Source organism: Uloborus diversus, unplaced genomic scaffold, assembly GCF_026930045.1.
Source record: "Uloborus diversus isolate 005 unplaced genomic scaffold, Udiv.v.3.1 scaffold_470, whole genome shotgun sequence".
In the NCBI taxonomy this organism is placed as follows: Eukaryota; Metazoa; Arthropoda; class Arachnida; order Araneae; family Uloboridae; genus Uloborus; species Uloborus diversus.
Genome location: NW_026558649.1, coordinates 1 through 141,173, shown reverse-complemented (window position 1 = coordinate 141,173; position 141,173 = coordinate 1). Strand labels below are relative to the sequence as shown.

The window sequence follows — 141,173 nt, the reverse complement described above, 5'->3', positions numbered from 1 at the left end:
GACAAAATCAAGGCAGCTTCGGAGTCAAGAAAAGTTCGGAATATTCAGGAAAACCGTAATAAAAATTAGAACATTTAAGTACAACATTCATGTGACAACCAACAGCACAAAATAAAGAATGCATTGAGGCAAAAAATGACTTATTTTTCTTTTAGTGCTTTAAACCACTGCTAACTTTTAAAGAAAAGTCTTTTCTATTTCACTAGCCATGAGCATAAAGAGTTTTAATTATCCTAGATAATTGAGTCACAAAAAAAAACTAGTTTCCAGTAAACTCCCTACAAAACGCGATACTTACATAAGAGTCTAATTCTTCTTAATTATGAAACTAATTAAAAAACTACACATCCAAAAAAAATTATCGATTTTTGTGAACTAACAAAGTAAAACTACTTAATGCTGTCAAGAAACCCAATTTGAGAGAAAGGACACTCAACACTACTGAATGGGCACTCTAAAATTACATTGATTTAAGAAAAAATACTTGTTTTTGCTAATGTAATTAGAGATGGACCATTATTAGTTGCATCATGAAGCAGGCTGTCGCGTGACCACACGTCATACTAATAGCAATTTATTTCATTGGGTTTTACTTAACAATACATAACATTGTTATGAATTAAACCTTAAGTTATAATAGCAATCAAATACTAACTGCAAAGAGAGAAATTCAATACAGCGCTCAAAATAAATTTGGTTCAAAAGCGCGGAACAATAACTCTTCAAATAACCGTTGAATAAAAATCGGCATGAAGTGATGTTGCCAAAACAGTTAACGAAAATCTGTGCATTTACATTAGTGTTGCCATATTAGGACTTTTATTTGGTAAACTTTAAGCGGAGTTCACGCTTAAGGCGACCCAAAAGTCCCCATTTACAAATGGGGAACCATATTTTCTGAAATCAGTCCCCACGTTTTCAAAATTTTTCGAAACTTCGAATTTGAGTGACATTAAAAAATTTTGTGAGACATTGAAAAATTGTCTTTATCTTTTCACGAGCCAGCTCTTCACAACTTTTGTCCCCACTTCTAACTTCAGAAGAACGGACGTTCTGCACATTTGTCCCCATTTTTCACTCGAAAGTTAGTTTGCTTTAACTATATTAGTTATATTAACAGGAAAAATATGAACTTTATTCCTATCATACCATTCATAGGAAAAATTTATATTTTCCTTTCTTCCTCCCCGAAAATACTAATTTTTTCCCCCATTGGTAAACGGAAAAACGGTCTGTGTAGGCCAGAGCAGTATGAATGCACCGAGTTACATGCCCCCCCAACAACGAGGGCGAACACCGCCCGACAAATATTACAACGCCCCCCCCCCTCCCCCAACAGTGACAGCCATCTCAAAAGAGAAAATACTCCTCAAACAACATTCCTCCTAAAAATTACAATGGCGCAATCTGTGCGATGACCACACCCCATCATTTGTTTGGCACCTCTGAAATATATTTATATTTAATGAATCAGAGCTTTATTCACGAGAGCTGGTAAGGGGGACTATCTTATAACCCGCGTCCCCTAGAAGCAAACTATGTTACTAGTAGGTTACTAATATTCAGGGGCAGACTGGGTCCGTCAAGAGGGCGTCAACCTTGACTCTCAAACAAAAAAAAAGAAGAAGAAGAAGAAGATACACCGGTTTGAGGGAGCAAAAAAAAAAAAGCAAGGCACACAAGTTACAGGGCGAAAAAAAAAATATTTGTAATAGGAGAAACCTAAAGTGCTCCGTTCACGTTCGAAAGCAGAAAGAAAATAAAATGGAAAAAAAAGTTCGAAAGGGAAAGGAGGAAAAAAAGAAAGAAAAACAAAAGGCATAGAGGTTCGAGGGCACAAAAAAAAGAAAGAAAGAAAGAAAATGGGTCAATGTGAAAAAAAAAAAAAACGAAGTTGCACAGGCTTGAGGACGTAAAAAAAAAGGTGAACAGATACAAAAGAGCAGAAGAAAAAAACTCCGAGAGCACACACTGAGATTTGGGAGCACAATAAATAAATAAATAAATAAAAATAAAACGAAGGCGCACATGTTTGAGGCCTCAAAAAAAAAAAAAAAAAAAAAAAAAGAAAAGAAAGAAAGAAAGAAAGAATAAAAAAACAAAGGTGTTCAGGTTTGAGGGCACAAAAAAAAAAAAAAAAAAAAAAAAACGAAGGGCGCACGCAGGCGGGAGGGTGCATCAGCCCGCTGGCCGATGGTCCCGCGGGCCAGTCTGCCCCTGGGTGTATTTCCCATTTTTATCAGTTGTTCTTATTTTCAATGACTGCCAATAATTTACTGGGGAAGGATGTTCATTGCTTTAAAAAAATCCTGCTATATTTTATTCAAAGACGACTATTAATCTAAAAAGAGTTCAAAATAAGAAATATTTGGCGACTAGTAGGGCAGAGGTACACTCGTAAAATTTTCCAGTATCGAAATGCTAATGAAAAATAATTGAGACAAAAAATATGGGAGCAAACCAACATTTTTCACACTCGAATCGTAACAAACCGTACATTTCGAGGTCAAACCAAACTGTGATTGCTTGCGCTGCAAAGAAAAATGAATATTTTAAAGGTGTTTAAGTATGAAAACTAGGGCAAAATTTAAATGAAGCATAATTTACGATAAATGAAAAACATTTTTTTTCTTTTAAAGCTTACAGGTATTTCGAAAACTATTAAAAACTCACACTCAAATTTTCCTCTACAAAACAACTTATCTGTAATATTGTATTAATTTGGAAACTGTATGGGGCTTAAATTCTCTATGAAGCTTAGAAAAAATATTTTATGCTTTTAAGTTCATTAGAAAACCATAGTATGTTCAAACTTTTTTATTTAAATTATTATTTTCTGATTTTTAGCATTGCGTGTGTCTAAAATTCAATCGATTTCAAATGCTTCGATCAGACAATGACAGAGATAGTTAAATTGACGATGACAGAGCTCAGTAAATTTATTCAGTCGATAAAATTAGCTTAAACAGTAAACTCCGCGATAAATAAGATTGTAACACAAAAAAAAAAAAAAAAAAAAAAAAAACCATTTCGCTATATTTACATTTCTATGACAATTTAAGTCCAATGCAAGCTGAGCATTTTAATGTGTATAAACAAATATCATACAGGGGTGCTCACCTAGACGGGGGTCACAAATCAGACTGCGCCATTGAAATTTTTAGGACGGGAGTTGTTTTGAGGGGTATTTTTCACTTTTTTAGGGGGGGGGGGCCTCTTGCTTTTGGGGGAGGTAAGGCGATTTAGGGAGGAGTTGCGTCTTTGAACTTGGGGGGGGGGCACTCTTGCATCATATATACATTTCTCTGCAAATGAACTAGAAACACGTAGCCAATTACAAAAATATTGAGTCAAGCAGAAATAAAAACATACATCTACTAAAAAGTTGCAACTCAATTTTATTTATTTTCCAGCATATACATTGTAAGTTCGCCATTCTGTAATATGCCTTGCATATACTATTTGCCGTACTCTTGTATTGTTTTAAAAGTTTGAGATACATTTTAATAATAGCATTATTCAACAATGACCTTGACCAACAATAAATTTTCAATTGAAAGCTCACCTACATTTTCGCTTTAAATTAGTTAAAAATAATTATAATTCACGTTCTAATTACCAAGGAACATTGGATCAAATTTTATCTGATTCAGAAAAACCAGGGGTTTCTCTAGATTTTTAATTCTAATTTTTGCAAACATTTTTCCGTTCTAATATCAGAGAATTAATGCAAAAATGTTGGTTAAAACTGGAATAAACTAATATTAATAGTCAATGATTAACTTGATAATAAAATATATTACATTGCCATAGGGTCTGAGGTCGCATGTCGAATTTCAAAACAATCTGATCACAGGAAGTGGTTGAAAACTGAGTTGCAAGATTCGACCCGAGCAGACGTATCAAGTTACAAACCATTACAAATCAAATTAATGAATCTGGAACGACTAATAATTAATAGGTTTTTCTTATTTGATTACAGAATATTGCATTGTAAAATCGGGTTTGGTTGCATTGTTGCATAGAGCACATACCAAATTTCAAAAGAATCCGATTACAGAAAATTGGGAAAAATAAATGTTTGAAACTGTATGCAGCCTCTAGTAGCAAAAGCAGCGCGACGTTCTGACGCCCGTCACAGATTCTTGAAGGAATCTGCAACAGGCAACGGGTCTGCGAAGGGATCTGCAGACTATTTCTGATGTGAAGGTTTTTTTTTTTTTTTTTTTTTTTTTTTTTAATGACTCTTTGCACGAATCTATCGAATTTAAATTTATAAATATGCAGTTCGGAATGAAACAGGGAGAAAACTTTCAAAAAAATAAAATGAACGGAGACAAGGCATCAAGTTAGCACTAGCAGTCCTCTCGTATTTGAGAAGCTGGGTTAATTTCTCTTTTGTAGAATATAATAATAGGCTACAGAAATATACGCATTTTAGTTTCTAAACGTACTATCAAACGTCACGAAAATAATTTATTCTTTGGTAAATGAACATTGAATTAGCACATACTACGCTACAAAAGCAAGCGAAGAGTAAAAACAATAAATTCCAAAGGACACGCGAGTGTATTTCTGTAGCTAAAATCGGAATTTGGACCCCCGTCGAATCCAGCCTAAGGACTATGCAGTCAAAGCGCTTTTCCTGGGCTCATATCTAATGCAAACTGACCTGAACACCGAATTTTGTCCATATCTATGACTCTGAAGGTCGTTTGGTAATGGGATCGTTTCCAAAATTTTAAAAGTATTTTTTTCTGACAGAGTATGCTTAAGAACATAGGATCTGAAAAAATTACTTAAATCGGCAAGCTTTCAATGTTTATGCTTCTATCAGATGACATCACAAATGATGAAATGCCATTCTGTGTTGCCATTCACAGAGCAAAATATTTAATTCGCATCTTTACCCTACTAGCAAAATTTCTTGCATCAATCTTGACAGATCTTGATATTATACTGACGGCGTCAATATTGACGTGTTTCATACTGCATAAAGCTTGCATAAAGATTAAAAAGCAATATTACAATAACAACACGTATGCAACATTTCATTCATCTTAAAATATCAATATTGATAATACCTTACAATAACAACATTGCATACATGTACACGCCGACAAGATGTATTGATTTCATGCTGTCGCCATCAAGGTAATTAGTACACAATAGAACAGTTGGACCTTCGTTGATACTTGCGCATGCGCACAGTTCTTTCTACCCAGCGTCCCTCGCATTGCTAGCACATCTTCCTTCTTCGACCTACGATTCAGTCGGTTCAGAGGAGCTGCACGTGGCGTTGGTGTTGCGTTCTTTAGGCTTCGTTAAGTTGGTTGCTTAGTTATTAGTGTGGAATAGTATTGTTTTAGGAATAACTTATGAATGACTGATAACTGCATTTGTTTATTAATATAGTACTAAACAAGCCATATCGCAGACGATGTGCGATCAATGTTAGAAATGGCCGAAAATAACTTTTTTCGTCCCTAGACTTTGAAACAAATTACATTATGAAGCCCAGAATTTCGTATTATCACTTCAATCTCATGAGTAAGATTAATTTTATTCAATGGTTATTTATGTTATTCTTTAAGATAAATTCATGTGTTTTGTCCATGGGATATTTTCAATGCTGACATCCATTTGGAAATGTACTTTATTGTATTTATTTACTTATTTATTATTTTGCTTTCTTTACTCTTAAATGTATTATAAAAACTTCCGCAATTATTCCTAACTAGGCATTTTATGTCTTTATAATACAATTAGAAGCATGAATTTAAAAAATAAGTCAAGTATTACGCATGTGAGGACTCTCCTCTTCTCTATTCGGCGGCGCTAGTGTCGCGCCTTCTCTATGTACTCTAACTTCTATCTTGTGCTTCCGGAACGCAGAGCAGCGCCATGTTTAATACTATAAATACGTGTATATTCGAATAAAGTAAATTAAGTGTTTCTATCATATTTGTGCTATCCAGTAACATTGCCTCTTCAATTATACGACGGTCACCACAACGCAAAACGAAGAAACTTTCATTTTTTAAATTAAATTGCGAGTACTATGAATACCTTTATATGAATTTCCGATCAGATGTCAGCTTTAAGGAAATATTCTTAGGCTAGAAAACTATCTTGAAGAATAACAGAAATAATTAAAAAATGAAATTTAATTCTCGAGTTTAAAGTGAAAATAATACAAATAAATAAACAGATAAAACACCATGCAAACGTGCTGATTTCATACTGTCATGTCAATGTATCCTGACAATTTCCTCTAATATCAATACGTATGCAATATTATAATAAGAAAGATCATCTTGCCTAGACCTTGATTTCATGCTATCATGACAACATCTTGATATTATCCTGTCATATCAATACGTATGCAAGATTACAAAAGCAAGATCATCTTGCCTAGACCTTGATTTCATGCTGTCATGACAACATCTTGATATTATCCTGTCATATCAATATGTATGCAATATTACAAAAGCAGCCTACCTTGATATTTTCCTGACATTATGCTGCATACACCTTGTCAGTCAATATTGTGGCAGCCTGCTGACAGCATAAATGGAGTAACATCCCAGTAAGCAAAATATCTTGCCTCAGTGTTGCATAAAGGTTGACATGCCAGAAAAATCATCTTGCATTAATGCTGCCTCAATATTGTTATGTTACTCCCTTTATGCTGTCAGTAGGCTGCCACCCCTACTAGCAAAATTTCTTGCATCAACCTTGACAGATCTTGTTATTATACTGACGGCGTCAATATCGACGTGTTTCATACTGCATAAAGCTTGCATAAAGATTAAAAAGCAATATTACTATAACAACACGTATGCAACATTGCATCCATCTTAAAGTATCAATATTGATATTACCTTACAATAACAACATTGCATACATGTTGACGCCGTCAAGATGATAATGATTTCATGCTGTCGCCGTCAAGGTAATTAGTACACAATAGAACAGGTGGACCTTCTTTGATACTTGCGCATGCGCACAGTTCTTTCTACCCAGCGTCCCTCGCATTGCTAGCACATCTTTCTCCTTCGACCATCGATTCAATCGGTTCAGAGGAGCTGCACGTGGCGTTGCATTTCTTTAGGCTTCGTTAAGTTGGTTGCTTAGTTATTAGTGTGGAATAGTATTGTTTTAGGAATAACTTATGAATGACTGATAACTGCATTTGTTTATTAATATAGTACTAAACAAGTCATATCGCAGGCGATGTACGATCAATGTTAGAAATGGCCGAAAATAGCTTTTTCCGTCCCTAGACTATGAAACAAAGGACATGAAGCCCAGAATTTCGTATTATCACTTCAATCTCATGAGTAAGATTAATTTTATTCAACGGTTATTTATGTTATTCTTTAAGGTAAATTCATATATTTTGTCCATGGGATATTTTCAATGCTGACATTCATTTGGAAATGTACTTTATTGTATTTATTTACTTATTTAATATTTTGCTTTTTTTACTCCTAAATGTGTTATAAAAACTTCTGCAATTATTCCTAACTAGGCATTTTATGTCTTTATAATACAATTAGCAGCATGAATTTAAAAAATAAGTCAAGTATTACGCAAAACGAAGAAACTTTCATTTTTTAAATTAAATTGCGAGTATTATTAATACCTTTATATGAATTTCCGATCAGATGTCAGCTTTAAGAAAATATTCTTAGGCTAGAAAACTATCTTGAAGAATAACAGAAATAATTAAAGAATGAAATTTAGTTCTCGAGTTTAAAATGAAAATAATACAAATAAATAAATAGATAAAGCACCTTGCAAACGTGCTGATTTCATGCTGTCATGACAACATCTTAATATTATCCTGTCATATCAATACGTATGCAAGATTACAAAAGCAGCCTACCTTGATATTTTCCTGATATTATGCGGCATACACCTTGTCAGTCAATATTGTGGCAGCTTGCTGACAGCATAAATGGAGTAACATAACAACATTGAGGTAGCATTAATGCAAGATGATTTTTCTTGCATGTCAACCTTTATGCAATACTGAGGCAAGATATTTTGCTTACTGGGACAATATTGACTGACAAGGTGTATCAAGGCAAGATGATCTTGCTTTTGCAATCTTGCATACGTATTGATATGACAGGATAATATCAAGATGTTGTCATGACAGCATGAAATCAAGGTCTAGGCAAGATGATCTTGCTTTTGTAATATTGCATACGTATTGATATGACAGGAAAATGTTAGGATACATTGACTTGACAGTATGAAATCAGCACGTTTGCAAGGTGTTTTATCCATTTATTTACTTGTATTATTTTCACTTTAAACTCGAGAAATTTCATTCTTTAATTATTTATGTTATTCTTATGTTCTAGCCTGAGAATATTTTCTTAAAACTGACATCTGATCGGAAATTCATATAAAAGTATTAATAGTACTCGCAATTTAATTTAAAAAATGAGTTTCTTCGTTTTGCGTAATACTTGACTTATTTTTTAAATTCATGCTTCTAATTGTATTATAAAGACATAAAATGCCTAGTTAGGAATAATTGCGGAAGTTTTTATAGCATATTTAAGAGTAAAGGTAGCAAAATAAGAAATAAATAAATAAATACAATAACGTACATTTTCAAATGGATTTCAGCATTGAAAATATCCCATGGACAAAACATATGAATTTATCTTAAAGAATAACATAAATAACCATTGAATAAAATTAATCTTACGTGAGATTGAAGTGATAATACGAAATTCTGGGCTTCATAATGTCCTTTGTTTCAAAGTCTAGGGACGAAAAAAGTTTTTTTCTGCCATTTCTAACATTGATCGCACATCGTCTGCGATATGACTTGTTTAGTACTATATTAATAAACAAATGCAGTTATCACTCATATTCATTCATAAGTTTTTCTTAAAACAATACTATTCCACACTAATAACTAAGCAACCAACTTAATGAAGCCTAAAAGAATGCAACGCCACGTGCAACTCCTCTGAACCGACTGAACCAAAGGTCGAAGCAGGAAGATGTGCAAGCAATGCGAGGGACGCTGGGTAGAAAGAACAGTGCGCATGCGCAAGTATCAACGAAGGTCCACCTGTTCTAATGTGTACTACTTACCTTGACGGCGACAGCATGAAATCAATATCATCTTGACGGCATCAACATGTATGCAATGTTGTTATTGTAAGGTAATATCAATATTGATATTTTAAGATGAATGCAATGTTGCATACGTGTTGTTATTGTAATATTGCTTTTTAATCTTTATGCAAGCTTTATGCAGTATGAAACACGTCAATATTGACACCTTCAGTATAATATCAAGATCTGTCAAGGTTGATGCAAGAAATTTTTCTAGTAGGGATAACAACATTGAGGCAGCATTAATGCAAGATGATTTTTCTTGCATGTCAACATTTATGCAATACTGAGGCAAGATATTTTGCTTACTGGGTACTCACGTGTATCGGCAACGATATGGTTGATGTCAAGCGTGGAGCGCAATTTTAATTCGCTTCTAGATTATCATAACGTGGAATCGCGGTAAAAAGATGCATCATTTGTGACGTCATCAAGACCATGCCTTGTTTCAAAAATCGGACAGTTTAAAAAATTAATTAAAAAATAACTGATGGGAAAATAAAAGTATTTTCTGGTCCATGTTATTTTATTTTATTTATTTATTTATTTATTTTTTTTTTGCTTATTCTATCAATTTCAGAGACAAAAAGTACTACTTTTGACTGAAGGAAACAACCCCATTGTTTATTTGATTTTCAGGCATTCCTTGGTATTTATTTATAATACGAGTTACGACTAATTTATACTCTGGTTTATCTTCCAGACAACTTTTAGGTTTTTTAAACTGCCTCGCAGATTGCTGAAAAAATCTTTGGTCCTGTGAATGCTACCTTAATCCAGGGCTGCGGTGTCGGAGGGAAAATTACCATCTTCAGCTCTGACTCCGATTCCGCAAATTTTAGAACCTTCGACTCCGACTCTTTTTCCACAAAATCTGTCCTACTCCGACTCTGACTCAGACTCTGGTAGCACTAGCAGAGCTGCGGACTTAGAGGGAAAATGGCCGACTCCGATTCCGGTCATTTTAGAATCTTCAACTCTGACTCAGACTCAGACTCCTTTACCTCAAAATCTGTTCAACTCCAACTCTGACTCGTGACTCCTCAAGCACTTGCAGATTTGCGAACTTTGAAGGTGAAATGACCGACTCCAACTCCGACTCTTGGAACTTTAAACCTTTGGTCCCGACTCCTTAACTCCAAAATTAGTCCGACTCCGACTCCACAGCCCTGCGTAAATCAACTGCGAAGGAGAGATGCAACTGATGTTAGTAAATCGAAAATTGGGTACGGGAAAGTAGGCTCGCTCAGTTCTGTATAAAGTTCTCATGTGTATGTGGGGTTTTTAAATTTAAAGTTAGACATTAGGAGCTACACGGGACGTGCATCCTCAGATGCAGGTTGTGCAACGAGAGATAAGTTGCTTTTCCTGCAATGACAATGTACGAACTGAGAAACATGGTTTACAGAAAATGTTTTTTCCTCTATATCCGCTGAACTCATTCGGAGTAATCGGAGTTCTTTTTAAGGCTTTGAGAGCAGCTTTTTTAAATGTAGTTTTAGTGCAAATTAATTAGCTACCTTTTTTTTCTTGAAACTCTTGCAAAATATTTTAAAAAATTGTAATTATTTGTAGAGTTTGTAAGAAAATTCTCAAAAACTTCGAAAGTACTGCAAAATATAGCTTTAAAACTTATCACAGAAAAAAAGTACCACTAAACCAACTTTTTGACTCTTTGACTCTTTAATAATTGTTGAAGTTGAGATAATTTTTTTAAACTGTCATTTCTGAATTTTAATTAATTAGTTTTATTTTTGGTTGTAGGAAGCAAAAAGAAATTCAGATTGCTTTATTTATAACAGAAAGAAAGATCTGTGTAGAAGATTTATAGGGATAAATAAATAGTGAAAACTATTTATTTAAGTGGACATCTTATTATTTATCTATGTATTTTCTAAAGTTTTTTTTAATTGGGAGGAAACGGGAAAAAAAAGATTTCAAGGTGCTTCATTAAGCAGAAGAACGACCTACAAGCGATTTTTTTAAAAATAAAATGTATTTATTTTAGTGAAATTTTAATTTTTGATTCTTCTTTCTTTATTTTTTATTTATTTTTTATTTTTGAGCAATCACGAATTGCTTACTATTCTCACTTGATCAAAGTTGATGTTGCTCTGGTTTTTCAGATTGACAGGACGGCGAAAATGACGTAATAAATATTAAAATAACGAGAACTCGTTGTTTTAATAGCTATTAAGAGGACAAATTTTAGCCGCCATAGTTGCAAATAAGGATTTCAATACCAGAACAAAAATTCAATACCGGTATTCGGTATTTTGAAACGAGATACCGGAATACCGGTATTAATACTGGCATTTGAAATTTCTCAAAAAACGCTTGAAAACATATTGTTTCGTTGCCACATTTCATAATTTTGTACAAATATTGTATTAATTAAAACGTATTCTGAAGAAATATAAAATGAAGGATCAAATGCCATAATAAAAAAACCAATTTTAGCAACAAAAAAAAAAAAAAAAACATAATGCATCTATTGAATTGTTTCCTAGCATGGAACTCATTTTAGTGCTCGACTTTCCTACAGTTGAAAATACTCTTTTTGAATTCATGCAGGTAGATGGTACTGTTAACAAGGAGCGATACACCTCCTTTAATCGTCTAGAAGTCCTTCATCTTCAAATAATTCGGTCTCTTGAGTGTTATTTTTGGATAAATCCTTTGGTGTGTGTATATGTGTTTATTTTTTAATGTGTGCATTGTTATTATTAATATTTTTTAATTTATAGCTAGTTGTAATTTCTTTCTGAGAGACGGTACTTTTACAATTATAACATACATTTCCCTTGAGCAGGAGAGGTTTTTGTTTGCTTTTTATTAGCCCTTTGGTTTGAAATTTACGATAAACATGATTAAATTTGATCTTGTTAGTTTCTCTTATTCGTTTTCTTTTCAAAATTCTTTACAATTATAATTATGTAAATATCTGAAAATATGTTTCAATAACTAAACTTTACCTCTATGCAAATTTTGAAGGCACTATATAATTTCTAGATTTTATCTTGCCAAGTATAAAGCCAAATAGCGGGACAGGACAATGAACCAATACTGGTGATAACAAATTACAATTTGTTATGTTAACAAGAAAAAGTTTTGTCAAAATTGAGTACAGTTGAGACAAATCTTAAGTATTACTGCGATTAATGGTTGGAATAAATTGTTCACAGGAGAAATGCATTCGAAATTGCACTCGAAATTAACTTTCACAAAAGGGAAGAGAGTGATCACAGAAATGAAAAAAAAAAGAAAACATGTTGCGCAAAAGTGCACAAAAATGTGATTCATCTCCCCATTTAGTAATGACAATGCTATTTTACAATTTTTCCGCTACTTTTATTTAGTGATATTCCATTAGTTCGTGCATTTGGAGCCAAATTTTTACATCAATAGATTTATTTTGGTTCTGTATCACTGAAAAAGGAATGTACATTTGAAAAAAAAAAGTATATACTTAATTTAATTGAAACTATTTATTATTTTAATCTAATACCGAAAATACCGGTATTTTCCTCAGCAAATGCCGGTATTACGAAATTTCAAAATGGCTCGAAACACCGGTATTCGGTATTCCGGTATACCGGTATTGCAATCACTATAGTAAATAATCTTTAAGATAAGTGTACTGGTGGATATCGGCCATAAAATCTTTATCTTTATTGCCACATCATAATCATTATCTTTTTTTTTTTTTTTTACAGATGGGTTATTCCATGCGAAATGAGCAAATCAGCTGTGGCTGACATGTCACAGATTTCAATGAAAATTTTTATTTAGGTGACCCATACATATCTATAAAGGAATGCAAAGTATGGAAGTTTAAAAACTGTTTGTTGCTTTGTTATTGAAATTAGAAGTTGATGCTGACGCTAAGTCTAAATTTTCAGAGTCCATTGCTACCAGTTTGTGACTCAATAACTCCATAAGTTATAAACGTACACTTAAAAAATAAATATTTCCGCATTCTTTAAACAATTCTCTATTGAGAAAGAGCAAAGTAAAATTTATTCCGATCTTTTTTTGAATCTGAGATATTAACAAAGATTGAAACTTTGCCAATTTACTTCAGATTTTAAATCACTCTTCTAGCTCTTTTAATGAAAAAATAACAGTAAAAATAATTCCGATTGAAAAACTATCTATAACTAACTATCTGCTCTAATTTAGTAACTGTTTATGAATTTTTTGATGACGAAATTGTACTTTAAAAAATCGTAAATTTCCAAAAATTTCATTTTTTCCTCTGTTTCAGATTTTTTTTTTGAAGATGAGGGAATGCTCTAAATTTACTCAATTTTTTTTACGTAACATATTGAAGTGTCTTTTAGATGCTACTAAATTTTAATCATTGGTATCAGCGTATTTTTGTTACTAGAGTAACTTGAACTAAGCTAAAATTTCATTAGTTACTTCTTTTTATTTTGTAAATTTAGCAAAACTAACCATTTCTTTCGTGTTTCATTTTCTCAAAAGCATGTTTATGAAGTACAGTCTGAAATGTACATTTTTTAAATTGAAATAAATGTTAGTTTTACTTGCTTTTGCATCATTTAGTCGTTTATCTAATTCTTTGAATTCTCGTAATTTCACATAAGAGTCAATCCATACAGGTTCCATACAGTATAAACAGCTCATTCATGTTCAAATATTTCTAAGTTATCAAATTAAAATAATTATTTTGAAAATTACAGTATGTTTTTTCAGTATAATGTATTACATAGGGCACAATATACGTAATTTAAGAAGGTGCCATGACGTTTTCACATTTCTGTTTTAGTGTGTGAATTGACTAGCAAAATTGCTTAATTTCAAAGACCTGTATCTTTTTTACAAACCAAATACAAAAAACAATATGTATAACATGTATAGTACTTGAACGGAATATTCAATTGGCCAGGAAATTTTATTTTTAATTCTGTCCCCTTTTGGTTTATAGGGGGCTAAAAATGTCATTTTCGTCATTTTTCCGATTTTTGAGGGGCTGTAATCTATAAAGGGTGCACAAACACACAAAAACAGTTACATATTCTTTTTTTAGCATGGTTCCAGTGATTAGTTTTTGTTTTATTTCATTTTGTGTTTCCGTCCCCTACGTGAGTTATCCCCCTTTGAAATGAGTAAAATTTTTACATTTGGTCTTGAACTTTAACCTGTTGCCATTATTTTAATTATTAACTTACAGTTACGTAACTCAGCATATAAGACTATCAACTTATGCACTTTAACATCAAAGCGTTAAATTAACTGTCATAAATATAATTCAAATAGATTTTGACCAAAATGCAAAGGTCTCATTTTTGACTACGAAAATCACTTTTGATGACCTCTAAAAAATCAAAGGTTCAGTTGAGAGAAAAAATAAAAGTGGTTTTAAACATCTTTCATATGCAGCTTTTAGGAATATGAATTTCAAAAAAAAAAAAAAAAAAATAAAATAAAAATGGTCGAGCGCACCCATCCGTCGAAATTGTATGGATTGACATATAAAAAAAAAAAAAAAAAAAAAAAAAAAAGAAAGCTATTTTTCTGAATTTTAATTTTAAGTTTGGAAATCAAAAACCAATTTCGAGTTTCTTCAAGCAAATAGTAGAAACACAGTTCTATATTCTTGTAAAATTTTAAAGTTGTCGGAATTTTCCCTCATTTGAATTTTTGTGTGTATGTGAAAAGGAAAATCATCATTTTACAAAATGTCACCAAGTTTAAAACTGATTTTGAAGACAAAGGAATTAAAATATAACTTCAAAAGTAAGGTATTTCTTTTATGATACTTAGCACATTATTGGGTATTAATTTCGTCATAGCTAATGCATTCCTTAAAGATTGAGATTAAAAAATAAAATGCTTAATTATGAGAAAATTGAAATATTTTCAGTTTTTGAAACTCGGTTAAAAGTTAACTATAATAACTTTGAAAATTTTACTGATATCAGATTAATTACCCTACTCCATAGATTGCAACAACATATAACTTTTATGTTTTCATTAAATAGTTAATAAGATACAAGCCTTCAAAAGTGCAACATTTAGCTTTTATGAGAACGCTGTTCAATTTAACCAATTTTCAATTGCATGTAACTATTAATATAAAAAATTTCAAGCAAAAATATTTTAGATATTTTTATATAGGCATAAAAGGAACCTGTATACCAAATTTCATAAAAATCTGTTACTATGCGGCCACCACTTTTTTGCGAATTTTGCTCATTTCGTATGGAATGACCCAGATATGTCTCATTTTGTTGCATCATATATCTATTCTAGAAAACCACGAATCACAATATGACGGGTGCGAATTTCTGGCGATTTCATTTCAATTCCATTTGTAGAACCAAGAAACTCAACGAGTTCCGTCCTTTTTCAAGTCGTGATTGCGAAAAACATAATTTGAATTCAAGACGTCAAAATTCAAAAGAATGCTGGGTGTTTTTTTTCTCTGTCTTGAAACAAATTGTTATATTAGTAATATGATATTGCAATGTTCAAAAAGCGCCACTTCTTTATTTGTTCGATTGCTTATTTTTTACGTACACATTTCATCTGCTGAGAGAGACATATTTTGTTTTTAGAAGGGGGGGGGGGGGGATGGGCGTCAGGGCTTAAAATTTTTAAAAGGTATGTTTGACATAGTTTCTGTCTTAGCTAATGAAGAGAAGATTGAGTATATGAAAAACTTGAGAGAAGAAATAGGCGGTACTCTGTACGAATAGCTTTTACTATTCCGCCTATTTCATCTCTCAAATTTTAATTTTAATTTTATTTTCTTCTTTAGAATTAACATAAACACAAGGATATTAAAAGCAACGCTAATTTTTAAGTGTTGCACAAATCAAGAAATCATCTACTTCTCTTATTTCATACTTTTTAGTGCGAACCAAGCTTATATAAATAGACTTCAGAATTAAAAATAACGTTTTTATATTTTTTCAAAGTATCATGTTTGATATTTCATATTACTGCTGTAGCAATTCTTTTCAAGTTTTTGTGTGTCTTCAAATTGTGATAGATTTTATTGCAAAACTTATATTTGTTGAATTGAGCGCTACAAAGAGTTCTGCTTTAACTAACTAAATAGAACACTAACAGTACACTCCATAAGAGAAAGAAAGATACAAAGACAGTATTCTTCAAACAATTTTTACATTAGCAGTCACAGCCACCCATGATTTTCTCATGACTCTTATTTCACATTTTGTGTTTTTCTCTCGTTTATTTATTCATTTATTTTTTATAATAATTCAGTGTTTCTATCTTATTGCTCCTTCTGCAGGACTTTTGCCGTCCAGAATGAAAGTTCCCCGGAAAACGGGACAGTTTTTCCAAATAAGGGACAGTCCCTTATGATCCCGCGGAAGTTTTCGCAACCCTGTTTATAACCCCCCCCCCCACCTGAAATTTATCAGTTTGGTTTTCAAAAATGGAGTGGAAGGGCTTCCTTCGGAAATTTACGAACGAAAGCTATTCATTGCGTCTATTACATTTGTTATCAAGCGTGTTGCCCCCCCCCCCCCGCAAAACTCTGTTACGAATTTCGATTTTCAAAAGTTCGCAACCATGGCTATTGGTACAAAGCTGTATACCGCATCTTTCGTCTCTCATGTTTTAATAGATTTTTTTTTTTTTTTTGGCAGCATTAGAATTACCCTAAATATATACTGTTATTAAGATCAACTGCAATTTTTGAATGTTGTAATCAAAAAGAAAAAAAAATCATATAGGGTTGGTTTGGGTAAGAGAGACCCTTTTGAGAACAGTTCGTTTTTGAAACCTCATACAAAGGTTTTGAAACAAAACAATTTAAACTTATTGTTTTATTTCATCTTGTGGACATTATATTGTAGATAAACAACAGTTCATCACTATCTTCTAAAATAATGCTTTAAATATTCTCAACGATTATATTGAAGAATAAATCAGATGAGTGTCCCACTTACCCCATACAAAGGGGTAAGTGGGTCACCCTCCCCTCCCCCCTTTTATTTAAATTTAAATGAAGCATATCTAAGGGGTTTTACTTGATAAAGTATATAAATTTTTAGCCTCAATTATTTTTTAATAAATACATCCCTTTATGCGATATTTATTCTCAGCAGACTACTACTTTACACCACGATCATTCGCCCTGCTCTCATATACAGTATCCCCTGCTGGAGATATGCAGCTGCTAGTAACATCAAAAAAATTCAAGCTCTCCAAAATAAAATTCTCAGGAGAATTTTTAGAGCTCCATGGTTCGTCTCCAATAAAACCCTGCATAAGGACTCGGGAATATCTTACATCAAAAACTATATTGTTGACACCACCACAAACTTCTTCACCAAACTTGGTTATCACGATAACCCACTGATCTTCGATAAAATCTTCTTCACATTTAATTCTGGCGGCAAAAATATGCCGTCGGATGCTATGTTCATATGTTGATGATTCTTGTTTGCTTAGGTTTTGCCTAAGCTTCTTTTCATTCTCGGCACTGATAGGACTAGGCCTATCAGTTTTCATTCCACTTGTATATTCCATGTAAATACTTGTATATACTCAGTTCTTATCATATTCCAGATTATTCAATTCTCCTGTCATTTCAATTATGTATCCCTGTAAATATGTATATAGTGTGGCTCTGAAAAGATTCCTTTTTTTTTTCTACTCCATCCCCCCCCCCTCACACCATTTCAAATCAACTCCTTCATGACTTTCCCTCATACAGGGTAAAAGAGGTCCCCTCTGGCCCACATAAATTCCTATCTGTATCTGTATATTTATTCTCTTATAAATCTGTATGACTGAAAATTTTAAAACAAAAAACAAAACAATTACACCTGTGAAATTTATTGAAAGCCCATAGGTACATATTTCACTTTTACACATAAAGAATGTGATGAATAAATGTAACAAGTTGATTAGGATTAATTTTGGTAAATTAACCAAAACTATGAGTTGACAAAGAAATTTTAAACCTTAAACGGCAGCGCCGAATTAAAATTGGCTAAGAAAGAACAATATTGTCACTTCATCCTCAGTAATAATTCAAACATCATGTGCACCATGCCAATAAAAAATATCACTATTTCTATTCATTCTTGCAAATTCAGCAGTTTTTTTTAGATTTGTATCATCAATTTCCAAAATTAGACCTATATAATACGGTGGTTTCCTTTGATGTAAGTTTCACAAATATATAATCACCAGCTTTAGTAACTTTTGTAGCTAAACTATTAATTCCTACTTGGTCATCACAGTTTTCCCGTATTTCACTAATACAAATATTTCATCAGAGTTGCTTTTGATTTTAAAATCCTCAGTATTATGGTGGAACCCACTTAGGGAAGGGACCCACAGACCCACTTATCCCTTATATTACGAAAATTTACGGGGTAAGTGGAACCCCTCCTCTTAAACACTTATTTAGTAACATTTTATGCAGAAATTCTTGTTGCAGTATGAACTTTAGTTTGAAACTATTCGTAAAAGCTCAATAGGGAAGTTGCAACCTATTAAATGTTCATATTTTGGCTATTGGATATTGTTAATTGACCCTCAAAACTAAAAAATTCACCATCGCCGAATTTTAAAACACCGTGATTGATTTTTAATGAATTTTTTAAAATCCACGCACAAAAGTGCGCTCTTCTGAAACGTCACGAGCTTACGTCACAGGGCACTAATGGGCAGCCTTCCGCCGAAGATCCCTTGTTTTCGCTAGGGACATTTTGAGCGCGCTGATATTTTAATTTTTTAGAAATTCAATAATCTTTTTGAACACACTATGGAGACCGGATTCGTTAAAGCACAATCTAAGTAATCTTCCTCAAGTAACATCAATGATGATATTCGAATATTTCCAAGAGGATGAGAGGTTAAACACGAGGAGTTAAATGCAAGGAGATAAGCCTTTTACGTTTCGTCTTCGAAGTCGAATGCACTTCCTTCGGTTTCTCCCCTATCGGAAGAGCGCATGACGTCACTTCCTATGTCATTTGACGTCACAAGCACTTGAACTTCGAAAATTAATTAAAAAAAAAGAAACTATTATCGGATCGCAAAATTTTTTTCTCCTATGATGTTCATACATGTTACTCTATCATATAAAAATAAAATTGAAAAGTCGAAAACTTCCCTATTATTATTAAAAAAAAAAAAAATAATAATAATAATAATAATAGAAAACAACATGGAATTACTTCTTTGAAATATGTTACTGAACTCGCAAAGAAATATTTTTCAAAAATTTTTTTTGACTAAAATCTATGAATGAGAAAAAAATTTCACGAAACCCAAATACGAGGGTTATTTATTTATTATTATTTTTTTTTTTTTTTCAAGGTCCGAGCGATCGCGAAATGAAGACCACAATGACAATGAAAACTCTTTTATTTGGAATATGTACATACACTTTCCAACTAAGACATCTGTCGTAGCGTGGTACCTTTTTTTTTTGATACCCTCATCATAGAAGTCAGCCGCCTGTGCTTTCAGCCAATTCTGTACGCTGTCTGCAGCTCGGCGTCGGAGCGAGCCAAACTTCTGTCTTCATAACCAGCGTTTCATGTGACCAAAGAGATGGCAATCGGATATTGCCAAGTCTGGGCTGTATATGGTGGATGGTCAAACACTGTCCAGCGAAACTGCTGCAGGAGGTTTTTGATTAAAGCAGCAGTGTGTGGGCGCGCATTATCGTGCAGAAGGACAGTGCCTGATGACAACATTCCTCTAATTTTTTCTGATTTGCCCTTCCTTCAGCATTCAGAAATCGAACTACAGCACGCACTTCACACTTTTTAGCGGGAGACGCAATTGTTCGAGGCATGTTTCCTCGTTCACTTTGTGCTCCGAAATAACCACAGCGACCTGATGCACTGCACAATATTACTTGAGAGACTGCGCAACAAATCTACGCACAGCGTCATTGACTTGACTTACTGGTTTTCACTTCGCTATCTTGGACCTTGAAAAAAAAAAAAAAACCTCGTATATGCAAAACCAATCATTGTGATGCAATTTTACATGATCAGTGTGAAAAAGTATAAAAACTATGCATATTTCAGTTTTTAGGGGGGTGATCCACTTACCCCTACCAACCCTAACTGTTTTATTTTATGCTTTTTAGAGCAAGAAGAAATAGTCTTTAAAATTAAAATAAAGCCTTTTTTAGCCTACTTTCCCAGTAAAAGTCAGTAAAAGAAGAAAAAAGCATGAAAGAAGGCTTAATGCATCTTAAAAATGTCGCGAAAAACAAAAAAAAAAAAAATAAATCAAAAATAAATAAAATAATTAAATAAATATCAAAAAATTAAAAATTGGAAAGTAGGGTATTGAGATGGGGGAAAATATCTGTCGGTCTGTCTGTCGGTCTGTCGGTCCGTCGGTCTGTCTGTCTGTCCCCCCCTAATAACTTTTGAATGAATAGTCCGATTCGAACAAACTTTTTTTTGTTCGAAAGATCTCGGCGAGGACACCTTATTCCCACATTTCATTTTTTGATTTGAACTATTTTTTGTTAAATTTTGAACAGTTCAAAAAAACTTAACATTAGCGCCTACGAGGAAACTGAAAGTCAATGTATAGATTCCGTAGTTGAAGGCGGATTTATTTCAAACAAATTTTGTTGGAAATAGCTCTTGACGCCAAACTCCAGACTCCGACTCCGAGAATTTAGAGACACCTGACTCCGACTCCGACTCCTGTGCCCGACAATTAATCGGACTCCGACTCCCCGACTTCGTAGCTATGGCAAAAATTTATACACGGAGGACAAATGACTGACTCCGATTCTTGGATATTCGTCTCCGACTCCTTTATCCCAAAATGAGATTGACTCCGACTCCGACTCCGCAGCTATGGTTTTCACTGTGAAATAATTATTGTTGATATGATTTGTTTTTATTTTCCCGCTAAAGTTTTAATTTTGGTATTCAGTTTTCGGCGAATAAACTCGAAGTCCTTTATGTTTCTACACTGTAACAAATTTCGGAAACGTTTCTAGATATATCGGAAACGTTTCCGAAATAGTAGGAATCCTTCATCCAATAGCGAACTCCTCAATATTCAGAAAGTTTTTTGTTATTTCAAGATATCTAGAAGCGGAAGTGATGACGCAACGCTTCGAAACCTATTTCATCCTTCCAACACAGGCGCCAATGAGTCGGAAATAACGAGAACTTCTTTTTTTCTTATCTATGGTTGCTGCAGTCAGCAACTGTTTAGCATCGGATCGCTTGTTATTTCATCTAGAGAGTAGTAAAATGTGTCGAAACTAATTTTACGCCTTTGCATTTTGGACTGCCCTTGATTTTTTTAGACGATGTACGCAGCTATTAAGTTAGTTAATAACCATTCGCTTCTTTACAATTTCCAATGCGACCATAATTAGATATTTATTGTGTGTTCAAGCGTGAATAGTTTCAACACCCGTGTTTATACTTAATGAAACGAAACCCTTTGGATTACTTATTCAGTTGTAATGGAGGTACTTAGATTTTCTTCCGCTCATGTTCACTTGTAAGTATTAATGAATATTTTAAAACACGTTGTTATATACATTTATATTTTTGTTGATTTGCATTTGATGAGGCTCCAATTGTAACTGTTTTTGGGTTTATCGAATTAATTTAAAGTTATCCTACATACCTATGTGCGCGGTGTACTATTTGTTGTAACCAACTGAAACTGATTAATTACGCAAAAGAAGTAAGATTTATATTTGAGAAGTAATCACAGAAAAGTTATTTCGAAATACTTGGATGTACATACATTTTGGTTCAAAAAGAAAAAAAATCAATTGTTTAATTCATTAGAAATATGGTAATGCAAATATTTTCTAGTATTGTAATATGCTTCACAAAAAATGTGCCGGTATATTTTATCTTTTTTTATTATAATTTATTCATTCATTTAAAAATATTTATACCATTAGAAAATGACCATGTTATCTATTAGTAAGAACATAGTTATGAAATTAATTCATCTGCTTATTCATTTTGTTAAATGTGGTTAACAATAAAAAAAATTCCTTGACATTAGTTCCGAAAATAACATTTCCTTCGTGGATATACTAGTTTAATGTAGGACAGTCAGGAGGAATGAGTCAGTGGCAAAAATGGAACAGCTGCATTTACATGCTGAAATAAAAAGTAATATTATTTCATGTCATCGTTTTAAAAGTGATCAGTTTTTAAATACTATGTTACTAATATGCAATGCACATATGGTGAGAGACTGTGCCATTGACATTTTCAAGGGGTTGCTTTTTTTTAAGGTGGGGGGCGCTTTATATCATTTTATGGATGCACCATCACTCTTGTGGTGTGGGGGGGGGGGACTCTCGTATATATGAAATGGAATAATCATGTAATAGAGTTCAATGTTTTAATAAATAAAATATATAATGCATTTTGCGCACACTCTAAAAATAAAATCAGTAACCTATTTTGATTAAGTATCTATATTTGTGATAAACTGGAAAAGGGCAAGAACAGAAGAATAAACCCGAATGGTTCCAGCAGGGGGACTTTGGTGTCATATTTAAATTCATCAATTTCTCTGTTGGTACTTTTCGGTACACTATGTTCGTCAAAGAAATTGACTTGACGTGAACAAATTTCGGAACGCAAAGTGTAGGTAAGTTCTGTCAAATTTTATCCGAAAATAAAAGCTATCAAGTTTGATACAAGATATGTTTTTAAGTTCTGCATTAAAAATACAATATGTTGATAATTTTGTCTTGAAAGTATTGAGAGAAAAACTGTTTTAATATTGTTTAACAAACAATCCCACTTTTGAGAAAGTACTCCCCTTCCCTCTCCCGACGATTTTGTGATTATGAATGAAACTACTATATTATTTCATAAATTTTCAAAAATTTATAACTGTGCATATGTTATGCTGTTAACCATGCTATTTGTCATTAGAAATTCAGAAAAAAAAAATCCACGAATGATTCTAAAATTGCTTGTTTCATTGCTCTTAGATATGAAAGAATTGAAACTGATATGGCATGCAATACTATAGTAAAGAATTATTTTTTAGAAAAAATCACGGAAAAAGGATTCCGAAATTCTCAGAATCGTTTTTGAAAATTGTTTGGAGAATTCCGAAATACTCGGAAACGTTTTCGAAACTTTCATGAACCACAGCTGCACAGAATACTCAGAAACATTTCTGGAAATTACGGAAAGAGGATTCCGAAATACTCAGAAACGTTTCTGAAAATTACAGAAAGAGGATTCCAAAATACTCAGAAACATTTCTGGAAATTATAGAAAGAGGATTCCGAAATACTCAGACACGTTTCTGGACATTACAGAAAGAGGATTCTGAAATACTCAGACACGTTTCCGGACATTATAGAAAGAGAATTCCGAAATACTCAGAAACGTTTTTGAAAATTTCATGAACCGCAGCTGCACGATATACTCAGAAACGTTTCCGAATTTTTTTTACAGTGTACATAACGATATGCGCAGACGATTTTTTTTTTTTTTTTTTTGAAAATGAAAATTATTTCTTTAAGTTGACATTTTATTGTTTTTATTTATTTTGGTAAGTGCATTAATTAATTTAAAAAATTATTTTTGGCAACAGGGGAAAAAGAAACGATTTTTTTTGATATGATGTATTTATTTTAATAAGCTTATTAGTTTTAATTATTATTTTTTCGTTTTGAAAGCTCTTAAAGAATTTTTTTTAAGGGAGAAAAGTGTATTAGCTGCTTTTGTTTAAAAGGTGCTGTTTTTTTTTTTTTTTTTTTTTTTTTTTGAGCAATCACGATTGCTTATTGCTTTCATTTGACTGTTTTTGGCGTGCTATCATTTTTCTCACCGGCGCGGCGCCACCCTCTGCCAGCACCACCCGTCGCGTCGGCCGGCCTCACGATGCTGCTCCTCTTGCGAAAACCGTCTCCAGGTTGCATCCATATCCTACACACACACGCATACATACACGCATCAACACACACGCACACACAAACACATACATACACATACACAAACACATACACACACGCATGCATACAGACACCTACACATACACACAAATACACACAACTGCCCACACATTCATGCCTGCACACAGACACACATATGCTTACACACACACACACATACACATACCCCGCGTCCACGCGCACAAACACTCATACACACAACTACCCACACACTCATGACTGCACACAGACACAAACACACATGCCTACACACATACACATACCCCCCCCCCACACACACACATACAAACACACACTTGTGATTGCGAAAAACATAATTTGAATTCAAGATGACAAAATTCAAATTAATTTTTTTTTTTCTTTTAAGATGTGTGAAGAATACTTTATTCCTAGAAATTAGCAAAAATATGCTTGAAACAATTTGCGATTTTAGCTATTTTTGAGAATATCGATCAGGTACTAGAAAGTAGTATGGGTATACGGGAAAGTAGGCTCGTATAGTTCTAGACGGAACTTCTTGTTATATTTTATTGAATACTGAAGTTTAATAAAAGTCTAAAAGTCGTATGTCATCTTAATGTTTTATATATTTCTTATGTGCGTGTGTTTGTCACCGTAAAGCTTCTAAATGGCTGGACCGATTTTGAAAAAAAAAAAAAAATGTGTGTGATTAAATTAATCCGAGATAGGTTTAGAGTCGCAATTATTTTAGATTTTAAGCGAGCATATTCCTGCCAAGACACTTATCAACAGCACCGTACGCAGTGGCGTAGCGTAGGGGGGCAAAGGGGGCACTCGCCCCGGGCGGCACTTCGCTAGGGGCGGCAAATTCTGTAACACTACATTAAAATCAAAAAAGATTTTTTTTCTTTTCTTTTTTTTTTTTTTTTTTTTTTAGACGGTAGCCAAGAATGTCAAATTTTGTCGCACTTAGTCAGCATCAAAAATATGTTTCTTTTTTACTCTTCAGTTCTAAATTGTCTCAGGAAATTTTTCTCGTTGAGCCACGAGCATGAAATACTGGATACTAACATGTATGCAGATTATTTGTCACGGGAGCTGCAGCTGACATAGTAAGACGAGAAGGGGGAAGTTGTAATATTTATACTCCTCGTTGAAGAGGAGTATAAATATTATAAAGATCGACAAGCAGTCCAAGGCAGACTGGGTCCCCCCCCCCAAGAGGGCGCCAACCTTGACTACCAAAGGGCGAAAAAGGAAAAAAAAAAACACGAAGGCGCACAGGTGATTAGAGGGCGTAAAAAAAGAAAAAAACCCGAAGGCGCACACGTTCGAGGACGCAAATAAAATAATATAAAATTTTTAAATACTTGAATTTTTTACGTTTGAATTCAAATTATATTTTCGAAATCAAGATTAACGAGTGTGTATGTGTTTAGGCGTGTGGGCGTGTGTTCGTCTGTAGGGCATAGACGCGCCACCACCCAGGTTTGGTCTCGCTCGCGGAGGCCGGTGGAAGGTGGAGTTCGCAGAGTTAAGTTTTATGCTTTAGTTAAGCCTTGAATGAACGCAAATCATTTTTAACCATGGCTACAAAAGTTTATCCTCTTAATAAGGCGCAAAATAAAAAAGGAGGCGCATAGGTAAAAGAAAAAAAAAAAAAAAAAAAAAAAAAAAACGAGGGTGCAGCACAGGTTTGAGGACACAACAAGAAACGAAGGTGCACAGGTTCGAGGAAGCAAAAAAGTTCATTACAGAAGGCGCACAGGTTCGAGGGCTCAAAAAAAAAAAAAAAAAAAAGTCGCACAAATTTGAGGGCGCCAAAAGAAAAAAAAAAGAAAACGGCGCATCGGGCCGCAGGCCAGTCCGCCCCCTGCAAGCAGCATCACGATTGCTTATTGTTCTTATTTGACTGTTTTGAATTCCTATCATTTTATTTTCCCACCAGCACCCTCTGCCAGTACCGCCGTCGCGTCGACCGGCCTCACGATGCTGCTCCTCCTTGCGAAAACCGTCTCCAAGTTGCGTCCATATCCTACGCACACACGCATACACACACATACACACACTCGTGCCTGCGCACAGACACAAACACACACACACATACACATACACACTCATGACTGCACACAGACACAAACACATATGCCTACATACACACACACACACACGCGCGCACACACACACAGCACTGCATATACAACACGCACACACATGCATACATACACACATACACACGCACCCACACACATGCGCCTACACAAACACACACACGCGTTCATACATACACGCTCGTGATTGCGAAAAACGTAATTTGAATTCAAGATGCCAAAAATTCAAATTAATATAATTTTTTTTTTTTTTTTTCGCTCTTAAACTTGACCGCCCCAGTTTTTTTCTTTGCCGCCTGTTTCTTTTTGCGCCTTCAAATCTGTGCACTTTTTTTTTTTTTTTTTGCACCCATCGGGTTTAGGAGTTAAATTTTTTCCAACTCTTAGGGGGACCCAGTCCGCCCCTGGTAGAAATATCCGTTTTGGGGTCCAAAACGTCAAAGAAAATAAATAAAGAATTTCGAATAAAAAAAGAATTATTCATCGACTTTTTTTTTTCAAAAAGGACTATAAACCTTTTCAGCACTAACCTAGGCAAACTGAAAATTTTAACGAAATCGGTCCGGTATTTTCCAAGTTAACCTCGGACACATCAATTTGGAGTTTGTGTTCTCTTTACTAATAATAAAGCTGAAAGTCTCTCTGTCTGTGTGAATATATGGATCTCTGTCTGGATATCTGGATTTCTGTGGCGCGCTTAGCGCCTAGACCGTTCGGCCGATTTTCCTTGAAATTTGGCACAAAGTTAGTTTGTAGCATGGGGGCGTGCACCTCGAAGCGATTTTTCGAAAATTCGATTTTGTTCTTTTTCAATTCCAATTTTAAGAACATTTTTCCGAGCAAAATTATTATAAAGATGGACGAGTAAATTACCAAGTTATCATAACGTGGAACCGTAACATGGGCAAGCCAATTGGCGAGAAATTCACCATATATTATTTGTAAATATACAGGCGAACCAAAAGACTTTTTAATTTTCTACTACGAGCAAAGCCGTGCGGTTACCACTAGTATTTATATAAAGAAGATGCCAATGCTAAATTGTAGGCGTGCTTAATTTCATTCGAAATTTTAATTGTATGTGTGATCGTAACTTCAATAAATATAAATAATTCGGGAAGGTTTGCAACTAAAAGTCTGTGACGCGACTCATATGAAACATACGGTACTTCAAGAGTTATTATTATTTTTTTTAATTTATATTTATTTTATTTTTTTTTCCTTCAACGTGCACATTTTTCGGACATGAAGCTCATAAAAATGAAGCTGATACTTTGATTTTGCATCGAGAAGTACAATCGAAAACAAATTGTGGAAAAAAAGTTCGTTTTGATGATTTTTTAAATATTTTAGGGTATTTTAGATACCATTTTGAGGGTCCCTCCTTGCGTCAAATGTTCATGTTTTTTAACTTTTATTTTCTTTAGTCCCTCAGAAGAATGTTAACGGTTAACATAATGCCCTTTCCCGCTCCAAATAAAAATAACGGCTTTAAAACGGTCGAAAAAAAAAAAAAAAAAAAAGGGTGGGGGAGGAAGTGGTACTATTTCCAAAACTCTAAAATGGGATGGGTGGGGGGAAACGGTGGTCATACTTGGATTCAAGCGGTCATTTTATCTAACTACATTTTATGTAACATTTTACAGAACAGACTGATACAATGACATTGATAGTGTTGTTAAGGATTTTCCGTTGATGGAAAGTAGAAAATTAATAGTATAGGTTAAGAATAAAAAAAATATTTTCAAGCATAAATATATGTATCTATCAGGTAATTTATAATCATATTTTTGGTTCTTTTTCTTTCCAATAAAAGATTTGAGAATTACTATCAGTATATACAGTTTTTGATCACGTTTAAAATGTTTGATTTAAGGAAAATATTTCGCTCATCTTATACATATAAAATCTGAGTATCTATCTATCTATCTATCTATGTCCAAGCTTCTTCTCCCGAACGACAGTGAACTGACCATCGAACCAGGTATCGATGGATTCGTAATCTTCCCGTCTTCATGTTTGGCTATTTAACATAATCCTCCGATAATAATTAGCGGAGATATCAATTAAAAACTATTAATTATGACTCTTAGATTTCAAAATCAAATCACTATTTTTCGAAGGCTTTCCTCCATTCAAATTATTATTCAGTGCTTCATCTCAACTTTCCGCAACAACGCTTTTATTAAAATGTATAGCGGTGAAGAAAATCATTGAGATGAAAGATCTGTTGCCATTTTTTTTCTCGAATATAAAGAAATAAAATTAAGCTTTTGTTTTAAGGCTTTTCCTGTAATCAGGGTGTTTAAGTTGTTTACTTTTCGATTATTTTGCTGTAATCTGCAGCAAAATTTTTGCTGTTTTTTTTTTTTTTTTTTTTTTCAAGCCTGATTGTTAAATACGCGTCACATGACATAACTTTCATTTTCGAGGAGGACCGTGCACGTCGTAAAGTAAATGAGTGATTTACAAGTTATTTGAGTTCTTTGAGGGTTTGTACCTGGAAAACGGATTGATGTAATTCTTGTACGACCATGTGGATAGAATCTATCCAAATATTTATCTGAGTGGTATGTTGCATTAATAAACACCCGGGCAACGCCGGGTAGTAGACTATTTTATGTAAAAAGCGGATTGTTATTGTGCATAAATATTTCCGATATAGTCTATCAGATGTAATTCAGTTTAACGTGAGTAAAGATTATAGTTGATAATGCATATATTTTCCCCTTTTGTGCTGACTGAAAATGTACTCATAACTTGTATCATTGATAACGATTATTAACGTTGATGAGGTGTTTTGGCAAAAATATGTTTTACTGGTGTTTTGCAAACCTTGCTTTACGCGCATTTATTTATTCCTTAACGCGTTAGAAACTAGTGTCAGTGTACTACAAAAGCATCAACTGGACTGCTCTTACATTTTTTAGGTAGCCCGTGCAACGCCGGGCACGCAGCTAGTAATGCAATAATTTTTGAAAAATATTTCGATCAACAATATTTCCTGTTGACATAATATTATATTAAAATGTAAAACATGTTTTGGGTAGTAAAATAATGTTTTCTTTCCGTAAAATACTAATAATGTAGTTTTTTTTAGGCGGGGGGGGGGGGCATTTAGCAGGAGAATTTAAGAGGGGCGGCAAATTTGGTGACTGCCCCGGGCGACAGAAACCTACGCTACGCCGCTGACAGTACGGAGGTGGGAAAACAACGCTTTATATAGATCACTAACGGGGCTCCGTCCCCTGCTCGTTTCGTTTGCCAACCCCCGTTCACCATTTGCGACGGCTCCATGCCACTGCGACGGGTGACAACCAGTGGTGGCGCTAGGAAATTCCCGACAGGGTGGCAAACTTGCCCGACAGGGGGGCATAGCCAAATTTTACTTTGCAAGATTCCCCCCCCCCCCGAGCCTAATCATCCTGACATTGGACATGGGGCACATTTCTATTTCAGGAAATTCATTTTGTGCCTCCCCCCCCACTCCAGCTTTTTTTTTTATATGTTGAAGCAATTAAATATTTATTTCGATACTTGCATTTTTACACAACCGTACTAAATTTGGTGGTACCTCATATCACAATGTAATATATACATTTAAAAAGTAGAAGATATGTAGTAGTATACGATAAATGTATAAAAATGGTTAAACTTTGCAATAAACCGTAAATACCAAAATGATCTATCATATAACTTTTAACAGTAAATACAGACTAAATTTGGAGTGGTTTTCTGATTTGCAAAGAGATCACGCTTTTAAGGCGAATTTTTAACAACAAATGGATATTTTCCTTGTTTTGGCATTTGCAAAACTATCAATGATATCATTGTACTCTAGATTCTGAGTGAAATCATTATTTATTTTTAATTAACATGATAAATTAAGGGTATTTTGGGCCCCCCTGAAATCTAAGAGGAAGGGCCTGTGCCCCACATGTCCCTGCGGTAATCAGGCTCTGCCCCCCTCCAATTCAAGTGATAAAGAAACTAATCATTTTTTGCTTCTAAGAACACGAATTCCCTATAAAAATTAAAAGCAAAAAATAATAAATTTAAAATAGATAAAATGAAACATGTAGGGAAAAAAATCAAATTTTAAATGAAAAACATGAAACTAGGCTTTTGTGAGCAGGGTCATCGCGAGATCAATAAACTAGAACTGTCTGAGAATTAGATATTGACGAAAAGTCTGACTATGATGTAAAATCATTATAAATGTGTGCCCAACAGAATTTTACGCAGAGAAAGAAACTTAACAACAGGAATTTAGTTGTGCTTGTAGAAATTAGGGGGGGTCCGGGGGTTCTCCCCCGGAAATTTTTCGAAATTGTAGCTGTGAAAACGCAATTTTAGATGATCTTCGGTAATTTCATGGAGAGAAGGATTTGGGTGCTCACCCCCAAAGAAGTTTAAGAAACTGAAGTCCAATAAACGAACTTTTAGTCGATCTGTAATGGTATTTTATAGGGAGTGAGAGTCGAGGTGCACCCCCGAAAAAGTTTGGTTATAGCAGTGCTCATCCACTAGCTCAAAATATTTATTGGGGAGCAGAGAAACCCACGTCTTAAGTAAACAAAAAAAAGAGCAACTAATATTAAGTTAAAAAATTCAAAAGAAACTTGAGCCCGATGCCTAGCTTTATATTAAGATGAACCTCGCGAGTCAGAACACGTATAAAATTAAATTTATTTATATTTTCTTTCATTATATTATTTTTCCGGGATAACTTGGGAAAGCATGGAAAAGGGAAGACGATTACAACTACTAAGTTTTGCTAGCGCAAAGCAGAATCAAGAGAAAAAATTGAAAGTCTTTTGAAGAGCCTAGTTTGCTAAAACCCATTACAAGTATTTTATTTGATAACAAATAGAAACTGGAAACGGGTAAAAATTTTGCGCTAAAAAAATTAGAAAAGGTGCAAATTTTTACGATTTTTAATTAATTTGTATGGTAATAAAAGGTCTACATCGATTAGGCCTAGCTGGTGGTGGATGGAGCTGACGGGCAACCAGGCTAATCAGATAAATAATCATGACAGTTTCATAGGAGCTGCACACATATTTCATTCCTAGATTTTTACAAATATCATCGTACAAATCACAGCTATTTGGAGGAAAATGTGTGGGCCGCCGAAGCATGTTTGAAATAGAAAATAAAAGTTAAAATGTAGTGAGCGGGATTTAAATTATTGAAATGAATAGTCACACCAGCAGTTCTAAGCAAGAAAAATGACAGACTCCGACTTCGGGAATTTTAGAGCCTTCGACTCTGATTCCACAAGAACTGACAGGGGATTTTAAGGGAAAATGATCGACTCCGACTGCTGAATTTGGGATCCGGACAAAACGTCCAAATCCAAAACGTCCACGGACATAACGTCCAGGTCCAAAACGTCCGATGGACAAAATGTCCGAAGGACAGAACGTCCGACGGACATAACGTCCAGCGGACATAACGTCCAACAGACATAATGTCCGACGGACAAAAGGTCCAAGGACAGAACGTCCACATTTTTGGACAGCTAGGACATAACGTCCAGTTTTCTGAGCAGGCTGGACAAAACGTCCGGATTTTAAAGTTTTTCCTTTGTCTCAACTAATTTTGTTGAATATATTTGTGTCTGTGTGATATGTGATGCAATCACCAGCAAAAAACGAGTTTTTAATATAGAATAAGTCTGAATAGATCCCCCCCCACACACACACACTGACATGATGGAAAAATAAAATTTAAGTATTAGGGTCCCCCTTTTTTAAAATAAAATATGCTTTACGGCAAATGCAGCGTGGAGACGACCCCCGTATTTTCACGTGATTTTTCCGCTTTTAGGCAGATGTGGGTGAGAATTCGGAATTTTTGCCGCGGGCTAGCGGGGATAGTTGCGGATGCCTCATGAAGCTTTTTCACGGGCACAGGTCACTTGAAGGTCAGTGATTGAAGTAGTAGAGAAAATTTTGCGAATGGGAGGGTTCTTTAACAGCTGATTCCGCGCAGAGACAGTAAACAAACCCCTTTCAGTGCTTGCGGCGGGCGTTCGCTCATTTGATTATCTTCCTTTTTTTTCTGTCTACTTGTATTTATTTCTTTTTTTTCTTCCATTGTTTTTTCTGTTAAGTTGTTATTCATTTATTTTCTTGATAGTTTGTTGCCATTATTGTTTTAATTTTTTAATTCGCTTTTTAATATTCCATACTTTTTTATTACTTTTTGTAATGGATTTTATTTATCACGATGTCTAAAGATTGTAATATTCTACGTAGAATTTTTTTCCTGTACGTACGTTCATTTTACATTGAGATTTTTTTTTTAAATTAAATTGACTGGCGCAAACTGTAAAGTCGAACATAACTATTGAAAAAAATAAATAAATGACTAACCACCACTTTGTGGAAATGCTCCCTCCCCAGGTGGTTCAAAAATACATGTAAAAAGAAAGTTTCTGTTAGATAACGAGACACCCCTCAATATTTTTAGATTTGTGGATATCAACCTACTGGAAGACTTTTAGCTTCCAATTTCAACTGAAAGCAGGTGCTCAACCGCCTCCCCCAAACTTAATATGTATAGGAAGGATGGTTTAAAAAATGCTTTGAACTGAAAAAACAATGCTACATATTATAATATACAGTAGTAATATGCATATACATAGCATTAAAATAATTATTTACAAAAAAAAAAAAAGCAGCTGGGGAAGTTTTATATTTCTAAACTTGTAGTTTTTTCTATACTGTGGCAAATGTTAAATGAAGGGGTCATTGAGCACTCTTAAAAACTGGAGTAAGAAGCTAAAATTTTTACTTTTTTTTACTTTTTTTTTCATTTTCAATTATTTCAATCAAATTAATTATAATACATATACATTTATCGCCTTAATAACACAGTGAAAAAAAAATAAAAAAATAGGCCAAACATTTTATATTCAGGTGTAACATTTTCAACTTAAGTTTAAAAAAAATAGCACTTAAAATCTTTTTAGTTTTAGTGCATATTTTAGGTACTTTCAAGTGGTTATATAATCCAGGATGTAAGTTCACTAAAAAAAATTAAACAAAAAAGTTTCATTCTAGTCAAAATCTTGAGGGGGGTCTCCTTTGCACCCCCTCTGTGTTTGTCACTGCACCACAGTTTATGCTGTACTACATTTTTTCTGATAAAACTTTAAAATCTACACATATTTCCTTCATTTTAACTGAAAATGCCATTAGTACTTAGGGCAATATGTTAGTGCTATGTAATAGAGTAGCTTTTAAACTAGTTTTGAATTGCCAATATTTAATCTCACCTAAATTGTTGGATGTTTAGATATAAATATAGCTTTAATCATTTCCCTTAGAGTAAAAACCTATAAAACCTTCCATGTTTGCATTCATATATAAAAACACAGAAAATAATTTAATTCTGATAGTATATATCATTAAATTTGGTGCTAAACCAGACTATCTATCATCACATTTATTGTCTTCATAACAGGGTTTAAACTGTGAATTATAAATGATTTTAACGGTATGTGATATAGAAGCAAAAGGGAAAAATAAGAAACTTAAAACATATGATTGCACAGGAACTGGATGATGGGAAAATTCTCATTTGATATTTGAAAACAGATTTAATAATTTCCTTAGGAACACTAACTCCATAAATAAATGTTTTATGTGGCAAAATCTTTCCTTACTAGTGAAATAAAATGACTAAATAATGCTATTCCAAGGCACAACCAGAAATTTAGACATTTAAAAGAACTACCAATCATTTACTTAGAGACGCAAAGTAAAAAAACAATCCGAAACACATCTGTTAAAGAAATTTAGTTTGAACTTATGAAAATATTGATAGAGTTAGCCATGTTATACTGTATTTTGAAAGAAACTCTTCATATGCCACCAAAACTTGACCACGGAGAGATGGCGGGTGTTCTTGAAGCCGAAACGTCATTTGTGTCATTTGAAATAGGTTGTTTCTTGTTATTTCGCAATAGATAGGATAAGTGGGAACGCCTCTCACTATTTGACACTTCAGACCTAAGCAATATCAGATCAGACCTAAGCAATATTTCAGTTATTTTACTAAGTAACAACTCATTGGGTTCAAAGATTATTAGTATTTTAGTTATTTGTCAAATAAAAACAATTGTTTAGACCAAAATATTACACATTATAGTTATTCATTAAAAAAAAACATGCCTTCATATTTACAATATTAGAGTCATTGCATGAATAAAAGCAAATCAATAGACCTAAATGACAATATTTTATCTAAGATTCAAAAATAAAATTTCATTGAAAGAACATCAAATTAAACAAAAATATCAAATTAGTCTTCGGGTCAAGACTCCCTACTCAGTTTGGGTCAAAGCTCCCTAGTTAGCTTTCTTTTGTTTACTTTAATTTTTTAGCAACTTAGATCTAAGTTATATAAAAGTACTCTATATAAAGAGATAGCCAGAAAAGAGACTAAAGCATGCATACTTTTAAAATTCATTTCCCTCAAAACTAGAGGTTAAAATCTAAAAAGTTCCAAAATCTTCAAACTTTACTGTTAAGGTGCAGTATCATTTAACACTGAATTTCTTGAAAACCACTGACAATTTCGAAATGGTTTCGCCCTGCAAAAAACTGTTGTGTGACTACTCAACCAATAATATGACTAAAATTTTCCCTAAATATCCTTTTCACGGCAAAAATCATCATGGGTCAAGTCTCCCTATGGGTCAAACATCCCTAGTTCCCCCTATTACAAATGATATTTTCGCTTCAAGGTTTTCCGCCATCTCTCCGTGGTCAAGCTGGTACCAGTAAACGTCTCTTCTGGTTACTGTTGCCAAGTTATTTTGGGATAGAATGCAACTGAACTTATTTGAATTTGAACTCCTGAGAATTTATAAAACTAATATTAGTTTACTTAACAATATAGCTAAATCTGGTTGTAAATTTCAGTAAGACAAAATCAACATCATGAACTCTTTCTTACTTACTGACAATGTAATGTCAACACTTCCTATCACATGCAGTTAAAATTTCTTGGAAAATTGAAACGTTAAAATAGACAACAAAATCTCTTGAAAAAAATCAGTGTAAAATTACTGATGGTGATTTGATTTAAACGCAAGGGAAGTTCAGAAGCTGGTTTTTGGGGGCCGAAAGGGATAAATGAATTGAGCTAGCTCACAAAAGATTTTTGAATTCCTATATAACAGGGGGCGGTAAGTAATTTTAATTGAGATTCGGATACTTTTGAAAATTTTTCATTGAGGTGCACTAAAAACAAATGCATTACAATTCATTTATTTTAATTTTCACTCCCAAATTAATATTAAATACAATCGATAGGTTCATTTGTGTTCAAAATCAATGGGAGAATTTATGGTACCAAGATTTTGCACGCAAAAAAAAGTTTGTTTATGCAGAGTTTGGGTTATGCAGTTTAAGGTGGGTGCCGTAAATTTTGAGCAATATTAGTTATCCAAAAGTTTCCCAAATGTATGTAAACCTTACATGATGATAGTCCAGTAAATGGCTCAAATCAGTCAACTAATAAGTTAAAAATCATGATGAACTAAAACTTAGAAAACTTACAGTTGGTGCAAACGTAACCTGACAACGTAAGATTGTGATTAGGAGATGCGATGCCTTCGCAATGCTGCCAGGTTAGGTTTGCTCCAACAGTAGTATATTTAACAAAATGGTGAGGGTGATTCTCAAAGGTATTCATTGTTATCCTCAGTAGAATATTTTTAAAAGTAATTTAAATACCCAAAGGTATTGTTATCTGAAGACTTTTGCGGAAGTTATTCTTCCAAAATAGTTTTGACGGTACAATTTTTGACCGATCGCGTTCCGGATCTGCACCGCGGTTCGCCAGTTGCCGACCACTGCTCTATAACATAAATAAAAATTGATAACAATTATTTTTTAATCCAGAACGCGTAATGGGATAAAAGAAGTTCTAAGCTTTTCGTTTCATTACATTTTCCAAATTCAGAGTTTAGGATCTTAATTTTTAAGAAAGTCAAACATTGAAATTGAAATAACGAGAACGGGGGGGAGAGAGAGACGGAAATCTATCAAGCACCAGTCGAACAAACTTGGAAGAATTTATTAAAAATCTTTCTTGAAATTGTTCAGGAACATTTATCTATCTCAACCTGGAGTGCGTGAACAATTTAAAAAATATAATGAAAAAGTAACACTAATTATAATTTCTCGACTCGATCTGTCCCCTTTGCTCCTTTTGAAGTCATTTTGATATCAATACGAATGTATTAATTACACAGGTCAACAAAAAAAGTTTTTTTCTTTGGTGCCCAAAGTTTGAGAACTGTTTGGGGCTCTGAATCGAAAGATGAAATTAGTTTTTCTCTAGCAGCTCTACTTTTTTAGATAAGTGCTGCTGTTTTACCCAAAACGTGCATTTTTAACTCCATTTTGCTCACTTCTAAAGCAAATGTAGGCTTCTTAAACAAGGATTGCTTCTGGAATATTTACTTTATTGTCGGCCTGCAGTTTAGTAACTTAAAGGAAAATCCACCAGATGCTGTAAAAGCTAAACAAGTTCAGTAATATCGCTTCAACAAGTTAAAGCCAATTTGTAAGTTCTTGGTTTGCATATATTCGCTTCGCGCGATGTGTGATGAGCTGGATCTTCGTATACAATATTTTCAGGGCCCGAAAAATATAGCGGGTGACCGGAAATACATTTTTTGGGGGATCGTCTGAAGTCAAACCTTATAAACATAAACGGGGAACCACAATTTCAGGGGTGTTGAGGTATTTTGCCACTCGTTCAAAATATGTGTTGGGTGACAGAGTATCCCACACTTAAGTACATGTAAAAAAAGTACATAAATAAAGGAGAAAAATTAAGGTAAAAATTTCTTATGTAAGAATACAACAATTTTAGTCATTTTGAGGTTCTTAAAAATTAGGTATCCATGTCCAAGAGCCTAATTGCACTGTTTGATAATCAATCTCTATTATTTGTACAATGCAAATAGGAATGAAAAATCTGTGTTTTATTTGATCTATATGTGTAACTTAAACCCGTTTTATGTATATTTAAATGCTATATCTTGGAAATTTGAGCTTCTGGGCATAGTCTGATGTCATATTTGAACTCAGAGTACCAAATTTCTGCTAAATCTGTTACAAAAACCTTAGCACCATAATCACTGTTCCCCTGTATTATTGATCTTTTAAAGCAAATGATATAATGAATAATTATTGAAGTATAGCAATTGTTTTTCTGAAATGTATTAAATGATATTTTCACATTAGAAATTAATGACAAAAAGAGCAATATTTTGCGATTTTGAAAACTCCTCCCAGAAAATTCTTCGGGGTGCGCCACTGCGCTGACCGACGCAAAAAAAAAGTAGATATTAAAAAAAGATGTTGTGGTGACTTGTAAATTATTTCGATATTACCTCTTTTTTTTTTTTTAGGTTTCATAGTATTTATCCCCAAATATACTCTTTAAATCTGGATTCTCAGAACATATTTGAATATTTAAAGTCAAAATAACCAGCAAGAATGGACACTGAAATTGATTTGAGGAGTAATTTGTAACAGTTACAATCTAATGTTAAATAACTTGTGAAGGATAAATTGGTAGTATTACTCCCCACATAGAAGTTGTGAAAAATACTGGTATTACAAACCAACTTCGCCGAGATCCTAATTTACTTGCACTTATAGTTCTTTGGTTATTTGATTTCAGCTACTCTAATAATAGTGATATTAAAAGTTTAAAAATGATTATTAATAACAAATTTTGTGCACGAACTTATCTATGTTTTCATTTAATATGTAGCTTCAGTTTTGAATTCCAATTTTATCAACCATACACTGTAGAGGTGTGTGCGTGGAGGAAGAATGGGGGGGGGGGGGGGTGCGACCTTCATCAGTGTTCAAAAGAGGGCACAAATGGTTGAGAACTCCTGTACTACGGAACCTTCAAAATATTTTTCATTCCATTGAAAATTTGTTTACGTTATATCGGAGCGATTAGTCTGTCGTAATAAAAACAGCGTTTGAGCTATAGAAAAAAAAAGAGGAAGAGAGGGTCAACGATATTTTCTTGAGACCGTCTGACGTTTTCTAGAACCTAGGCAATTTCTGAGTGCCGAAAACAAATGTTTTCAAGCATTTTTACACTTTTTAGAGGCTGTGCCTTTAGCATTATTGCAACAGGCATATAAAAAAAATCGACTTAGCGCAAATGAAAGACTTTGCATTCTCCGGAAAAACGGCAGTTTTATGTCTAGTTGTTTATAACAAAGCAACTGCAAACTATTTGCGTGAGCTAATGAAAACACGTTTCTTCTCACAATAAAAAGTATTAGAAAATTAACAATGATAATAGATATCGAGATACTAATCGCGAGATTTTACTTCTATTCTAATCAGAGATATTTCGTGTTAAACTGCTGCTGTAGAAAATGTTATCAAAATTTTAAAATTTAGTTGATTCAATCAACTAAGTACTAAAATTAAGAGTTAAAAATAGTTATAAAACGCTAAAATGCACAAACTTGCAACTGTAGACATGTGTTTCGGAATTAAAAGGACCTTCCTTTTTATTGTGAAATAAATGAGCTCAAGGATGAAAACGCACATCTGACAAACACAAAAGCACACATTTATTTTCTATTTCTTAATATTAAGAATGTTTGTTTGTGTGCGTGTTTGAAGAATGTTTAACTGTATGGTTACGAAAATTAAAAATAACGTTCTATTGCACAAAACTGTAAGATTACTTCAGTACGGCATACACGTGTTTCCGCTTTACAAGGAACGCTTTTTCAATGCAAAAGAATTGAGCTTTTGGATGAAAAGATATCCGACAAAAAGCAGCTGATAACTGTTTGCAACAGGCGGTAAGATTTCACTTGGTAACCATGCATCACAAACATAAGCAATAAAATCATATTACTTATACTTGTACAATCACAATAGTCGTGATTGCTTTTGCTTTGCATTAAAAAACGTTTTGCGTGAGATTTATTGTAAATTTAAATTTCTTTAGGGAGTCTTCTCATTTAGCATATTTTTTTTACATATGTCATGTGTTATAGTAACCGAATTACAGCTTTCTCTTGTAAGCATAATAAATTAATATAAGTTATTGAAACTTTAAAGTTAGAGATCAAGAAGTTTTGGTTCCTTTTTTAAGGCTTATCATTAGTGGAGATAAGAATTAGTTCTCTTAACGTTGAAGATATCATTAAAACTAGAAAAAAAAATATGTCAGGGGGAAAAATTTAAATAAAATTAATACATATTTCTTCAGAGTCTTTTAGATTGCAGTAAAAAAAGAATCTTAGCGCAATAAAAGGAAGCAGATTAAATCATATAAAATTACTATTATTGCTATTTGGTTGAAAATTGTTATTGTTGTAACAGTTCTGGATTAAAATCTCTAGGGGCCAAACTTTTGGTTCTTTAGTGTTAGAAATCTCATTAGATCGCTTAGAAATAAAAACCAGCATCTCGTAGCATTTTGATAGTGTGTACAGTAAATACCTTCTCCAAACAGTGAATCAATAAGTATTTTAAGAGATGTAGGCAGCGTAATCATAACAGTAACAATTAGAAAAAGTGAAGAAGAGCAAAATTAACGTAAAATTTGCAAGGAAAAGATAGAATCACAGTTAATTCCTGTGAATTATGAAGGAAAATAGGTGCATAACACAAATAAACGCCATATTGCAGTACGCCATTAGCAGTTGCAGTAAGAATTAAAAAAACCTCCTATAAGTAGTAGCAAAAATATTTGAAAATTGTTATTCTGATCTGTATCACATTATGTATGACATACATTTCTTCCATATGCCCCAAATTCCTCAGTTATGAAATATTTGTACTTTCTACAAAAATTTATATTAAACACAAAAATCGTACTTTTTCATACTGTGCTTTGGGAGAGAAGATTTCGTATCACACAAAATAAATAGTACTAAAATCATTCTTCTGACTGTTAAAAAACTCGTTTGAGAAATTTCCCATAATTTATGATATACTTATATGTATTCCCAGAGAAAAGAAAGATAAGTTGGAAATTCAAGATGGTTGTCAATTCATTATAGCAAGATATGAAAGATCCAATTTCATGTTTTCAATCTATAGAAAATAATATATGCATTGATATAAAGTTGAATTCCAAGAATTAAACAAAGTAATTTGATTGTTTTTTTGGTCTCTTTTCTTATCTGAAAGTTGAGATTTTGAAAATCAAAAATTTTCTGACACTTTACAACAGATGATCAAGGATCAACGTGAGAAAAACGCAAATACAGTAATATACTCAAGCTTCCGAACTCTGAAAAACAAGGACAATAAAATAACACTTCACATATGGAATTGGTGTAAATGTCAATAGACATGTCTTGGGGCGACCGCCAAAATCAAAGGAAGTAGCAAATCTCCATTTCCCTCCCCCTCTCATTACCTTGCTCAAACCTTTTTTTTGTAAATTGGTCTTTGTATAGGGTGGAGAGGCAGGAAGTATGTAAAAGAGATAATGGCGTCGATTAATAAAGGTAGATGCACTGCAGCCAACTTTTTTCTTTTCCCGTAACTTGATGTTTTTCAGTGACATTTTATTTTAATGATATAACAAAAACGGTTTTTAACGTTTTTAAGTGTTTTACTTCTTTAAAAATCAAAATCTAAAGTTATTCATAAAATCAAGCCTAGGTAAACAATAAAATTTGTAAGGGTTGGTTGAAGTAAGTGGGACCTCTTTTTAGAACAATTCGTTTTTGAAACCTTATACAAATATTTTGAAGCAATAATAATAATAACTTCCTGACTTGTTTTTCATTTTGGACGTTGGTAATAACCAAAAGTTCATTATTATTTTCTAAAAAGGGCTTTAAATGTTCTTAACGATTATATTTTTTAAATAATCAGATAGGTTTCTCACTTACCTCATAATAAAGGGGTAAGTGAGTCACCCCACTTTTATTTAAATTTAAATCAAGCACATCTAAAAAAAGTGGTAAGTTTTTTTTTTTTTTGTAAATTTAACCATTTATGAGATATTTACTACCATTTAAACCTGTATGATTTAGAATTATAAAACGAAAAACAAAACAGTTATATCTATGAAATTTATTGAAAGCATATAGGTATAAGGTATATAATTAACTTTTACATAAAAAGTGTGTTAAATGAACATATCAGTTGATTGAGATTAGTTTTTGTAAATTAGCCAAAAAAATTACAAGTAAAAAAAGAAATTGGAGACACTAAATGGCGACGTCTATTTAAAGTTGGATAAGCGTTAATCATTATCACTTCATCCAACGTCATTTGCATCAGGCCAATAAAAAGTTTCACTATTTTTATCCGTTCTTGTAAATTCAGCACTACTTTTTTTTCTTTGAATAATCAAGTTCGAACATTAGAGCTATATAATACTTTATATGATTTTCTTTGATGGAAGTTTCATTAAATAAATGTTCATTATCTGTAGCAGTTTTTGTATAGTTAAACTATCACTTCCTACTAGGTCTTCATAGTTACCTATTATTTCATAAATAGACTTAATTTCATCAGAATTACTCTTGATATCAAAATTTTCACTATTAGGGGGAACGCACTTACCCCACAGTGAGGGGACCAACTTACCCTTTAAAGGAAAAATTACGGGGTAAGTGGGACCCCCCCTCAAATACTTATTAAATATATTTGATGCAAAAATTCATAATATAGAACGCATTTTAGGTTAAATTATATACATGAAAGTTTAATGATCAAAACAATTGCAAAAAGTAGCATGGAAACACTTCTTTGAAAAATGTTGCTTAAACTCCCAAAAATATATTTTTTTAGGAAACTTTTTTTTGACATATAGGTTCTATGACATATAGGTTATATTCCATGAAGCCTAAATATATATAAAATCAATCGTACCATGAAGCGTAAATATATGTAAAATCAATCACTGTGATGAAATGTGACATGGTAAGTATAAAAAAATATAAAAGTCATTTCTATATTTTTTAGGGTACCCACATATTCCAACCAATCCTACATTTTTAAACAAATGAATAAATACAGCGTTAATAAAGGTATCACCCGTTTCTTCACAACTGAAAATCTTTATTATAATTCTAATGATCGAAACTAAATCTTAGTCTCATTTAAAGCGCGGAAAATATTTTTCTTCGCGGATTCACTACAATAAAAGTAAGCTTAAACGTCAATCCACTTTTTTCTTTTTTATATCTTAATAACTCCCCTTATATAACTCTTAGCACTTTTACCAGAGGAGTCATTTTTTTTTTCTAAATTAAATCTGTGATATGGCCCTTTAAGTTTTAATGCGGAACTTTTGAAAATTGAAATTTGGAGCTTCCTCCTTTTTGCATCAAGCCCTTTAATTGCAATTTCAAGCCATCTCAGCTGACGTTCGGGCTCTAGTGATCTCACACGAAATTTGTTTGAAGTTAAAATCTTACGCTACTAACTGTTTAAATTTTGCAGGCGTTGTTGTCAAACCTTTAAGAGTCATTTGCATCCCTTTGCTTCTCAGTGCCTCATATACTTGTGATAAATATGTATCATAAAATAAGGTGTCGTCAAATTTTGCCTGGTTGCAATAAAAAGTAAATATCAAAAGTATCAATCATTTCAAATGTAATAGTAACGTAAGCAGTGGTTGGAAATAGCGCGCTACAAGTAGCGACGCTATTGTAGTAGCTACATTTTTGAGTAGTTTGTAGTGTAGCGCACTACTTTTTTCAAAAAGTAGTGTAGTGAGTAGTTAACTACAAAAAATAGTAGTTTGTAGCGATTTCTGGAAACTACTTTTAAATAAACTGAAAAAAAAAAGGTTCAAATGAATTTGACTGGCGCAAATTTTACACAAGTACATCAGCGGATGCAATAAGAAATAAGACTCATAAAAATACGAGCTGACCTCAGGCATTTCATTTTGACGCCATACGTTCTATCTGTTTGACGCGATTAGATTTTTTGCCGTCGTAATTTTCATATTTTACCAATATTCATATTGCAAAAAGCACTTACTTTCGCGAAAATGAATATGTCGGTGATTTCGCGAGTTGCAAATTTGGTGAATTTTATATGAACAGACCGAAGATTTAAAAACAAATATTTTAGCAAGGCTTAAATTTTCGACAGTATTCACCAAATAAAAAGAAGCTACTGAAAATGCTATAGAAAAGGATGAAATTGAACTGTTCTGGAGGACTTAACAATAAATACGAGCATTACAGTGTGTGAGAGTATATGATAACGGACAGTTTTCTTAATGTCTTCTGATGAGCTAATTTATCAATATTTTTTTGTTCAATCCTCTTACGGTGTGTGTGTGTGTGTATTACGGTGTCCCTCCCCCCAAAAAAAATCGAAAGTTGATTTTTCAAGTTGCACACTGTCTTATATTTTGTCCTTTTACGTCAAAAAAAAAAAATCATATAATTTGAACAACGGCAGCAAGTGCCGATTATGTCTGAAAGTGTGAACCAGCACTTGTGTAATGCTAGGCCAAATTAAAAAAAAATTTTTTTTTTATAAACTCAGAATTAAAAACCATTTAGATATCCCACACGTGCCTAACATTTATAATTTTCTTCAAAAAATTAAGTTTTTGATACATATTTTCAGAAATGTAAGATTTTACGAAATTATCATGCTGAAAAATATAAACAGTAAAATAGAAAAGTAGGTAATTAGCGTTAAGTAGAAATTTTTGTTTTCCTGCAATTTTTAAGTCTCCCACATAGTACTCAAAGATCTGTTTTTTTTCCAGGTTGAGTTAAATTTTTCATTTAAAATATATTATTTTTTTATTATTCGTTTGTAATTGTTGATCTGTAAATATGTTCGGCAGTAATTTTTGAACTTGATATTCAACTTAAATTTATATGCAATGTTTTAAAAGATAACTGAATAATTGGCAAAAAAAAAAACAATTTCTTATATAAAATTATAAATTTTAGGTCAAGTGTGGCATATCTAAATGTTTTTTAATTTGAATAAATGTTCTTGTGGCACATATGGGGTGTTGGGTACAGGGGCAACGTTTTATCAACAGAAATTTCGAGTTTCTAAAAAAAGTTTTTTTCCCCCCATGTGGCTTAGCATACAAGTACTGTCTTACACTTTCAGATGCAAGTCGGCACGGGTTGCCGTTGTGAAAATTATATGAAACTTTTTCTCACGATTGTTTTGACACAAGAAGAATACAAGAGTGTATGCGACTTGAAAAAATGACTTTCATTTTTTGAGGGACAACCAATTGTGTATGCCTTTTATTTACTTATTTTTTGAAAAGTAGCGAAGTAGCGACTACATTTCAAAAATAGTTTGTAGTTGCTACATTTTGAAAAAAGTAGTTGTAGTTAACTACATTTTGAAAAAAGTAGTTGTAGTTAACTACATTTGTAACAAAGTAGTTGTAGTTCGCTACAAAACAAAATGTAGTTTTTCCAACCACTGAACGTAAGCATACTGTTCAGCTTGGAGTAATATACAAGTTGTTAAAGACACTTGTATATTACTCCACACATTTACACACATTTACTCACTCCTTACATTTAGTGCTAATTCTGTATTAGCTACCAGTTTGTTTGGCACTCTTGGCTTTCTTAAGAAGTTTTCCACCTCCAGCTCAGTTAGTCCTATGCCGGGCTGATGAGTGCTAATAAGCACGAAACTGCAGTCCTCGGCTGGAATTGACTGAGCTGGCGGTGTATTTCATGTAAGTTGTTAAAGAGTTTACAATTTTAAAATTCTTTTACTCTTCTTGATATTTACGCCTTTCTGTAGTGCGATATGAAATTACTTGATTTTTTTAAAATTTACCTGCAGATTTGGTACCCCATGTGCCTATGCCTTAATCTGATAAGGTAGGGAAAGGGCGGGGAGGGGGGGGGGGGGGTGCTTATGATGGCAGCGTAAAATTTTCTTGCTACCAGTCCCTTGATGTCTCTCTAGACTGTCAGAGAGGAAGGGTACATATATATATATATTATGTGAAAAAGGTTTAAACAATTTTAAAAAAAGCTTTTTTTAGAAACATCGAGTTTATTTTATTTTATTTATTTATTTATTTATTTTTTCTTGTCCAGTTCAAATGTATTGAAATAGTTCTTTTTCACCCTGAAATTCTAATGAGAACTTCAGGCCGTGTAAAGAATTTCAAAGCGAGAAAACGTCAATTCTTTTTCTTTTATCTTTTCTCGCCCTCGCATTGTAATGAAAGCTTCCCGTGAGAATGTAGGGTGGGATTGTTCGGGGGTTAATCCCTGAGAACGCTTGGTTTTTAACCATATTATTAATCTCATCATAGAGTTATATTTGGGTGGAGGGACTGCTTTACCACCCCCTCTCTTTTACCCAGTAAGTTAAATTCTGGCTGCGCTAGTGGCAATATTCAATCATTTAACAGCTACTTTCGAATCAAACCTTTTTAACAAATCATTAAACGGCATATTTCAAAAACTATAAAAAGTTGTTCTTAAATATCTTTTTCTATCATATAACGTCCATCAGGTTTTATGTGACGAAATAATACATAATAAACTAAGCAGAAAGGATTATTGAAGTTTAAAGAGGCAAATTATACACTATGCATTTTCGTCGTAACGGCATTTTTTTTTTTTTTTTTTTTTTGAGAAATACCAGACTCATCATAACTTTTATGAAACAACTTCCTCGTGAATCTTTCATATTATCAGACCTGTCAGTTGTTTTTCAAAACATAATTTATGTCGGTAATTGTAGAACAATATTAAATAACTGTAAAATTTCATGCATTTTACTATCCCCCCCTTCCTTCAATGGGAAAAATTTAACCTGTAAAACCGTCCCATTGGCCCGTCTTGTGAATTTAAAATGTTTGTTATTGCAACAACTGATCTTATTGTACTCTATCAGATTTAGGGATTGCAATACCGGACAGAAAATTCAATACCGGTATTCGGTATTTTAAAACGTAATACCGTTATTTGAAATTTCTCAAACAATTCTTGAAAGCATATTGTTCCATTTGCCACACTTCATAATTGTGTGCAAAAATTATATTATTTACGAAAACGTATTGTGGAAAACATAAAATGAAGGAACAAATGTCATAATAAAAAATCGATAAAAGTGAAAATCATAATGCATTTATTGAACTGTCTAAGCATGGAACTCATTTTTGTGCTCAACTTTCGTATAGTTAAAAGTACTCTTGCTGATTCACGCAGGTCGGTGGTACTATTAACAATGTGCAATTCATCTCCTCTAATTGTCTAGAAGTCCTTCATCTTAAAATAATTTGGTATCTTGCTTATCCGTTTGTGTGTGTGTGTGTGTGTGTGTGTGTGTGTGTGTGTGTGTGTTTTGTATTGTGTGCATTATTATTATTGTTAATTACATTTATCTTTATGGCTAGTTGTAATTTCTTTGCGAGAGACGATACGTTTCCAATATTAACATCATTTTCTCTTGAGAAGGAGAGGTTTGTGTTTGCTTTTGAAATTTACGATACGTAACTAAATTAGATCTTGTTATTTTCTCTTATTCGTTTTCGCTTTCTTTTCAAAATTCTTTACAATTATAATTGCGCAAATATATGAAAGTATGTTTCAGTTGATTAGGTTTTACCTGTATGCAAATTTTCAAGCACTATTCTATAATTTCTAAATATTATCTTTCAAATATAAAGTAAAATAGCGAGACAGGACAACAATACTGATGATGGTGACAACAAATTACCTATTTGTTATGCTAACAAGAAAAAGTTTTTGTCAAAATTTAGTACAGTTGAAACAATTTTTTTGTAAAAAAAATCATAAAGTATTACTGCAATTGATAGTTGAAATAAATTTTTCACAGAACATATGCATTCAAAATTACACTCGAAATTTAACTTTCACAGAAGGGAAAGTGATTGATCAGGGAAATGGAAAAAATACAAACATGGTGCACAAAAGCGCACGAAAATACGATTCAGCTCAACATATAGTAATGACAGTATCATTTTGCAATTTTTCCGCTATTTGTGTTAAATGATATTCTATTAGTTCATGCTTTTGAAACCAAATGTTTACATCAATTGATTGATTTTGGTTGTTGTATCATGGACAAAGAAATATACGTTTAAAATATAAAGTAGATATATTTAATAAGTTAAATTCTTTAATTGAAGCTATTGAATATTTTCAGCTAATACCGAAAATACCAGTATTTTACCTCCGCAAATACTCGTATTGCGAAATTGTAAAGTTGCTCTTTATACCGGTATTCGGTATACCGGTAATGCAATCACTAATCAGATTCATTACAAGTATAGCGCAGCCTGAACTACCTCCTGAAGGTTTTTTTTTTTTTTTTTTTTTGATAAAAACTGTCTGAGAGAGAGAGAGAATATAAAATGCTGAATTCAGTTTTACAATATTGTTAAGGTAGGCGAACAATCTAAATATTTTTTTCTTTAATATTCATTGTAACTTTTCTAAACCTTAACGCAACTTAAAAAACGCGGTTATGAGAAAATCAAGAAAGAAAAAGTAAATTTCAGTTATAAGCAGGGCATTTGAGTTTAGTAAATTTCTTCTAGTTTTCTTAATAATTCAACGTTTACCAATTTAAAAAACAATTGCGGCTTTAGAAAGAACTCTAAAACACTGGGGGCTCTCTAAATTTTTCAAAATCTCAAAATCGATAATTTTTGAAAATAAGGGTGGTTGCCCACCTTGCAACCAAGGCATCTAACCCGGAGAGATGATCCCCCCCCCCACAAACACACACATCCTTCTCGCTGCACCTACAAAGAGGAGATTTGAAGTTTTATATAACAATAGCTTTTTAAGCATTTTAAATTATTCAAAATTACAACTCGAGCGGGAAAAAAGGAAAGGAGATGAAAATAGAAATTATAAGGAGGATAAAATGGAAAATATTAAGGAAAAAAAAAAACTGCGAATGATTAAATTAATTATTTTTACATTGGTTTCCTATTCCGTTAGCGGAAAAAATGTTTTATTTTCGATTATATAAAGTGAAGATTTATGAATTAAACAAACTGTTTGAATAAATTTTCATCTATCTTTCTTTATGTTCAGTATCAGTTTTATTTGAAAGGTTTGTTTGTATTCCGATAAAGAAGGATAGGGGAAAGAACATAGCGATTAGCCATATGGAAGTGTTTGCCACCTGTTTTGACAGGCTTGCGGCGACCGCCAAAAAGTCCCATATTCCCCCTCCCCCCTTTCTTCTAAACAAATCACAATAAACCGGTCTCAACCCAGAGGGGGTGTTGAGAGAAACATGTACCCTCAAGATTTGTTATCGAAATTGAAAATTGGTGGAATGTTTTTAAATTATACTTCAGACCGGATAAAATGGCCTAAAATTCATTGTCCTGCAGTGGCGTACTAAGAAATTAATTTTGTGAAGTGTATATATTGTTCTTGTAACAAAATATGGCATTTTTAGAACTACCACTCGCTGAATATAATTTTTTACTACCGTATTATAATTTTTTCTGTTCAAAACTGACTAAGGATTTTTAAAAATTAAATTATAAAAAAAAACAAATATGAATTATTTAGAAATAATAAAGCTACCACAAGAACAAAATTTGCACTAGCCAAAATTTGGGAAATCAATCATTCAATAATTGATAATACAGTCACATGAAAAGATCAAAGCAGTGAATGTGTCGAAAATAAAAATTATGTACACATTTGGTTTTATAAATTTGCATCTATTCGCATTTTTTGTTTTACAAAATTATTAAGATTTCTTCAGCCACGTAGAGACACATCTACATGTAGTTTTATCCTAATATAAATAATACCGGATGATCGAGTAACTCGCGTGTTTCAACAATGAAACTCGCGCCACGGCATGATAATTTGACAATACGTTTTGGTGATGTTTAACATGCAGGGAAAGACTAAATGGTTAACAATGAACTCTTTCTACTGAAGTTTTTATTTAATCCACTGGAGTTGGGTTTAAAACTTCAAGTGTCAAAATATCACCAAACAGGCAATTGCTGAGCTAAAATGTAGGAGCAAATTTTCACCCATCATACCTTGACGGGCGATTTTCTAGTAATATTATAACAAATATTCCGTTCACGCTTCTCAAAAGTACTAAGCATTATAAATTTAAAAAATAAAAATAAAATTATGTTGTTGGAAACGATTTTTCAGCAGTGCATTAGGTTAGATCTTAAAAGCCGCGATTTTTTTTTCTGTTTTTTGCAGGCCAGTTTGAATAATGCAATAAATTATTTAGAGGTAAATTAACGGAATCAAAGCTTGAAAGATAACCGAAAACAACGATTTTTCGAAACTTAACAAAATGTGTTTACAATTACCGTATAAATTCCAAAATTTTTAAACATTATTGTACACATCGACTTAACTTTTTATTTGAAATAAAAAAATGTATCATTAATGTAAAAACTAAGACTTTTGTCTCTACTAGCAGTATACTTTGACTTTCAATAGTTTGTAACAGGAATTGATGTTGGTTTACACCACTGGTTAACCCACTGTCTCCCATAAGAGCAATTTTCACATTTTGTTTATATGACCATTTACTGCTTTTAGGACTTTAAGTATGTCCTTTATCTGAAAGTTATCCTCCTTATTCTGTTAAATCTTCCAGATTACTTCCAAGAAATTCATCAGAAGAAAATTCCAACAATGGAAATAATATCATTGACTCATTTGTAACAAAGTCTTCTAAGATTTTGTTTTTAATTCAATTCAACTCAACACTGATTTTTTGGTGTAATTTCTACTTTAGCAGAAACTTAATTTTACATATCATTCACCACCAACATCAGTCTTTTTGTTGATATACTGACAACTATCCAATGAAGTTAAACACACAAGTCCTAATAAATATTGCAAGTGATTTGAAAATTTATTTGAATTTGATTCAGAAATGTTGAATTATTGATGAAAATTCAAGTAGCGATTTCAGAAACAGATAATTGTAAGAAACTCTGGAAGCTTGCAGTGCAGACATCTGAGCTTTCAAATATATACAAACTATGAAAAGGTGCATTGGACATTGTCCTTCTCCTTTTGAATTTAATATAAATTGAGTTTTGGATGTTCGGCAGCTTGAGGAAATATACGACTTAAGACCATATATGGTAGAATTGCTCCCTGTGACAATAGCTTATAAATGTAATTATACTAAGCTAGACCAAAAAAAAAAGATGTTTGTAAGTTCCAGAAATTCATTACAATCTCCTTATCTTTGGTTTATTTTGTTTTAGGTATTTGTTTGCATAGTCGATGGTCTTTAACGTTATGCTTTCTACTACTTATGCAATAATCTTTAATGAAGTTCCCGGCTAACACTTCACTAAAAAAAATCCTAATATTTTTGAAAACTTTTAAGCAGCGCAATCTTCAGGAGAGGATGTAATTCCTATGCATGTTTTTAAGAATAAACTAATTATCTATACTCTATGATTTGATGTTTGCTAGCACGTGGAAGAAGTTTCTTTAGTTTATTGGGATCAGTGTTTGGACTGGTGCGACTAAAAATCATTGAACAAATGCTGCCATATCAACATTACCAATCTTAAATAGCTTCAGTCTCACTTTTTTCTGTAGGAACTGCGTAAAATTAAGAAATTTCTTTCCCAGCAGCTCAATAAATGATCAAGTTCTTCAGTAAGATTATAAGTTAATTTTCTATCACAGTTACAATTTATTAAATTCTATATTTTTAGTGCAATTAAGTGAGTTTTACTGCTACCGTCTAATAATTATATTGTTTGGAAATAAGCAAGAGCCAAGTTTAGCCTTAAGAATTAAAGTCTTCAATTCTAATCCAAAATAATCATGATTTCTAAAAACTAAGTTTTAGAAAAAATATTTCGAACATTTTTTAACGGTAGTTCATGTATTCTGTGATAGCAACACAAAGCGGCTCATTTGTTTTTTTTCCCCTATTATTTATAGTTTTACATAGTCTAGTAATCCCTTACATAATTTAAATAGAAAACTGAAGTAGTAATGAATGTATTTTTTATGATTTTATCCTTAAATTAAATTCCCATGTGTTGGATACATGAATGTATGCATATGCATCAAAAATTTTCCCATCGTTGAGCTACCTCTAAATATTGTTAGAATCAAATTGCCAAAACTTGCCTGTTTTTTTTTTTTTTCACAAAAAGGAACCAAATTAGGGGGTGAGAAGACTTCAAAAATAAGCTCCACCCTGCAGTACAGTGTTATGAAAGGTTTTTTGCTAAGAAAGCTTGGCTAAGGAAGCTTTGGCTTAAGGAAAATTGGCTAAGGAAATAGGCTAAAAATTTTAGGTAATTATATTCTGAAAAATATCTAAGTTGCACTCTTGTAAAGCTGTTACAGCAGCTAATCTCATTTGTATTGTTAATAAGTTCTTCCCCGTGGCTAATTACTCCACAGTCAAAACACACATACTATAATATGCCAAATCTCAAAATCAAGTCTCTTTCAGCATCTCTAATTGATAAATTTTCACGTGGTGCAGAAATGAGGTCATTCTCCGTTCTTTATGATGTACAGTAATAGCATTCGAAAAATTGATGAAAAGCATTATGTTAAAATAAATAAGAGGAAGAAAAAGGGATCATATTTTTTTTGTTTCAAACTTTAAAACATCTGCAAACAGTGAGTCAACGCCAAAAACTGCTGTGATACTCAAACATGTCCCAAAATGTTTGTGAGATGCTGGGTAATACCGCACTCTTTACCCCTGTAGAAAAAACACCTCATATTAAAAAAATATATGTATCCTTTTCTATCAAGTGTTTCTCATTCAAAAGTATAGGAAGCACTTTTTCGTGAAGATCTCATTTGAAAATTTACCACATTTCCCAACCCCTCCCCTCACTTTGATTTTGAACAGTTCCACTGAGTTTCAAAACTCGGTGTTACCGTTTTTAATATAATGATAAAAACCTGGAGGGTGCAGCATGTAATCCTTTGCTGCAATCTTTGGGTATGCCATTGCTGTCCTATACCGACTTTTTATTTTCTTTTGCAGTTAAGTTATATTTCTTTCTGTGGCCAACTCTTTTCGGAAATCTTATTTTGCATGGGTATAATTAAACTGCTTTAGACACATTTATATGAGGAAAATAGAACAACTACTCTTAAGAATTTTTGACTACTGGAAGAGGCAGTATTCATTTTCAAGAAATGGCTTTCCATGGATAGTCCAATTTTTCTTTTCCTTATAACATGCAAAATATTTGACAAAATAGTTTCTTCAGTTAAAAGATTCGAAAAACACCTGAAAAAGACAGTAATGTACATTTTATTAAGAAAAGGTCGTATTAATGGATTTATCTGCAACTAACGTCCAAAAAAAAAGCAAAAAAAATACAATTACTTATGAACTTTTGTGGTTGCAAATAACCCAGGCTGTAACTGTAGCCCCCCCCCCTTTTTTTCCCCAATAGATTCATAATTTCAATCATTTTTTACAAAGATGGATTCCTCTGATTCTGACAAAGTAAAAGTTTTAATCCTCATGGTATTTTTCTCACTTTTCTCAAATGATATTTATTTTCAACTTGATTAAAATTGCATTAAAATTCGAACCACTTCGGGTCCATTTGACCCAAAACGATGTCCAATTTACCACATCGCGAAACTTTTGTTGTGGAAGAAAATCCTTTTGTAACTTTTAATCATTTTAAGTCAACTACGATTTGCCAAATTTAAACATCCGTAACTTAAATATTTTTAAAATTATTAGCACATATACCTGAACCGTGGAGTGGGTCAATTTGACCAATAGAATTTTTGTGCACAAATAAAAAAATGCATTTTTATAGGAAGAACTGCTGAAAACTGCTTCCTTATCCAGGCACGTCATCTAAAAGACCCCTCTGGTTTTGAAAAATTAATGTAATTGGATAAAGTGGGTGTGGTTTTGCTGCTTTTTGGTATAAATTTGTATCGGGTATAAAACCTTTGACCCCCCTATCCCCCCCCCGCCTCGAAATGTTCGAAATGACGGGCCTGTCCTCATCTTCGCATTCTTGATAATGGATTCCACCAGAAGTCAAAGTAATTATAATTGGTATGAAACACAAACTACTATTGTATGCAATTGAAAAACTAGTGAAGAGTTCGAAGACATTTTGAAGTAACCGTAAAGCGGGGCTAATTGAGCCTCCAGGGGCTACCTGAACGCATGAGAAAAAGTGTTTAAAATCCTTCCTGATCCTTATAACTCTATGTATAGAATTAAAAAAAAACTTTATCCATGACAGGTAGCAGTACTAGGTAGAGGCTGGATTATGAGACAAAGTTTCTGCTATTCCTAGCTTTTTCTGCTTGAGGTTATGATAGCAAGTTGTCTAAACAGTTGTTTTTTGTGTGTCTGCAAACTTTCACATCTAAGTTCATGGAAACATCTGGTATCATCAAGGTCAAGATAGTTTTATGTTTGCATTCTATTTCTTAATAAAATACAGTAAAACCTGTAAAGTTGACCACCCTTGTAAGTTGACCACCTGTCTATGTTGACCGCTTTTGTAAGGAACGGAATTAGCCCTATCTCATATAATGTAGGAAAACCTCTGTAACTTGACCACCTCTCTATCTTGACCACCTGTCTATCTTGACCACTAATGTATGCCAAATTTGGTCTGGAGTATTGCAAAAAACCCTTTGTAAGTTGACCACTTGGTTTATTTTTTTTTTTAACTTTCTTCAGCATATTATTTTATTATTAATTTATTTATTATAATCATTTTTTTTTTTTTTGATAGCTTTCAAAAAATGTTTTTAATGCTTTAATGAAGTACTAGCATTTTTCTAACTAAACAGCAGCATTAAGCTTATGCTGCTCTTTATTCTCCAAACTTGTTTTTCATTTGTTGTTCTATTTGAGATTTCTTTTTGTACTCTGTTCAATGAAAATAGGTGTCAGTAGAAAAGTTCAGTCTTTTCTTTCAGTTGCAACACGTTGTGGCAACACAGGAATTCTGCGAAAAAGAGCAGGCCCGGATCTATACAGGCACTGCGGGTACGCAGATTTGGGCCTGCTAATGAGTAATGAGTAAAGTTACATGTTTCTGGTGCAAGGGATTAAGAGATAGGACATTTTAATTTTGCCTTTATGAACTGGGAGAGTCGAGCTTGTTGCGTTTTTTGCTATAAGTTTTATATAAAAAGGCTTCAAAAAGAAAGTTAGTGGAACTTGAGATTAATTAAAAGTATGAAATATTAAAAGTAATTGAAAATGGAGAAGGCCACAGAAAACTAGCTGGCATATATGGAATTTCTAAAACTGCAGTGTCTAATATAGTTAAAAACAAGGGAAAAATAACAAAAGTATTTGAGTAGTATTTTTAATTATTGCTACTTTCAATAATGGTAAACAATGAAAGTGGAGCTGAACAGAAAGAGTAAGGGTGAATTCCTAAAAGAATAATAATAACAATAATAATAATACATGGTGCAAGAAATAACAAAATATACTTTTAAAAAAAATTACCACCCTTTATAAGTTGACCACCTGTCTAAGTTGACCGCCAAAGTACTGCACCGCGAGTGGTCAACTTACACAGGTTTCACTGTAACAGTGTTTTAAGGTTATAGCTATATAATTAATAACAATAACTAATATAAGTTAGTAAAAGTGCACTGGTTGCCTTAAAATGGGGCTACTTGAATCCAGCGTTCAAACAACCTCAAACCACATTTCGTCACTAAATTATGTAAGTAAGGTTTGTAATCTTTTAAAATAAAAAGGTTAGTTACTATTTATACCCGTTTTTTTTTTTTTTTTTTTGCAAATCTAAGGATAAAAAGGGTCCGAAAGTAAAAGAGAACCCTTTGAAGTAGGAAATAATGCTGATTATTAAGAGGAAAAATTACAATTGTGTCCAGCTTCAACTAATTCCGGAGAAATGTCTTAGAGAATGGCATCAGCCTATTTTGACTTCAGTACATCAACTCTTAAAAGGAAATTAAAATATCTTTCGCAAAACAAGCCTGGGCATCCTGTAGTGTTTGGTAGCTTGGAAGAGCAGTTATTAAAAAATATCAGAGAAAACAAAATCATCCAAGCCAGTCAATTGAGAGGTATTCATTCTTTGTAACGTTTAAATAAAGAGCATTTCAATTAATTTTAGCTGTAGTTGGATATTGTTTCTATTTGAGAATGTTTGCCTAAAAATGTTTTTCATGTAAATGTTGATTTTATATTAACTTATATAAGTAATTTCCGATTTATATAAATAGTTTGCTCACTAGAATATACGTTTTGAGTTTATTTTTCAAAATCATTGGTCTTTCTTGATACCACCACCTGTTTTATAGCTTTTTTCTAATGGATTTGCTGAGTGGGACCAAGTAGCCCCAGCACGAGGCTACTTGAACCCAATTTTCAAAAATAGAAAAAAAATATCGAGTTAAAATTGTTGTTCAAAAAAGGCTTAAAGTGGTAGCAGAACCCCGTCTGAAAGTGGTAAAAACAAGGTTATCAGTTCAGATTATGGGTTTAAACAAAGCATTCAGTGTAAAACTCGCAAAAAATATGAAATTTCGGGTCCAAGTAGTCCCACTTTACGGTACTTTTGTTCTCTCTTTCTCTCTCTCTCTCTCTCTCTCTCTCTCCTCTCTCTCTCTCTCTCTCTATATATATATATATATATATATATATATATATATATATATATATATATATATATATATATATATATATAATATATATATATATATATATATATATATATATATATATATATTATATATATATATATATATATATATATATATATATAATTTAAAGTCCCACTCGTAAGTGGCACACTAGCGAGTGTATGAAACAAAAACAACAAGAAACATATAAGAATAATAACAGTATAAATTGAAAAACTATGCGAAGTTGAACAATATGAACTTTAGAATTTTAGAATGGGCAGTAACTGCTACGTTATCAAAGAGCTGGAGCAGTTGGCATAATATATCTCTATAGAAACCTGCAAGTTAATATATTATGCCAACTGATCCAACTCTTTGATAACGTAGCAGTTACTGCCCATTCTAAAATTCTAAAGTTCATATTGTTCAACTTCGCATAGTTTTTCAATTTATACTGTTATTATTCTTATATGTTTCTTGTTGTTTTTGTTTCATACACTTGCTAGTGTGCCACTTACGAGTGAGAATTTAAATGAGATATATATAATATACATTTAACACTTTAGCTGCATTTGCGCTGTCTAAATGTATAATATTTTATTTTAAGTTCTAAGAATATTATATATATATATATATATATATATATAATATATATATATATATAGTATATATATATATATATATATTATATATATATATATATATATATATATATATATAGAACAATTATGTCATCATTGTCTTACATGAATATGCCAATAAGTACGCTCATTTCTTTCTTACTGAAAAAAGCGTTCCTTATAACGCCGAAACACGTGTCTGCAGTAACCTGAAATTTGCATTTTGACGTTGATATTTCCAATTTTACTATTCCTTACGTATTTCCATATGAATTCTTCGATCAAGTTTTCTAGCAACTGAAGGACTATTGTTGATATAAATGAGCTTAATATGTGGTGTTGGGTCTCTAATTTCTATCGAAATATCACTTTGATTTTCTTCCTCTATAGTTAGTATCTATTTGAGAGAAATTTAAAAATAAGACCCCCCCCCCTTCTTCCCCAACTTTATAATTTAGACATTATTTTAAAGAATCAAAACGCCGCTGTCTTAACTGTTCATGAAACTTTTGAATATTAAAAACAGTTATCAAAAAATGATTCGAAATGTGCTCATTGCTATACAGATGGTAATTATCTTATAAAAAATATATTTTTCCAATAAAATATACACATTTGCAAGGACATTTTCAAAAGGAAACGGCAATAATTTTTAAAGTCAAATTATAAAGTTGGAGAAGAAGGGGGTGGGGGCTAATTTTTAAATGTCTCTCAAATAGATGCTAACTATGGAGGAAGAAAATCAAAGTGTTATTTCGATAGAAATTAGAGACCCAACACCACATACTAAGCGCAATTATATCAACAATAGTCCTTCAGTTGCTTGAAAACTTGATCGAAGAATTCATACGGAAAAACGTAAGGAATAGTAAAATAGGAAATATCAACGTCGAAAAGCAAATTTCAGGTTACTGCAGACACGTGTTTCGGCGTTACAAGGAACGCTTTTTTCAGTAAGAAAGAAGTGAGCATACTTATTGGCATATTCATGTAAGACAATGAATTATAACATTAAGAAAAGTATGCTTAAAAATTATCTTTATATACACATCGAATAGGTCGTGAAAAAGGGACTTGAATTGGATAACTCGCGGTCAAATTACTGGGAACTATCTGTTCTTCCATAATAAAATGTCGAGAGACCAAGTCCTTGAAATGTGAGATTTTTACACTTCGATACGCAATCGTTGCAGGTTTTATGTAATATGTATTACACCTTGCTGTATTCAATGTCTGGGTTTTATGTATTGAAGTAAATGGATTTAGCTGGTTAAAATTCATTCAAAATTTAGATGTAAGAAAATGACGCGTAAAGTTCGTTCTCTCTCGACCAAAAAAGAAAAAAAAAGTTGACCGAAATAGAGTGCAAACAAAAATGAAGGACAACAGCAAGTTAAACGTAGAAAATGCAGAACACTCATTTATTAGTAACTAGTAAGTTGAATTATAAATATAGTCAGTAAAACTATGAAAGATATGGGGGGCTATGGGGGGGGGGGGAGATAACGGCCCTAGAAAGAAAGAAGTATACAATTTTGTGAGGTAATTCAGGATCTAGGTGAGTGTCGCGTGCTCCATTACTCACTTTTTCACAACATTAATGTGAGAGCTAACGCTGCTTTTTAATATTCATGATGCAAAATTGAATTAATATTTGTTTATTTTATTTTTATTTTATCGGTATACCCTCACGCCCCTTTGAAATTCTTCTACGCACCCTTTGGATGCACCTCCCCCCTCCCCCCCAGATTGAGAACAACTGGTAAAGAATAGCACTTGTCTTAGAAGCATTTAAGAAAAGGTTTCTTGGATCTTTGAAACTCGTGCACGCCTTTTTTTTTTCATTTCAATTAAATTGTCTTTAACGTTGAATACAGTATATCTCTAATAACAAGGCGTTTGGTCTTGGAAGAGCATTTCTGCCCGGGGGAGTTTCTTCTTTTAGAGAATCTGCGCTCTTTAGTCGATTATTTTAAAGTTGAAATGTTGAAAGTTATACCATAATACTGGAAGCAATTAGCAGAAAATTAATGCAGTAAAAACTGCCCGTAGCTATAATATTATGTAAAAGACGTGCCACTTTATAAAAAACTGGTTCATTGAAAAAAAAGAAAAAAACTTTTTGTTTTAAAGCAGACAAAACGAAAATGAAAAATCTACTTAAATAAGTTCATTTGAACATCTTTCGCACTAGAAAATCTTAGGTTAGATATGATTTTAAAAATAATCATTTATAAAGTTGCGCAACGGTTATAGTATCTAAGGGTTTAAAGATAAATAATACTGCAATGTATGCAAAAATAAAAAGAAAAAAAAACAGGTGCAAAGAATTTCCGATTCGAAAGACATCACCAAAGAAAGAAAGAAAAAGAAAGAAAGAATGTGAAACCACACAGTACTGCATTTTTAACGTGATAAGAAAGCAGATGAGATTATAAATACATAAATTATCATAGACACTACGTAAGCCGCAAACTACTAATCACTAAGTGAATAAAACTTTATGCCAAAGTGAAACATTATAAACAATCTCGATCGCTTAAAAAATAGCTAAATAGTTTGGTTTTGAATGAATAAATATTTTATAAAAAAAAAAAAATATTTTGTTTCTTTGAGTCTAACAAAGGTGAGTCACAATATTTAAACAAAATCATAATTGATTTGAAAAAAAAAAAAGAGATACAAAAAAAGGAGGAGGGAGAAAGAATGAAAGAAAACGAAATAAATTATTGGGTTGTTTCCGAAATTTGAAAAGTATTTTTTCTGCAAGAGCATGCTAAAAAACATAAGATTTGACCACTTTTTAAATAATTTGACAAAGTTAATATTTTTTAAAATATACTTTAATTGGTTCAATTTCATTTTCTTCGCTTCTGCACATGACATCACAAATGATGGAATGCAATTCACCGATGCCATTAGAGCAGAGCGCAATATTTAACTAGCATCTTTACTCACATGTACTTGAAACGGTATGGTTGATAGCAAGAGTAGAGCGCAGTATTCAATTCGCTTCTGAATTATCATAACCTGGAAACGCGGTAGACAGCAAGCGTAAGCATTCCGTGCCAGCGGAGATGCGCCAAAGTACATAATTGTGACGTCATAAAAAACCACGCCTATTTTCAAATTGGACTTTAAAAAAAAAAATAGTTAAAAATTAAGCGGTGGGAAATTGAAAGTTTTTTCTCTCTCCATGTTACATGTTTTTTTTTTTTTTTGCATATTCTATTAATTTCAGTGACTAAAAGTAATACTTTTGACTGAAGAAAACAACCCTATTAAAGTAAAGATAAAGATTAAAGTTATTTCAAAATGTTAAAAATTAGCTTTATAAATATTTTAAGAAAATATGTAAGACATTTTTAAAACCATCTTATAAATATTTAATTATTTAATTTAAACCATGTGTCTGTTTAACTTATTAAAGGTTTTTCTTCAATCTCTTTCTCAAAGCATTAAATAATTTAATTTGTTTACATGAGGCCAGACTCATTAAAAAAAGGAAGCAAAAAAAAAAAAAAAGAGAAAATAATAATGATAATCCAGTTTTCCAGTAAAAAAAAAAAAAAAAAAAGTCGCCATTAAAATGTCGCATTTCCATCTGAGGGAAAGAACGCGGAACGCGCAACAGTTTCGGAATCGTTTCACGCTCATTCTCAAATCCATACCTTCCTTACTACACTCCCAACAAGAAGAGAGCAGAAATCTTCCCCCCTCCCCCATTAAGCCTTCAGCCCACTCGCCTGGGGGACGATCTAGGCTAGGAAATCTTTCCACTACCGAGAAAAGGTGACATCCCGCGATCCGCGCAGGCAGTTTTCCCGCCCAAAAATAATGCCTCCTAATAAAGGATACACCATTCCGGCGACAAAACATTCTCCATACAGAAGATAAGGGGTCGGCTAAGATTATAATTTGTTACTCAGAAACGAGTAGTAGTTCGAAGATTTAAAAAAGGTGGGGGGTGGGGGGTGCTTATAAACTACTTTTGATTATAACCATCCAGTGTGTAATAAAAAGTACTTTTAAAACTATGATTTTATTACTTTTAATACATGAGACAATTAGTAGACAATTTTTAATCAGCTCTATTTATGAATATACTTTATAATCCAATGTTAGAAGCAGCCCTCCACCTCGCACGCACACACACACACACACACACACACACAAGAGAACAGAGTTTGACGGAATAATGAACGATGTTATGAATATTATTTGAGTATAACCTATTGTTCAATGCCAATCCTATTATTAATTAAATTTTAGAAATAAACTTCTAAAACTGGACGTTATGTCCTAGCTGACCAAAAATGTGGACGTTCTGTCCCTGGACCTTTTGTCCGTCGGACATTGTGTCCGTTGGACGTTATGTCCACTGGACGTTATGTCCGTCGGACGTTATGTCCCTCGGATGTTTTGTCCGTTGGACGTTTTGGTCATGGACGTTATGTCCATGGACGTTTTGGATTTGGACGTTATGTCCGGCATTCGCTGAATTTTTAAACCTTCGACTCCTGACTCCGACTTCTTTACCTCAAAATCAGTCCGACTTCAACTCCTCACCCGTTGGTTCTAAGTTTTTGAATGTACTAAACGAAAGTAATGTGTGTGTTTTGTGTAATCCAAAAAAAAAACTTGATAATATGATCGGCACTATGCTAAACTCGGTAACAAACGAAGGTGAAAAATCGCGAATCTCGTTTTTCAAATTCAATGGTTTGCCGTAGTACTCAAAAAGGGCTATTACTACTGTACACTCCCGATTATCCGCGGAATTGAGTGGCTCAGGTACCGCGGATAATTCGAAAAAGGTTTAAAACCAGAGGTAAAGAAGACAGAAATTATCTTTTGCTTGAGAATGATTGTACTGTAAATAAAACGTGAAACGTTTAAAAGAGATGCGGCATTAAAAAATATGTGTATTTCAAGTTCTACAGAACTAAAATAAACTAAAATTTAAATCAGGAACTTTCCGTCAACCTAAAACATTCAACAGCCCAGAAGTGAAAACAATGTGTGACCACAACAAAAAAGACCCCATCAGAGAATTCCCAGAAGACCTGTAGGCGTTTTCCTAACCTTTCTCAATCGGAACAGATGATAAAGATAATGTCTTATGCTCTTTTAAACTAGGGGTCTTCAGTAAACACATGTGTTTTACCGAAATCAGCTGAACGCTTTCCCTTGAGGCACGTGTCAAAGAGAAGTTGATGACAATGCATACCGACTTTCACGTTTTTTGAGAAGGAGCACTTGTCGTGGGAAAGGGAAAAAAAATCTGGAACGAATTGATTTCCGATCCGCGTTTTTGAAGAACAAAATTTTTCAACTATTTTTTTTTTTCTTTTTCCGAGACTTTCGCAGATAATCCACTCGTGGATAATCGAGAGTTTACTGTACTTCAAACAATAAGATTTACATTTAATGTTATTTATAAAAATCAAAAAATTGAAAATAACTAAAGCGTCTGGTGGACAAAAATATTGTTTCGATTCTCCTGAAAAGAGCCAATTTTCACATTCGGTAGTTCAGCATAGTGCCGACGATATTACGTCATAAACAAACTTATTAAGTATCAAAGTGATTAACATTAATTGCACCAGTTTCTTTTGTGTAAGGTTTTTCTCTCTCTTTTTTTAAATTAACTATATACCTAACTTTTTTCAAGTTTTTTGAAGCATTCATAATTCGAAAATGCATAACCATTAGTTTCAAACTTTTTATTGAACATGCCAGTTAAAATAGGTCATAATTTCAAATTTCAAGTTTTAATTCTCTTTCCAGATTAAAGGGGGAAAATGTAAATTCAAAGTCTTACCCCAAAATTTATCTACATAGATCATTTTTGCAGATCTACGGAGTCGGAGGGAAAATGGCCGACTCCAACTCAGGGCCGGATTTAGACTTAAAGGGGCCCTAAGCCATTTTAGGTGTGGGGCCCCTTTTGCAGTTTTAACAACGTTTCTCTCGGTGGTGTAAGAGAGGCAGTTTTTTTTTATATTTTTTTTTTCTCCTTGACAATGTCGGTCTCTTTCATCTGATACATACAGCAATACTTTAATTTTTGATGATCGTGTTTTAATGTGTTTTCCCTGATGTCCTTGTTGGATTGACCTTAAGAGGGGAAATGTTATCAAGAAAGTCACACATGACTCCCCTTTAAGTGGAGTACAAAATATTCCCAATTGTAGGGGGCCCGGGGATTTCTTCCCCGGAGGAAATTTTGAAAAATAGATATAAAATTCTGCATTTTGAAGCCTTATAAGATGTAGTTGCAACTACAAAAATATCAGGACAGAAATAGGCAAACAAAACTTTTTTTAAGTTATAAACTCTTTCAAAAATTAAGATAATACACAGTAAAAATTGTTTTTGATTCGAAAAACCAATGACAGCAGTCGACAGAGAGAAACAGCGCGGGAAACGAAAAGACAACGCATTGCTTCGTGCTCACATTGGCTTTCGATACAATTAGTTTTTAATCACCCCTCTAACTCACCGACAAACAATTCAACTCCGACTCCTTTACCTTAAAATCAGTTCGACTCCAACTCTCACTCCGACCCCGCAATCACTGGCAGTGTTACAGGCATTGAGGGAAAATGACTCCGACTCTTGGAATTTTTAACCTACAAATGCCGACTCAGACTCCTTGTCTCCAAAATCTGTCCGACTCCGACTGCGCAGCACTGCTTTTTTACACTATTTTAGTACTTGAAAAAAAGCATATTAAAAAAAAAAGAATATAGCTTGCAAAAAAAAATTAAACAAGATTGAGTCTGGTATTAGTCTGTAAGTTGGTTTGATCGATCTCGAAGGAGCAATGTTGACTTTTGAATTGGACTTGGTCCGATCAAATGATTACAGCGCTCTGGGCTAAGCGCAGCTTTTACTTTAAGTTAGAAACATGAGTTTCGACTACATGATAACATCTGGAAAAAAAAAAAAAAATGGAAGCAAAATGTATGTTTTCAATTGCTTTTAACACATGATTTATTTATTTATTTAATTTTGCCTTTTCCAAAAGGTTCGCCCCTCCCCCTCCCCCAAACATTTTTCTCAAAAAGAACCCAAACCCGATGCATTATCAACCCGACGTTTAATAATCTAATGATTGTTTAGTTGTGCCAAGCCTGAATGTTTAGTAAATCATTCTCCATTCCCAACAAAACTATTATGCAGCCTACAAACAAGATCAATATAAGTTTTTGAGAAAAATGTATTTAAAATGTTAAACATCTATTTGCTTTTATTATATTAGTCCAAAGAATTTTTTTCCTGATGCATTTAGCATTTGAAGACAAGACATCATTGCACTAAAAAATTAAAACATTAAATCTACTTTAGTACACTTCCTTGTATGAGGTAAAAAAATCGTTTACTCATCGATATGTTTTGTTGCAGAATAATCAACAATAATCAGAAAAGTTGTAAATAACTATAGTAATAACTTACTTGTAACTTCTGAGTGAAAATAAAGTACCTTAAAACGCATCAATAAGTGCGGTCTGCGTTTGCGGGATCCTGCACACTTGACGTGCTGATGAAGAGCTGTTTAGCGAATGTAATAGGAAAGCAAAAATCTCCGAAGCATGTTTTTTCTTCCCCGATGACAACCCCCCCCCCCCCCCATCCCCTCTCGTCTCGTCCTGGCTATTGTCATTCAGTACGTATTTCTCTTGTAACCCGATGACGACGCCTTAGGTCTGACCATTAATCACCACTGCATTCTGCAGGGACGGGGATGGTACTCTTTTAGTCTAAGTGGACACCCTGAGGTCAAAACCAGCTCATCGACACCCTGCATCGACAAACAGAAATTTCAAGGATCAAAACACACCATTTCCCCCGAAGTAATAGCTATATTTTGTCACCATCTGGACGACGTTATACGGACTCGGGCTAAACTTGCCTCAAAGGGGATTGATTTTTGTTTCCTTTTATATATATATATATATATATATATATATATATATATATAAGATACTTCTACTTTTTTCTACTAATTTTTTTTTTTTTTCTAGTTCATATATGAGAAAATTTTATCATTTACGATAAACGCCAAAGCAAACAGATTCCCCGACGAAATACTAAATTTTCCCCGACGGGGGGGCAAGACGCTTCCGACGAGGGGGCAATTGCCCCCCCTGCCCCTCCCTTGGAGCCACGTCTGGTGACAACTGATGATTTTAATGTTTTTTCCCTTGGATTTCCGGACCTTCAAAGTTTAGCGAGGTGAGTCTACAGGGCGGTATAGCTTTACCCATAGGTGTTCTGCATCCTACGGTACCAGTAATGACCTCTGGTAGCCATTGCCGATCCGGAGGAGCTGGGGTTAAAGCCCAATTTTAATCAACATTTTTGCCTAAATTCTCTAACATGTGGAAAAAAAAAATACTCGCATGAATTAGAATTAACTCTCCATAGAGATCCTTCAATTGAAAATTCATTGTTAATTACACGGTCATTATTGAACAATATAGCTTTTATTTACATTTATTGAGGATTTTAATATCTTTTACCCCTGAATGTCCAACCCCTAAAGGGTGAGACAGGAGAGCACGGAATGTCTTCTTCTGAATGTCCTGCTCCCAACGGTGTAACAGTATCGTCCTGCTAGATATTTTGCCAGTCCAGAGTACGAACCTGAGGGTTACTTACGGGCCCACAGATGCGCACAGAAATTAATAGCGTGATGTTACACATCATGTTGACCAGATTAACAAAGTTAAAAGCTTCAAATGTTTAATCTATTCATTTTTACTTGCTAATGTCCTTATAATTTTATGAACTGAACTTTATTAATGGAATTTGTCGCGTTCTCTTTTCCCCTACCACCTTACAAAATAATATGAGTTTATTGTTTAAATTTAAGCAATAACATTTTTTAATTTCACAGAGTTAAAAATGGGCCCATTTCATGTTGTTTCGTAACTTTTATTTTCTACCCTTTTCACAATAAATTAAATTTTTATGTTCCCCTGCTTTCTTATACTTGTCTTTAATTTTTTTTCTCTTTTTTTTTTTGAAAAGAAAGGAGTATGAAACGAAAGCAGAAGGAAAATTTTTATTTTTGAATTTAAAAAAAAAAACCATTCTCAAAAAGAATTATCTAACATTTAATTTTGGAAGCACTCTAATTTTTATGTGAATAAATATTCCCTTATAATTGAATAATTTACTTTGAAAAAACATAATATCCTGTATTTTTTGCTAAAGATCTTCCGTTTTGGGAAAACACGACGCAAACAAACAAGAAAGAGCTTGTCAGAAATTCAATTTTGAGAAACGTTGCGTTTTCAGTACGTCATCGGCAAATCAACCAATGGCGAAGAAGTGCACTGCTGACGTTCTCTCTCAAGTTGGACGCCCGAAATCCAAGTCGCAGTGAGTTTAATTTCATGTCGTTATGACACACATCGGCCTAAATTTACGTGTGACTGGACATTGTAATCAAGGGGGTCGCAAATATATGGAAGATGCTTTTGTTGTGGCCTATCAACAGACCGAAGACCAAAAAGATTTAGAATACGCATATTTTGGAATTTTTGATGGTCACGGTGGCCGTGAAGCTGCTCTTTTCGCTAAAGAGCATTTAATGAATAATATTGTTTGTCAAAAATCTTTCTGGAGTGATGATGACAATCAGGTTTTAAAAGCCATTCGAGATGGCTTTTTAGCAACACATCAGGCTATGTGGAGAGAAGTCGGTGAGAAAATTTATATTTTCTGTTGCACTGTAGTTGTATGTAAACAAATACCGTTCTGTCATGGTGATTATCATGTACTTGTTTAAAATTCATGTATGTTGACTGAAAATGTGTTAAATTGGTGATTTTTCTGACTTCAGAAATGTGCAATCATAATTGCAAGTGGCTAAAAGTAATAATTTTAAACGAAATAATCTTTATAAGATTTGGTTAGCGGCCATGTTTGTTTCTATCATGTGGAAAACGATTATATTATTACGTCACGTCTGCTAGATCGGTTCGCTGTTGCTACGATGATTTTCGTGACTGTGTTTCTTTTTAAAATGCTGTATGATCTTGAAAACTGAAATTTGATACATATTAAGGTATTTTTTTAAAAATTTCATGCCAGAAAAATCCTTTCCTCTGACACAAAGCTATTATATTTATTTGTTAAAGCGATTTGAATCTGACGGACTATGTTTGGCCAATCCAAAAGCTTGTTTATCTTTTTTTTGAATTTCTTCTGTGATAAGAAAACTCATTTTAAATTCTGCTGCACGATCAAGGTTTTCATTGATTTGTTAGCCCGTTTATGAATTTAAATCGTTATTAAATGTATTTTTTGCTTGATGTGTTATTTGGCGATATTCTCCCAAACTAATTGAAGTTGAGCTAGAACACTAATTTGAACACTTTGATTTTTAAAACAAATTGAATTTTCACCAAAATTTCATTTTTGACTATTTTATTGGTTAATATCGGTTAGAATAGACATTAAGAACCTTCTTTTATTTTTCAATTGAATTTTTGTGGCTAATTGAGTCCATTCCCTCGAAATTTTAAACTTTTTATTCAGTTATCTCAGTCACTCTAATGGTGGATCCATTTCAATGCTGCAAAAAAAGTAATGTAGAAAAGTTGAATTAAAAATTTGTTAAAAGTGATTTTTAAATTTTGGGAAATTTAAATTCGTATGTCATCACCGCTAAAGTCTGGGATAAGTTTCTTCGACATCTGAAACAAAGATCTGGGCATCATTTTCAGTAAATTATATTATGTATGATATTATTAAACAATCTATACTGTAGAACTAATGAAGGCCTGCTGGATAATATAACTTTGTAAAAGGTCAGAATTATAGAAACATCTTTCAATTCCCTTTCCTTAATTTTGTTTCCTTGTTTGTTTGGAATGAATTAACTACAATTGTAAAGCTTGAGCATCAAATTTAGTACCTTATTAAAATTATCGGAATATCATTTAATCCGAACATAAAGGTCATGCTTGTACTTTATTTATTTTTTTCTTTTTTGTTTCTATAACTATGTCGTATGCTATATTAATTTCAAGTTGCATTAGCTGTCCACACTGAAAGGTATATCTGAAAATTCAAATTTTAGTTAGTTGCCAGCAGTCTGTAGACATTTTAGCTAAGTACGTAGCCCCCTTTTTAATAATTTGTAGCAGGGTTGTAGTTTTGGCTGAACAAAACCTATTTTGGCCATGCCACTCTCAAAAACCAGTTAAAACCCGCCAAAACTGGTTTTAACTACCATAGAGCTGGCCAAAACTATATTGTATTAAAGCACACTAATATGTGTACACATACACTTTGTATGCATAATGTTGTGCATTTTAATGCATTAAAAGAAATAGAATGTCTCTTTATCATAATTGAAATAATTTTTTAAACCAATTTATTGATTTAAAGGCAACTTTTCTTATATCAACATTAAAAATTGTTCATAGCAAAGACAAATGACACTCGTTTATTAGGAACTAGCAGTACCCGCACAGTGATGCCCGTGCTAAAAATTTAATGGAAGTCCCTTGAATAAAAAAAATTGACGCCCTCTCCCTCTCTAATGTGAAATGATCATTTTTCTTCGTATAAAATGCGTACACACCGTTCCAAAAAAAAACAAACAATTTAAGTTTCTTTGAAATTTAAATCTTTTCGTCAAATCATTAAATTAGATTTACAGTTGCTTTAAAACTCTATTTAGCAAGTGAAGTGGTTTTTGCTGCAATTTAAAATATTTCGCCAAATAAACAAAAAAAAACAAATATCTTTCATATGTAAAAAAAAATTCCGCAACTCTATTATTTATCGCAAAACGTGCCCAGCAACCGCGCTATCATAATCGATCCGTGTAACGAAAAGAAAACCTCCCGTGGAAAATTCAAAAATTGTGGTCAGAAAAAAAAGAAAATGTCGTACATTTCACTTGGATAAAAACAAATCAAAAGTTTCTTTTCTTACAAAACAAATCACCATAACAATGATTTACATTAACGGTTGCCTTAAAACAATTATCCTAGTTTGAACTGCTCTGCGCCTAACACACCAAGCGACCACGCTACCGGAACCCAGCCCTTTTGCGATTGAAGCGGATGTTTTTTCTTTGGCAATAATAAATGTTTCGCCAAACAAACAAAAAGGTATAAAATCACATTAACAGTAGCTTTCAAATCTTTATATATTAAGTGGCTGCATTGCCGGTCTACCTTGAGAATAAAAATTGTGTCAAGTGACATTTATTCAACAATCAGGCTTAAATAAAGAAAAAAAATCACCATGCAAAATTACCCTTCCAAGCAATGACAACAGGTATTAAAATACTTTTAAGAAATTAAAATGCGAAAGATGTATTTTAAAAGTGTAACCATGGAAACATGAATGAAATAAGTTTGAGAAATTAAATGCAAAATAAAGAAAAAAGCACAACCGTGGAATAAAATGGTTGACAACTTGAATCAAAATAACGTATTTTGAAATTGATTTAAAAGCTCTTGTAACTTTTTTCCTTTGAAGATAGAAGCTAATTTTTTCGACCATAGGTCGAGAAAGATCTGGAGTAACAAATGTCGCTTTTTCCAATGGTGTCAAAAAGAAAACTGTAGGACAATTCCTTCACTTTTTATTAATAGATTTAATGAAGAAAATAGTGCCTAAATTTCAGCTAAGCCTAAAAGAGTTCAAGCTAAAAACGCAAACTACTCTTGCCGTAATTAAATTAGAGCATTGAAACAAATTGTTTTTAAACGGGGAAAATTCTACCCTTTTCAACGATACATAACATTAATATGTGCGAGTAATTTTTCATCCCTTTAACAGCCAATTGTAGGCAATTTCTGTGAAATTTGGGCCTAAATTGGAATAAAAAAAGAACTATTTATCGGATTTTTTTCAAATTATAGCCTATGTTACTCAGTAAGAAAGCACCTTTCATATAGTGAAGGAATTTTTCAAATAGGTGCAGTGGTTCCGGCGATTACCTCGAACATATAAACACAAAAATTCGTCCTCTCTCTTTATAATATTAGTATAGATATGAAGCAGCCTGCAATATAAACTAATAGCTGTTCTTCACAAAACTTTTAACATGTATTCAATGAATAAAAAAATAAGTAATCTACCTTGTTTTAATTTGCAATTCATATTGTGCACATAAAAATATGAAAACAACTATATATTGTGCTATTTACACTGTTTAAAACATATTTTAAAAGAATTATGACATATTTCTCCCATGATGTGACTAACCTTCTTAAAGATGCTGCCATTTATTGCCTAGGATGTAAAATCAACTGTTTACTTAAATAATGAATAATGACTGATTATGGGTTTGATGATCTTGCTTCATATATCTTTTACTTATGTATACTCATTTATTTTGATTAAAAATTTTATTATTTCTTATATCCACATCCAATGGACAAAACTGATTTTGTCCAAGCCGGTTTTATCCATAGTTAAAATCACCACTGGCCGAAACTCTTACGACCCTGATATGTAGTCTTTTTATCCAAATTTTTTATTTTTTATACGCAAACAAAAAGGCAGCACATTAAAATTTAAATTGGAAGAAAATACAATGAAAGTCACACATAAACCAAAGTGAATCTTTAATTTCCATTGTTGTTGAACTATGAAGAATTTATGTTATTCATTTTTGAAGAGCCGAATTTTGCTATGTCAGAATATTCAATAAGAAGAATTTTATTTCAGGACCATTATCAGATTTTCTGTGTAGAAATCGTTTTTCCCCCAAATAATATGACCAAAAAGAAATAAAACTGCCCTTGCATCAAAAGGCACCTGGACAAAGTGAATCTAATAAATCTGGTAAAAATTTACAGAATGTGTGGAGCTTTTTACAAGAGAAAATGAATATTTCTTTCAACACAGATTGAACATGGATTTTATTGTAGTTGATAATGGAATTTTAGTCACAGAGTACCCTACAAATGTAGATATTTGATTGTGGGTTAAAAAAAAAAGCGAAAACCATTCTGATGATGAAGAGAGGGAAAAATTTGAGCCGAAAATTACCTTTAACTCAAGATGCAAGAAGTGCAGCAGATATATTGCATGTTCTTTATAGAATCTTGTCTGAATGATCCTGACTCCTCCTTCAAAAAGTATTCAACGACTATTTAATGAAAGAACAAATTTCTACTCAAAAGCAATGATTGATTACAGATTTTTTTTAAAAAAGCCTTTTATTTTTTAGTAAAAATTGTTACATTTCTGCATAAAAGTGTAATTTTGCTCTCCAACTTTGTCTACTAACTCGGGAATTTTCATAATTATATATTTGTTGATAATGTCAAGTATATATAATCTTTGATACATTATTCTATCAATTTTTGCTCATATTATAAATTTAATCAGTTTCAGTGGTAGTATTTTATTCCTTTGGTGTTTTTCTTTTTTCGACAACGCAAATTTTTTTCACTTTTCTTGCAACTTCGACCTATTAAAGTTTTACTGTATTGTTGTGTGAGTAGGTACTAACTACAATTTCATTCATTTGCATCTCCCCTCCCTTCCCTCCAGCAGGTGTGCTCAAATTTTATGTACATCTCTGTAAGTTTGCTTATTAGTGAATTATGGCTTTCCTTTTTACTTCCTTTTACAAAAAAGGAAGTATTGTATTCGCGAAAAAAATTTCACTCGAAAATCTGCCTTAATTTTCATTTTGCTCACCCCCGACTGAATGTTGAATTTTTTTTCAACTCGACCACACGTGGATAAGTGCCTAAAAACGTATAGACACCAGAAATATCCATAGGTAATTACAACGAGCTTTCACGTGAGGTCCATATGTACGTATGTATGTCGCATAATTCAAGAACAGTATGTCCTAGAAAGTTGAAATTTGGTACGTACTACACTCCACTAGGGGAAAACCAAACCCCACCTAGGGGACCTCCCTTTTTGGTTGCATTCGAATGTTCCAAAGGGTCTTTTACATCTTTTTGGGGAAATCATTGTTAATTTTAATGAACTCAAGTGTGTTATAATTTGGCAAACACTTGGCAATATATCGCCAAGCTTTTGGTCGCCAACTTGGTGACAAATTTGGCGACTTTTTTTTCTTCAAATCTGGTTTTATTTTGGACACTATTGGCAATATTTAGAGTTGACCATTGAATCACACTAAATTGTCCAATATTGGAAGAATTAATCTGTATGAACATTTGTTTTTTTTGCTCCGGTGCGCAACAAACTTGGGATAAAAATATTTAAAGTGTTTCTTCGCTTAATCCAAGGCACTACTATCATTAAATTGACGTAAAAGGAAGTCATGTGATGCACAACATCAGCGTGTTTGTGAACAATATGCAATACTGTGTGATAACTTGCGATTGTTTTTACACAACAACCAATTGCTTCAGAATAGAAATGACTTGTCCTGAGGAAAAATAACAATAATGTAACAATTATCTGTGACTAGTCAGGTTTTAGAAAGTAAACCAGTTGAATATTTCATTGCCTCCTACATAAGGCATTTAGTTGCCGCCTGGTGGCAAATGGTGAGTAATTATTTTGTGGTTTCCTGAAACTGAAAGGAAAGAATTTTTGTGTTTGCACAAGTTTTTTTTTCCCCCTCTCTCATATTTGTGCTGAAATTAATCAGTTGAAAGGTGGCTAAGCATGACTATTCAACTAAAAGTTTTATCAAGGTTGGATATTTCATCTAGTGTTCAGTGGCCAACAACTGCTTTGTTCTGTCATTACTTAAAAGATAATCTTTGATCTTAACCGTAAAGCTGTTGTTTTAGTGATCTTAGATCACTTCTGTAGATCTGCTCAAAATCAAATTAAAATTAACCATTTCAATTTTGGTATTTTCTCTGTATCCAAATTTCATACTTGTATTATCAAAAATATCATCCTAAATTAAAAAAAAATAATTTATACATTTTTTTTTAATTAAAAATTTGAAGCATTTTGTTATTGACACTTAAACTATTTCTTACAGGTAAATGGCCGAAAACTGTTAGCGGTTTGCCCAGTACATCTGGTACAACTTCCAGCATTGCATTCATTCGTCGTAGGAAACTCTACATTGGTCATGTTGGAGACTCGAAAATTGTCCTTGGTTTTCAGCTACCTGGTAAGATGCTCTAGTAGAGATAGTATTTAATTTTAAATCTACTTAAAAGTGCATAACCTTTTCAGCATTCAAAATCTCTGCTGGTCCACTGGTCCCAAACCAGTGAAATTTGCCTGGGATCATCATAAAAAAAATAAATCAGTGTTCTGTGGGACCACAAACCGCTGGCAATTTTTATCACGCTTTGCTAGAAAAAAAAGTGAAACCATTAGCCAAACCATTGTTTGCCTTTTTTTTTGCAATTAATTTTTTTCTAATAACTTTATGTAATTTTCCACATCTACATTTTATTCAATATTTATCGTTTGGAACCTATATCATAGACCCGGAGACTAAATAAAAATGGTCAAATCAAATTTTCAAATTTCTGGTAGCATGTTTTAAGGGTTGCTCAATAAAATTGGTTTTCAGACTGTACACTTGACTGTTTAAGATGTCAGATTTAAATGTTTCATTCAATGTTGGTAAAAAATACGTTTTTTTTTTTTGGGAGAAACAACCAAATTAACCGGGTTTTTGGTTTAAACCGGGTTTTTTTTCGGTTTAAACACTATTTGTAAGAAAAACATTTTTATTTAGGAAAGTCATAAAAAATTTTGAATTATTCAATAAAAGATGCTTAATATTTATATTTATACCTAATTTCTTCATAATTAATTAAATAGTTAAGAGTAAAATCTTCTAATTTTATTTCCACATATATAGAGCTTTCTATAGGGGAATATTGTTTGAAAATCTTAACTATTAAAAAATTACAATACCTAAATGAGCCTTAGTATAAATATTCGAAATGATTTATTGTGAGAGAGAGTTCAGACATTATCAATTACAAATAACTAAGAATGAATTCTTCTAAATTAATTTCCTCATAATTTTAGGAACTGGTTTCTATCCATGCCATACCTCCCGATCTCCGATGTTGCAGACTACCACAGTCATCAATGATTGCTGGATTTGGCGCTCGCCAAAGTTTTTTTTTTTGTAAATGTCGCAATTATTTTATTTTTCGTAGGAAATCAGGCCTTTTTCTTAATTCATAGTCCAGTTACATTTTTTACCGTCAAACAGCTATCCTTTGGTATTGTTCTGTAGAATAATTTTATTGCTGATCTTTTTTCCCCCCATCCCTTTTTTCCCTCCTTAGTGCAAAAATTTTCTGCATAAACTCTCTCTCATTCTGCGACAATGTCGCGGTGTCAGCAGCTTTTTGCCACGGGGGTTTAAACCAATATGGTTTAAACCCCCAACCTTGATTTCATTACTTAAACCAACATGGTTTAAACCAAACAACCCTGGTTTCATTACTAAACAAAAAGAAAAAAAAATTTTTTTTTTTGAAACAATAAGTAAAGTAGACCCTTGTTTTACGCAGGTTATTTTAAGCGGTTTAAGATTTGACATCTTTATTTTATTTTAGGTGGATGCGCCAATGCAAACACATAACATTTTTCCTTCTTTCAAAATCCAAACTCCTAATGATTTCAGATTACACGTAATAAGCTGCATTTTGGCGTGCTAATAATCGATTTTGGGCCACTGGAGACATTTTATGCGATTGGTTCCAGAGCTCTTTCCAAAAGTAAAGTTATTAAATTCAGAACTCACTGGAAGAGGAGCTTTTAGGAGTGACAAAGGAGGACAAAACCAACAAGGATACTGATATCAATGACACAGAACCAAAAACGTTAACATTGACAATTTTGAGCCATTTCTTGGCAATAGAAATGGATTTTTCTGATTTATTAGTGAATGAAGATTCTATCATGGATGATGCTATCGTGGAAATGATCATGGATGCATTAATGCTCGGCAAAGAACTACAGAGAAAAATTCTTGACTGCCAAAAGATTATCATAGCCAGCTCCTTTACATAATCCTTTATGCATGTTGTTCATTGAAATTGAAATCAGTACACAATAAACTTATTATACAATTAGTCATCTCTAGAATGAAGTATTTTTTTAATCTATGTAATCTAACCCCTATTTTAACACTAATATTTAAGTCTTAATCTACGCGTCTTTGATTTACACCAAATTTCCGAGGAATGTAACCCTCGCATAAAATGAGAGTCTACTGTATATTAAAAAATCCTCATCAGTAGAAAAATGTTTTACTCTTTGCTTTTTTGTTTTGCATTATTATTTAATACTACGTGTTTGCATCATTAGTTTACCATTTTGAACTTTATTTGCAGTGCAGTAATTTTGCACATTAAAAAATATATATATTATACATATGTCTATATTTATAGTTACAATTTAGTATTTAATCAATTTGCTAAAAATGAAACAGTTTTAAAATTAATGCAATTATAGAGTGCAAATAATTTAAGGTGCAAACATATTTTAGTGTGAAATTTAAAGTGGACCAGTACATATTCATGTTGACCATTCAAAGGTCCGTTGGGAATTTTTTCTGATTTCTAACGCTGCCCCTTTTTACTCTTTAATAAAATATTACTTATATTGATTCATATCAGTATCGTTGACTGTTTTAAAATAAAACAGGTCAATAAATAAAAGTTTTTATAAATTTTTCCATCTGATAAAATTTATTTCAAGTTCAAATGATGATTTGATTTAAAGAACCAATAGAATTTTTGTAGATAAACCTATTCAGAGTTCCCAAATGGTCCTTTTTTAGTTTCAAATCCTGAAAGTCTGTTTTTTATTAAAAAATCTGGTCCACTTGTTTTCCTTTTTTTAAAGTTTCAGTTTCATTTTAAATTATTCCTATTGTTTCTTTCACTTTTTTTTTTGTGCGGCGATATGAATGTCTTGTTCACACTATCATGATAATTTGTAAATTTTTAATCATATTGCAGCATGTAAGCATTCAACATAGTTTCATTCAGTATAGTTTCTTGTTCTTTCAAAATTAATTTTTCAGCCAATTAATCTAAAAATTGGCCAATTATGAATTATCTTCAAAGTAACTGATTACTTCCAATTAATCAGTGCATTCTTAATTTTAACATTTAAAACTTATGACAAAGGTCCCTTTTTGGTCTCCTTTTTTTTTTTAGAATTCAGACCCTTTTCTTCCTAGGGGCAAACTAAAAATTTTTTGCGTGCCCTAGGTATTTTTGATTATTTGTGATTGATTGTAAACTGGTTTATTTCTATTACTAATTTGCATTGTCTGAGTGTTGGAGTTGTTTTGTTATATTTTAAAAAGAATAACTGCTGAAGTCAAAAAAAGCTTGTTATCTTTTCAAATGCATATTTATTAAAAAAGTAAATGATTATAATAATGTTAAGTACTGATCAAAACATACATTTTAGGCCAAAGTGAATGGTGTTCTTACGCTTTGACAAAAGATCATAAACCAGAAAGTCCTGAGGAGAGGCAAAGGATTAACAAAGTCGGTGGTCTTGTGCTTAACAAAGCAGGTGTGGAACGGGTGGTTTGGAATCGTCCTCGTCCTGGACATAAAGGACCAGTCAGAAGAAGCACACCATTTGATCAAATCCCATTCTTAGCTGTCGCAAGGTCATTAGGTAAATACCCTTTATCCAACCCAGATGTTTGTCAATGGATTCTCAGTAAAATTTCTCCTATCCCTTCCTTTAAAATAGTCGGAGAATTGTTTCCTTGCAAGCGTACTGCCAAAGTAAAAAGTATTGGGCCATTCCACTCACATTCTGACTTGATAATTTCATCAACATTTTATTATAGATCTTTATATTTTGGTTAATCAGGAGTAAGAAATTTTTTTGACCTTAATATTTGATACAAAGATACTCTTGATACAGTATTATTTTTATTAAGTAACTTTGTTACTTAAAATTTAATTTATTTGTGTATGTCACATGTGGAACATCGGAAGTCAACCTCTTGTTGTTTGCTGTATGCATAACTTAATATTTTCATTTTCGCTGTATTAATATAGCAATGACAAAACAAATTGTAGACAAAACAAATTGTAGGTTTTGAAAGCTAAGGTTCCAATATAAAGGAACCATATCTCATTTGTTGAGAAATAATAAGTTAAACCGTTGAGAAAAAAATGTGTACAAAGCAATTCCACTGAAAATGGTCATTTTGTCCCACACATCACAGTTTCTTTATTTCATGAAAAAGAAATAATTTTAAAAGGCAATGAAAATTTTTTTTTCTCAAGAAGTCACAGATATGTTTCATGTGTTTTGTTCATTACTCTTTTAAATTATTATTTTTAATGAAATGTATGCTCACAAACGGGACAAAATGGCTATGACCCCTATCTAGTTTCTTTCCTTCTCCTCACTTCTCCTCCCCACCATTTCAACGAATATTTTTTTGAAAACATTAGAGTTAAGTGATTCATCAAGTTCTGGACTACGTTGAACAGGAGCAAGTCAAAAATACAAGAAGAGTTTCCCTTTAATGTCTGAAAATGACTTTGATTTAATTTTCCTGGTTTTCTTTACAAATTCTCCGATTCTTCAAAAAAAATGTTTGTTGCTGCAGTATTATAACCATTATTTTAGACCATCTTTGGGTGTTACAAGTAAGAGGGTATTTAAGGCTCTCCCTCGCAAATTTTTGAAATTAAGTCTTGAAAGTTTGATTTTAAGCAACCTTTTGTCAGGTTAGAGGAAGGGGTAGCCGTGAGAATGTTTCCCAATTTTTTTTTAAAAACTGAAGTCAGAAAAGCTTTTAACCCCTCTTTCGAGATGCAGGGAGAGTAGGAAACTTTTTTTAATGGGGGGGGGGGGGCAACATTCCTTTTGTTAATGATATTTTTTCAGTTATTAAGTAAATTAAATCATTTATGTAACTTAATATTTCTCTAACAATTTAGCAGCCGCAAGGTATATTTTATATTATTGTTCCTCATTTTAGCACATAAATGATTGTCTAAATACTGTAAAAGGTTAAATATATCTAAATAACAAGGGAAAGAGTAGAGACATAGCAGTATAAAGGAGTAAAAAATTGGCCACTAAAAGAATTCAGGGAAAATTTAATTGGACAAGGAAGAGTGAGGGAAAAAGATTTTTCTTTTTATGTGGCCACCCTGTTTCTCTAACATGTGCAGTTATAAGATAATCTTTCTCTTTGTAGCTGTGATTTTTATCTTGAGATTTTTTTCATGCACAATTAATAATTGCATAAGCAAGGTTGGCAAGTTTGAATATTGTGCCAAAAGAGGTATTTTGTATGTACATTTTTATGTATGGCAAAATAAAGCAATAATCATTATTTGCATTCAGAAGAGTAAAAGTTTTGTTTTTCATAATAATCAGGTCCCTATTACTGAACATGCCTTCTAGGCTATGACCTAGAGCCCTGTATGTTTAGAAGCCCTCAAATGATTAATATTGTTCAAGTTCTTATCTGTTATTTAAGAAAGAGAAATAAAATTAACATTTTCTCCTTTATTTGTTTCTATTTTCTTCGTTTTTAAGGTAATAGGACATTACTGCTAGGCGAAACATCTCAAAAAAACGGTGTGCATCCCACATCATTAAACCGGTGATGATTTTTTTCCTAATGCATCGATACCACACCGACTACAAATCCAAGCTTCTATGTCCAGACACCAGTCCACGATCATTGCCGTTCTAATCTCTTAATTGTTTCGAAACTCTGGTAGAAACTGGAGCGCCCCGATGGCAGGTCACTGTGACCTTCCAAAAACGTTCTTATTTGACAATTTTTCTGACAATTCCTTAAATTTAGAGACTGCATTGAGTAATTGCCTTTTTGAAAATAATGATGTTTAATGTCTCTTATCATTAGATAATGTTTGTGGTCATGCTCGTATTTTATCATTCAGTAAAACTCAGAGTATTATTTGGCAAATTAAACATTTCTTCCAACCCAAAATTTAAGTTCTAGACGTCTCTGTGTGGTAGATCATAAGCGGACAGCGACCTTCACTTTTCCCAACACTGGCACGAAATTTAATTTTCTAAGCTCTTAATGAAAATATATTGATTTGAACAAAGTTTATTTTATAATCATTCACAAAAAAAAAAAAAAAAAAATTGCTTTAACAGCAAAGTAGCAACAAAGATTGGATACACGTATTTTGGTGTTTTGAGGAACCCCTTTTTAAATGCAAGGAGAGATTGCTTCCATAAGCTCACATCTTTTTGCAAAATAAAAACAGGTTCATTGTAATCTCAAAACACGTTTTTTTTTTTTTTTTTTTTTTTTGAGGGGGGGAGGGGTGCTGGTGAAGTTTTGCAAAATTACTAACCTTATTACTAACCTTATCACAGCTACTTAATTCCAGGTTTCTTTCTTTTTATCTTACCTTCCCCCTTTTTTTAGATCTCACATGTTTACTAGAACAAATTTTGATTTACTAGGGGGCTATCGCCCCCTGCTCGCTATCGCTCGCCAACCCCCGGAACTGCTTACGCAGTTCCCTGTGGATCGCTTCGCGATCCATGCTCGCTTCGCTCGCTCGCTGTATGCCAATACATTAGCCTAGCTAAAATTTTCCGTAAAAATTAAAGTTGGTAATTGCATTTAGGTCACCATCCATTTAACCAATATGAAAATTACGTTCATAATGTTAATTTGTCTGCTTTAGCCAGATTTTCGACAGTTTAACTTTGCTGTATGTAAGATGACTGCCTTGGCAATGTGCACAACTTTACCATTATAGATACAAAAGTGTCTGTCATTGCTTTGGAGAGATTGCACTTCTACCTGTTGGTCCGCGGAAGGTATTTTATTTCCCTTCTACCACCCATTGGAAAACCAATGAAGGCATTCCCCTATCCGCCACCTGGGGACGCGCCCTCTAGGGGTTACAGGCTCCCCCGAGGGATGTATTTACATTATTTACACTCTTATATATTTACATATTTACACTCTTATATATTCTAATCTGAGAAAACTTCCTCATATACACAATTAAAAATGTCCCGTTTGGGAGCCACAACTGACACTGCTTCAAAAGATCTTGTTCTTGATAATGCCACATAGAGCTGGCCATGACTAAAAACAGGCTCAGAGAGCACCAAACATATTTTCTCAAACGTTTGTCCTTCTTGTTGTTATTCTGAATCCTTGCCACGTCACGAACAAAAAATGGTTTAACTAAAAACGCGAAAACTCGCCAAGGCTACTTTGCTTGCACAATACTAAAACTACTATAACCCTAAACAAATTTGGCGAAACCTTTCAGCTGAGAATAAAAGGAATAAAGTAAATTCTTTCTCGGTTATTCATTTTGAACTGAACTGTCGTACTGAAGCAGAGAATAGACGACGCTCAAAGCGCCTACGCGTTCAAAACAACATTGCCGATGAACATGATTGTGGAGCAATGTGTGAAGAATGCGAATTTTGTGGTGCTCTTTATTGGCAGAAAGAGCGTAATACTGCAAATAAATATACTAAATGTTGCCATGACGGAAAGGTGCGGTTACCGGCATTGTGTGACGCACCTGATCTGTTGAAGGAACTGCTGACTGAAAATTCCCCAGCCGCTAAAAATTATCGGCAGCGAATCAGAGAATACAACTCTGGAAATGGCTCGTCTTAAATTGGATTCAAGAACGGTTTCCTGCCTTCTTTGAGCTTTTCTTTGCTGATTAAGGTTGAAATGGGCCACAGCCCGACTCAAACTCATCTCAAAAAAAAAAAAAAAGTTCGTTGAGTATTCTGTGATTCAAGATTTCAAAACAACGTAGAAGTTTGTTTACATGATTTATCGGCGAAGTGTTGCCAACAGAGGTTTAGAAATTCACCCCTTCATTTGCCGGCACGTAAGAGAATTATATATATAGATAATGTTGTGATATTCCGGGCTGTTGTGCTGTGGTTTGAGTGTTGTTACTCCTTGTATTTGGAGTAACAACTCTCAGACCACTGCACAACAGCCCGAAATCTTGCGAAATTTTTGATACCGGCCGTGAAAGCCTTCATTCTTACAAATTTTGGTTTACTCAACAAAGTTGCAGTTTTTTAATGACGATTATCCACTACACTGTACCTTCTGTTCTGTCAGTCTTTTTAAATTGCATTGTTCTCCTACAGGAGATTTGTGGAGTTATAACTACCTGCGACATGAGTTCGTTGTGAGCCCTGATCCTGATGTGGATGTGATCAATATAAATCCTCGTATGCATCGTTGTGTGATTTTTGCCTCAGATGGACTGTGGAACATGCTCACCACTCAGTGTGCAGTCAGAATAGTCCAGACTGCCGATGAAGAAAATGAAAAAATTATACTGGAAAATGGAAAAACAAATGGTGCTGTAAGTAATTTAGCTATTTTTGTTTTTACTTTTTAATTCAAATGGTTGGTAAATAATGTCAAAACTGAAGGGACTGAATTTTTTTTTTCATTTTTAAATTTCTTGTTAAAAGTTAAAGTGCAGTACACAGTATGGACCTCTATACCACTTTATGTTAACGGATTTTTCATGTTAAGCGTTTTCGTGTTAAACTTATTTCACTGTAGTTCCAACTTGTGCTTGGAAAGCTCATTTATCCTAGAAAAGTACTTGAATACTCCAAGAAAAAAAAATCAATTTTGTGTAAGAGCCATGATTTCTATTGTTAGAGAATAAAAGACTTAAACAGTTTTTTTATGCACAGCTAAATTATTATGATATTGACAAATTTCTTCCCTGTTATTGGTCGAAGGCAAACAATAAAGCAATGTACAAGGAGCTGGTTCTTTCTAATTCTCCTTTTTTAAACGAAACATACCCTTCATAAATATATCATCGCCTCCGAGCAACAGTAGAACATCTTACTGTTATTCCTGGATCTTGATGTCTTACTGTTGATTTGAGGCGACGATATGCAAGAATAGGATTTTAAGCCCCCATTGTAAGCTAGAGAAAAAACAGAAAGCGTTTTTCCCCTCATTTGAGTGGATGGTTTCTTCTCCCTTGCAAGCAGGGTTTCCCGATATATATCAGTCAATATATATCATAATATATATTGAGATAAATATCCGATACTTATTTTGAAAATACGATATTATGATATTTTTTTAACTACGATATTTTCAATATAAAAATTATATTAATCATTGTAATATATTGTTCATTTATTATTAAAAATAACCAAAAAGAGATGCACTATAGTTTTATGATGTATTAATACATCATTAGTATAACAAAGTAATATAATATTCCTTTTTTATTTTATCCTCACAAAATTCCAGCAATGTAACAATTTGAATTAAAGTGCCTAATTAAATATTTAATGTTGGTGAAAAAAAAAGGAAAATGTCTTGTGACAGTTCACCGACTAATGCATATTTTTATTTCTGAATCATATAACTGTGTAAAAGTAGCTAACACAAGAAAAATGAGTAAAGCAGCTAATACTAAATTAACTCCATCAAAATTCATAAAAATAAAATGAAATAGTGTAACCCTGATTTAATGATTGTCATGGGACTGGAAAATGTTATTGTTAAATCAAGGAGCATATACATTCAATGCAGTTAAATCCAGACCAGTGAAATGTATTATTAAATTGAGGAAATCGTTAAATTGAACTTATACTGTATTAGATATAAATCATGATAGAAACTTTAATTTAAAGTCTACATATTGTAATAATAATATAAGAAAATAAGGAGTAACTTGAGGATGCATTCATTATTTTGGAAGACTTTAGTTTGTGCTGATTGAAAATATCGGATATACAGTATAACTTCGATTTAAGAATTTCCTCAATTTAATCATACATTTCACTGGTCCAAATTTAACTGCATTGAATATATATGCTCTTTATGTAATGATAACTTTTTCTGGTCCCTTGACAATCGTTAAATCGGAGTTATACTTTGTATCAAAATATCAGATATATTTAATATTTTCAAAAATAACATGATATTTTCGAATCCTGCTTGCAATAAGGCTGGTTACCATCGTAAAAGACTTTGCTTCAGAAAAAAGTATAAACATGACTGTGGCAGTTTGGTAGTTAATGCTTTCAGAGAGGGTAAAATTATTTTGCAACTTTTTTTTGTTGTTATTATTCATATATTTATGTTGCATATGAAATTATTCTTCATTTTTAACAGGGGCGGCAGTTGAATAATCCATCCAAAATTCTGGTTGATGCTGCTCTCAGGCACTGGTACGAGCTTGGAATGCGAGCAGACAACACAAGTGTGGTTACTGTGATGTTAGATCCTCCAGGACCACCCAAAAGTGAAGTCCTCTTAAGACAGAGAGTAATGAAGAGACTACGGCCAAGAGACGACCAAATTGAAGAAGGTATGCCTTGATCCCTTTTTGTTCTACAGTATTAGAATAAACGTTAAAATGAGCTATTAACTGATGCATTGTAATGCATTTTTTTAGTGAATTTAACTAGTGTTTAATTTGTAATTACTTCTCATCATGTCAGATTTTGATTGACTTTGAAGGTTAAAATAGTTTTGTTGAAAATTGCATCTGTGCTTGAGGTTTCAATTCTTTTGCATCTTGTACATATTTCAATTGTTTTAAATGTTAGAAGTTCTTAATTTATTTTAATTTAAGATAATTTAAAGTAGCCTATTTTATTTTCATTAAAAGAAATACAGACTTGCCAACCCTCCGGATTTAGGCCTGAGTCTCCGTACTTTACGTTATTTTCGACACATCCGGATTTAGCGCTGATATCTCCGGATTTTTGTTCAAAAACTTAACAGCACCAAAAATTAATACATTTCTTCAAAAAAATATTCATTTTGATTGAAAAGAGAAAAAAAAAAACCGCCCGCAAAGCTCTCAAACAGTTTTTTGGCGTTTTGCCAAACTGCCGAAACGCAGGTGTAGCCTGCGAAAATGCAATGCAGCACAGAGGTTAACGGACAGAATTTTCGTAGGCTACGACATGGGACTCGCTTGTTTCTACGGAGTACGTCGTTGATCACGTAGCGTGTCTCATTGGAAGAAACAGGTGAACTAAAATAACTTTAACTTTGACGGTTTTCCTGCTAGCTCACGTGGTCAGAACTTGTTTGTTGTTTGTGTCGGCCGGTGCGAGTGCGAATTGTGTAATGTAAATTGTAAATGTACATGTATGTTGTGTTGCGTGTTGAGTAATATAAATTGTAAAGTGCGAAACGATGTCAAAAAAATATCGGACGGCATTCAGCAAAAGCTACACTGAACAATTTCCGTCAATCAAATCGTCAAGAAAAGGCGAACACTTTGCGTTTTGCTCCACCTGTGCCTGTGACTTCTCCATTTTGCATCGAGGTAAAGCTGACATAGAAAAACATATAAGCACAGAGAAACATACACGGAACTCGGCTAGCTTAAAAAATAATAAAAAACTTGATGCCCTTAAGTCTAATCAAGACTTGAATGTTATCCGTGCGGAAGCTCTTTTTACTACGTTTATTGTGGAGCATAATGTCGCAATTCATGCTAGTGATCACGTTGGAGCGTTGTTCCGAAACATGTTCCCCGATAGCGATATCGCAAAAAAATATGGGTGCGCAAGGACCAAAACTACTGCAGTCATTAAAGAGATGGCAAAGTTTGAAAAAGAAAGTATTGTGGAAATACTGAAGAAAAGTCCTTTTTCAATTGCTACTGATGGTAGTAACAAAACTGATTGTAAATTATATCCAATTTGTGTCACATATTATAATGAATCTTCATTGCAAATTGAGTCTTCTTTGCTGTGTTTACCTGTTTTAGAATCAGATGGAACTGGGGTAAACATATCTCATCTTTTATTAAGCGCATTGAATGAAAACCAAATTGATCTGGACAATTGCCTAGCTTTCGGGGCTGATAATGCCCCTGTGATGATAGGAAAAAAAATTGGTGCTGCTGGCATTATGAGTAAAAGCATTTGCAATTTATGTGTTATTGGCTGCCCTTGCCATCTTTTAAATCTCGCAGCTGAAAAAGGTGCAGCTATGCTCCCTGTAAATGTCGAGGAATATGTTATTGACATATATTACTATTTAGATAAAAGTTCCAAAAGAAAACAAAAATTAAAGCAATTTCAGGCATTGCATGATACAGAGACAAGAAAAATAATAAAACATGTATCAACTAGATGGCTTTCATTAGGGCGTTCTCTAAAACGCCTGTTGGAGCAGTGGGATCCGTTGGTATCTTTTTTCAAAGAAGAACTGAAAAGCAAGCCTAATTCAAATAATACTTTAAAAGATTACAAAATTCCAAAAGTAAAGGCCTCTGAAACAAGCAGCCGTTTTAACATGCAAGTAGTAGAGTCAACATCATCTAGAGCTAATTTTCAATCTAGCGCTGTTAAAAGACAGAAATTAGATCCTGATGTTGGTGATCATAAACTGTCCAAAAATATTCTTTCGAGAGAAGAAAGAATCTTTATGTTTCTAACTTCTGATTTAAGTAAAGCCTATTGCTTATTTTTAACTCATACTATACCACTTTTTGAAGAACCCAATGTCAAGTTGCAGTCAGGATCTCCACAAATACATATTCTTCATGAAATTTTAATTACAACTTTTAGGAATGTTTTATCCAGATTTATTGTTCCTTCAGCAATTAAAACCAGTACTTCATTGTTAGATGTAAAATATCATAGTGTGGAAAATCAGAGGTTAGATTCAGATCTTGTGATTGGACAAACATGTTCAAAAGTGGTGGAATCCTTAAAACCAAGTAAAAAAAAAAGAGTTTTTTTAAGTCAGTTAGGATTTATTTCACTACTGTCTGTGATTATATGTATCGTAAGTTCCCATTTAATGATGAAGTATTAATTAATGCTCAAGTATTGAACTTGAATAAGTTAGAGACATCTTCATTTTCTAGTGTACAGTTCTTCTGCCAAAAATTTCCAGTGTTGACAAAGCTTCTAAAATATCAAAGTTCTGATGCATTACTAGATGAACTGCAAGTTCAGTTTTGCTCTCTCCAAGTAGAAGCTTTGCCTGAGGATATTGTAACTGAAAAAAGAATGGATGTGAAGTGGGCGAAACTGAGTAATTATACTGAAAAAAAATATGATCTGCTATGTAAATTTATGCTCTCTCTGCTTACTTTACCACACAGTAATGCAGAATGCGAGAGAATTTTTAGCATGGTAACCAAAACCCACACTCAGTTTCGTTCTCAGTTATCAAATGAAAATTTAGAAAGCTTGCTGACAGTCAAGTCCAAAATGAAAGCTCCTTGCTTCGAAAAAAAGTTTGATGATTTATTTTTAAAAAAGGCAAAATCTTGCACTTTTAATTCTTTAAAATCATAAAATATTTTTTTTAAAGCAAAATTTTCTTATCAAATGTAATATCTTGACAAGTATATGCTTATTAATTGTTTAGAAATGCTTTAGATTAATAGTATTCATTTTGCTATTATACCTCAACAGTTAATTACTAGTTCTATTAATAAAAGAATAATTAAACTTCAAATTGTTTTATTTCTGTGTATAAAATCCATATTTTCTGTGTAAAAAAATTCGTTTATAACACAATGCCATCATTTTAATCTTAGCATATTATGATTAAAACTTTTCTGTTCTGAAAGTAAGATATTATTGCGATTTTGATATGTCGGTACGTTGATAAATAAAATTGCAGGCTTTATCATGCAAATTGCAGGATTTTTTCATTTGTCTAGGTTGGCAAGTCTGGAAATATATATATATATATATATATATATATATATATATATATATATATATATATATATATATATATATATATTAACTTCATTTTAGTTTATAAATTTTTAGTTTTGAATTGTAAATTCCTCTAAAGTCACCCCCCCCCCCCCTCTTTTTATAGTTTAAATTCATTCTAATAATGGAAAAGATTTTACTATTACTCAAATTCCAATAGATTCAACTACTTGCATGGTTGCAATTTATGTTTATTCTAACCTGTTGGGAAATGTTTCAAATCATATCCAATTTCTTATTCTTTAAATTACGAAAACCTTCCAAAGGGGATACCGTATTTCCTCGCATTAGTCGGCATGCTGCAAAATTTGAGCGTCACCAGATTTTCAATGGCACTTGCCTGGTCCTTTCCAGCATGCCGAAAAAATTGGGGTTAGGAAAAAAAAGTTAATTCTATTAGAATGTATGTTCAGCTTAAAAATGAATATAAGTTCCATACATATCTTATTAGCATTAATAAACAGTTTAATTTTGTAAAAATATTTACTGACAATGTCACTTGCAGGGCTGCCAACTACTACGCATTTGGCGTAGTAACTACGCATTTATCTAGCTCACTACGCACTACGCATATCAATGCAAAAAATACGCATTCGTCTTAATCGAACGAATTTTTCTTTTCGAAGAAAATTTTTTTCAAATGCTTGCTGCGGAGGCCAAGAAGTCAGTTGAGCAAACGAGGCTATGATCCTCCGATCACCGAGAGGCGAAAGTTAAATGATAACCTCTCTCCGCGGCGCTTCAATGACATCATCCGAGAAGAGAGAGCTGCTCGTGATCGGAAAATTATTCGCTTCGTGAGAATGCGCGCAGGCGTATTCTTGATTCTGATTGGATTGTAGACTCGGATGCTTTTCTCTCTTGAGTTAGAAATTGATTATCGCTTGTTTATCACCTGGTGAACGCTTTCATTTTTTTGCTGTCGTTGTTTTCTGCAATGTCGGGTGAGAACTCTAAAAAAAAAGGTTCTGATCAAAAGTTCAAGTACACTTACACGGAAAAATGTCCTTGTATACGCCCATCGGAACTTTCCGTAAATCATGCATATTGCACACTTTGCAGTACAAACTTTTCTGTAAATCATGGTGGAGTGTACGACTGTTCTCGTCACATTTCTTCAAAAAAGCATCAAGAAATGACGAAAGTAAAGTCTCAGACAAAGTCTGCCTTCATTGTTCGTGAAAAGTCCTGATCCATCTGCCTTGAATTTGATTAAGGCGGAAATGCACTTCACATCGTTCTTGATTGAGCATAACCTGCCATTGAGTGCATCCGACCATGCTGCACCCTTGTTCCAGAAAATGTTTCCGAACTCTAAAATTGCAAAAAGCTATTCGTGTGTGCAAACTAAAACAACTGCTATAGTTAGATATTTGGCAGAGGAAACAACATCAGAGATTGTTTCTATTCTCAAACAATAACCATTTTCTATGGCAACTGATGGGAGCAGTGATCAGAACACGAAAAAACTGTATCCCATTGTTGTAAAATATTTTGATTCATCGCGAGAAAAAATAGTTTCTGCGTTGCTGGCTCTTTTAGAATCTTGTGGTAACACTGGTGCTGGAATCTTTAACATTTTAAATGATGAGCTTACCAAAAAAGGAATCCCATGGGAAAATTGCATTGCATTTGGCTGTGATAATGCGAACACCATGGTTGGGCATATAAAAGGAGTGGCGGCCCACATCAAGAATGTGAATTCAAAGACACACATTCAAGGATGCTTATGCCATCTTATTCATATTTGCACAAAAATGGGCTAAAGAACTTGCATGCGATGTAGAATCTCTTTTGTTAGACACTTATTTCTACATGGATAAAAGCTCCAAGAGGAAGAAAAGGCTTCTAGACGGCCAAGAAATGTTAGGCGTTAAGCCTCATAAAATACTGAAATATTAATCGACAAGATGGCTGTCATCGTTGGATTCCGTAATCAAACTTTTGTCGCAGTGGGAAGCAGTTAGTGAGTTTTTCTGCAATATTTCCAATGATTCTAAAGATTGTAATGAAAAAGTAAAGAATGTAAAAAGGTTAATCCAGTCTCCTGAGACCAAGTTGTATTTATTGTTTTTAGAGGCAACTTTGCCCTTATTTACTAGTTTGAATGTTCAGCTTCAAACTGATAAACCAATGATCCATGTCACTAAAAGATATTTAAATTCCTTTTTGATGGATCTGCTAGTTAGATTTATTAAGCCCTCTGCTGTGTCAGAAGCCTCAAGTTTATGTGAAATAAAGTATGATAAGCAAAGTTGCCAAAAGGCTGATGAAGACTTGGTTATTGGTTTGAAAACCAAATCTTATTTAAATGAAAATCTTAGTGTTGAAGAGAAAAAAAAAATTATTCATCGGTTAGAAAGTTTTATCAAAAGGCTTGTTCATATGTTAAAAAAAAAAAATCCCTCTGAACAGTGATTTATTGAAACATGCTGAAGTGCACAATTTAAATTTAAGGAAAGAAGTTTCTTTTTCATCCGTGAGATATTTTATCGACAGCTTCCCAAAACTTGTTTCTGTTGATGATATGGACCAACTAGAAATGGAATTTTCTAGGTATCAAGTAGAAGATCTTGACAGTGAAATTTTAAAAATGAACACAGATTAAGCTTAGGCAAGGATATCCAACTTTTGTGATGGCAATGGATCATCAAAGTACATTTTTCTCCCAAAAGTGATGCTGAGTATTCTACTAATTCCTGTTAGTAATGCAGGGTGTGAAAGAGTTTTTAGCATCGTCAAAAACAACCTGACTGATTTTAGATCCACATTAAGCACTGAAACTTTAAATGCTTTATTAGTTGAAAAGATTAAAATGATTTGTAGCAATGAATCTTGTTATTCTAAGGAATTTTCTGATGAACAAGCTGCTAAAGCAAAGCGTGCTACTTTATTGTCATTAAAAAAGTATTAATTGTTGCTATAATTATCTTATGTTTCTTTTTTTTTAAATTTCCTTTTGTTACAAAGAGAAGGTAAGCGACTTTTGTTAAAACATTTCTAATACAATTCTGTTTGCAAATTTTTTTGAGAATTTGCAGCTCTTTAGCTGAGTTTCAGCTTGACTCGTATTTAAAAACCTTACTCTGCAGAATAGTATTATTTTGATATTAATAGTTAAAAAAAAAAAGATCTTATTTTTCTGCAATTGTTTTATGTAGTATTTTTACTCATTTAATATACACTGTTTTAAACATAGCTCCCCCCCCCCCTCCCATGAGTTGTAGAGAGTTAGGGGGAGTAAATTGAACCGTACCAGAAAACTACACATTAACACTTAAAACTACACATTCTTTTCCTTCTTACTGTACATTTATAATATATATAGGTTGACAGCCCTGTCATTTGTTATTGTTAAAAATGTTGAATAACAAATAACTTTATAACAATTAAATTAAGACTAAGCAAACATTTAAGCAGTAAAGTTACCGGGGGGGGGGGGGCAAAGTCATGGATTTCGAACATGATCGAAATTGGTCATGGAAAGTCATGGATTTCAGTGTAAAAAGTCTAAAAGTCATGGAAACTGACTGTTGGTCATGGATTTCGCATTCAGGACCGATTGCTGTTCAAAAATATTTTCTTCGCCATTCATCTACTTTGTTTTTCGATGCACAGAAAAATGATTTATCAATAACGTTTCCTGACTTGTTACATTGTGTTGACCAATCAGATGAAGACTCAACGTTGAATCCTTCCAACTCTTATGTTTTCCCATTCCGGAGACTGGGGATTTTTTTTTCGTATCATAGCTTTTCTACAATGTTTAAAAAAACACACACAAACAGTAGAAAAAACAGTTTGAAGTTTCTATGTTTAATGGTAAGCTTGCTTTTGTACATTACAGTTCAATAATTAAACCGATCATATTCAGATTTGTTACTTATCTTTAACAATGATGACTCTGGAATTGAGTATTTTGAAGTTTTTTTTTTCTGTTTAAGGTATAAATGCATTTACTAAATTTGTATTTTACAATTTCACACTGCACTTTGGGGACATAATGGGTCATTTTAGATTTTAAATGTTCTTAAATTCTTGTACTTATTTTTTGTCTCAATAAATTGTTGCATCATTTGTTTTTCATATAAATATTTTTGCTACTTTTGTTTAGATTTATTTACATAGCTGAGATAAAAAGGATATTTTCCTAAAACAAAGTTATACTGCTTTATAGTCTCTATTTATATTTATGCGCAATTTTGATGTCATTGTCAAATGAAGTAACTTGCATAAGTCATGGAAAGTCATGGATTTGAAGAATGTGAGTCCGGGAAAGCTACAAGCAGAAGTCAGGGAAATTCATGGATTTCAAAACTCAAAAAGTAGCAGATACCCTGGACGTTCCAGAAGGGGTCTTTTACACCTTTGGGTGGGGGGGGGGGAGAGATCCTTATTAATTTCAATGCTAACTCAAGTGGTGTTATAATTTGACAGACACTTAGCAATATATCGGCAGGCTTTTTGTCACCAACTTGGCGAAAAATTTGTCGTTAATTTTTTAAAAATCTGGTTTCAATTTTGCAACAATTGGCAATATTTAGAGAGTTAACCATTGAATCACATTAAAATTGCCAATAATGGAGAAATAAATCCGTGTAAAACATTTTTTTGCTTTGTTTTGCCACAAACTAGGGATGAAAGTATTTAGTGTTTCCTTGTGACTCTAAGGCGCGATTATCATTAAATTTTTGTTAAAAGAAGTCATGTGATGCACACATCGGCTCATTCTCTGAACTACAGCACTGACTTAAGCACATTTTTTCTTCAATTTTTTCACCATTTGTTTTCTTTGTAGAATGTGATGCAAGTGATGCCAGTGCATTTGATGTGAGCTCTCCATCAGGTAGCAGAGAAAAGCGTAAGATTAGTGAAGAACAAACACCTCTAAAAGAAAGAAAAAGGTCTTCTGAACTAACAGAACCTCCAGCCAAAGAAAGGAGACTTTCCACAGATTCAGACGATTCTATTCCAAGAAATTTACCAAAACCTGTTGTTTTGTCGCCAAAACGAGTTGAAGTGAAATATAAGGTTGTGTTTAATCATGCTGATCAAGCGTCCCCAGCACCCGAGTCAAATGTTCCTAAAGCTCCCGAGAAACCTCAGACATACAGTAAACTGACATCTGCAGATGTGAATCAACCCAATGCAGATGTTTTAGATGTTAGGGCAAAGAAAAAAGGGCATGACCCACCACATGATGAAGACATTATTAAAACGTCAGAAACAAATTCATGTGGTAAAGATATTAACTCTGTGACTTCTGGTTGCAGTCTTGATAACAAATCATCAGTTAGTATGTCTTCATCCGATGGGGGAGAGCCATCTACTTCAAAAACAACTTCAAATGAAAACTGCAACGACAAAAGTTACTTTCAATCAGATACATCTACGATTTGTCCCAGAAAGGGAGATTCAGATTCTCTGCTAGGTTCAGAAAACAGCAAAGAAAACGACAGAGTTCATTTGTGTGAAGTAGACAATATTTTCAAACTAACCAACAGGACTACATATTGCTTTGATTCCTCAGATAATGTAAAGCAGAGTCCGCAGAAAGATGAAAGTACTGTTGAACCAAAGATGAAAAACTTCAGAAAGAGTACGCTTAGGCGGAGGAATGATTCCTTGTTTCAAAAGACAATGGATGTAAAGAAAAGAACACATTCACTTAGAGCCAGTAATTATTCCTCCTGTAAAACTGATTCTCGTCGAGATTTTGGTCTTAAGACGCGTGCTCATGGAGGTCTTCGAAAATTAAAAGTGTAAAAAACTCTGTTTAAAATTGAACCAGTATGGAGCCAACTATCTCGATTTTTTAAAAACTTTCAGCTATTTTATTTCTATTCTTTATTAGCAAATTATAGTACTTATATAGTCACAATATTTTACAATTGAGAGAAACTAAAAGTTATTTAGTAGCAGGTACATTGTTTCCTCTTCAAAAACCTAACCAATAGAAAAGTTTTTTCCTTTAATTTTTTGAAATATATCGTACTTTGAATTTTAATCCTTAATTATATTTCAATTTTGTTTTTAAGATAAAATTGTTGAATGTTTGAAGATTATTCAAGTGAGAAGAAAATTTTTGAAATGAAAAAACATGCTTTGACCTAATAAATCTGCAAGTGTAGCGTAGGGAAAGTAAATATATTTTAAGAAAAATGAACTATTTATGCACTCAGCTGAGCCATCAATAAGTGAACGTTGTTTAGGCAGCTGAATCCGGAGATTAAATTAAATGTTGCTGTGATTGATCTTAATATTTTTTAACTGGAAAAATTAAGAGAAATACGTTATACTAAACTCATTGATTACCTGAGCTAATTAATGTCTAGATTTTGCAGGTTGTCAAGCAACGATAGTGTAAATCACAAGTAAGTTAACAGCAAACAAATATCCTCTTTTCGCCACTTTCGATAGATGTGAAAGTTAATAAGAAGATTTGCTTCTTCACCTCCTCAGTGAGAACATGATCTTAATTCATGGAATAAATGCATTACAAACCACATTATTAAAGAAACACTGAAACTAAATTCAATTTCTGATTGCATGTGTACCAATCCATGAAATTTGTTATAATAACTTTTTGGCATTTCACTTGTAACCCGACTGACTCCTCTTCAGCACATTTTGTCCACAAGGATTGTCAGACATGGAGGCACTATATAACACATGCCTACACAGCTTAAGTTTAGCCATTTTGAATTGGATTTTTCAGTGTTGTAGAGCTAAGGGTTACCACAGCAAAGTTTTGGGTTTTGCCAAACTGGTCAAAAATATTTTATTTAACAATTCAGCTTCCGCTAATTATTGCTTGCAGTGAAAAATTAGCAATCGCAATAATTCGCTAGAAAAGAAGACCACTCAAACAGGTGCTTGGATCCAAAATGGCTGATCTTAAGCTGATGTGTCATTTTTCTCAGAATATTAAAAATGTTTTCTAACATTTTTTTAGCAGTTAATGAACATAAATTTCTTGTTAAAAGTTAAAATTTTTCTTTTCTTGCATTCTTTGTGTAGAAAGCTACCAAGTAACATTTCTATGGTTTTTCCAAAGATTAATCATCTGGTAAACTTTCTAGTTTTCAAAATCTGTATTTTTATTTTATTTGTTTTATTACACAAAAACATAGGCATTATTTAAACTATCAACTTTAGTGCTGAACATTGTTCCTATTTGATGGTTTGGTCAAAAATTTATATATCACTAGCTGCATTGCTCGGTCTACCTCAAAAATAAAAGTTATGTCAAGTGATGCATGTTCAACAATCGGGCTTGAACAAAAAAAAAAAAAAAAATCAGTAAAATTTTGTGACAGATTGCAAAAAAAGAACCAAAAAGGAAACATTTTAAATCCCCCGATTACAAGAAAAGCCTCAACACAAAAGCTAGAATTTTATTTGTTCATATTTGAGAAAAAAATGATATCTTTGGTCTCTGATTTTCTTCACGCTACAAATTTTAATGAAGGCATTGTTACAGAAAGTTGAGATGAAGCACTGAATTATAATTCAAATGGTGGAAAGCCTTCAAAAAAAAAAAAAAAAAGATTTTATGTCAAAATCTAAGTATCATAATTAATAGTTTTAATGGATATCTCCACAAATTATTGTCAGAGGATTATATAAAATAGCCAAACATAAAGATGGGAAAATTAGGAATCTTTCATTGCCTGGTTCCTGGCATTCGGGAGAAGTAACTCGGACATAGGTACATACATTGATACATACGCTCAGTTTTTAATTATATACTAGGGGTACTCGCACAGCTTTGCCCGTAATAGAAAAATTAAAAGGTCTTTTGGTTCGCTATGCACTTTGGTCTAAACGCTATGCGCATCACAGACATCCTCCGGACAGAGAGACTTTCAGCTTTATTATTAGTAAAGAAAATGATTTGTTCACTTTCTGCTCAATTCATCATGGGAACTATTGACGCAAAAATCCACATTTTGACTCTTCAACAGCAATAATTTTGAGCAATGGGGCATAAAGTAATTTTAAAGGCTTGATTTGATTCATAGATTGTCTGATTTGTTAACAAGTATGTCTGATTTGTTAACAAGAACTTCACTATTACTGTCATGCTGACTTTTTGCAAAAATGTTTTGGATTGCTCCATATTTATAAAATTTACGTATAATGCATCATTTAAGTTCTCTTCAATACTTATCAGGAAAGTGGAAACATAGTGCTTGTTGTTAGATTGCTTTTATCACTTTTCACTCATATGTAAGATTTTTTAATAACTAATTTAAAAAACACTATAAGATTTTAAAAAAAAATCTAATAATTATAGATGAACTTAGAAATATTACTTTTTATACAAAGTTGTCCTCTAGTATCTGAAAGGCATTTTTTTCTTGTTCAATGAAACAATATTAGATTTAATTCCTTATGATTATTTGCAAACATGTTTTAACATTCCAAATCTTTTTTTTTTCTTTTTTGGTTATAAGTATACAATTAAATTACACGTAGTATATGTAGAGAAAATTCTGGTGGATTTAGTAAAGCAAAAGTGTAATGCTAAGTAAAGAAAATCTTCTTCCAATTGCTGTATTTTTATTGATTTTAAATTCAAATAGTTTTAGAGCTCTGTGATAAAAATTATACTCTATTCATAAACGTCTAACATCTTCATTTCTTTTATCTCATGGTATCATACACATCCAAATTTATCATAATTTTTGTCCAAAGATTCATTCTTATAATTATGTTTTTATTCATTTCTCGATTTAAGTTTGTCATCTTATTATTTTATGCAAATTGTGTATTCTAAATTGTCAATTTCGTTGGCGGTTTAAAACTAGCTGTTTTTAATGATATTCCCCCTTGCTGACGAGATGCTTTGGCTCATTCACTGTTGCTCAGTTTCTAGATGGAAAAATTCCTAAAATAGTTCTAACCTCATTATACAGAACATAAATATACATTTTGTATACCTTGCATTCTGAATCCTGATAAGTCAACGGTGCAAATAACAGAAAGTATCTCTTGTATTTAAAAATTAATATATATCAAAGAAAATCCTCATATTTTTCAATACTAAAGTAAAGTTTTAAAGCACATTCAGTAAGAGTGTAATTAAGGAGTGAAATGTGTGTTGGAAAAAAATATTTATATCTTTTTCTATATTTTCTTCAGTGATTGAATGAGTTGAAAGAGAAGATTTGTGTAGATTTATGTACAGCTGAATGTAAATATGTAACCATAATTTTGATGAACCAGTTTTAATATATTTATTGCACGAATTAATAAAATGGAGATTTGTCAATGTACTTGTAAATGAAAAGTAAATAATAAATTTCTTTTATTTATTAATTTATTTAAATAAAATTTATATCAGTTAAAAAAAATCAGTTTGGTGTTTTATATTACTTTGAAAATGTTAAAAACATTTGTTGTAGATATTGGACATGCTATATTTAATCAGAAAATAGATTTATTATTTATTATTGCAATTGAAAGAAAACTTGTTTGGTTCTAAAATTGCTTTTAAATGTATGCAACATAGCATACTTAATTATTTTTTTAATTTTTAGAATTAATGATGAAAAATTTTAATAAAATTTTATTTTGTCAGCACTTGACTGCTTTTAGTTTACTTTGTAATGCTGTAAGACAGCGGCTTCAAATGGTGCAAAATCAAACCTACAAATCTTACAACAAAAATAGTTACTCTAATTATTGCAAACATTTAAAGTTCTATGTTATACTTGTATTATTTATTTTGTTTTTGCCATCTGAGATTTGGCATACATCTGTGGAGAAGTGGGGTGATGTGAGGTTGCTTCAATACTACATACGAGCTTTAATTGGGGCAGGAACATACGGAAACGACTGTGATAGGACTTCATTTAAAAATACGAGAGCATACCCTCCAACACGGTTTGGTTGTGCAATGTAGGAATTAAAACATCATACCTGCCAACCTCTGAGAAAAAAAAATCCGGAAGATCTTTTTATTTTTATTCACAAGATTTTAACGCAAAATAAAATCAGACAGGACACCTACCATCTTTGCATTTAAAAATGATATTAGTTAAGAATTTCATATCAATTGAACTTACTTTCGTTTAGTAAATATTACTTGTATTGCTTTCTTTAAAATTTTGGAAATAACATTTATTCGTACTCATCTTTAAAAAAAACGAAGCAAAAACAGCCGGAACTGAGAGAACGAGAAGATAATCGGTGGCGAAATTGTGCCCCTAGTCAGGGCGGCGCTGTCCCTATGTGCAAGGTTGACGGTGCCAGAGTCAAAAAGGCGCCGAGGTTTACCAATCAAAAATGCTCCAAATGAGTGGAAAAAAATCTCCAACCAAAAAAGTAAAATTGAACTTTTCATTATATCTAATATTGATGGTGAAATTATACTGCTCATTAAAACAAGCAATCCTCCTCGCTGTCTTTCTAAAGGGAAAAATCTACCTTGTTGTGTCCAAACATGCTATTCAAAAGCGCAATCTTTTACACTGAAAACACATGATTTTAATTTATGCATACATGAGCATTTTTCTTCATATGTGGGGCCGTGAATGCTATTTCGGTATGCCTGTAATTTCGCAATGTTAAGCATACGAAGCGCAAGAAATTTGCTATTCCCTATTTTGGTTCTTGCAGTGAATATGTAGTATAATAATTTATGCACCTCCAGAATGCTGAGTTGAATGTTTTTCAAAAATATTCTTTATTATTGAAGAAAAAAAAAAAAAAAAAAACCATCTTACCAGGAAACATCACGAGTTCAGTAATCATGAAAAAAGTTATAAATGGTCGCATTCGAAAGAGTATCTTTAGAAAAAAATTTGACCCAAATATTGTGTGCCCTCGTCCTTTTGTTTTTGAGATATGGGGGGTCAAAGTCTGTCGAAATCTTACGAAAATTCGCCAAATTTGAAGACTTGGCAAGAAATGGAAAATACCACGTGATTTCATCGCCTGCGTCTAGCAAGACTCATTTCCATTTCTGGTCATCTGCAAAGCGCGTAAACGATGTTTCGAATTAACCCTTTACTTGTGTGAGTAAAATTAAAAAGTAGCTATGAAGCCTGTGAAATGGAAACTAGAGAGCTTTATCCAGAGGAGCTACAACTTTATAACGAAATTGAACGTAGGATTCAACTTCGTAATCGTTATAATAATGCATTTCAGAATTTAAGTGCATTTCAAGTGTGTTTTACTTAACTAATTTAAGTTTGTACTCTTGTAATGAAATGTGTTGTAAGTAATTAATAATTATGTACGAGAACTAATATGAATAAGTAAAAAAAAACATGCTTATTAAAGCTTATATATTGAAAATAAAATGGACAGTTTTTGATGTTGAAAGAACATGATCATGGATTGTAGTATCCCAGCTCTTATTTATTTTTTCAAAAGTTATTATCATTCAAGAAGTTTTATTGTCTGACCACTGCTAGCGAAAATGTTTAATTTAAAATCGAAAGAAATAATAATTAAAAAAAAGAAAACAACGGATAGTAAAAGTCAAAAATTTGCACAGCAAAACTAACGATGTCGGAAATTACTTCATAACAGATTCTTATCAAAAATTTTATAGTCGACGTTCATTACAACAACCCCTGTAGTTCGAAAAAGTCTGTCACTGCAACTGAAAGTCGCTATAACGTAAATGCACATCATATTGCATGTTATTTAGTCATTTTTAGAAATACTGAAGTCACTTTTACCAATTATGTTTCGCATTAAAAGGGAATTCAAATACGAGCAAAATAAAAATTAATACAGTTTTTTTTTTTATTTGACTTGTTAGAGGGTTTACACATAACTTGAAAACGATACACATAACGAAAAACACTGAAAATAACTGACAGAAATCGTTTTTTTTAAATTTGAGAACATGGTTTGAAATCTTTAAAAATGTCGTTTTCTTCGTATTTAGATACTGTTGAAGACTTCAGATTTACGACTTTTCAAAAAAAAAAAAAAAAAGACTTTAAAGTGTGTTTACCGTTTCTCTACGGTTATCATATTTTTTTCAAAACAGTTTCATCATCGAATAAACTCTTTCAGTGGAAATATTTCACCCGCAGAAGCATAAAAGTTTTAAACATCAGTTTTTTAACAGACAGTCTTAAGAATAACAAAAAATTCCATTGTTTTTACAATAAAATAAAACAAATATTTCGGGCTGTGGCGTTTTCCCCTATACAGTTGCACGTTAATATCCCGGAACACAAGCGCCAAAAAATTTCAATGCCGCAGTCTATACCACGACACCCCGCGCCATGGTAGTCACCCGAGTAAAGAATTAATGCGATATTTCTCACGCGCTTTGGTGGTGACCAAATATGGAAGTGAAATGTCTTGTCAGATGCAGATGTTGAATTCGCGCCGTAGCTTCCATTTCTGAACAAAACTCGCTAAATTTGGCGACTTTACTAAAAATTTCGGCAATTTTTAAGACATCATATTTCGATAACGTGGTCACGAGGGCACGTAGTTTCAGTGCCATAAACATGTTTTCCAATGCTCTTTCGAATGCCACCAATTTGGAATTTTTTTGAATTTCCTTGATCGTGATGTTTCCTGGTTAGGAAAACAAAGTGATTTTGATAAGAAAAAAATAATGATGTTGAGGGAAAACTTAAGTTTCTTTCGAAAAGAAATCCTTGAATTGAAAATTTTCAGTAGTTATAGCTACTTGTTCCCCCAGTTACTCCGCCCACAGTCCTATTTCTTTTCTTTTTTCCTTAGTATTTTTCTTTTTTCTAGTTCGTCTAAAATTAAGATTGTCTTTAAAATGCTACTCCTCCGATTCTCTCCCTCTCCCGCCATCAAAAGCATTACGTAGCATCTCAAATTTTGTTTTCAAATCTTCAATTTCGCAAAATTTCCAGGGAAAGTCCTCGAAAACCAAACAACATCGCTTGAAGCTACTTTCGAAAATACCTTAAAATTGCGTTTTTGGAGCTTCAATTTCGAAAGATTGCCGACCCTAATGTTACCAAATATGGTCTTACAATTGCGTTTTTAAGACTTCAATTTCAGAAAACATTCGGGCAAGGGCCTCCGAACCGCCTTCCTTTAATATCATTAAAATTTAGGTTTTTAAAAAATGGCTTACTTAAAATTTAAGTGAAATAGCCTCTGAACTTTTTCTCCTAATATCATAGAACATTGCTCAAGTTTTTATAGCTTTAATTTTGAAAAATTTTCCAGGGAGGAGCTCCAAAATCTCCTTCCCGTAAAAATTTTCAAAGTTGCCTACAATTGCGTTTTCGGAACATCAATTTCAAAAAATTGGAGGGGAGAGGAGGAATTTATTTCTAACTGTTTTACAAAAAAAAAAAAAAAAACCGGGTAGAATCCCATCTCTTATTCTAACGCCAATAAATTCGACCTATAATCTCGTTTTAAGGCTTCAACTTCTACAAAGTTCTGTGGATCCCCTTGTACCACTTTTTCCCATAACACCACCTAAGACCGTCTAAAATTGCGTCTTTTAAAACTACAAATTTCAAAAATTTTACAAGAGAATTTATTTTCAATGTACTCCTCTAAAACTATTTTCTAGTTGCGCCACTGCTTCTGCTGTTATGTTTTGACAGGTATAACTGTTTTATTAATTATTTATCACTTAGAGATTAGATAGATGCTCACAGTGGCGTGAACTTTGCTATTTCAAACATTTTCCTTTTTCCAAAATGCATTATTAGCATATCAGAGGAGCTGCTGAACTCTAAATAATTTCGAGATATGCAGTAAAAATGTACACCATATTCCAAAACTAAATATTCACACATTATTGTTTTAATAAAATAAATGCCATACGTATTTTTTTCCATTTTATATTTGTTAACAAAATCTCTTTTAGTTGTTAACTATATTTTCCCCGAACGCCAGAGCATAAAGGCAATTAAAAGACATTTGCACGACGGTGCCGATTAGGCTTGGAGGCGCGGCCCTGCCCCTAGTTGCCCGCCGAGACACTTGCTTTGATTGGATCTCGATGAAGTCATGCGCTGTATCACTCAGTGATGTCATAATCTTGCCTCATTCTCGTGCCATTATTCTACAGCAACCTTTCCTTGGCTACTTGGCCTAAAACGCGGTGCTGCGTTCCACAAAAGTATTGTTAGTGCCAAAATTGGCGAGATACAATTTTTTTCCTACAAAATGTGAAGAATCCGGAAGATTTTGCTCATAACTGGAAAAACAGGATAAGACATGAAAATTCGCAAAACCTCCGGGGAATCCGGAAGGGTTGGCAGGTATGATGCATCTTGATACATCATCATTGCACAAACCTTACATTACAATGCATCGCAATATATTTCAAGCAGTTCAATACAAAAAAAAAAAAATGAATGAATGTATAGATTAAGAATTCATTCTTAAAAAGTAAAGAAGCAATACAACATTAAAATTATTGCTTTATAAATATCAGTTGTACTTGAAAATGGCTTGGTTAAATGTTTAAAGATAAAAGACGTATACAAAATACTTACTTATAGATAATACTAGGGTGGTGAAAAATTTTGAAGGTGAAAATTTTTTGAGTCTTACCCACCCATTTGGTTCCAATACATTAGAAAATAAGTGGGACAAAATTTTATAACATTTGAATAATATTTAGAGGTAGCTCAAAGCAGACGAAATTTACACCATTGCCGAAAAAAGTGTATTGGCAAAGGACCGAACTATAATCACAAATATGATTGCTATTTCCGTTAACAGAGATTATTTTCACTGTAAAACTGCTATTTTATGTACTGTTTCAACATTAGCTATAAAATATATTTATGCAAATGTTTTTGTTAAATGATGCAGTTTATGCAATTCTACAATTCTTGGGAGGTTGTCAAAGTGTAGCACTTTGACCTAAGCATCAATATTGGCAAAAACAATAGCACCTTTTTTACTGATACAAACAAATTAAAAAATATTCTGGAATGTTAACACCACATTATGGAATCGATTATTGGTGCCATTTTAAATAAAAAATGCATGGGGTCCTCTTCTGCACCAAAATTACTTCTCTGTAACAGATTCCAGGTCTGCTGGGAGTTGATAAGAATAAATGCATCACAAGACTATAATAAGGAAAAGGGGCTGATGTAAGGGACCATCAAAAAATTAGACTTCTACTTGAACTGAATTTCTTGAACTAATTTTATGAGTTCCGCATAAAACCCCTTCTCCTGGAATCAGATTTATTGTACCTAGAGCTATGCACCATACTCAATGAATGTTAAAAATCTTATACTGTTTTTAAATAAAAATGTTTAACCACTAGTTCACCATCACTTCAGTAGAAGATATTGGATTGCAAAGAGTATGATGTAATTGCAGAAGGTTTTTATTTTAAACCTTGGATGACAGCTTCTATACTTTAGAATGCACTATGTGATGATTTCAATTTAATGAAATATAAATTTCATAATTGCAATACGAAAATATTGAAGAAGTCATAAAATTGCATGGCTGTTTTTGACAATCAAGTGACGCTTGAATAGCAGATAATTGGTAAAGCTATTTAAAAAATGAATGAAAAAATGTTGCAAAGTACCTGAGATTATGCCCAAAAATATCATGAACTTTGAGGCTTTGTCAACTGAAAAAATGAATCTACCTGATGCATTCTATTATGCAAAACTTGGGAGATCAAACAAATCTGCGAGTTTTGGGAGAATTATTAACACAAAGCACTAAAATTTATTGAAGGAAGCCAGTCTTGCTGAAAGGAATTAATGTAAAAAGAATTTAAGGAAAAAATATTTCAATTCTTGTTGCATGTTGTCAAAAAACTGTTGCGCTTATACCGATAGCAAGAAATAGTTTGGTAGGTACTACCACAATCACAAACATAGTGATTTAAATATAATTGTATTATAATTTTCACCTTAAAAAATGCTAAAGATTTAAATTAAGTTGTATCGCTTTCTTTGCCTTTTTCTTAAATTTTGCATTTATTGCGTGAAATCAAATGTTACTAAACTTTGAGAATGTTGAGCTACTTCTTTAAAAAAAAGGGACTCAAACTTTACAATTATTATTTTTTACATAATTGAACTAAATAAGATGGTAATACCAGTAAAAACCAGAAATTTTTAAAAAAAGGGCCTTTATTGTACCATCCTAATAGATACTCTAGTACTAGCAAGAAATTAACAATGAAAAAAATCAAGAGTTAAAGCACAAGATAATCAATATTGTAGACATAGATTTTGGGATTGCAAGGTACTATTTTTCAATGCAAAGATATTTGAGCTTTCGTTTTGTTTCCACAAGCTCACATCCTTTTGCATTGAAAAAAGGAGTATCCTAGTCACCCTTATAATATGTCTGCAATTTTTTTTTGCTATTTTACTCTTTTAAAGTTGATTTTATTTTGCAGAAAAAGAAAATTGTACATAAAAAATTATTTTTGATTTGTGATCAACTTAGCAAAGTAAAACAATATATTAGTGTCTCCTACATTGGTGTGGAATCGATGCTTCAGTTTAGAGAAGAAACCAGTTTAACCCCTTCCCCCTTGCTCCTGTGAACATGCCGTACTGGGGATTCAATCTCCATTTCTCGCTCCCATGATATTGCCCTGCCGGTTGTGTGCAATAACGCAACGAAACTATTAAAACCAATTCATTTATTTTGATCGGAAACATTTTATTTTTCTCTTTATACATTAGATGGCAGCACCAGTCCATTTTAAATGTAATTACAGAGATGGAAAAAAGGAAATTTGGTACTAACTTACCAGATTGTGATGTTGGCCTCTGCATCTCAAGCTTTGAAATTCACAACACAAGAAAAATTTACTTATCTTTACTTATATTGCACAAAAAATTGATAAAATTCTTTTTAAATGTTTTAAAGACTTGCTTCTTAAATTTTCGCTGCTTGCTTGTTGACTTTTCATAAAATTTTAAATTTTTTTAAAATTTCAATCTAAAAAATATTGAAAATGAAAAATTGAATGCACATGTTGTTCATACACTTATTTTTATGTCATTTTCTTAAATAAAAAAAATAGACACTTTTATGACTGTTTTCTTGAAAATTATCCGATCCTTAAGGGTTAATGATGTTGGACTTACACTGATGTTTCGTAATGCATTGCCGAGTCCTACAGCATTGGCCATCCACAGAATGCAGCATATTCTCCCCAAAAAGGCAGTAGCCAATGCATTCTTGACAGATATTAGTTCGAAAAACCCAATCAAAACTAAAGTGTAAATAAAAGTCTACAGAAAGCTAAGAAAAATTGATTGGCAATCATTGTTTTATTACAAAAATATACAAGTATTTAAGCAAGATTTCTTAACCTTCACAAGATTTCATCTGTAACCTTTTTATTTGCTGATACTGAATCTCTCGACCGTAAGAAATATTCTAAAGCATACAAAAATAAAGGAAACATTAATATATTGCAATAACTCAACATTATACAATGAGAATTAACAAAACACAGGATTTGGACATGTACATTGTTTGACCACATCATAGAAATACTTTTCTCCAAGAACTCCTTACCTTTTACTTTGAATTCTTAGGATTATCAAAGAGCATAGACCTTCCCATGCTGGGAGCATGGGGTTATAGGTGGCTTCTACAAGGGGGTGGGGAGGCAATTGTCCCCTCACTCCCAAAAGGAAAGGGGCTTTGCCCCCTCACTTTTCAGAGTTAAAAATTAATGATCGATAGAAAGATGATTTATTTCACAAAAAAATTAAAAATTCCAAATACTAGATGAACTTTTCTCATATTATTTCATAAGAATGGAACTTTTAATTGGAAGGGTGGAAATCTACAATTGTGATCCATCCTGATTTTCTAGCCACATTTTAAAGAAGTCGCTTAGCAAGGACGGATCCAGAAAGTATTCAAGGAGGGGGCGATTGATTTCAGATACTTACTCTTTTTAAAATTCCCAAAGCACAGTAACATCATAGAAGATCGTCTCAAATTACTTTTTTTTTTTTTTTTTTGAACTTCCATTTATAAAACATTTTGGAAGAGTGTATCCATCCTTCACTTTGACGTCATCAAAGGAAAGAAGAAAGAAACTATCAAAATCAAAAGCAAAAAACAAGCTATAGCTGCTTTTCTGGGACTTCAATATTAAAAAACTTTCCAGGAAAAGCCAATGAACCCCATCTAATCTCACCTAAGATTGTCTAAAATTGAGTTTTGAAAACTTCGAAAAACATCATGTACAAAGTTCCGATCCTTATCACTGAAGTGTTACTAGATGTGGTACAATTGCGCTTTAAAGACTACAACTCTGGAAAAATTGAAAGGGAGAGCCCTCGTTATCGTAACATTTTTAAAGATCGTCTAAAATTACGTTTTTGAAACTTAAGCAGAAAATATTCCTCGAAAGAGTCCCTGCATCTTAGCTCAAGGAGGAGGCGATTGTCCCTCCCTTGTATCTGTCCTTGTCGCTTAGCCAGTAATGTGAAAATCCAATAATATGTAGTTCAATTATATACACACACACACACATATATATATATATATATGTAAGAACCGCCGCTCGGTTCTTATTACGAATCTTGATTTCCTCAAGTTGCAGTGTTGTGCCGTGATAATCTACCACGTAGGAAGAGGACAAAGCTACATTTACAATATCTTTATTTTTACATAGAATATACCAGCAGGAACTTCTCTTAACTAACCCCCTTGTTTAGTTGTGCCACGATTTTTATATAGGGAATACCATTAAAAGTTTACGAAATAATCATCCCTCGATCACGTGATCTCACGTGATCTATATAGGAGGAGCAGATTACAATAACGAAATATTATTGGCCTTTGCACCGCAGACAGAGGCTGGCTTAAGTGTGGAGGGAAAAAAAGTGTCTGATAGGTACTTTAAGGGAAAACACATCTGAGCCTAGAACATAACCATATATGGTATGAGAAGCATTTAAGTGTGTAATAAATAATGTCTGTGACTCATAAGCGCTGACATATAAGTGAACAGAACTTAATATGGAAAAGGCCTAGCAAAGGATTTTTCATATTACATCTCTACATAGTATAAAATGAAGTGTCCAAAAAGTGTCTTTGTTTGAACTCGCAAAACTCGAGAACTACCCGGCCGATTTCGCTGAAATTTTCACTATTTGTTCCTTTAAGTCCTGAGAAGGTTTGCAGACCAGTTTGAAAACAATTCGATGAATAGTTCTTTTTTTATTCCAATTTAGGCCCAATTTTCACATAAATTCCCGAATATGGGGGTGAAAAATTACTCGCAATTAGTAATATTATATATCGTTGGAAAGGGATGAATTTTCCGCGTTCTACGCAATTTGTCCCAATGCTCTAATTTAATTGCGGCGGCAGTTATTTACGTTTTTAGCTCGAATTTGTTTAGGCTTAGCTGAAATTTAGGCACTACTTTCTTCATTTAATTTATCAATAAAAAGTGAAGGAATTGTCCTATAGTTTTCTTTTTGACACCATTGAAAAAAGCTACCTTTTTTACTCCAGATCTAACTTGACCTATGGTCGGAAGTTTAACCCTCTATCTCCATTAGAAAAAAAGTTACAAGCGAATGAAATGAAGTTCAAAAATCTGTTCTCTATTCAAGTTTTTAACCATTTTATTTTGCGTTTCCACGGTAACGCTTTTTGAATCCATTATTTGCATCTTTCTCATTTTCAATTCTGAAACTTATTTTATTTTGTGTTTCCATGGTTATGCTTTTTAAATCCTTCTCATTTTATTTTAATTTCTTAAAAGTATTTTAATATCTGTCGTCATTGTTTCGAGGGGAAATTTTGCATGATGATTTTTTTTTCTTTTATTTATGCCTGATTGTTGAATATACGTCACTTGACACAATTTTTGTTTTCAAAATAGACCAGGCAAAGCCGGGCAACGCAGCTAGTATATATATAAATCAACTTTTAGAATGCCCATCCCCAAACCTCAACACTTCTTTTGATCTTCCCCTTTTTTAGAGCACCAGTCACCTATGTGAGGAGTATTTGCTTGGAAAATAAAGGCTATAACCACTAGGCCCCATGGGACAGTTTTGACAATCTCTCAATGGTGCAGGGAGTTTGGGGTGTTGGGAGAACAGTTTCAGTATGATTAGTTGCAAGCGGTTTGTATACAATATTGCAAAACAGACTGATATTCTGCAATGAACAAGATACTTGGTTCAAGATAACCCAATAGCACAGTGGCAGTGGAGGAGTGAAGGAAAAAATAAAATGGAATTTTTAAGACAGTCAAAATAAAGTTCAAATAATATACTTATTTGACAGCATTATTTCTTTATTGTAAATTGGCTACTTCAATTTAAACATTATCATGAAGAAACTTGAATTTTTCTTGTTTCTCGAAAAACTAGCAAAATTACTCAGCATTGCTTGGGAGTGTGCACACAAAAATCTTTAATATTTTAAAAACAAATTTTGATAATCTTTAATTATTGTGAGAAACAAAAAATAACAGCTATTCATTTGATTTTTCAATTGAGAAAACCTGGAAAACTATCTCGCTGAGATTGTTGCAATTCAAGCTATATTTCTGCCCATACAATTAAAACAGAATTGATAAGGAACAAAACATATTTGTTAGAAACAAAAATATAAAAAGTTGAAATATATACAAAATTACCATTTTTTTTAAAATACAAAATTAAAGTTTGCCAGTTTTCTGTTTATATTTTAACACAGTATCCGTCCTTCCCCATACGACCATTAAACCACAAACTTAAAAATAAATGTTACTTTGTTTAGCAACTTAGAAAGCTGCCAAAAGTTTATGAAGAAAATGAACACCTGTAACAAACAGTACAGTGAGCGTCGGATGTTTCAATCAGTGGTTAATTGAATCGGCCACTTTAATGAATCAAATCCAGAATAGAACTAAATACAGTTTTAACATTGTAGGATATTTGAATCGAAGATGCAACTTAAATGAATCAAGAGTATGTGACTAACCATTTTGGACAAAGATGTGGAGTATCCGAGGTTTTTTTTTTTAACCTTTAGCTCCTTTTAATGAAATCTTTTCTTTTTTTGTAAATATTGTAACAGTAACACACTTCTAGACAGATTTCTTAGGAAAAGTTAAAAAACAAAGAAGGAAAAACCAGTAAGATGGAGAGAGACATGGTGTTGATGCGATCTCTGCGCTCTAGGTTTTATCATCAATAGTAATAATGATGGAGCAACAAGGTGTGAATTCTAATGCATATAGTTGGTTCATTACGTTGAATAAAGAATGCCTAAGTTAATTACCACCTTTTTTTAGCAATCAACAGCAGATACAGTTTTCAAAGCAGATAAATTAAAAGTTGAATTTTGTAATTGCTTTATCATAATGTTTTATGATAAATTTCTTTAAATAAACAACAAATCAAAATTTTGGGGGAACTGAGTGCTTTTAATGATATTTTATCTTGTTTGATGAAGAATTAAGTAAAGTTTTCTTAACTGTATGTAAAATTCCACATTGAAAAATAAAAAATTATACATTTTTGCTACATTGGATCAACTACTTAATTGAATCCAAACTGTTTGAAACAAACATGATTCAAATAAGCGGCCACTGCACTAGTTACGCTATTGAGCTAGGGCAAGGGTTGCCAACCTTTGCTCGGTTCAGCTATTTAGAAAGCTGTCAAAAAGTTCAAGAAAGCAAATGCCTGTAACAAACAGTATACCAGCTATGCATTTCATCTAAGGCAAGGATTGTCAACCTTTATTCTGTTCAGCTATTCAGAAAACTGCCAAAAAGTTCAAGAAGAAAGCAAATGCCTGTAACAAACAGTATACTAGCTATGCAATTGAGCTAAGGCAAGGGTTGCCAACCTTTCTGAACTTGATAGCCTTTTTTTTTTTTTTTTCTAAATTTGAAGTAAATATATTTTTCTTTAAAGGCAAATATTAGTAACACTTTGCTAATGTTAATAAAAGTAATGTAATTATTATCTGCTGTGAAACATCTATTTACTGTGAAACCAAAACATTTATTTTATGTAGGAACATATAATTAAATATCTAAAAGAAAATGGATCAACTATTTTTAAAACTACTTAAATCAAATGTAATATATAAGTTAGTGGATGGTTTAACTTTGCTAAAAAATACGGTACTATGTAAAAAGTAATAGGAGTTCAAGTAATTGTGAGATCGTTAGGATTTACAACAGGCACCAAGTTGCACGAGTTCACATTTACTTTTCGAAATTGCTTTCGTAAACCTAAATTTAAATGACTTGGGAGCAGCAACTGAGTAATAAAGAATTGCTTTTAAACAAATGGAATGAGTTCAATGAAGTACACATGGAATAACTTTGAAGAAACCTCTTTTAACGGAATTCTTATTCAATTCTAATTTACAAATAAAAATAATCAAAAACTTACGTTTGTTTTCATTAAACAGGGTTTTTTTTCTTCGCTTAAGAGGCATTTTGCTTTTTTCAGTTACATTCTCTGGTGCAGGTCTTTTTCTTGCACAGACGAAATCATCGCTACTTGTGTCAGAATCATTATCACAAGAATAAATGTGAAACTTAGAAGGCTTTAAAATGGATGCTTTTCCCCAGTCTCCTACACTTGGTGCCAAGTTTTGCTGTGAGTTTTTCTTAGATTTTTCACTGTGAGTCGACTCCAATGAACTGCTTGAATCAGAGCTATCTGGACTATGAAAATCAGAGCCATCAGTTGTAAAACCATCTGCACTGATACGAGGGCAGTCAGTCTGATTTGCGCTGTTTGAAGCACAGTTGACATTATTTTCTCCAGTTTCTTTGATTATTTCTGGATTGGATATGATGCTTTCCCCAATTTTTGGATTGTTCAATGTATTCCCATTATTTACTCGAGTTTCTTCAAAAGATTCATTATCGATTCCATGATTCATTTCGGACTGGTTAGGATATGACTTTCTATGATCCGATGTAATACCATCAAAAAACTTGTTTGTTGGCTGTCTTGGAGGCATTGGAAAATCCACACAAGCACCTTTTTGACGCTGATTTAAAACAGCCATTTTATCTTTTTGGAATGATGAAACTTCACTTTCTGCAAGGCGTTCACCAAGATTCACTCGAAACTGCGACGCAGGATGTATGACAAAATCTTTTGTTGAATAAGTATTTAGAATCTTTATTTTTAATTCAGGCGAATATGTAAAATTCCGATTACTACGAAAAGACTCTGGGGCTTTGGCTCTATCGTGTTCTTGACAGTTACTATTGAGAGAGTTTCGTTGAAATATAAGTTTTCTTGCGACCACATTGTTGAAAAAAACATTATGTGGTTTAGAATTGCATTTAGTTTTTCTATTGGCATCTTGGGATAAGGTAGTTGATCTATGTGATACAATTTTTGAGTTATCTTTATTATGGGCACCATTAAGTAGATTTTGATTAAAGGTAAAATTTTTAGAGTTGGAAATATTATTTTCCAGATGAAATGTAGACGACATAACATCTGCTATATTTGGCATGTTAGCATTTTCTCTCATCAAAAATATATTTTCTTCTGCGTTGTTTTCGACTGAACTGCCTGATAAGTTCTTGTTGCTGGAGTCTTTATCAGAACTAGTGTTCATATTACCTCCAATTAACAAATTAGAGGAAGCAGCAATGTCTTTACCTGTGTCAGAATCAACATAAACTATATTATACACATTTATTAGTCTATTATGAGCATGCATCATTTGATTGAGATGACCTGCATCATCAGAAACAGAGGGAGAAATGTTTGTACTTTCATTACATCCATTTTCTTTTCTACAATTATACTCTTCTTCTAGTTCTGCAAATGAGTGAGAATTATTCGTTTTGGACATTTTATTTTCGTTTTGGAAGCGATAACTACTGCTTTGAAGGCACCTTTGACTTGCATGAATATTACTTTCAAGCTTATTAATATCAGCAATGATGTCATCAATGCTAGTAAGGGGTGTTTTTGAAATGTTATAATGATTTATAATAGTGCTATTTTTATCCTTTGAGTTATTTTTAGGTTTGCTGTGTGATTTTTTAGAACAGCGTTTACGTTTGTCGAGAGGAATTTTTCTTTTACAACTAGAGGACTTTTTGTCATGACCAGGAACTAATTCTGGATCAAAATCTGTGCTGGTAAGTTCACATGTAAGACAAGAAGTATCTTCAGTGGACACACCAGGAGTAGGTGTTAAATGTTGAAAATGTTCTTGCGAAACATACGTTTTCTTTCCCTCTACAGCAGGGGTAGAATGATTCAAAGGGTGAATACTTTTGTTTAAACAAAGTGGGTGTTGCGAGTGAATACCAGTATTAGTCCCAAGAATTTGTGTTTTAGAATTTAACATTCTTCTACCAACATGAAGTTCATTTGTAGACTGATTTTTATTGCCACGGTTTATTATTGGAAGAATTTCAGTAACATCAGTATCACTGGACTGAGAGCTTCTGCTAATGGCATTATTAATCTTGCCAAGTATCTTTTTTTGCTTTATGGTGGTAATATTACTTTCAACAAGATGCTTTTGGGAAGCATCAAACTGAGTATTTGTACTTAAGTTTGAATTTCTTTCAATTTCAGAAGGCAGTAAATGTTCATGAATAGCTTTGTTTGAATACAGACCACCTGTTCCATTTAACAGACGGTAGGAAACACCTTGGCTGGGAGGTATCATACAATTGGAATCTTCAATTTCTGGCAAACATTCATTCATTTGGAAGTTTTCACTTAATTTGATTTGTGATAAGATGTTTTCCACAGCATTAGAATTATAAGGTTCATTCTATAAAAGTCAAAAAAGTTAGAATTATTAAACACATATAACACTGGAGTAACGTCAGAATATAAATGTAGAATCAAAAGTTAAAATTTCATAAATATAACTAGAATTAATTCTATTTTTCAATTGATCTTTAATATCCAATTATTATTAACAGAAAAATATTAATTTGCATAAATTTAGGAATACAAGAATACAAAATGTGGCAAAAAAAGAAAGGAAAAGTACAAAACAATTAACAAAAATCTATTGGCTGGAGTTTTACTAGAGCTGAATTAATTAAAATCATTTTGGATTGATTGTAATTATTAATTGTAGTTACATGCATAAAACTTCCTAATAAAAATTATAGGCTACAGTAGTTTACACCCTTTTTAAAAAAGCTACGTACAAATAGGGTAACGGCACCAGTAACAGACAAGGGTCCAGTAACAGACAGTCATAAATTAGGACTTGAATACTAAGAATTTTAGGAAGGTTAAACTGATGTTGCTGTGGCCCATGAATATGGTGCAACCATCTAGCGTTATCAGAATGAATTTTATGAGCCAGTTGGTATTTACAAGGCAGTGGTGGAAGGTTATGAACAGCCACCATGAGGTCAGCTGGTGTTTCAAGTTCATTTGAATTTAACAAGGCTTTAGTTCTAAAATTAAAGACCTTTTGCACATTTTGAAGAGGAAAAAGGAATTTTGTCCAAGACTCATCCCATCTGTTACTGGGGGTATCATCAGATTTTTCGGTGTCTCTTACTGGGGGTTGGACCTTTTTCAAAATTGAGCCTATAAAAATAGAATTAACTAATTCAGCGGATCCGGAAGCTGCCAAACACTAGATGAGATGTAGTTACATGAGAGAAAAATGGTTTCAAAAGTCTAAATACGTTAAAAGACTAGGAAAATTGAGTTAACCTGAGAGCAAAGTCTTAAGCATGACTGTTACTCTGGTGCCGCTACCCTATATATTTTGATGTTCAACTCAATGCGCATACATTTTCCTACAATTAAAAATCAGACATAGCTTTGGATTAAAAAGGTGGGTTCTACCAAACCCTTGTTAAAATTTTATGAATTCGGCAGCCGATTTCTTTTTTTAAGTATGAGGACGGAGTAGACTGATACCTAATACATAACAAATAAAAGGTACTGAAAGGAGTGATGGATGTAGAGCAAATTTTGTACAATTTAAACTGAAAAAAAAAAAAAAAAAACAAGCATAACATTTATACAAGGCATAATGATAAAGCAGTTTTCTATTTGGTTTGATCTCACTAAAGCAATTTTGAAATTTCTAATGAAAATATCTTTTTAAACTTTAAACTAGATATCTTTATTTTCAAGTAAAACTAAACTGATTTCATTATGATTAAAACAAAATGAAAAAATTTTGAGCATATACTGTCTGTTCTCAAACGCGCTAGCGAACGATTTCACTTTAAAAAGGGGCAATTGGTTTATAATGAGCACTTTCCGAAGTTCTCAATTTCACGAATGGACTCGTTATCTCTTCAACTTTTTTGCTGTTATTTTAAATTTGCAATTTGCATCCTTCTACTTTATTTAATACACTTCAAAACATCTCTATCAATTTCTACTTGTCTCCTATCATTTTTATTTTGATGAAATTCGAGAAGACCTGATGCATGCGAAAACTCGGGGACAGTTTTGCCTAAGAAAATCAGATGGTACTTTTGTCCTTATGCGTATTATTGTTTGTTTCCATTTCAATGCATAGGAACTAAACATTATTTCAAATCTTCATTATACCCCAAATAATAAAGCTTCTTAAAATAGGTTAAATACATTTAAGAATATTTTAAATTATGTTCATGGAAAAATTAAAAGTACAGTCTGACCACCACATGGAAAGTAAAACATCTGGTTCAAAGGTAGAAATTGGGGAGTAGTTTGTTTGTTACAGATGTTCCCTCAACTATTTAGATGCAGTTTTGTAAAAATGACAACTTTTTCACAGCAATATTTTTTGAAATTTGAATTATACTCGATCCAGATTCTCACTACAAAAATTGATTTATATTTTTACAACATAATTTTGAGCTCACTATTTTGCTTTTACATTTCCAGATGAAATGATAATATTTCATCTTCTTTTTCTTGTTTCCATTGAAAATTTTTTTTTGTTTCCCCTCATTTTCAACTTAGGGATTTGCAGGATTGCAATAAATTAATAAGGTACTAGTGATATTATAACACGTGTGCATTAAAGTCCCATCAATATTTTCCCTTCTCCCTTGCGAGATTCATTCAGAAGGAATCATCTTAACTTGGCTGCTTACACCAAATTCTATGTCTTTCGTAGTTATACTAATTAGGGACGAGGAATAACAACAAATAGTCATACTAGGTATGCCACTGGTACAAGGCAAATCTTAAAAAAAAAATCTAATTTGCATTATGAATTAAAACCTACCTCACTGATTGACAATGCATTTGCATCGTTTTCAGAACATGAAGCATTGATTTGGTTTTCTTCATGCAAAATATTATTTCCAGCAGTCATAAAATATTCATTAGAATTCATAATTAGCTCATCAGTTTGGCAACTTTTTTCGTCAAACTGCTTTTCTACTGTTTGTATTGCTTCTGATGCCTTTTCACAGTTTGTAGAACATGAAGCATCACAAAGGTTTCTTTCATCTAAAAGGTAATTTTCAACTGTGGTAAAATAGTCATTGGAATTCATTATTAATTTATCAGCTTGGCAATCCTTTCCTTCAGATTGTATTAAATCAGCAACTGTTGCCATGCCAACAGTACAGGAAGTATCATCTGCATTATTCTCAAGTGATTCTGGAACTAGAACTGGCATACTTTTAGGAATTTCAGTCACAGATTCATTTTGTCTATCATCCAATTCAGAAATAATAGTCGGCATATTTATGGACATTTCAGATTCATTTCTTCTATCATTTGTAACAGCTTGGGTAAAATGACAGGATTCCTGAAGGCAGAGCAATTCTGTTTCATTTATTACATCTAATGAGCTACCAAGATCATTTTCATATTGGCCAAAACTATCCACAGTGGATAGATTTAACTGGCATGGAGCTTTTGAAGAGGATAACTCTGATTCATTAATATCATTGATGGAATTCACAGTTTCAGCACTCTCAACAAAGGAAGGTTTATTATTATCAAGCACAGATAGGTTCAATTTACATATGCCTTCCGAAGTAGACAATTCTGGTTTGTCCACACCATTGCTAAGTGCAGAAGATGGCTCGCTGTTAATGACAGTACATTGGTTGAGTTGACATTCTTCTTTTGAAAGTGATGGTTCTAACTTCTTCATACTGTCACATTCCATAGAATTTTGGTCTTCATTTTCACAATCAGAGGCAATCTGTAAAAGTTCAAGAAAGAGTAAATAAATAAAAGTTAAAGAAATAAAATAGATATTTCAAACTAAGAAAAGAAATTAAAGCATTGGTCAGACATGAATTGGTTAAACTATATTAATTACAGCAATCATATACACACTTCCTTACACACTCAGAAAAAAATGTAATCTAGATTTTTTTCTCACATTGCTCTTTCGACTTAAGAAACTATTTAAATGTGCAAAATAATTAACTTTAATGCATTTATTAATGATAGTAGCCTCTTTTTTTTTTACAAGTTAATGATTTATAAAATAATTTCCCATGATAAAAGATAAAAGCAATATGTTTAAGAAAAAGGAAGAGTTAAATGAAAACAAAAAAAATATTTTTAGTAAACAAAAATTTTTATTCAAAGACTAAAACGTGTTACATCAAAGACTAAAATGTGAGTTTTACAGTCATAAGTGTACAGTGTACATATATCATTAGGGCCTGGCAAAATTTAAATAATACCATCTTCCAGTGGCAAAAGATTTGTAATTCAAAATAGATTTTTTTTAAACTCATTTTATGAGTCAGGTTTAGTTTTTCTTTCAAGTGAAGCTAAATTTATTCCAATTTAGTGTAAAATTTATTATTATTATTTTTTTGGTTTGGGGGGAGGGCGGGAGGGGGGGATCGTTGCCTGAAATATTTTGTGTGGATTAATGTAAAAAAAAAACACACTCAAAATGTAAATTGGTTTCAAACTGCCAGTTAAAAATATATACTTTTTGAATTAAAGGAGGTGTTAACACCTCTGCGAGCGTCCCTGAGCAATAAGGAGTAATGCTTTTGGTCTTGGCTCTTGGCTTCGCCAAGCGACCCTAAAGCTCTGTAAGAGGGGAGCATGGAAAACCACCAATAGTTAGATGCTCTTCGAATGTTAGCGGATGCAGCCATAGGGCTTTCGCTCTCAATATTTGCTTACAAAGATACAAGCATATCCTATTCTTGTTATTATTTTTATACCTAACTTGTAAATAAATTAAATTGTTTGTTTTCATCAACAACTCATCAATGCAGTCCAATATCATGCACATACAGTCCACTGCCAGAAAGATAGTTTCCCCCCTGAGCCAGGGGGTTTCAAGAGGCATTAGTAATCTAAACTTTTTTGGCCCAACCAGGGAACCACACAAATAGTGTAAAAATGCAATAAGTTCAAATAGGTATCAATCAAAAGAGCATCTTGAGACATTTTCTTTATGCAAAAATTATTTGCCCTTGCGTCCGTTATAGAGATATAGGGTCTTTAATTCTGCGGAAATTTTACGAAAAGCACCAAATATAAAGACTTGGGGCAAAATCGTAAGCACCATGCAACTGTACCGCCTGCATTAGCACAACACCCATCAGTAAAGTGTGTGAAAAATAATTCCATTTCTCACTGAAACTTGAAGACTTTTAACCTTTGCAGACTTTTAGACCTCATACTTAGAGGGCGGTGACATGAGGGCAAATAATTTATGTTTCCAAAAACATTTTACTATGCCCTTTTGATTGCTGTTTCTTAAAATATTTTTCATTATTACACTATCCTATAGTTTCCTGATAAGAAAATTTCATCAACCATGACATCCCAAATATTTTTTCCAACTGCAAAACAGTATGCATTAATTCATGAAACATTGATAGAAAAAAAAAATTTAAATGCATGAATTAATGTATCAATGAATACAATTTCTTAGAATTGAATTGGATCTTTGTTAGAATACATTGGATCATTGCTGCCGTAATATACTGAGTTTTGTACAAAACAAGATTTATATATATATATATATTGGTATTAGGATGTCACACACTGTCAGCCCAGCTTTAATGGGTAATGGATAAATGAATACCCACTTTCAGGAAGAAAATATTCCAGAACCAAGTATTTCCCCATAAACGCATTGTTAAAAATCTGAATTTGATCAAATTATTTCCCTCACTAGCGCAGTCAGAAAAACCTTCTAGAAGGGGGTTTTTTGATTAAAAAACCTTTCTGGAGAGTCTTTTTTGATTAAAAATAAATTTTGGAGGTGTTTTTTTGATCAAAAATACCTTCTGGAGGGGTTTCTTGATCAAAAAATTCCTTTCATATATTTCAACTACTGTATAAGAATACGCATTTATGCTAAAACCAATGCCCCTGGGGGGTGTTTTTACAACCCTTCCTTCACTGCACCACTATTTTCCCTGGATAATCTAATAAGACTGGTCTGCTTTTAAACGTTTTTGCTAAGATACATTTTGAATAAATTATAAAATAATAATGATATAAGAACAAACAACATGAAAAGGGCAAAATTGAAAGATTTTTTTTTTTAATGGACAATATTGGAAGCACTAAGTAAATGATTCCATAAGGAATGTAAAAATGATTCCTTCCCTAGTAAACACAACAGTCAAAATAGTCCTTGACAGGGAATAATTGAAAAGCTAAGTGCTCTTTATAGTTGGGAAAAGGAGATGCAAAAGTGTTCCTAAAATACTTTTAGCAAGCAATCCCCAATAATTGACTTTTTCAAGAAGTAATGCAGGGAAGAGCCAAAAAACATTTAAAAATAATATTCATTGTTTTTTTTGAAATAGCTAATGACTTATTATTACACTAGCTTCACTTATTTTTTAGACAGTTTGATAATATAAATACCAAGGTGACCAGCAACAGGCTCTTCGCCTAGCTAGGCTGATCCTAGTCAATTTATCAGTCTCCAGTGGAGATTAACGACCTTCTTAAAGCGATCTACCCTCTTGCTCATTCAGCCTCTTCCGGTAAGCTGCTCCAGATGTCCACAACCATACTAAAGTTGTAGTTTTTTCTAATTTTCAGGTTAGCTTGAGATTTGAATAGCTTAAAACCAGTGGTTGGAAGTAGCGCGCTACAAGTAGCGACGCTACTGTAGTAGCTACATTTTTTAGTAGTTTGTAGTGTAGCGCACTACTTTCTTAAAAAAGTAGAGTAGCGAGTAGTTCGATACAAAAAAAAGTAGTTTGTAGCGATTTCTGGAAACTACTTTTAAATAAATTTTCAAAAAAAAAAAGAAAAAAAGAAAGAAAGAAAAGATGTTTCAAGCGAATCTGACGGGTGCAAGTTTTACGCAAATATAACTTGCACCAATCAAATTTGTAAGACTCTGAAAAATTCAAGCTGACCTCAAACATATTATCTTGGTGCCATACGTTCCATCTATTGACGCCGTTAGTTTGTTTGGCATCGAAATTTTCACGTTTCCCAAATATTCACCTTGAATAGAGCATGGCTTAGAAAGAAAAGAAAAAGCGATAACTGCCAATTTAGTACCGTGTTTGTGTTTTCTGACAGAGGGGTGGGGGACGGGGGTCAAAAAGGTATCTACACAATTTTTCAAGAACATACCTGTAATTTTTGACATTTAAAAACATCCCTCTAACTCTTTCAACCCATTTCTTAACTTCATTTTACCGAATTTAAATATAGAGAACTGAAATCCTACTGTATTAAAAAAATAAATAAATAATAATAATAAACTGTGTTATTGAATAAAAGTACTATTAGGGTGCACAAACTCAATGGTAGGAGAATGGCATAAAGTGAAACAGTACGTATAGTATGTAGCTATAATAAAATGCAACATTACAATAGTACTGTACAGTGGATACAGTAATTATATTCTACACACTCTTTAGTTGTTCAAGCATGTCGAAAATCTTTACATTTCTTTAGTTGTCAGAAACTTTCTACTTTCCCTTCAATTTTTGAATTTCAGATAAACTTATGGGAAATTATGTATCATCAACTTCATATTTAGAACGTGAATGCTAAAGGGAAAGTTTATTCACGGAACTAATATTAAGTGTAAAGAATAAATACCTTTGTGCTGAAAAATTAAAAAGTCAGTAATCCAACGTTATTAAGCACAAAACTTGCAAATGATTGCAGACACGTGTTTCGGTGTTACAAGGAACACCTTTTTCAATGCAAAGAAGTGTGAGCTTTTGGATGAAAAGTCATCAATTTGAGCTTTTCTCGGATGACTTTTCATCCAAAAGCTCACACTTCTTTGCATTGAAAAAGGTGTTCCTTGTAATACCGAAACACGTGTCTGCAATCATTTGCAAGTTTTGTGCTTAATAACGTTGGATTACTGACTTTTTAATATTAAGTGTGTTGCGGGTGAGGAATTTGCGTTAGTTCCGAAATTCGTTACTCGAGAAAAACTCAGCATAAATCGATTCGCGTTACCGCGCGAGTTCATTGTAGTTTAAAATTGTACATGGAAGAGAAGTAAGCTTTCATTTCATATTTCGAATATTTATTAATATTCGATTATAAATACTAGTACCTTTTTTTTTTACTGATTGAGTGCGTTGATATATTAACCTAATAAAAGTCAATTATTGCATATTTTAGTTTTTGAGGCTTTCGGTAAAATTGAAAAATGCTTTTATTTCATTTTATCAGTGGCATAAGAAGGGAGATAGTGTCCGGGTCCGGACCACTAACTTGATGCTCAAAACCAATTAAATAGTTCCTACAAAAAATATAAGTTCCCTATAAAATTAACTCCTATAATGATAATTAAATTTTGTTTACAAAATGTTTTTCATTATCTAAAATCAATTTTATGAATATGTATGTCTGTGTAAAATTTAAATTAAATTATGACTGCATCTATTTACATTTTCAAGTAACCAAGTTGCACTTCTTGAATTAAATATTCACTGTAAGGAATGGATTAAAAATTTGAAGGTTGAATTCTTTCAACTTTTAATCCTTTCCTGAAGCGGATACAATAAAACCTGTGAAATTGACCACCTGTCCAAGTTGACCGCTTTTTTCAGGCACGGAATTAGCCCTTATCGTATAAATCAACCTCTCTAAGTTGACCACCTGTTTAAGTTGACCACTAAAGTAGTGCACCGCGAGTGGCCAACTTACACAGGTTTTACTGTATTCCTAAAAATCGTAAAAAATGCTTCGAATGACAAATTGGCTAATTAAAGGAAGGAAAAAATAAATAATTCTTAGTAAAATTCCATGTTCAAATGATCCAATATATTAGTCTAAACCACTTTTTGAATTCTTTTTGTTCAATCCTCAAACGGTGTGTATGTGTATGTTTTTATTTATTTATTTGTTAAAAAGTAGCGAAGTAGCGACTACATTTCAAAAGTAGTTTGTAGTTGCTACATTTTGAAAAAAGTAGTTGTAGTTGTAGTTAACTGCATTTTTCATAAAGTAGTTGTAGTTGTAGTTCGCTACAAAAAAAATGTAGTTTTTCCAACCACTGCTTAAAACAATAACCCCTCGTCCTGCTTTCCATGCAAGAATTCAACCATCAACATCTTTCATTTTGATAAATTTAAACCACTTAACCATGAGGACTGCCCCCTTACTTTGACTCTCCTTTGCTTGAGACTATACACATAAAGTCTTTTAAGTCTGATATCATAATCTAAATCTCATAGTCCCCTTATTAGCCTTCCGTTGAACCCATTCTAAAACAAATATACCTTTCTTGAAATAAGGAGACCAAAATCAAACAGCATACCCCAAATAAGATAAATCACATTTGATATTCATTTACCTGTTTTTTTCCTTTGTCTTGATCAAGATCTAACCGTTCAGATTTTGTTTCCTTTCTAGAATCAGAAATTTCATGTTTGATTTTATTGTTTGAAAGCATTTTTAGTTTGGCTTTGCTGCTTTTTCTTGTTTTACGTGTACTTTCTTTTTTGTCACTTTTGGAAAGCTTTTCTTTCTTATGCAGTTTAGCTTTTTTTCTTTTTCTTTTTGGAAGATCATCTGAAGCAGTTTTGCTTTTCATTTTTGAAGATTTACCTTTGGGTTTAACTTTTTTGTTAACATCCTTTTTACACTTTTTTTCACTTCTCTTATTTTGACCTTTGCTCTTAGAAATTTTCCTGCCTTTTGCAGTTTGAATGTTAGTGATAGATGAACTCAACAGATTTGTTTTAATATTTTGTAATTTTTCCATCCAAGCTAAATGTTCTTCACTTAATACAGCCTATTAAGAAAATAAAAATATGCTTATAAAACAGGTATTTTTGATCAAAACATAGCAAAAACAAGAGAAAAATGTTTGGGTCAGGGGAAAAGACATTTTCAAACTATTATTAATTTTAGTTCAGATTTCTGTAATCTTAAGGCGTTCTTCTGGAATTTTCAATAAATCCCAGACACATTAAACACTTTTTTTTTTACTTCCTTGAATTAAGTAAAAGAAATATTATATTCAAATCAAAAATTTTCACTCCAGTTTGAACATAAATTTTCTATCAAGCATGTACTACAATTTATAGATAGCTGTTAAAACAAAATAACTAAGTCTAATATATCTTTAACTTTATTCACAGTTTAGACAAAATTAATTAAGTTTTTACAATATTTAACAGTAAAGAGTGCAACTCTTATTGTTGACCCTACAAAAATATTTGCCTTTCATGGAATGACATCTTTCAGGAATTACCAGTGGCAGATTAAAGCCCTTTGTTGTTATTTTTAAAGTAAGCATTTTTGCAAAACAGGCATTCATTAACTATTATTGTTTCTGACATTCTTCATTTATGAAGACACCATGTAGCTTTCCCATGAGAAGACTTTAAACTCGTTAAGCTTTGCAAAAATGATTTTTTTTTTAAAAAAAAGTCATGTCAACAAATAAAGCCAGTCATTTCAATATGCATTCTCAAAAACACTAAGAACATCTTTCAAACTTTGATCATACATGTGATTGCTTAAAAAAAAAAAGAGAGAACCTTTTTTGCTAAATTCTACAAAGCTGAAAATTCAAAATAGCAAAATTTTGCTAATTAGCGGAAAATGTTCTTTTAAATGAATTTTCCCAATCTAAAGAAACAAACATGTTTCAAAAGAATATTTTTTTTAATCACTCAAATATTTTTTAGAACTGATTCCGCTTGGTTCATTTTAATTACTGGTTGTTTAAATGATTTACAAGCTTTTTATGGGGTGCAATATGTATCCAAATTTTCAAACTAAAATATTATTGAAAACAAAAATAAATTTAATTCACTTTATAATGGAGCTTAAAAAATCCTTGCGACAAAAAAACCTGATTCTTGTGCACTGAAGAGAAAGATTGTGCACTGAAAATGACACAACCACCATTTCGCTTATACTTGGAAAAGTAGGCTTACATTAGTTAACAGCATTTCTGAAATTAAGTAGCAATATATTTAAATATCCGCTATTGTTTCTCTATATCATTTATTATGTTTTAAACTGCAAGAAATATAAAGTATGTAGAGCAAAAATTCAAAGTTACTTTTTTTTTTTTTGTTACAAATATAGGTATTTTTATTAAATGTTTGTATTTTTTTAAAACTTACAAGAAAAAGAGAGACCATCTTAGAATTCTTTTAAGGCTTATGATAACTTTGTACATAGACTATACATGTACTAAAAGAAAACACTCTATGATCTAAAAACATTTATATGCAATTAATTTCGATGTATGTGATATAAACATCTATTTTTTCCAAAGTTCATCCTGTATATTATTAAAATGAAAGAATAATCTAACACTAACAAACAAATCAAACACTAAAATATATGTCAAACTCACTTTTCGTAATATCTGCAAGTTATTTCTACTGAAATTTTTGTTGAAAAGAAGCTCAACGACGTTGGAATCTTTTATATTATCGACATCTTCCAAACACAGAGAAATTAACCATGAAGTTATGTCAGGTGGTTGAGTGACCGCAGATGCAATGAAAACCACAGCTTCTCTTCGATTCTTCTGAATCATTTGCTTTAATCTTCTGAACAATAAAAGGACTTTGATGTATACAACTGGCTCTGAAATTGAAGGCAGTCTCTCTCTGCATAACACATAGCTGAAAATACGAGGAAATCAAAACATAGATGCAACTGAACAAACTCTTAATACTTAATATTAAAAAATAAACCAGTTAAAATTTTATTAAACAAAAATATTTACTACTCATACTTACCGTAGGATCAAGCCAAAGAATTCTCTTTCTTTATCATTTAAGTTATTAATGAGAAGCAAAGAGTCATATATGATGGAAGTATCTAAAAGGAATACAATGAAGTTATCTATGAGTTGGTGTTGTACTAATTATCTCCAAACATTATTTTAAACATATCATTGATGAAATATAAACAAGGTACACATATGATATTTGCGCTTATTTTTTTTCAACAGTGTAATAATTTTTTCACTTGAAATCAAAAAGCTCACAACAGACTTTTAGTTTCTCCCTCACAATTACTACAATTATTTTAAAATTAATGAAAATTGCACTTGCTACGGAAGACATGAAAAAGAATTCAACTAGGTACAATACATTAATCTCCTAATGAATATAATATGAAATGCATGAAATTCACCGCCAGTTCAGTCATTCCAGCCGAGGACTGCAGTTTCGTGCAGGAGGTGGAAAACCTCTTAAGGAAGTCAAGAGTGCCAAACAAAATGGTAGCTAATTTAGGTAATGTATATAACTGGTAGCTGCACAAAACTGCAGTCCTCGGCTGGAATGACCGAGCTGGAGATGTATTTCATGTATTTCTGCCTTAGCCCTGGCTGTAGGGCGGTAACTTACTGAAAATATGAAATGATTAAAATAGTTCATATAATTACTAGTACAGAAGTGAAATGTAAATTAGAGATGTAATGTATGTCAAAATCTTAAAATAATTGGTATGAAAATAGGATTAACTTAGTGGCTCAGCATTTAACTTTTTGACATTTGACTCTTAAACAGCCCAGAATTTCGATTAAAGCTTTATTTTACCCTTTTATTAAAAAATAGAAAAAAAATATTTATTTGCCTATTAACAAAGAGAGGTAAGCATCAAAAATGAGAAAAATCCTGTTCAACGTATAAAAACAGTCAAATATATGTAAGTAAAATTATTTTAAAATTTCTTTTCAAGGTCTATGGTAAATACTAGCTGCGTGCCCGGCGTTGCACGGGCTACCTAAAAAATGTAAGAGCAGTCCAGTTGATGCTTTTGTAGTACACTGACACTAGTTTCTAACGCGTTAAGGAATAAATAAATGCGCGTAAAGCAAGGTTTGCAAAACACCAGTAAAACATATTTTTGCCAAAACACCTCATCAACGTTAATAATCGTTATCAATGATACAAGTTATGAGTACATTTTCAGTCAGCACAAAAGGGGAAAATATATGCATTATCAACTATAATCTTTACTCACGTTAAACTGAATTACATCTGATAGACTATATCGGAAATATTTATGCACAATAACAATCCGCTTTTTACATAAAATAGTCTACTACCCGGCGTTGCCCGGGTGTTTATTATTGCAACATACCACTCAGATAAATATTTGGATGGATTCTATCCACATGGTCGTACAAGAATTACATCAATCCGTTTTCCAGGTACAAACCCTCAAAGAACTCAAATAACTTGTAAATCACTCATTTACTTTACGACGTGCACGGTCCTCCTCGAAAATGAAAGTTATGTCATGTGACGCGTATTTAACAATCAGGCTTGAACAAAAAAAAAAAAAAAAACAGCAAAATTTTGCTGCAGATTACGGCAAAATAATCGAAAAGTAAACAACTTAAACACCCTGATTACAGGAAAAGCCTTAAAACAAAAGCCTAATTTTATTTCTTTATATTCGAGAAAAAAAATTGCAACAGATGTTTCTTTTCAATGATTTTCTTCACGCTGTAAATTTTAATAAAAGCGTTCATCCGGAAAGTTGAGTTGAAGCACTGAATAATAATTTGAATGGAGGAAAGCCTTCGAAAAATATGGATTTTATTTTAAAATCTAAGAGTCATAATTAATAATTTTTAATTGATATCTCCGCTATTTATTATCGGAGGATTATGTTAAATAGCCAAACATGAAGACGGGAAGATGACGAATCCATCGATACCTGGTTCGATGGTCAGTTCACTGTCGTTCGGGAGAAGAAGCTTGGACATAGATAGATAGATAGATAGATAGATACTCAGATTTTATATGTATAAGATTATAGATAACCATTGATATAATTGTAGCAAAAATAAAATTAAATTAGCAATAAGCAATTCATCATTAAGCTTTTCAATATCTGACACTCATTTAGAATGTGGACTTTTACTTGAGAATTTTCAATTGATGATAAAAAAAAAGGGGGGGGGGCTGGCTTTGCTCTCCAAACCCTATTTGCTACCTACGATAGACTCAATAATACCTGCTCCAATTGATGATTATAATGCTTTTACCCCAGGATGTCCTGAGGCCATATCTGGATCCAAGGACACCCATATAGGGGGCAACCCCTTAGAAATTAGAACTTTCTTGCTTTTAATACTTTTTTCTTCCCAAAAATATAAAAATATTTCTTCTCCAGTCATTAATGAATAAGTAATTAAAAATGTCAAATTTTAATGACTCTAATTTGTCCTGAAATGTGCCTCCATGGGGAAAATATCCCGCTAAACCATGGTTAAAATATCTGAGCCTCCCCCTTACAATTTTGCAAATGGGCGCCCATGTCTGGATCTCTTCAGGACATCATCAGTACTGGATGACTGGCCCTTTGAGATTTAACTTTAGAAAGATGGAGGGGCCAGTGTGGTCCCTCGAGTACTTTGTTGTTCAATAACTCGAATAATATCTAACGAGGAGAATGGAACTTTCTAACTTTTCATTTTATGACACAACTTGAATTCTTGTTTAATCATTTAATCATTCGCCTCATAGTACTGTAAATATTGATCTTTATACCTAGAAAGATGGAAGGGGCTACAGCGACCCCTAAGCTATTTTACAAAAAAAAAAAAAAAAAACCCTTTCTCCTTCTTGTTATAGCATTAAAAAAAATGCTATTCACTCTAGTTTAACCTGTAACTTTTACTTTATGCAGCTGGTTGGATATCCAAATCCTAGAGACTGTACCGATTGCTCAGCAGACACATGGCAGCCAATGCTCTTGGAAAGATAAACTAATTCTATTTTTGGTGAGCAAAGAGAAAAACTGAAAATAATTATGTACTAAGTTTTTATTTAGTCAAAAAGAAGGACCATCAGGTATGTGGACTCACTCAGAAAGAATTATAAAAAGAATTCATCATAACAATGGGTAGGGGCCACACTGACCCCTTCAGTCTTTCTAGGTATACAGGACATTTCAGTCTTTCTAGCGTTAAGGGGCAAGACAGGACAGAGTGGCTTCCCCTGGATGTCTTGTTTCTGACGGTAACTGTATTGACCAAGACATTACTAGTCTGGAGGAGATAGGGTTACCGACACACAGAAAGACACGCATAGGTTTTTATAATACAGGTGTAGAGAAATATTATTAATTTACCTCCTAACCAAATGTTGTAAACAACGAAAATGAGCAAATTTTGGTTCTCACATGAAATGCAAAGAGATCACATTTTTGAAAGAAAGTCATCAAAGGTATAAAATCCGGAAATAAAACAATTTATTAAAGTAAATCAATTTTAAAATTGGGTTTAAACAGGACTACACAATGAACATTAATAATAATTACCGACATAATCGCCAAAAAGTTTATGTAAGGAGAAAAAAATCAGAGGTGAGGAGATGTAAGCAAAATGGACAATACCATATTTTCAGTATTAATAACAAAATGCTGGTGTATAAGAGAAAAACAATCATCTTTGCAACCATAAAAGCACAGTTAAATTTAATCAGTGTTATTTTCATTGTACGGCATCAAATAATCTATCATTAACTTACCAGGGAGTAATTTAAATATGAATAACAATCTATCGATTCTAGAATGTCCATCACTTTTATAAAGATAACTGTCCAAATAAACTAAATAACATAACAGTTTGATGGCCAAGTCGTTCAAATATTTTTCATTCTGAAAACAGAAAAAACACAAAGGCTTATAATAAAATCAGTTTCATTTTTTTTTACTAAGTATTCATCACTTTTAAATGTTCATAAATTTACACACAATATCACAGGACAAATATTAAAGAAACTTAGATTTTTGTTCGTTTCTGTGTGAGATGTAGTTTGATCGGTTTTGTTGCTCAAAGTTTTAACTTCTACAATTATTGCCCCAACATATATTCATTTTTTTTAGTCTTCTCACCCTTAAAGTAACTGAAATTCTTTATATTTAAATTCTTAATGTTTTCCTATTCCCCCATATGCATACATAATGCATATACAAAGTAATTCACCACATTTAAAATATTAATCACCACCTCAATATCAAACAGTTCAGTTACAGCATTTAAAGGCTACAGTTTTGCTTTGGGCTTATCACTCTGGAATAACCATGGTTAGCTGCAGGCAAATAACTTCATGTAGATGCTGAGTATATATCTTCACATTGGTGGATAAAAAATATTCTGGTGAAAATATTTTTGAACAAATAAAATTTTGCTGTAACAAGCTTTTGCTATCACAACAGTGAGATGAAATACTCAGCTATTTGCCTGCAGCTCGGTTGTGGCAATTCCAAACATAAACTACCCTCCCCCCCCACAAAAAAGGTTAAAATTTTGGATGGATTTGTTGACCATAGCTGTTTGACATTTCCTTGCAACTCTGCTTTAGCTCTGGCCATGAAGCGCTAATGTGTAGCTTTAACCACCTCAATAACTTACATTTTTACTTAATTTCATTAAAGTAATGAATTTATAGGTACTCATGTATTTAAAATTTATAACTTTAATGAATTCATAGCGTACATATTACGGGGTAGGTCTGCAGATGTTGCACAAGCGGTCTGCCATCAGTGATCATGTGACTGTGTTGTAATTATAATAGTTTCTCAGTTAATAATATTTTCTTTTTGAAAAATTGTTGTAATTTGGTTATAGCTGATAAGATGTATGAAATAATATAATGAGAGGTCTGTGGTTATTCCGTTTCAGGCTGAATGGTCTGAAGAAATCTCCAAGTTGGGACACACTACTTTAAAGAAGACGTCAAGTTTACAAATTAGTTTCAAACCCAAGACAGAGGAGAGGTTCCTTTACTATTTGCATAGGTTATTTCTAAATTTTTAATTTTGCCCCTTACACGCCTTTGCTTCTTACTGCCTCATATAAAAGTTTAAAATATATCAAATTTTTAAAAAATAACAGGGGAAAAAATTGAAAGAGGAAAGATAATTAAAAATCAAAAATTTTTGTTACCACTTTTTGATGCTTCTTTTAATCACATTTGTTTTTTAAAAACGAATTTTTGAACATTTCGCTCAAAATTTGTAATTTTGTCATTAATCGTGATTTTGATTTGTAACATTTAAACAAAACAACAGGCCGCACAAATCATCTTCGTGGACTGTAGGTTAGGCACCACTAGTCTAAATAATCTAGCACAGTTAAACCATCCTATAAAAAAGTGAGTTCCCTTAAATGAGTAGTAATTTTAACAATAGTGATTTAAGAAATTTCAATGTGTTAAATAAAAGCAATTTGGTTATGCTTTAAGTGTTCTATACCAATGCTCGCTGTATGGAAGAATTGAAAAGAATAGTTATAGATGAGAAGTTAGATGTTATTGAAATTACAGAGACATGGGATACTGAATTTGATGCAGATTTATTAGGTATTGTTGGGTATAGTTTGTTTAGACAAGATCGAGTAGGCAAAAGAGGTGGTGGGGTTTTATTTTATGTTAGAAACACTTTTATTTGCAATGAATTGGTCGAAAATTATTAAATTTATTGATATTGATATGGTTTAGCTGGAGTTGATGAGCAATGAGGGCAAAAAATTGCACTTGGGAAACATTTATAGCTCACCTAATTCAAACCAGGGACAAAATGAACAGATGGGTCATTCTCCAGAAAACGTAACTTTTGAACGCAAATATTTTTCAATTTCAAAACCTTTTGCTTTCTTTTTTCTTCATTCTTACATGAAAGTGTTACCTACTAGAAGTAACCATAAACAATGGCCCAGCTAAGTTCCCATTATTTTACTCATGAATAAAAAAAATAAAAAATGCCTTGTTCACGAAAAAAAAAAAAAAGAAACAAACTTTTAATATTTAAAAAAATTGCGACCAATTTAATATAAAAGTAGTAATTTTATTAATTGTGCAAACACTAAGTTATTTTAATGATTAGAGGGAATATAATATTAAGCTCTCTTAATTAAAGTACTGCTTAATTAGTAGTTTCAAATGTATGTTAAAAAAATAGTATTTAGTAAATTTGAGGGTATACTGACAATTTATAATTTTGTTAGAATGCCTATTATTGATGTATTTCCCCTCCATCATTTATTTTCACCTCAGAAATAACGACATTGATAAGATCTGTCATGAAGGTGAGATTCAGGGAGGTGAGGAATTTTCCATTAATATAGGCCTAATAGATACAATTTTCAGGGATTTTTTTTTTTTTGCTACATTCTGCACATGTTAAGCATACGAAAACAAGCTCACACCTTTTTTTACTTTAATTTACATCCCTAATGGTGTAAATTAAAGTAAAATGCTCACATCTTTTTTTTAACTTTAATCTACCCCCCCTCCCCCCCAATCCCCACTTACATATAATTCAAGTTCACTGAGGTGAGAAGTCAGAATAACCACACTAAGTTTTTAAAGCAAAATCTATTCTTATTTTTCGACAAAAATCTCACAACAATAAAATTAAATTAGCAATAAGCAATTCATCATTAAGCTTTTCAATATCTGACACTCATTTAGAATGTGGACTTTTACTTGAGAATTTTCAATTGATGATAAAAAAAAAGGGGGGGGGCTGGCTTTGCTCTCCAAACCCCATTTGCTACCTACGATAGACTCAATAATATCTGCTCCAATTGATGATTGTAATGCTTTTACCGCAAGCTGTCCTGAGGCCATATCTGGATCCAACTATGGCTGAAAATAAACAAAGAGGCTCCCTTGTATCATGGAAAATAAAATTTGATGCCATTACTGCTATCTGTTAATGAGAATGACATTTTGTGTTTAGGTAATGGAGGTGAGAATTTATTGAGTGACATGACTCCTTGTCCTACTAAAACGAACTAAAACACCATATTAAAAAATTAAATATGCTTGAACAATTAGTATTTGAGACACTTGTGAAAGGAATAATAAATAACTATATACTTTTAACTAAACAAATTATTAAGCAACGTAAACAGTTACACAAGGTGTGTTACATGCCACAGAGTTGAGAATTCACATGTTGTGTACCAAAGATATACCAAAATAAAAATTATTAAAAAATTGTTGGTATGTCTAAATAGATATATTTTTGATGAAATTAAAAATCATTGTTAAATGAATGGTTCTTTAACGTTTTCACTGTAAAAGGCCTGTGACAGAAAAGTTATACTTTTTTAAGAATGACCCAGATGTATTGTATTATTAGTGGCATGTCCAGTAAGGGATCTGTCATCATAACTGGGGATTTCAATTTTCTGGGTATTGATTGGAATAATTTTTACACTGGTAATAGCAGAGAAGAGGAATTTTAAAAACTGTTTCTCAGGTGATTGTTTCTTAGATCAAGTTGTAACTCGGGGAACTCGAGAGGATGCTATTTTGGATCTAGTTTTTTTTGTGACGTAGGAAGTTCTGTTCAGGGGTTGTGTGTGGTGCATTATATTGGCAATGGTGATCATAACAGTTTTAGGTTCTGGATCAAATTTGATGTGTACAAAGACAAAATTTTTAGGCTTGTGCTCAATTTTAGAAATACTGATTTTGTTGCATTTAGGCAGGGCTTGAAAGAGGTATTTTTGTCAGGATTGGAAAATAGCAATGTAGATCTGCAGTGGATGGAATTTAAGGAACAACGAGCAAAAATGGTTGGGGATTATGTTCCATTTAGGAGAAAAGGTGTTCATACTAAAATTTGGCCCATGAGGTTCTCTACGGAGATTAAAGAAGCTCTAAATTATAAGCAAGCCGCTTTCTGTCAGTTTAAAGAAACTGGTCAAATTTCTGATAGGCTCCAGTATTGTAAGGCAAAGTGTAATTTTAAGTATTCGGTACGGATTCAGAAAAGGGAATTGGAACAAAGGCTAGCAGATTACATTGACAGGAATCCTAAAAGGTTTTTGGTTTATGCCAATTCTGGGAAAGTTTGTAATAGTCAAATTTGGCTACTAGTTGATCAGCATGGAAATTTAATTCAAAACAATAGGGATATTGTAAATGTTCTTAAAAACTTTATTCCCAGTGTGTTTAACGATAAATGTATCTCAACAGTTGACACTAGCAAGACACAAGCTATTATACAGCTTGAGGATTTCATGTTTTCCAAGGAGGAAGTTCTAGTTAATTTGAAAAAAATTAAAGCAACTAAACCTCCAGGACCAGATAATATTTATCCAAAAATTTTAGCTGTATGTGCAGAGGAAATAGTGGATGTTATTTTAAATATTTTCAATGCTTTTTATAACTAAGGGACAGTGCCAGAGGACTGAAAGCTGGGTAACATAACACCACTCTTCAAGAAAGGGTCTAAAGGTAATGCAAGGAATTATAGACCTATAAGTCTGACTTCAGTGGTTTGTAAGGTTTTTCAAACTTTGATCAAAATCAAGATTATGAATTTCTTAGAGACTAATAATCTGTTGACTAGTTTGCAGTATGGTTTCAGGAAAGGCAAGTCCTGTGCTACTAATTTATTGCATTTCTATGACAAGGTTACCTTGGTTTTAGATAACAAAAAGTGTATGAATGTCATTTATATTGATTTTCAAAAAGCTTTTAATAAGGTACGGCATCTTCCCAGCAAACTAGTTGATATTGGAATAAAAGGGAAAATTTTACTTTGGGTTAGGAATTGGGTATTGGAAGGAAATAAATACTAATTGTGAGGGGAAATCATTCTAAATGGAGTGATGTTTTAAGCAAGGTTCTTCAGGTATCCGTTTTAGGGCCTCTTTCGTTTATTTTCATGAATAACGTTCATGAAGATATTTCTGGAAACACAAATTGTTTCGCCGATGACTTAAAAGTTATGAGGATTGCAGAAAATGAAGAACAAGTAAAACTGCTTCTAGACGATTTAGACCATATTACTAAGTGGGCGGAGAAGTGGGGTATCGCAGTTAATATAGGAAAATGTCAAGTGCTGCCCTTAGGTCATGGAAATAAGCGTATGAGTTATTATTTACATGGTTCGGTCATTAGTCAGGAAGAAAATGCTATTGATCTGGGTACCTTAATAAATCAGGACTTCAAGTTTAGACAACAGTGTAGCATTGCAAGTAACAAAGCCAACAGAATGCTTGAGTTTATCAATAGATCTATTACAAACAAATCTAAGGTTCTTCTGCCTTTATATAGGAGTTTAGTAAGACCTCATTTGGAGTATGCTATTCAGTTTCGGTCTCCTTATCTCAGAAAAAATATTTCTGTATTGGAAAGAGTTTAAAGAAGGGCTACTAGATTAGTAAGGGAACTTTCAAGTTCAGCTTATGATACCAGACTTAAAAAGCTTAATATGTATAGCGTGGAGCAGAGGAGAGTCAGAAGGGACATGATTCAATTATTAAATTTACCAAAATGAAAGATGTTAATGGGTTTAACTTCTGCACGGAAAACAGGACGAGGAGTCATTGTTTTAAGCTATTCAAAATTCAGGTTAACCTGGAAATTAGGAAAAATTACTACTTTAGTAGGGTTGTGGCACTTGGAACTGCTTACTGGAAGAGGTGGTAATGAGCAAGTGGGTGGATAGCTTTAAGAAGGCTATTGATCTTCATTGGGACTAATAAACTGACTAGGACCAGTCTAGCTGGGCCCAGAGCCTGCTGCTGGTTGTCACATTTGTATTTGTGTATAAATATGTTTTTCTAACTACAACACTGTGGAATGCAATAGCATTAAAATAATTTCTAAAATGTTGTCCCATTACCTTTTTGAAAAAGAAAATAATGAACGTGAAAACAGTGAAAATAGTGATAATTTATTTTTTTCTCCATCAAATAATTTGATAACAAAAGGATATAGCTGAATCTCAGAATAGTCACCTTGCAAACTAAAAAATAGGTAATCATTAAAATGTTAACAATTCTTTACAAAGAAACGACGCAATTTCATGCAGTAAATGAGCTATTTGGTCTCTTCCCTATGAGTATTTTCTTACTTCAGGCTAACTTACACTAATCATTGCAACCAATGACGCATAACAATCTGAACAACACAGTAGAGCATTTATGGCTTAGTGATCTAAAAAAGTTGACATTTGAGATAGTTGTAAGTTTATTATAAGCAGACACATCTTCTGCTGTTTTAAGGTGACAAAAAATTTTGATTTCTATGCTATGGAGTGTTCATTACTCAATTACAAATATACGAAATCATACAAAGTTTTTATCATAGATATATGAATAAAATTGAAGCCCATAGCGCAGCTTTTACAAAAAGTTTGGATCCCATGAGATTGACATTTTTTTCCTGTTAAGTAAATTAAAACTTTATTCAAAATTGGTTATGGCTTCAACCCTGCAACTTGAAGCATCACAATTTTGTCTTATGTGAGAGCAGTTCTGACATCAACAATAAAAATTAAATCAAATTGAAAGATTAGGCTCAATAGTTCATTTCAACTATTCAATTAAGTGTTTAAGTTAGACATAAATGCAAAAAAAGATATCTTTACAATAAATTGTATTTGTGGACAAAACTTGAAAATGAGAACATATACAACTGCATTTGATTCAGTGGCAGATACAAGAGGAGGTCATGGGGATCATACCCCCCCCCTCCTAAACCATCTACAATAATATCTGTCCACATTATGTTTAATCACTTTATGAATAAAATGTTAAAAATTTAAGTAGTCTTTTCAATTTGTTAATTAATTTTGAAAATAAATATTTTAAATACTTCTTTTTATTGTTTATGAAAGCCTTGTTCCGGACCGATTTGGGGATCTTTACTGATACCTAGCAGTTTCAGAAATGCTTTGTACAGAAAACCATAAGCTCATTTGAAAGGGGGGGGGGGCTTTCTTCGGCCCCCTAAAAGGGTAGTCTGCATCTGCCCCTGATTTGGATGATATTAGAATGTTTTCAAAAAACTCAATTTTCAATCCAACGATTGTATTGGTGTGTAGGGAATCAAAACACAGCAAAAATATATGAATTGATAGTAATATTCATAGCAACTTAAATTTAAAATAATAAGAAAAATAAATCACCTCTTTCCACTTTATTTTCCAGCAAAAATTTATGAAGAAAGTGCTTAACAACACATACAAATTTCCAGCTCTAAAAATTGAAAAATAAAAAGAAAAATCATTACACAATAATTACTTTGATCACAAAAAAAAAAAAAGCCTCCACTAAATTTATGAGTCTTTAATGATGAACACAGGATTCAAAAACATAAAAATATCCGATATTTTGATATATATATCTGATATTTTCAGTTAGCACAAACTAAAATCTTTAAAATAGGAAATGCATCCTCAAATCATTCTTTACTTTCTAACATTATAATTACAATATGTAGACTTAAAATCAAGGTTTCTTTCATTATTGATATCTAATATTTTGTTTTGCATTTCTATCAATTTTAATGGAGTTAACATTAGCTGTTTTACTCATTTTTTTTTCTGTCAGCTACTTTTAGTTATATGAATATGATTCATCAGAAATAAATAATATGCATTAGTCTGTGCACAGTCATAAGACATTTTCTTTCTTTTTTTTTCCCAGCAATGTTTAATATTTAGTTAGGCACTTTTAAAACGAATTCAAATTGTTACATTACTAATAACTTTATGAATATAAAATATAAGTAAAAAAGGAGTACCATATTACTTTGCTATATTATTGATGCATTAATACATCATAAAAATATAGTACATAACTTTTTGGCTAATTTTAATAATAAATGAACAATCTTACTATATTCAGTAAGTTACCGCCCAATAAAAGGTTAAGGCAGAAATACATGAAATACACCACCAGCTCAGTCAATTCCAGCCATGATTAATATACCTTTTCTATTGAAAATGCTGTAGTTAAAAAAATAAATATCGAAAATATCAAAATATCGTGATATTTTCAAAATAAATATCGTGATATATATCATGATATATATCGACAAACCTTGGATGAACATAGTTGAATTCTTTTAAAAATATTTTAAACATTGTTCTTGTTTAAAAAGCAAAATTTACATTTTCCTGATATGGAAAATCTTTTTTTTTTAATTGTATGGAGCAGATTTTCCTTTGATGCTATTTGATAAAATATTTGTACCTTTTTGAATAGAATCAGTTAGCTAGCCGGAATGACATTGGCAAAATCAGTGTTACTATATGAAAATACCAACAGGAAAATTTAAATATGAACAAAACTCAAACTTAATGTTAACTTTTACTCCAGTAGTCTCACACTTAATTGCAGTTAAGTCTCACATTCAATTGCGGTACCAAATGACTAATTTCTGTAGACTAAAATCACTATTTTCTTTACTTTTGGTGTCCCCCAGTTTCATTGACATGAAATTTTCTGTTTTCCAGTTTCAATTATACCTTTTGATACATTTAAGGGGGGGAGGAAATTTTAAATGTGGGCAAAACTTAGGGTAAACCTTACTTTTGACTTTATTCCATACAATTGTAAATGTTACTTTCTATCATGGGAGCCCATATGCGAAATTTTAAGGAGAGGGAGGGGGGGGGGATCAGATATTTTCCCCATGGTTGAGCAGGATATTTTCTCCATTGAAACCAATTTCAGTACAGATTCGAGTTATTAAAATTTGACATTCTAAATAACTTATTCATTTATGGCTGGAAAAGAAAGGTTTTTACATTTTTGCAAAGGAAAAAGTACTAAAGGCAAGGGAGTTCTAATTTCTAAGGGGGACTTGAGCTCCCACTTTCCTCCATCCCCCATATGGGCACCTATACTTTCTATTGTTAGCAACTTTAAGCTTTATTAAAATCCAATTTTTTATTTGCAGGGGTGGAAAATAAGAAATCAAGTTTTGGAACCATTTTGGAACAGGTTAATTTGCACTTTGGAGCAGCAATTTGCAGTTTGAGAGCAGGTCCAAATAACATTTTTAATGATTAACATGCTCTGTAAGACACTATTTCTAACAAATGTTATAAATTAGCAATCTCTCTCTACAACACATACACATTTTCACATCAAAAACTTTTCATAATCTAAGAAATTGGGATATAATTTGGAAAATTTCCTGGCAAATGTAAATCGCATCCATGTAAGTGTTTCTGAACCTTTTGGAATTTAAAAGTTAGTTTCTTGTTGTTGGAGTAAAGTCTGACTTTAGAAAGTTTTTTTTTCCTTGCACTTCTGGTGAATTTATAAATTCAGTAAATTAATAATTTAAATCAAACTTTAAAAAAAATGCTTTTTAAAGTTGAAAATAAAATATTTATTAAAATAAAACTTAAAATAAGCTAATTAAAATTAGCTTACGTTGAAATAACTCTGAGTTTTCAAAATAATTAAAATATTTATAAGATGCAAAAGGATTAAAATCTCAAAATGCGATGCAATTTTTGACGAAACATGTTTAATAAAACATAGTTTTAGGTGCAGTAGAAATTAAGAGAATTCACATCAAATATTAGAGAAAATAATTTTAATCTTCAAACTCGATCAAAATTTTGTAGACAGAAATTATTACAAGAATATTTCTAACGAAACACTTGTTTAATTCCTTAAAAACTGAATTCCAAAGCATTAGCAATACATTGACAGCAGTTGTATCCTTGTAATGGACACATCCGTCTGGAATAGTCAATACTGAGTTGAAGACGGATGTCATTGCATTGAAGCTGAGAGAGCCAATAAACTGGTAGCTAAAATTTATTTATTGCAGCTTGTTGCAGTATTTGAGAGCATCAAATTTTTTATTGCACCAAGCAGACATATGTCGAAAACGGGGGGGGGGGGGACTTGCTTCAAAAGCAGATGAAACTTCTATTGAAAGAGCCATAAAAAAATTTACAAGATTAAAAGTGCAACTCATGCACAAGCTGTAATGATAAACAACAAAAAGCTCCTATGAAATTTTATCTGATGTTGGGTGAATTATTAGGTAAATTTAGAAACAAAAAAACATGCTATAGTACTGACAGAAATCAAGGAATAATAAACATTTTACAGTAAGATTGAGAAAAATATAATACCTTTCATGCTCTTTATTTGCAAAAATAATCTGGAACTCTTTTTCTATACATCTAAAAAAAAAAAAAGAAAAAGAAAAAAGAACTTGAAAAGACAAAAACTGCTAACTTACTTTTAAACTGAAAATTTTAACAAGGTCATAAACTTCATTCAGTTGAATAATTTCAGTTCTCATTTATTAAACCAGCATCTTTTAAAAATTATTAAAATAGTTTTGATAAAAAATAGTGCAGCTGTCTTAGATGCTAACATGCTAAAGAAAAATTGGAACACAGTATAGAAAAGATCTGCATCTTAAGTTTGATCAAGGGCCATTTCACAGTATTTTGGACAAATGTAGAGTCTGCAACGTGACCCTTTTTTTCAGGGGTGCCCCCCCCTAAATATTGAGATGATCCCCCCAAAAATGATAAAAACACCCCTCAAAACACCCCCTACCCTAAAACATTTACATGGCTCAGTCAGCGTCATGACCCTCCCTAGATGGGCACCCTTCTTTTTTTGCTATAACTATTTAATTAACTGTTTAATTTGTACATTATTTTATTTTGAGTTTTTGTGTTGGTAGGGGAAACTCAAAACAAAATGATGTGCTAATCAAACAGTAAGTTATACAGTTATGGCAAAAAAAGTCATGCTACGGACTCTAACCTAACTGTCCAAAATACTCTGAAATGAACCTGAAGCAAACAAGCAATTAGTGCCTGCTGCTTATTAAAATCACATTCGTTTTGATGACATTTGATTTTATCAGGCGGCTTATTTTATAAATCGGCATACCTACAATCTCTATAAAAAGTAAAAGGTCTTGAAGTTTAAATAATCTAAAAATGGAATGAATTGCTTCATTAATTTTTATTTGAAGTGTTTCAAAATACAGTTGATATTTTAAACACGAGAACTTTACTGTATAAATGGAATGATGGATGCAACAAATGTTATATTCAGGTGGTATTTAGCAGTATATTTTATGATTTTTATTATCCATTGTTAGTTTTAAATAATTTTCCACAACTAACATAATATTACATGTAACAACATTCAAGTAGGTTTTTACACAAAATATCTTTTTGTACAAATATATCACAAATCTAGCAATACCTCGTTCTGCTGCAAAACAACTACAATGATGATAGCAAAATTTAAAATTTTATTTGAAGTTGCTTTCTTTTTGCTGTACAAGTTTTTGTATTATTTCATGAAAAACATTTTTTATGTTAATTATATTTTAACATTAGAATAAATATTTCAAAAATTTATATATTAGTTCAACACTAAGATCAACCTTTGAAAAATAAGTATGTTAATAAAACTCTGCGTTGATAGAAACTTACTCATGCAATAACTGTAAAGCAGTTGATTCGTGAATATTAGGGAAGGATTTTGAAATTTTTTCTAGGACATCCTTCATCCAAGGGAAAACTTGGCATCGTTTCTTCTTTTTCCACATGTACGCATTATCCAACTCCATTTTGAGGATTGAAGTAAACTAATGGGTCTAAATAAATGAATTTATTTCTAAAAAAAGAAAAAAAAGTTAGTGAACATTTTATGAAGTTGTGGCAATATTTTTTTGAAACAATGTTTCAATTTAAATGATAGTTAACTATTTCATTTATATCAACTTTTTAATTCATTGATAATGAATACTAAGCAAAAAATTATAAATTTGGATTTGAATGTTTTAAAAATTTTGTGTACTTTGCATCCAAACAAATGACACATTTTCTACAAATTACTTTACTAACTAATAAGCTATTAAAATATTAATATAAATAACCATATTAATGTAATTTTTACCTAAATTCATTAAAATAATTTTTTTTTTTTTTTTTTTTGCCGTTTATAAAACCAGGCAGGGGTAACAACATATATCTATCTTCTTGTGGTGTACCCCAGGCAATGCTTTCTCAGCTGAACGATCTACAGTTTGGGCAATGGTCCCTCTGCTGAGTAGCAACTCATCCAAAACCTGATACAACTCTATCACAAACATCCCGGACAGGATTGCCAGAATAAAAAACAGTAAATACGGGACAGGCTTCTAGGAGTGAAAAGGTGTGGGGGTGGGGGATTTTTTGAACCATCTGTTCATGATAAATCTGAAAAATTTAATCACAACAAAGCATTAAACCTCATGAAAAGTCGCCTATCAAATTATAAAAATCGTTTTCATTGCGATTGATGATGCATGCGCAGAGATATAGAGTGAAATCTCATTACAACAAACTTAAGGGACCCCAAAATTTTGTTCGCTGTATGGGGAATTTCGTTGTAAAGGAATTTAAGCAATGTAATGTAAATTAAATCAGGACTGAAAATTTCTTTCGTTGAAACGGATATTTCGTTGTATTGGTATTTGTTGTAATGGGATTTCACTGCATTTCCAACATTAGTCAATGAGTAAAGAAGAAGCAACCATTCGGTTCCTCATGATCCACCAAAACAAAAACATAAACAAAATCAAAATGAAAATAATTGCTGCCACATGATTTTCTTATCGCTCATTATTTCACATTTTTTGTTTTGCTTTATTTTTTCCCCTTAATATAATGTCTTGTTCTGTAAAATATTGTTATCGGCTAGAATACGGGACTTTAGCTGTCCCGTACGGAAGTTCCCCGGGACGCGGGACAATTTTTCAAAATACGGGACTCTACCTTGAAATTTGGGATGCCTGGCAACCCTGATCCCGGAACAGCCCAGGTTCAAAGCAGTTGCCCCTTCTCAGACTCGTTCTTGACGAACAGGCTGTCGGATTTTAGTCGGGTCAAAAAAAGCCGGCTGACTTTTTGTGCTTTAAACTGCTTAAAAAAACATGGTTTTTAAAAGAGTAAAAGTAACATATATTTTTTAAATTTTTAATTTGCTTTAATAAAAATTGTTTTTGTATTATTAATTCAATTACTACTGTATCAAATTTCATAAAACAAGACTTTCCTTTTGTAATGCATATTTTAATATAATTTTTGATTTTAAATGAGAAATTGAATGTTTTTCTTTTTTTAATCATTGTTTACTTCTGAATTATGTCATAATTTTCATGTATATTGAGGTGCTCATCTGTAACAACAAAGCTTTAAATTATGGTTTTTAATGAATGCAGAATTTAAGGTCAATGTGCCTAAATGAGACACAATTCCCCATAAGTTTGTCACATTTAGGGAATATTCGACCACATTTTTTATTTATTGGTGCGTAAGTAGAAAAGGGTTGAAAATAATTTTTCTTTACTCTTAATCTAATTTGTTTTGAGCAAATTGAATTTCTGGCTACTATACAGAGTGAAAAAACATCATTATCACATTTAGGTCAGTTTTGTCACATTTAGGGTAGTTAAAACCTAAATGAGACATCCAATATGCCTAAATGTGACAGTGTTGTTTAGGCAGCTCAATAACTTTTTTATAAGGTTACATTATCATATTTTTATGCCTGTACTTAATATAATCAATTCTAGCATACCAAGACACCATTATTTGCAACTAAAATGATATTTATTTTACAAATTTTCATTTATTAAACTTTTGGAATTTAATTATTTCGGGAACACTGTAGTTGTTTCTTGAATTTAACAATTGAGGTGGTGGAATAACTTCTTTGATTTTGTTAAGTTCATAGAACAATTTATCGCATCTTTCTGGCCACTTCCAACTATTTAGCATGCTCATCGTCATAGTGCTTACTTCTGCTTCTGCATTAACTATACTGGTGACTATTCCTGGGAAGAATTCCTCCTCATACTCTACTATTACGTAACAGCCAGCCCGAACATTATTGTCACTGCCTGTGTTCACTGTGTCAGCCATATGGGGTGAGGATGGACTAGTGGATAGGCGCATGGAACAATCTTCTATATGAACAGAAGAATCACTGTTATGAAGCGAAAAAGCATCTTCGTCCGTGCTGGTTTCCGTTTCATCTTTTTTGTTAACTTTTTTACAATTTTTTTTTGATGTTGAAACTTTTTTAGATTTTGGCTTTTTATTTTCTTTTGTTGACGTACTTTCATGTTTTTCTGTTGCTGTTCTTGCTTTCCTTGCCTTTTGTTTTTCTAGTTTTTCCTTTTGTTTTTGTTCTTTTTCTTCATTTTCTTCTTTTCTTTTCTTCAAGTATGCTTCTGTTGTGAGACATTCCGCAAAATTTGCCCCAACAGCCTTTCTCTTCTTTGGAGGATTTGGGGTTGATGTAGAAATTGTTTTTAGTAAACAACTTTCGAATGATTCAGTTTCAAATGAACAACCTAGAAGGGGGGACATTTGAGGTTGCTGAATTGAGGGTGGTACTGATTGTAGAGGATGCTGTTCAATTCTATTACTACAAAGCCTTTTAAAATATCCATTCATGGTTTGTAGGAAAGCCAAATCTTCATCAGATATATTTTTGTCCAGTGTAAGGTTAGTCTGAACAGATGTGTTGCACGTTGAATAACTGGGTGGAATAAATTCAGCACTTGGTGCATGATGAAACAAGTTCTGCACAATTGAAAGGTTAGATGCTTCAGTTTCAAGAGCGTTTACTTGACTCAAGCTATTAGAAAGCTGGCCTATATTATGGTCTTCTTCTGGGAGGACTTCTTCTTCAATAACTGGATTCCCAAGGTTCTCCTCAATCACAGTGGGAGCACATGTGGAGCCACTTCGATTTGAATAATTTGCTTCACTTTTTTCCAATTGAAATTTTTTGTATCGCTTCAAAGCGGTGGGATCAAATTGGGATTCGGGAATCGCCATTCTGTTTAGAGGGAAGATGCCGGTATTTCGAAATCCAGCTTTACATGTATTTGGGGATAGTGTGCCCCATACCTTCCCAATTTCAGTAATGAAGCGAGATTTGCC

The 141,173-nt window shown here is 32.5% G+C and overlaps 3 protein-coding genes across 3 annotated transcripts; 1 reads left to right on the top strand and 2 right to left on the bottom strand.

Annotated features, from left to right (window-relative positions):
* Positions 1 to 65,818: 65,818 nt before the first annotated feature.
* Positions 65,819 to 92,068, top strand: LOC129233499 (protein phosphatase 1D-like). Its single transcript, XM_054867518.1, has 6 exons — positions 65,819 to 66,152; positions 72,407 to 72,541; positions 75,829 to 76,044; positions 80,527 to 80,747; positions 82,538 to 82,733; positions 90,926 to 92,068. Exons 1-6 carry the CDS (start codon positions 65,852 to 65,854, stop codon positions 91,891 to 91,893), a joined length of 2,037 nt encoding a protein of 678 aa, XP_054723493.1. The 5' UTR covers positions 65,819 to 65,851; the 3' UTR covers positions 91,894 to 92,068.
* Positions 92,069 to 103,373: 11,305 nt separating this feature from the next.
* LOC129233498 (probable serine/threonine-protein kinase DDB_G0276461) lies at positions 103,374 to 110,847 on the bottom strand. Its single transcript, XM_054867517.1, has 2 exons — positions 108,483 to 110,847; positions 103,374 to 103,488 (listed from the first exon to the last, which is right to left on the bottom strand). The coding sequence occupies exons 1-2, from the start codon at positions 110,782 to 110,784 to the stop codon at positions 103,424 to 103,426; spliced, it is 2,367 nt and encodes a 788-aa protein (XP_054723492.1). The 5' UTR covers positions 110,785 to 110,847; the 3' UTR covers positions 103,374 to 103,423.
* A 2,415-nt stretch (positions 110,848 to 113,262) lies between these two features.
* On the bottom strand, positions 113,263 to 126,079 carry LOC129233497 (uncharacterized). The gene is made up of 5 exons (XM_054867516.1): positions 125,954 to 126,079; positions 122,201 to 122,282; positions 121,810 to 122,083; positions 119,788 to 120,228; positions 113,263 to 114,213 (listed from the first exon to the last, which is right to left on the bottom strand). The coding sequence occupies exons 3-5, from the start codon at positions 121,993 to 121,995 to the stop codon at positions 113,263 to 113,265; spliced, it is 1,578 nt and encodes a 525-aa protein (XP_054723491.1). The 5' UTR covers positions 121,996 to 122,083; positions 122,201 to 122,282; positions 125,954 to 126,079.
* Between the last annotated feature and the right edge of the window lie 15,094 nt (positions 126,080 to 141,173).

Bases quoted from the DNA above. Each gene is read 5' to 3' on its own strand.
- LOC129233499 (XM_054867518.1), top strand. From the start codon at position 65,852: ATGACACACATCGGCCTAAATTTACGTGTGACTGGACATTGTAATCAA. The intron at 66,153-72,406 runs GTGAGAAAATTT...TATTTCTTACAG, and splicing joins GGCTATGTGGAGAGAAGTCG to GTAAATGGCCGAAAACTGTT. The intron at 80,748-82,537 runs GTAAGTAATTTA...CATTTTTAACAG, and splicing joins ATGGAAAAACAAATGGTGCT to GGGCGGCAGTTGAATAATCC.
- LOC129233498 (XM_054867517.1), bottom strand. From the start codon at position 110,784: ATGAATGAATGTTTGCCAGAAATTGAAGATTCCAATTGTATGATACCT. The intron at 103,489-108,482 runs GTAAGTTTTTGA...TGTATGCTTTAG, and splicing joins CCTGTTTAATGAAAACAAAC to AATATTTCTTACGGTCGAGA.
- LOC129233497 (XM_054867516.1), bottom strand. From the start codon at position 121,995: ATGATTCAGAAGAATCGAAGAGAAGCTGTGGTTTTCATTGCATCTGCG. The intron at 120,229-121,809 runs GTGAGTTTGACA...TTTTCTTAATAG, and splicing joins ACTTGCAGATATTACGAAAA to GCTGTATTAAGTGAAGAACA. The intron at 114,214-119,787 runs GTAAATGAATAT...GAACTTTTACAG, and splicing joins AAGACAAAGGAAAAAAACAG to ATTGCCTCTGATTGTGAAAA.